The following is a 144,179-nucleotide window of genomic DNA, read 5'->3' on the forward strand; positions in this document are numbered from 1 at the left end:
AGGAAGAATCCAGTTGTCAGGACAGTCATTATGGAGAATATCAGTTTGATTGCTGAGCTTCTTGGCTAAAAGCAAACCATGAAAAATAAGTAGTTTTGCTGCTGCTTTGGGTAAGTGTCTTGGTTTCAGTTGGGATGGAGTTCAAACCACAATAAGTCATGATTTCACCCTGACCCCCAAAAGCCACAGAGTGATCAGAAATGTCTTAATCTCTGTAAGTACCCTGCTCTTTAGCTATTAAACAATCAGTATTTCCCTATGGCCCAATTATTATTATCAAGAACAATCCTTGCTCTTGTACATGAAGAGAACTCATTAAAATGGAAAAAGAAACAAAATTATGTTTATGGTCTAAAATAAAAATATAACAATAATAGCACTGATATGGAAAAGAGAAAGGAATTTAGGAAAGGCAAAGCATTGGGGTTCCTTCTAATGTTTTCATTTTTACTCCAGAGCCTGGTAAAGCATCACTGTTCCTTCCCAACCCCAATGGCCTGAGAAAACCAACAAGGGCCTGGAGCTCTCGGGACATTGAAGATTTCCATCCCCAAGCATCAGGCTGAACTGCATTTTTTAATCTCGAGTCTGTGCCACTGGGGACCCTAACGTTAGGTACTGTAATTAGTCACCATGGGGGTTACACATTCCAAGTCAAAGACAACTGTACATAATTGATGTCATGGCATGAGCAGGAGCAGAGAAGCCCATTAAGAAAGCTGCCTGTCACTCTCAGGTCATATTATTCCTTCAAATTAAATACGAAAGTGTTGTAAATAGTAAAGATACAGAGAAACAGGAAATAGGACACCAACAGTGTTAATGTATGACTGACTTGTTCTTTGGCTATTTGAAAGATGCAACCAAAAGGAATCATTGTTATTAAAGGAAAATGTGTAAATGTAATTAATTTCATCTTATTAATTTGTCCATCTGCTCATCTTTGGGAATGTAGTCTAGTCACCTGGGCCTAAACTTTCTATGTATGTGGTTAACCCATTCTGATTTTTTCTGAAGTAGCACAGTAATATAGGCTCTGGTGTTCCAATAACCATTTAGAGTCCTGCAGGGAATTATATAAAAAACAAAAATCAAATCAATAGTAAATGTACAGAAAGTCCTGCAGCTGGCTGAAGATAATAGAAAAGTCAGTTTTACTGCTGTGCTCAAAGGTTGTTTGGTACAAAACTCTGAAGTCTCTTTTCAGTCCGGGTTTGTTATCATTGCTTGTCCTGACTGTTATGTATACACAAATTAACCGACTTAGAGTTTCAGAAAAGTGAAGGAAAAGGCCTTGGTAACTTCACCACATTCATAAAAATACAGCTTCCCTCTTATAAGAAAACTAGTTAGCCATTAGGAAGGAAGTTTTGCTATGGCACAAGCGGGTGCTACAAGAGGACTTCTCCAGGCAAAGGACAGCTATTGCCCGGAGAGGTGAGCAGCACAGCAGGGCAGTTAGCAATCTGTTTTCTGATGTGGCTGAAGGAAATTGCTGCTCTCCAAGTAAGGAGAAGTATCTAGTTTCTTTTTTTGCTATAACCAGAAAGGAAAGGCAAGCCAAGGGACTCTGCACCTGGGAGTGAAGACAGCGGTCACAGTCCAGTGCATCATCACATCCTTGAGTCCGCATTGCATGAGAGCTGGTTCCTGAGAAAGGATCATTACCAGGTAAGCTCTTCCTTGTTCTAACAACTTCTGGCTTATTGTAGTGGAAAGTCCTCAATCCAAAAACAAGTTAGCTCTGTAAAGGTACTGACAAATTCTAGCTCCAGGCAGGAAAGCTAAATAAGACATGCACAGAAGTGTCCAATTCCTTGTTAAAACCAAGGCGACAGCACAGCCTCCTATCTCTTATTGTACTAACTGCATTCAGCAGTTGTTCGTGGTCCTGATGCCATCACAACATCCATCTATGGCTCTCCTCTTGCCCTACCCAGTTCTGATCACTCCCCTAGAGTGACGCAGTTCTCAGCTGCCTTTTCCCTGTCATCTGCCGTGTTCCCAAGGGAAAGACTGCAGCTCTGACAACTCCCAAGCAGGTAAAATGAGTTTGCAGTAATCCCAAATACCTGAGGTAAGAAGCATGAAGGCTTTAAGAGCAGGGAAGGACAGGGAGTCAGATGGCCATACATGCCTTATGTCATGTGTCCCTGCCAGGGCTGGAGCCTAATTGGATTTCACAAATGTGACTTCTGTGTCTCTTGATCAAAAAACCAAATTAAACCTCAAGAAGTTTCAAATAAATCCCTACCTCAAAGTTTGCCTCACAAAGAAAATAATTATAGCCTCATTTCAGCTTCTCCTCTGCCCCAAAACAGGGGTAAAATGAAAACTTCAAAACTACTGCTTTAAAACAAGTAAGAAGAGAAGCAAAGCACAAGGAGCAGATCTGCTGAATTCCTGGGTGCACTGAATAAAATCAGTCATGTGATAATGATGGGATTTTCTAGCACACCTTTTAGGCATGCAATTTCTGTATTAAATCTATTCAGACATCCCTAGAACATCTGTTTCTTCTATAAAACGGGAATAACAGCCACTTTTTACAGTGCATTGACAGCTACAGATAAAAGCATGGTAATTGCTAGTAGTGACTACTGCCTAACAAGAGATTTTCATGAAAGTTAACCTGTCAAGATTTTTAAGACTATTGCACATCTACATGCAGATTCTGGATAAGAACCTCAGCTATGATAGCCCTGTGCTGGTTCACACAGATCTAGGAAGGGGGGTACATGTTAAAATTATAGTGAACTGTGAGATTCAAATAGATTCAAGGCTCTCTTGCAGCCAGATCACAAGGGGGCTGATGTCTGGGGTCGAGGTAGGAGAGGGAGCAGAGCTCTCCCTCCGAGGCTGCCTGTTCCCTCTGACTTGCTGTTAGTATGACCTAAAACCAGTTGGAGCTGCTTTAAAGCACTGCTGCAATGGGCTGCTCTACCTCCCTTTGGGGAGACACTGAAACACCTGCTAAAATACCGGGATAGCCCAAAAAGAGCCAATTATAGCTAATGCCCGGGAAGATCCACAGCTCTACAGCAACATGAGTCCCAGCTGCTTTTCATCTATCTCGCTCTTCCCCTATGTTTATTCATGAGCCAGGGCTCAGAGAAGATGAAAAGGCTGTTAGCAGACTTCTCCCCGGAGTCACCACTTGAAATGGTACCACAGTTCCAGGGAAGCCTCGCCTCCCTTCTCAACAAGACCGATACGCATGGGAACGCTGTAGCTCCTCTGTAGTTCTCAAGGCAAGCAAACATTATCCTTATTGTCCAAACACTGAGGCACAAGAAGTCACTACACCCAACCTCCTTTGGTAAGATCCCAGAGCTAGAGTGAAATTTTACCTCTCTTGAAAACCCCAATGGCAATATTGCGATGGGTTTGCTCGGTGCCAGGCTGTTCTTGGTCTTTATGGCACCACGCGAGCAGCTGTAAAATAGTACCTAAAAAACAAGGGACAGGGAAACATGAACTGCTTTCGTGCAGGGCTCTAGCAGAGTAAAATTCTGCAGCAGGAAACCTGGCTGACGTCTTTTTTTCCAACAGGGAATGCAGCTATTGGAGCAGAAGGAAAAACCATACCAGAATTAAAGCAAAAAGACTTTGGGAAGGCACCAGCTCAGAATAGCTCCTGCCATCCTTTGTTACACCCTCGCTTGTGAGCAAGGATGGCCAGGAACAGGCTGTCAGGGTTCTCTCTATGCAACATCCTCTGCTAAGGAATAGGAATTGCTCCCCTGGAGCACCTACAATCTTGAAAAAAGATAAATCAGACTGATTTTTTTTTTTTTAATTTTGAAGAGGACTGTTATAAATATTGAAAAGGAGTCACATCTCCCGTTATCTATTATAAAACTGGAAAGCTTAAAATTTTTTTTTTTCTCAGTTGATTTGCGGACTCTCCTTAGTGCTGTCTGTGCTGAAGCCTTATCATAAGGGTGTCTCTGAGTGCTGAAATGCATATTCTCTAAATGAACCAGAAACATTTTCTGTCTGTAACTACAATGTGTGTTAGAGCTACAAAATCCTCTCCTGTGAACTCATGCATATTTTACTTCTTAAAATTTACAAGCACCTTCAGATGACAGCAAATCTAACATTTATAATAAAGCCAGTGTTACCTTTGCAGAAAAAACAGTGGCATGGACCACGATGGACCCTTTTCTGGCTCTTATGCCAGAAATGCAATGTTCCACAGATTTTTTAGATTTTAAAAACCAGTCAATCTGGCAGTGAGGTATAGCACCTGAGAAATTTCAACAGCCTAGTGAGAGTGAATTGTTTTAGCAGAGATTACACATGAGCTACTAATCTTAGAATAATAAAGCCTTTGACTGACTTCCAAAGGACCTCAGTGCAACTCATAAGTAAACTAGTCTCGCCTACTAGTAACCCAGAGTAATCAAGGTGCTTTCCTGTGGGACAAGGTGCTTTCCTGTATCTTGCACAGGTTCCCCGCCCAAGCCAGACTGCACCTGCAGCATGCCGAGTGCCTTGACCCGCTCTGATGGGCTGAGGATGGCTCAGCTCTCAACCACCATTCAGCACCTGGCAGGATCAAACCCTCAAAACCTAACTGGGATCTAAGTGCTTCAGATTTCTTATGATGAGCAATTATTAGACTGTTTGCTAGCAAAATGCAGAAATCTGCAATAACTGAGATCAATACTGACTCTGTTACTAAGCAGATGCCATCTCCCAACCTCTGAGCAGCTCATTAACAGGGCTTGAGAGAGCAACAAGAGGATATTACTGTGAGATTCAGAGAAATATCATGTACTGTACAGGTCTTATTGCTGGAAACAACCACCTGGCTGTCATGTACAAGAGGCTTCCAATCCGTCAATGTCATAATAGACTCGTTACTTTATTTATATATGAAACCACACAGATAACTTCTGCAAATATTTACCTGGGATACAGATGTTACTCTCTTAAGATACCTCCTGCCTACAGGAAACAGAGGTAATGAAAGAGAGAGAACACTGACAGAAACTGAGAGACTTGTCCACTTGCAGCAAGTGGTGGCAGAGGCTGGAGAGCTGAGCCTGGTCACCAGCCTGGTGCTTTAACCCTGGTACTGAACTTTGTTGATAAGTGAAGACTGCAGATCAGGTGTAAACATTTAAGTTAGAAGAAATTTTTATTCTTCAAACACAGTATTAAAATAGGGTTCAGAACTTTTCCACCTGATAACACATGGAAGATCATTTCCAGTGATGAAGACTCCTGGACTGCATGTATGATAAACATCAGGTTTAGCTCTGTGCCTTTCAGGGTTGTTGCACAGCTCTTCCCACACAGTGGGAAGTCTTGAGGTGTCTCTCAATCTTGAGGTGCCCTGTAATTAAAACCGAATTATAAGGGATTGTAAACAGACCGAGAGCAAATAGATTTCTCAGACCCATGACCAGGAGTACAGGATGCAGGCAGCTGTGATAGCCCAGCACTCCAATATCTCAGGGGCGCCTGGGTCTAACACCCACTGCTCAAGGAAATTCAAATAACGAATGAGACAATATGGCCCTGCTTGCAGAAGGGACAGCTTTTCCAAGGAAGAACTCACATAATGTAACAGTTGACAAGTCAGATAGCAACCAAGATAAAATAATGGTGCTGGATGTCTGAGCAAAGCATCAGAGGAATGTTTGAAACATCTTTCTACAAGTCTATTGCACAGTTTTGTTTCTATTGCACGGAAGCTTCTTGGCCATAGAGGGATTTCAAATGCCTGTTGGCTCCAGTTCTCACCAGGACAGAGAGGAAGGAGTGTCCCGAGGAGCGAAACAATCACTCGGTTGTACAAGTGCAAGTGCAAAGTATTGTGGAAAGCTGATTGTACTCAATGGAGTTCGCGGATGAAATGCTGTATCCATGGCATCTAAGAAGGTGACTCATGTCACCGCTATAAATACTAACTTGCTTGCGAAGAGTATATTCTAGTAAATTCTGCGTTTGTACTGCATTTGCATAACAAGCTTGTGCTAAGGGTCCATTTCTTCCAAAGTTATTAGTGTACCTCTCTGGATGAGTGAGTGGTGTAAAAGAGCTGAGGCCTAAAGAGACCCAGCCGCCCTTTTCTCAGCCAACAGCACTGAGGACTGACCAGCAGGCAGCCCACCCCAGGCTGAGTGTCTTACCAAGGATTATTACGAGTGCCTCAAAGCAGTGAGGAAACATCTCTGTGTACATCTTCAAGAGCTTCATGCAGTAACTGTAATGTAAAATGTTTGCATCACACAGAAACAGGTCACTGGCTCCTCTCTGACATTGTTTAGTGCTTTCAGCCACTGAGAATATAGTGATGCTGCCTGGAAAGAAAGGTAGCTGCAAATGGGATAAACGTTAAATAGTTGTGTGCCAGCTTATTTGGAACTTTCCTGGGAAGCAAGAACATTGCGGAAGAGTATTTGAAAGTTCCTAGAAGAAACAACAACCCTCATAAGGTAAAGACATCAGGCAGGGCTCCACTGGCGATCTGGAATTCACATCAGCAAATAGCTTTGGATGTTTGCACTTGAGAGGAGACTGTAACTTGCCTCCCTAAGGAAAAACGAGGGGGGAAAAAAAAAAAAAGAAAAAAAGGCAGCCTCTCCAAATTGACAGAAGTGCCGTTCACTCCTGAGCTCAGGAGCTCAGTGCCACTGAAGTGAATGCAAAGATGTCTGTGGATTTCAGAACATGCTGCTCCCCCAGCTAATTTAATGAGCACAGAGACACACTCCTCTCCTTTTCTGGCTAAACGTTGAGGTACATGAGTAAAGCAGTGGGGAAGAGAGGATTGTATTCATGGCTGCTGTGTAGTCAGAGATCTTCAGGTGATATAAATAGGAATTTTAAAAGATAATATATTGAATTCTTAATCGTTTTTAGGAGATACAAACAACTTTCTCATTATAGAGAAGAACTTTATCTCCCCTTGTTTAAATATTCCCTAGCTCAGTGACGGAGGAAGAAAGTTGGAAAGCTGTGTTGGTTCAACACTACGAGTCCTTGAATAAAATATTGATAGACGAGCACATCCAGGGTCTCAAAACAGTTGAAACTTAGCAGCTTCAGTAGTTTTTTGCATGTGTTATTTTATGTCTTGAAATTCTGATAAAATGGAAAAATAATCAAATTGGAATCTCGTTATTATGTACCTTCCTTAATATTAGTCATTTCCCAGTATATTAATTTTTTCCTAGATTAATTTACATGTGTAACAGCACTTGATTGAACAGAGAAGCATGGGTAGACAGTATTCCAACATCACTGTGAACATCTGTTTCGAGTTACCAAAATTCCAGCTGAAAAACAAATATTTTCACTATAAATCAACCAAAACATTATCCTGAGTGTTGTAACAGATGCAAAATTATTCTGGCTCATTCTGCCCTGTGGTTTGGCTCTTTCCTTAAAATTGCTGTGAATATATTTATTTACACACTTCAAGAAATACACATTTGAAATGGCTATTTAAGCTTACTTAGAATATGTCTGGTGTTAGTTCAAAGCTAATGGTCAGTTGATAGACTATCTTATTAACTACAGATGCTACCACTTAGCATAAATTCTAGTCACAACGTTTCAGATAAACCTGGTCTAGAGTGACACTCAAAGTCCTGCTCAAGTGTTTTGAACACGTCAACCCAATACTACTAGAAATGATGGCTGAGTTTGTGCAAGGGAGAGTCTGTTTTGGTTTCTATATTCATTCTGTTCCGGTGTGCTTTGGTGGGTTTTTTACCCCCACTGTTACTGCTGCTATTCATCTTCAGTTTCACAAGCTAAATGAATCAGAAGGGATATTGATTTAGCTGAAATAAAGCAATTAGATTCAGTTACTAAACACGAAATTTGGAAGAAGGCTTTGCAAGAGGCTTCCTGGTTAATGGTCACAGGTTGTGAATGAAATGGTCGGTATAGGCAGAAGCTGCAGTTCTATACTTTTAGGTGTTTAATTGCACTAAGCTGCATCTGGGCAACTCTGATTAAAGATGCTTTCCTTTCTTGAAATATTTGATATGTAACAGATAAGCCAGACATGGAGAGAACTGAAGTACAGTACCATAAATAACAACAAAATCTTGCAAGGGTGAAAGAGAAAAGTCCTTTTGGTTTATCCCTCTTTGCACAAAATATACTTTGGACAAAGAAACAACGCTGTGTTTTAAATGGATGACATGTAATTGTTAATCATCTTCTGTCTTAAATGCTTGGAGAAAAACAGTGTGTGTAGACTAAATATAACTGTGCCTTTTGTGATGGTTGGGAAATGGGAGCTGCAGGCTAGTTATCCAGCCCACAAACAATAGGAACACATGGTCCATCCAAAGATGGGATGATGGCAAATGGAACACTTCAGGGAAGTAAAAAGGCTCAGCTCACGCTCTCCCTGTGACAGCAGCGTGTGTCAGACTTGGTGTTTCAAGAGTCTCTGTCAAAGTGAACAGGAATTGTACAACTGTTCAGCCAGAAGCACCTGTATTATTCTCCTTCAGAGATGTCAAAGTTGTTATAAAACTCTAGGACCACATTTTTTAAAGGCAATTTGTTAATTAAGGCATAACACTTAAAAAAAAAAAAAAAAAAGAAAAAGAGAAGCTGCATATATTTAAAACAGCATAAGAATGCGTATTTTGTTCAACATTTCTATTTGTAAAGAGATTGAAACACATTCTATATGCAGTAGGCTGCATCCCATTATACATTTGCTTTATATGTTGTTAATTAGACCGAATTTGGGCCTCAAAAAGAAAAATCTCATTAAAATTCTGATTAGTGATGTTGGCAAGCAGCCATCTAAAAAGCCTCTATTTCTTCCTTGATAAGTTTGAAACAGCTATAATAAACAGTAAAAATAAGATCACAGCCTTCTTTCTCATGCCAATCAACATAATATATTCTCCAGGTCAAAGCCATTTAAGGGAAAATACAGGAGTAGGAGATCTTTATTTCCTTGCATACATGCTGTCAGATGGCTATAGCAAACTGTAAGTATGTTTATGCCCTTCGGCGGTTTAAAAAAAAAAAAAAAACAAACCCAAAACCAGAAACCTGCCTATGAAAATGCTAGTTGTGAGCCTTCAAAACCAACTTGTTTTGCAAGGCAATTAATTAAAAGGGTTTTTTTAACAGCTTTAAAAATGAATGGGAATAAAAATAATACAAAGCTGGCTTAATATTAAACTATTTATGTCCAATATTTTCAGTATAACTTTCTGCCTGGTACTTTTGATGTAGCTTATAGTCTAAATGTCTGGCCAGGAAACATACGGACAAGAATATCTTTTGTCCAATACAGTCAGTTATGCACCTACTTTACCGCAGATCAGAGCAGATAACTTTAAAAGAAAATATGACATTTAAAAAAAGTCAACGTCAGAACAAAGCAACAAACAACAGCAATGCTTCTATGCTTCCTTGTGCCCACAGTATATTGAAGGGGTATTACGATACAGCTGCCAGCTATCATTGTATTCATCTCAATTAACTTAAACATTTCACTTCAATGCATAAAAAGAACTTTACAAAGCTGACGGCACAAAACCGAACATTGTTTGAAATGGCAAATATCGTGCATCTCTTTTAATGTACATCTTTTCTGTACACATCTGTCCTCACAGGAGACGTTAGCAATTAGTCTAATTTTTCAGGAGATAAAACAGGGAGCACGACTTCTGCAGAGCTGCTGACTCCAGCAGAAAGGAGAGGTAGGAGGACTCGTGGTTTGAACACTCTGAATCTGCTCCCTTCCCTCAGAGCGCAATCCCCAGAGCGCAGCTGCTCTGTCCTGCGTCACAGCACGCGGCAGCCCTGGACACTGGTAAGACAAAGCCAACATATGATTATGGGAAAATACCTCCTTTTCCTTTTGATAAACACAGAGCCATACAACTGAAATCCAGCTTTGTGATGCTCTGTACCAGTAAAGCTGATTCTATATTTGAATATACATTTAAAAAATCCAAGTTACTAATAGTCTGTTTTTTCCAAGCCCTTTTAAACTGTAATCTTGAGAGATCTAATTAGACTTTCTGTATCAAATGAAGTAGAGAGATACAAGCATGGAATCCAGGGTACATCTGCCTCTTAAACCAGCATTCATTGTTACTGTCTCTATGTTGCATTATGATATTTGCGTAAGTAGGTTTCCAAAAACCTGGGAAGAGTGGTACGCTGAGATTTAACGTATTCAATGTGCATATTCTGATACTGAGACAGCAGCTAGTTTCCAACTGAAATTTCTGATGAGAGATTTAAACAGAGTAAAATGGGCCATAAGAGAGATGATAATTTAGCAGACTCCCCCTGACTGGGCTAACGAAGGGTACTGCAGGCTGACATTAGTATCAGAAACCTGTTCTGCTGCTGCAGATAACTGATAGTGGGAGTACAAAAAAAAAGAGAGGAGGAAAAAAAAAACAAAACCAAAGCAGTCTCATCGACAAACTTAATGAATCTAAAACCTACAGGATAAACTGCATACAGGTTAATAATGTGAGTTTCTGCACTACTTGCTGCTCTTTTAAAATATGTGCAGTTACAGTGATTGTTTCATAAAGAGACATAGCACGACTGTAATGCTTTTATGTTTAGAAGCCTGATTTTAGTCTGTAGGAATTTTCCCAGTTTTCCACAGAAGGTCAGGCTTTCTTGCCAAAGAGAGGTTTACCACGTTTCTGGGTTCTTAATAATCTAAACCCATGGGATTAAGAACTGGTTTGGGTTTTCTGCATTTATATTTTTTTTAAGAGGAAATCTGAGAGCAAGGTCACAAAAGTAGAGGACAGAAAGAAATCCCAAGCTTAGGGCAGCCTTGCAAGCTGCAGCCCAGGGTACTAGTCAATCCAGTGACTTCCAGAGACCTCACTGAAGACCACTGGTTTTCGGAATCAAGTTTACAGAATCTACTAGGTTGGAAAGGACCTTGAAGATCAACTAGTCCAAGTTCTACAGATCCAGATTTGATAAGCCTATGCATGCAGAATACTTCAGGCTAAATTCTGCCTGACCTTCCCCAGCACCATGCTGCCAGCAAGCTCTCTGAAAACAGCCATCTGAAGTCAGAGAAATCTGGGTCATTGACTTCAATAGAAACTGAATAAGGAGAAGATGCTCAGCTCCTGCACCTTTCACTCCTCCCTTCTGTTACAGCTTTGCCTGGGGATGGGCTGTTTTATTCTGTGCTCGTGGGTGCTCTTCTGTCTCCAGTAAAACCAATGCCAACTTCCAAAATCAAACAGCCTGAGCATGTAAGAACAGCTATTTCTAACTGTCTTTCTGCAGCATGCAAGCCAAAAGTGAGAAAGAAGAGGAATGGGAGCGCAGAGGAATAAATGGAAGGATCAAGTTGTTTCTCCCATTGGCACCAGCTGGGAGTTGTCCTTATTCAGGGGAAGGTCTGACTGCAGAACGGGCCAGTTCTACTCTGTTACTGCTTGTCTCAATCCAGTTCTGTCATCTGGCTGCTTAGATCTCCTGAGTCCAAATAATGCACCAAGGCACCAAGGGCACTAGGTGCTTGAAACAGGCTTGAGAGTCTGGTTAATGCTTTACAAGGTTAAGGTTGCTTTAAAAAGCATAGCGGAGTATTTGTTCCAACAATGTAGTCATCACTGAGAGTAACACTTGCTGAGTTCAAACCAGGTCAGCTGCCCAGGCAACTACATGTATTTGATCTACTGTCATGGTAAAGGCTGACTGTAAACTTTGGCAGAGAAAATTACTAATCTTTCAACTCCTAGCATATAAGCAATGACTAGTAATACCTATTTTTCTGAGAACTGGAATGCCTTTTGGAACCACCCCAGATTACTTAAGAGAAGTTCCTCTGCCATCATCCAAAAGCAGTTCTAAACCTGTCTCTCCCACATTCAATTAAACCATAAAAAAAAAAAAAAAAAAAAAAAAAAAAGGTGGGGGCAGATCATGGTTCATTCAACAAGCATTTTTCCTCTTGTGAGGAGCCACAGTGGATCGCTCAGCTGCACACCACGTGGACAATAAACATAAATTTTTAATTAAATCAGCGCTGCTGGTAGCAGCTTTAGAAAGCCAAGCCAAGCTACTTCCAGAACCTCTACGATGGTGAAGGAAATGGGGGACAGGCTTTGCTCCTTGGTGCTTCTCAACCCTGTCTTCAAAAGCTGCTGCTTTTTAGCTGCAGTTAGGGTGTGGGTATCTGAACGTACCCGTGTGGTTTTTTTACGTACCTCTGAGTTATGCGTCACATAGTACTGCTGGAAATGTACCACTATGAGGCCAGTCGGGGAACTGTGTTAGGACAAATTGCAACAAAGGCTGAATCTTAAGTCTCTCCAAATTCTCGTCTCTGTTTTTTTGTGCATCTCACTCAATACTTTCATCCATTGTTTTGGCTCCTAAAGGCAGACGCAGGGATCACTGTGTTGATAAGCCAGCAGGTATTTAAGGTACTGTAAACTATTTGCTTTTCCTATCCGTCCTGTGCCTTGACCCAAAAGGCTGTTCTCCTGCATTATTTATCCTCTCTCTTCACATTGTAGCTTGTTATCCTTCCCCCCTACTTTTGCAATTCCTTTCTTCAGACAGAACATACTTATAAGAAAGCAACCTGAGGAATTAGGTGACACTGGCAGTCCAGCTGCGACCATACACGTACCTGATCAGAGGAAGTTTTGCTCAGGTTCAAGAGATTTCTCAAACCGCAAATATAGTACCGGTGCCTACTGACCCCCGAGACAGAATGAGAGAGGAAAGGACAGGATTCTTCAGGCCCATCTATATTTAAGTACATATGGAGCTCTAGGTCACAAGTCGACTGTGCTACATGTTCTTCCAGCACAGGACCGGGCATCTTTCCATCTATCAGTATTGACATTTATGCCGAGTTGTGATTATTGCACAGTCCTGGCCCACTTTTATCTGTGTTTATGGAGAAAATACAAGTAGATCCCCTGTAAGATAGTGGGTAGATGTATCCCTAATTAAAACTTTCTGTACGGGAAATTAAAAACGCAATCTTGTTTCCAGAAGATATTTCAGAACAGAATTCCCAATTCCATTGCAAGCTGTGGAAGAGCGATAGGGACGAGAATGGGAACTGCAGCCAAAACAATGAAGAAAACACCGCAAGGCCTATACCAAACATTTTTTACTTAGAACAAGCAGCATCTCCTTTGTAAAACGTTTAAAATAACTTTTTTTTTGGGGGGGGGATATAGATCTGTACTCAGGTCTGAGCGCAGGGCTGTGGGTAGGTTTCGGAGGGAGGATGAGCAGGTGCAGGCCGCGCCGCGCGGCCCCCGGGCCCCTGCGCCCGCACTGCGGGAGGGGGCGGGCGCGCGGCCCCGGCGGGAGCGGCCCGGCAGGAGCCTCCCGGCGCGCGCCCCCCGCGCCCCGCCATTGGCCCGAAGTAGGTCAGCGCGCGCGCTCACGTGACGGCCCGCGCGCGCCTCTCCCGCCCCATCCCCGCTCCGCGTGACGGCGGCGCGCGGGCGGGGCCGCGGGGTCCGTCGCTGTGGCCGCCCCGCCCCGCCCCGCCCCGCCCCGCAGCGAGGGGCCCGCAGCGCCGCCGTTACCGCAGCGCCAGCCCGCCGCGGGGGCCGGGGCGCCGGGCCCTCCTGCGACGCTGCGGGGAGCAGCCGAGCGGGAAGGGCCCCGGCGGCGCCCATCTGCCCCGCGGGCAGCGCCTGCCTGCTGGCGACACGCCCCGCTGACAGAAACCCCGCAGAACAGTCGTGTGCCCCAGGTGCTGCGGGCCTCACGGTCAGAGCGCTGCTGCCAACTGCCGAGGCAGCGCCGGGCCCGCGCGGATGGCCGCGGGCACCGGCACTGCCCTGCCCCGCGGTGCGGGCCCGTGCTGCAGCAGGGCTCTAGGCCCGGTGTGCTTGGCCTGCGGGCAGAAGGACCCCTGAGAAGTGTAAAGGTTTTTTGAGCTCAAAATAGGCTTTTCAAATTGTTTTCGCTAAAGAAAATATCTTAAAAAAAAAAAAAAGATGATCGTGGAAAATGGTACATTGATTTATGTGTGCTTGGTTAGAAAAAAATAGGATCTTTGAGCCATAAAACTCATTACATTTCTGTGATGAAAATGCCAGGGGCAGAAACATAAACATGGGCTGAGGTTTATTTTTTTTAATTGGGAACCGATCAAGATGTTTTCTATACACAATCTAAGAAGCTGTCCTATATAAGCCATAAAGTAAACATTTTATGGGTGAATGCTGAGAGCACATGCCAACAAACAGCGTTTTGGTTGGAAAATGTAGAAAGCCAGCTAGTGTATCATTAGCTCTGTTCTGGTTGTGTGAGCCTTACCTGGAGTGTAGCGCGTGGGGTCAGCCAGTGGTCAAACTAGCGTGAAGGATTTGGGGGCCACCTTTGGAAAAGCAGCTAGTAAAAATCAGTAACTTGCAGGTACACACAACACTAGTGTTCAAAAAACAACGTGTCCTGACAGCCTGGCCATTTAGGCTACTTGGTGTGAAACCCACCTGTGTGGCAAGGCTGGAGTTAAATTACTGCTCCTGTGGTAGTGTGGGGCTGAAAACACCACCTCAAGCACTGCACTCAGGTATTTTGCTGAGCTTTTCTGGATGGTCCATATATCAGGAAGAGTTGTTGCGGCTTTCTCATCCTGGAAATGCCCAGCTCCTGCATGTTGGGAATGCAGGGTCTGTAACTGCAGTCCTCGGTGTCTGGCTGCTTAATTTTGTTCCACATTTGCACAGATCTACACATAATTTATCCTATTTAATGTCAAGTAGTGAAACAGTGCAGTTTTCCTGTCGTTCTGTTGCACTGAAAATGCTGATTTTTTCTGTCAAGTCTGTTTTGTCTGTAATGGTCAATAAACATAAACATGTAAGAATTCTGCTCAAGTTGAGCTTTCATTACATCCCTAACTAAATCTTGTCTGATACAGATGTGCCCCAATATCCTCACTGCTTTTACCTCTCCTGTTTAGTCTGCATTGCTTACCAAGTCTCCTAAATGTATCTTTTTTTTTTCTTTATGCTGCACAGAAAAACATTCTGTACCCCATCTGCATACGGATTGCCACTCGTTGCCCTAATCTTTCTGTCACTCACTCTGTACCTCTGTAATTAAAGGTTTCCAGTAACTAGCAATTTGGCCGTCTGAGGCAATGTTGGTATGCGTACAATCATTTCATAACCTAGTGCTTTTTTTCTGGTTAGGTGACTTAAAAACTACTGTGCTGCCACTACCACGTTCCTGCCTGAAGCCCCCCCGTTGTGAACCGAGCCGCCTCACTGGCATTTGGAGGTTTTTCCATAACCCCAGCTCAGTTGTGCCATAAATATGTCAATATTACGCTGTCTCTGGTTCTGAAGGGCCTGACGGTAACAGTTGCCAGTCTTCAGGTTTTGGTTATGCCAGTGCAATTTTACCAATTTAAATGGGCTTTGATTAGTTGCTTGGTTTAGTCTGATCATTTGAGCAGACGCTAGTCAGTGCATGTAATCTTAGGCAGATACGTAAGGGGAGAACGTAACTGTTCAAGGCAGTTTTCTGTTCCTCAGCTTATCTTCTTAATACTGGGCACCCCAACTCAAAGTTTATGCACATAATTTATTTGCTTATAGTCAGTATTTATGAGTATTTATGATTATTTATATGAGTATTTATGATTATTTATATTTGCTAATGGTGAAAGAACTGACTTTTGAGGAAAGAGTAACAACTAAATACAGATGGTAAAGCTTTGCAAAATGCCATCCAAAAATGAGAGGCAGGGAGATACAAATACGTACAAGCACCGAAGGGTGGAAGTTACTACAGCAAGACTGGGGTTCTTGAACAGTCTACGTGGAGAGGGCTCAGATCCCGAGAGGGTGGCTGAAGGCCCAGGCGGATGGAAAGGCAAACCCTGCTTGCAACGAGGATCTGAGCAAGGAGAGAGGAAAGCTCCTGCCGGCACAAAAGTGGGACAAGAGAGCGGGAACCCTGCTAGCGGTGACAGCTCTCTCGCCCTGGTTCATCTTGGTAACTGGTGAGAGAAGCAATCTGCTAACGGGAGTGAGACCTAGGGGAGATCTGTGCGGCTCAGCCTCGGTGCTCACAAAGTCCAGCAACCGGTTCCCGGAGAAATGGGTGAAAATACCACCGGTCTCGCCTCCCCCGGGGCGCCAGGGCGGCTTCCCCCCGCGGGGCTGAGCACGACCCGCCTCCCCTCAGGCGGCGGCACGGCCCGGGGCCCTCAGGCCGTCCCGCCCCCCCGAGGGGTGCCGCGGCTGCTCCCCGCTGCCCTCACGCTCGGATGCACCGAGCGAGGTCAAACATTCAAACTCATTAACATTCCTCCCGGTTACCGGGGAGACGGCTCCCGTCCGCGGCCTGGCCGGGCGCGGCTCCCCGCGGGGGCGGCGAGCGAAACGGCCGCGCTCCCCTCAGACACCGCGCGCACGGGCGGGTCCTGTCCGGCCCCGGCCCCGGCCCCGGCCCCGGCCCCGGCCCCGGCCCCGGCCCCGGCCCCGGCCCCGGCCCCGGCCCCGGCCCGCCGCGGGTACCGGCCGCCGCGCGGGGCGGGGTGCGCGGGGCGGGGCGGCCCGGGGGGCGGGGCCGGCCGCCGCGCCCCTCGCGCCAATGGCGGCGCCGCGCTGCGCCTGACGTCAGCGCCGGCAGCGCCTGCACATGGGCGCGCGGCCGGGGCGCGCGGCGCAGAGCGGGCGGCGGGAGCGGTGCGGGCAGCGGCGGCGGAGCTGCGCGGCGGAGGGGCCTCTCCCGCTCCCCTGCTCCGGCGGCCTCCCGGTGCCCCTCACAGCGGGGCTCGGCTCGGCTCGGCGCCCGTTTCACCGCGCTTCGTTAGCGGCGCCGCGAGAGGAAGGGGAGGGAACCGCTGCCGCGCAGCTGCCCCGAGGGAAAGCCCACCATGTCGCGGCCGCTCCCGCTGAACCCCACCTTCCTACCTCCCACCTACGGGGTGCTGAAGTCCCTGCTGGAAAACCCGCTCAAGCTGCCGCTCGCTCACGAAGACGGTGAGGCTTTCCCGGGCAGCCCTCCCCCCCCCGCCGCCGCGGCTGGCTCTGGCCCCCGCGGCCCCCTCGCAGCCCGGCCCGCTGAGGGCAGGCGCCCCGAAATGGCGGCCCCCACTCTGCCCTCACCTCAGGGGCTGCTGCCTCGCTTTCTCTTTTTTCCCCCTTTCTTCCTCAGTCGTGTGTCCCCCCCCCCCGTCCCCCCCGGGCGATTAAGTAATGGGATGATTTCCGTAAGGGCATTAGGCGGTGAGCGATGGGCGCAGTCGGCCCGACCTAACGGAAGACGCTCGGTTTTTCCACGGCCGCGGCGGGGACGGCTCCGGCCGCCTGCGAAAATAAATTAACGGGCGTGATTTGCCTCGGACGAAGTGCTGGGTAGAGGGGGGGCGCGCAGGGCGGCGGCGCGGACAACGCTCCCCCCCCCCCCAGCCTGAGCTCGGGTCCCCCCGCAGCCTCCCCGCGGGGCGGCCGGTTGCTCCGTCCCGCCCGCCGTTTAAAAACCGCCCTCCCTGAAACCTGGCCCCTATGACTGAAAGGCGTTTTGACAGCAGAAAGTTTCAACTTTTCTGGAAAGCTAAGGTAGTGCGGACGTAATTGCACCCTTTATTTCTAATGAAGCACGTTTAAAAAGCTGTGAAAGGTCTTGCAGAGCCAAAGCTTTGTGTGTCCTCTGCTGTCGTGAGTTTCTTTGTAGAGACTCGCAGGATTTCACCGGGGTTGTTGCATGTGGTTAAAAAGAAAATGTTAAGAAGGCACGGTAATTGACCAGGAAGCGTTATTGCTTCAGATTCTTACAAATCTCACAGGGAAATCGGGTGTTTCCCTTCAAAAATGTGTCTTGAAATTAGTGAATATTGTAGGAACGAGCAGGAAGCATAATTTTAACTTTTGCTTTGCTTCTACCTTTGAGTCTTTCATTTTTTCTGCACATCAGTATGCATATTCTGTCAGACTGCACTGTTGTAAGTTACTAGCTTACAGCAATGTTAAAAGGTACTGAATTTGAGGACTACTCTCCTTGTGTAAGGACTAGCAAGACTGGGACTTCAATTTATGAGAGGGTAATAAATTACAGGGGTATTAAGTTGTCTGTTCTCAACAGAATGCATAGCATCTTCCGGTTTGCTTGCACTTAAATACTTGCTTTTAAGTCGGCGTACTTATTGAACCTGACATTCAAAGCCATGCATGCAGTGGAATTGTTAACTAAAAATAGAGGAAAATCTCAAAAACACAGTTGGATTCAGCAAAGACACTCAGATGGCATGACCCTTCAATTCTCCACTCAAAGGAGTTATTTTTATGAAGGGAGCATTCATTTCTTAGAACTGACAGTGCAGGAGAAATAATTGAAGTAATAGTAGCTGATATTTTAATTGCTTATCTCTTTATTCTGTGTTTTGTTTAAGCATTCGGTAAAGAAAAAGACAAAGAGAAGAAGTTAGACGATGACAGCACCAGTACCACAGTCCCTCAGTCAGCTTTCTTGGGCCCAACATTATGGGACAAGACACTGCCATATGATGGAGACACTTTCCAGTTGGAATACATGGACCTGGAAGAATTCCTCTCAGAAAATGGCATTCCACCCAGCCCAAACCAGCACGAGCATAGCCCACACCAGTCAGGTCTCCAGCAAGCTACCTCAGCATCACCTTCTGTCATGGACCTCAGCAGCAGGGCTTCTACTTCAGTCCATCCAGGCATGGTGTCGCAGAACTGCATGCAGAGCCCGGTCAGACCAGGTAAATCAGCCTTAAGAACTTCCTATGGATTTTGGTATGAGCCTCCTCCCCACTGTAAATCACTGCTTCCTCCCTGTGTGGCTGATAGGCAGCTTAGAGAGGGCTGATAGGATTCAAATCACTCACACTCCAAAAGATAAAAATAATTAGTTATTGTGAAGTTGCTCCACAGGGATTTTTTGCTTAAATTTTGTAAGGAAGCTGTGGAAATTCCAAAGAAACTTGTCTTCTTTTCTTCATTGATAACCTAGCTATTAGCACGCAAAAGAATCACAGACAGAACAGTGGTGCATAAATGCTATGGTGTTAAACAAACAGGCAGAAAGACTGTGAAAAAGAATATTCCCTTGACCAATATTTGATGTGAAAACACGGGAGTGGGCAATTATTTTTCATTTAAAAGACAGTACTTCCTGTTTGAAATTTTGGCCATAACGTTATTCTTTATTGAGCAGAGTAAAATTTGCCACAGTACGTGGAGCAGGAACTAGATTTTGGAACTGCATTATAATCTTGCTTAACATTAGCATTAACTGAGTGTAACTCTGACCTGAGTTGATAAATTACATCCATAGTCACTTTAAACTGTAGGCAAAGAAAACATCACGGAGTCCAATTTCTGACTGTAATGCATGATTTAAACCCATTTGATGTTAGTGGAAGTCTTCTATTAGTTTATTAACACTTGAAATAATCCCTTTAGAGACACTAGTATAAATCCAGAATAACTGCTTTGTCTTGACACCAGTATGGCTGAGATCATGATCAGTGAAACTGTGTCAACACTGAAATCTGGAAAACATGGTGCTTTGCCTTTTTTTCTTTTAAAAAAATAAAAATAAAAAGACCAAGGCTGACATTTATTGTGCTCTTCTGCTCGCACAAGGTTTGCTAGAGCAAAGTGTGTTCTTGGGAGCAGGAAACCACTCCTCTCCCTTCTGCTTGATCATTTGCCATGCTCAGCGTGCGAAGTCATTGTCAGAATCATCTGATAAGGAGGCAAAATAAATAAATAAATAGAAGGACAAAAGTTGCAGAGCAGGATGAAATAGAAAAGTCTTACAAATCTGCAATGTTCCTTTCTCGTTAAAAAGAAATAAAACACCCCCCAAAATACCCCAAACCTGTCAACAAACTCCTTGGCCCCAAGTCAGAAGTGTGTGTTTAGTAATGGATTTCATTTACTTACTTTTACTTTATGTAGGTTTGACTTTGTTTTGTATTTCAGTTTCAAGGTATTTCATAGTTAACTAATAACTTAAAAGGGTTTCCAAAGTTAAAATATATTTGGAGGTTGCAAGAGCAGAATATAAAAAACCCTTGCTTTTTCTGAGCCAGTTTTTAAAAACAGTGTGTATATGCTACACCATTTTCTGTCGCATATGCGCACATAAAATTAAAAGCAGATAATCTGTCCTCATTTTTTTTTTTTTCTCAGGAATCTGGTTATGAGCCAGGCTTGTAATGATCACCTGTCAGAATTTATTTGTAATCAACTGTCCACATGACTTTTCAACTTATTGATTTTTTTTTTTTTTTAGTTTTTCCTGAGCTGTCTGCAGCTCAGGGTTGCAAACTTTTCTCACTTAGAAACTCTGCACACTTTTTACTGTTGTAAAAGAAGTCGTGTCTCTTGGGGTAGGATAAAACATCTAAATTTGCAGGTATTTTTCCTCTACCCTATCTTGCCTTAAAAATAATATACATTTTCCTTTAAATGTGTTTTTTAAAAGGGAGCTCATTCAATTTCTGAAACAATATTTTTTCTTCCCCCATTATAGCTAGGTACTGTGACTTAATTTTAATCTGATTTATCATCAGGTTGTTGAAATCTTTGTGCTGTTGTGCAAAAATCTTGCTTGGACCATCTGTTTTGAAGAGATCATCTTAGAGTTTAGCATTTGAGCAAGCTTTAAAATAAGATGGTATATATTTAAAAAAAAAAAGTAAAAATGAGCTTTTGAAGTTGTCATAAAAGTGCCAAGACAAATGTGATGCTGTGAAATATGTAAGTTAGTCCAGAGGTAAACGTTAAAATCATTATAATGGAGCCTTTTGGTTAATATATCTTAAGACTTTCAAAATACATTTTTTAAACTGTCACATGAAGAAAGGTTTTTTTCAGTTGGTGTGACCTACCATTCCGGTATGCAGGGCTGTTGGGATTTTTATTATTGTAATGAACCTAAGAACATATAGTATACAGTTTCAGTAAAAATTAATTCCATGTGATCTTACTATTTTTAGGAAAACTGAATTTTTTGGGTGATAGTGATTCTCCTAAAAATGATTCATTATTGTGCCCTCTGCATTTTGTCTTACAATGGAAGCCTGTTTGAGCATGCGGACTCTGGCTGAGGGAAGGATCAAATCCTGTACTGCTTGTGTCCCTACTTTAAAGTGCGGCTCCGCAGCACTCAGCATCAGCGTATCACGTGCGGTTGGTCAAAACTCCTGTACCTGCAGGTGCTGTGTACGGGGGAGGATGCACACGTGCACGTGGAACACCCAGTGTGACTCGTGCGGGTACGTGGTGTACCTCTGACACAGGGAGTCTATAGGAGTGTGGCACACGAAGATTTAATTTTGTGCGTGTGTTGAAATACAAGCCTTATCTGTCTTTAGAAGCTAATGATACTGCCCAAATATGTTTTTTATACCATCTCTGGAAGAGAGATTGAAATCTGCATTGGCATTCACTGAGAAGTGTCGTCATGCTCAGCAAAGATGAGCTTACCCTGACTGTAAAATGACATTACAAAAATCTTCACTGTTTTTTTTTTTTTTTCTTAAAGATAAAAAAAACATCCCAACAGCAAAAAGTTCCTTTTAAATTTAACTTAATTCTGTATTTCCAGCTCAGATTGTCTGGTAGATGGACAAATGTTTAGGCTCACCAGTGAAAAATAAAGTGAAGAATAGAGCAAGCACCTGCTTTCCCATAAATTTCTGTTCAGGGAACGTATGCATAGTAAATACTGGTTTTCTTTTGAAGAGGAGGTACACAGGGTAATGGCTGTTGCAAGACTGGAATCTGATGTATTTCTTTTTCACAGTACCAATTTTGTTAATAAACAATAGTATTTTGATTTATTTTAGCGTTGCAGGCCACCATTCACTGTAATGTGTAAATGCATTTAAAACTTCTCTCTCTATATTGGATGCTGGTTAGTTGGTTGAACTCTAGTCTACCTCAGAAAAACAGGTTATATAAGGCTAGCTTTTAAAGTAACTTGATAACTGCAAATACATTTTTGTGGTTCTTCATCTGTTGCACACCTGGTCTTTTCCCATTTTTTTTTTTGTGGAATGTAAATCTCCATTTAACTGCAGAGTCCTTTAAGGAAATTGGGAATATTTGTAGCTCTTTGTATGTAAAGGAAGGTTCATATTTTGCAGGTAACTAGCTGGTGGTTGCTTTTACCTGGCTCTTTTCCCTGTGTAGCCCTTATTTGGGTGAAAGGGGCAGCTACTCTAAGGGGTTTGAATGAGTGAATTAGAGTTCAGAAGCATCAGCTAAGTCTAGTGGAAGACCCTAATTAGAAGGGTTTGGAGATTTTGCAGTTTAGATCTGAATTTTATGTTTGCCACTAAAACCTTGAATGTAGGGTTACAGGGATGCTGGTGATGCAGTGATAGCCCCTGTTTTGTTAGTGCCCTGCTCTGTAAGGATAGGGCTGTCAGAGACTTCGAAAAAACTCCCTCATTCTTCATGTTCCTATGACAGTGGTTTTCAGTCTGTGTTGCTTGGATGGCTGGGTGCTTTAGATTGCTTGCAAAGGATCTGTCAAAGATTATTGAAGAAAAGAAGAAAACCAAGCTTTGTAATCTGCTGCAGAAATACACCTATGTGCAGTGTCTGTGAGTCTTCACTTTCAGTTTAAAAAAAAAAATATTTTAGGGGTACATTAATCAAAAAGCTGAAAATGGTTTCTGTGTGAAGTGTACTTACAGCTCCCACCTCCCCCAAGAACACAAAGATTTTATTAAATGCCATGTTTTATTTATTCAACTGAGATATTTCATGTGGAGTGCAGCATCCATTACCTTTTACTTCTTACATAGATATTGGACTGTAATGATTGACGCTAGGTGTGATTGGGTGGGTTTTGGCATTTTCCTTTGACAACTCTTTGTGATGGGCACAGCAGCCAGCTGGGAGAAGTTTGTTCTTGCTCCATCCAGCCTCTCAGCTGCATACTGGGGATGACTTGGTGTAGGGGGCAGCCCACAAAAGGGTGTGTGCAACACTCCCTTTATTGCAGTTTTCCTTCCCCTGTGTTTCTTAATGTGACCTCCTCTTCCAGCACAGCCTTTGTAGTGTGAAGGGCAGCATTCCCAGCAACCAGCTTGTATGTGGAATCCTCTCCTAAGCTCTAATCATTGTTTACAAGCAATTACTAGGTGTTGCATGAGCCACAGCACGAGCCCCCCTCTCCTAGTCGAAGGACTCTACCTCCAGCACCAAGAGGAGCTGGGAGTTCCCTGACCTTTGGTCTCCCACGTGACAACATGGGAATGACCAGCTAAACCATCAGGCAGGCTGCTACCCAGAGCTGCTCTTCACATTGACTCTCACGTGAGGCTCTGGATGGCTGTTGCCTGCATGACCATGTGCATTAGGCACGTGGCAGTCCCCTGTGCAGCCTGCTCAGCATGGCTTTTGCTAGAGCAGCAGGCACGCACGCAGGGCTGTGTGCTCCTGCCATTGCCAGCCGATGCCGAAATCCCAGTGAAATGGAAAAGCTTCGCCCTGGACTGCCACAGCAAGGGAAATGCCATATGCAGACGAGCCTCGCAAAACTGCTTCTGGATCAAAGGAAGATGCAAAATATATTCAGGCAAATATTAAAAATAGCCTGTCACATGATAGCAGGGAAAAAAAGTGCTGAACGCACAAGCCTTGTTAATGCTAGAAGCAAGAACACTGTGTCTTCTTCAAGAGATCTAATTTTAATATTCACTGTTAAATGTTGATTATTGGTTAAATAATTGCTTGACTACGTGAAGGAACTTGAAGTTAATTCAAACAGTAAACAGCGTGAAACATCTTGGGGTTTTTTTATGCTGTACTTTTAAAATATACCTGGCCTGCCTCTTCAGTTCTCAACAGGAACAGCGTTTTCCAAACAGATGCAGCTGCTTAGGCAAGTAAGGGCTATCCAGTGTTCAGAAGAGGATACACAGAGGGAACAAGTAGGGGGGTTTTGTGCCCTTAGAAAGGCATTTCAAGGATGTCTGAGTGTTGAACTTGTTGCAGTTACCTAGAAAAAGTACAGTGTCTTTCTTGGAGCCTTGCTTTCCATCTCAAAGTGTATTAGAGAGTGTTTGACTGAATGATTCTCTAGTGCAGTGATTTGATTTTTTTTTTCAGAAGCAAGTACACCCTAAAATCTTTGATAAAACAGTGTTATAGTTAATAGAGAAAACATCATCAGGAGATGTATACAGTCAGACCTTGATTAGATGAAGGTACTAGGAAACACATTGAATTGTTCAATCTCTGCATATTTATATGACAGCAAATTGGCAATTGTGGGAGCTAACAGTGGCCAGATTCTGCCCAATTAATCTCAGCAATGAGTACTTTACTCCTCATGCGGTCTTTCTGATTTCAGTATTGCTCAGCAGGCAAGCAGCTTGTTGACTGCTCTCCATCGACTCCTAGGTGGAGCAACAAAATGTCACCATTCACTCTCTTGTCATTCATCTTTCTGGATTTTGGGGGGGGGGAAGTAACAACTCTCAGTGCACCAGTGGAGTTTTCTGAGGATGAAAGGACATAATCATCATCAGTAAAGAGGACTTTAGAGCACTATGAAATCAGAGGTTTGGTTGGCTGGCAGTATACTATGGAGCTATTTAGTATTTATATCACACAAACATGACCTTAAGTTTCCTTTTTTTGAAGTCTTACTTTCATAACAAAAAATACATTTTCAGTATTTTGTCTGAATTTTGCAGAAGACTGTGGTGATCAGAAAAGAGTATTTCAATGAAGTTATATTCAAGAAAAGCTGTGGTTTTATCTCTTCTACATTAAGTAGATAATGAAAGCTCTGAAAAAAACATTTACTTAAACCTCAAATCTACTCCATTTACTGGAGTTATACATAATGAGTTAGTATAGAAAATGAATGTAAAATATATGACTATCAAAATGAGTGCTTGACAAACAGATTTTGTAGTTTGTATCACCTTTTTTTATGAACAAATGGCATTAAAGAAGCTGTCTATCACAAAGCTGAATTTGGTCTTGAGAGCTTCAGAGCTAATGTGGAGAGATCTAACACAGGTAGCTAAGGCAGCATGTGTTGCGTTTCTTTTTTTTCCTCCTTTCTTTCTCTTGATTTTTCCTTTTTCTTTTCTGCTAGGGCTTTTCATAGCACTTCAGCTTTGCATAACTGAGGTGCTATCCATCAGGTTCTAAACGAATACGAGTTATTGTTCAACCTCTCACATTTCTGACACACTTGAAGCTGTTGTACAGTTACACTTTCCTGTCCCATTCTCTGAACTAAATCTTGCCAGGGCTAAATGTGGCCCAGATTTTTATTGTACACCATCCAGCATCATGGCTTAGCCTCTCTGATGTGGCATGCTCTTGCTTCAGGGTTCTCATGCCTAACTTTGAGAGAAACAGCTTGAGCTCTTCATCTTACTGGTTGTATTCTCCTGTTCGTATTATTTGCCATTTAATGAAAATAGACACAGAAGATCTTGAAAGCCTTTGCTTGTGTTTTGGTGTATGGATGTTTGTAGGAGGAAATTGAAAAAATCACATTGCATGAGGGTCCTAGAAAACTCAGGTCCTTGTTAACTGGAACATAAATCTAGATTATTATTGAAACAAGTTGACAGGAACCCGCAGATTGATGTATTAGCATGCATTTACTACAACAGATGCTGGAGTGAACTACAGCAATAACTCATCTGTAACAAAATGTCATCCTTAGATATGTAGGTGTATACGGAGAGAGGCAGAAATGCATAGTTTGTAAAAGATTTCTTGAGGATGGAGAATGTTGGGTTTTTTTTAAAAAAACCGTTCTTATCCAATTAGCCTCAGGGAGCTCAGCTTGCTTTAAATTCTTTGTTCTGGAACACGGCTGTGGACAATAGGTCAAAGATTAAGTAATTCATTACAGAAGTGGTTGGTACTCCTGAATTTAATAAATGAATGAACAGGGTTCTCTGTCCATAGTAAGATCCATTACTTTGTGTGACAATGATTGGATCTTAAACTTTTTTTTTAAAACACTTGTAAGGTTCCCCACTTAATTCTTGCATGTGGACATTGCTGTATTTGAGGTGACCTGGCGTGATATAGATGAAAGCGCTCAAAACAGAAATTAAATGCGGTCTCACTAGTAACTGCTTATAACTTGAGATTCTAAGGAGGTGAGGAAGGAAACTGTAGATTGCATTTTTGAAAAACTGAAGGAACAATGATGTGAAACTTCTAAACACAAAATACTCCTGCAGAATTCTGTTTGACAGGGCAATCTGTATTTTTAGCACAGCGAGATTACTGAAAGAATAGCACTAAAGCTTCTTGTGGAAGAGTACATTACTCAAGGCTGCAGAATATAAAGCAGAGGCTCAAAGTGAGAGGGCTTCATTGAAACAGAGGTGACCTAAAACAATGTAGTCATTTTTACAAACTTGCCCTTTCAACATTTGGAAATGAGTCCTACTCCAGCAAGAAGTCTGCTTAAAAACCAGCTGTGTGCTTAGCTTCTAATGCTTAGTAAGTAAGAACTAAGCGCTCAAAACCAAATCCTGTTCCTCATCAAAACAGAGAGGGTTAAACTGACTTAATTTGAAGGACCCTGCAGCAATCAGACATACCACTGTTCGCTCTTTGTGCTGCATAGTGGAAATATAGATGTTACTGACGTCTGTAATCCCTGCAGCTGCGGCCCCTCGTTACAGCATGGGGCATTTGGCCGTTTTATGTATGTAACTCTTGCAGCTCTGTTGCTTGCTGTGATAGATGAGCATTGGGGTATTTTTTTTTGCCTGGTTTGCAATGAAAACAAACTATATCCAGTAATGCTAGGTACATGTGGCCTCTAGCATGTTCCTGCTTCATGATTTTTGAGTATATTAGCTGATTTTAGCCACATGTGGCGAGAAAGTTGTGATTCTGAAAGAATAATTACATTCCTAAAATTTCATGAAAATAGATGAGTGGATAGGGTGGGAATATGTTACTGAGCAGGAAGAGCTGTAATGTAAATGTGCATTTTCTACATCAGAAAATTTACATAAGACCTTTAAAATGCCTGATCTGTGCGAAATGCTTCTGGGAAAGCTGACACCCTTTTAGACACCATGAGATGTCAATTCACTTTAAGAAAGGAATCTGCAAGAAACCTGGTTTAATTGGTTTAGTGTGTGTCGTGGGGTGTGTCACAAACCTTTTCCCACTGTTATTCTTCCTTTGAAATCCTCAGCTCCTGGAGTCTTGGGATTATATGAGGCTCCAAGGTTTCATTTTTAAAAGTTAGAAAACCGATTGTAAGGTTTGTAGGCAAGATCTTGAAAGCGCTGAACCCAGGCAATGGAATGATCTTGATCCTCTCCAAAGTTGAACGCAATTTTACCTGAAAATTTTCTGTACTTATATGCAACTTTGCTATATCCTGTTCTTGTGCAGCAGAAGCACCCCAGCTCCACTGCCCTGTTTGAAACTACTTTGCAGTAAGCCAACTTAAAATTTAAGGCCTGTTATCTCACCACAATTATTGCAGTATCACATGCGGGCAGGTGTCCAAGTGACCTTGTGTATGCGTCTTGCCATTCATTCTTCACGGCGCGCTTCGGCCAGGGCGCTGCACACAAAGCTGCCTTTCACGGCTTGCTCTAATCAGCGTAACTTTCCACTCTGCCACCAGGGTCTGGAGGGTGGAGGTAGGCTAGAAGTGAATGAGAAACAGGAGAGAGTGGGCTAAAAATGTTGAGGGATCAAAGAAGAAAAGTAGGTCGTGGCAGAGTATGTGTGTTGGGAGGAGGACTAGGGGGAGCACAAGCTAGGGAAAGATTTGTTTTCCTATTGGCTTTTCAAAGTTGTGCAATTTAAGAATTGGATTAACCTGATATGACTTTGTTTTTCTGCCAGATTAGATATGTTGAGTTTCTTGGCATTGTGAATTGTACAGTACATTGTGTGCTGTAAATATGGGTGTGTCGGGATAAAGCTGTAATGACACAACACGCTCACAGTATAATGCAGCGCTGCTGGGTGGACTCCCCTGCTCCCTTGGTGTCCCATTCCCTCTACCCCTGAACGCACATACTTGTTAGGGCACTTAAAAGTTAGAACCTCTCTATGTTCCTATGTTCTGCTGCACCAAGACGTTTTGATACCCTTTGTGATAAGGTGCCACTTATCTGAGGCCTGAAAGCCCATTTGGTCTGGCAGTGGCATACGTTATATGAAGTGTCTTTTTTTATAAAAAAAAAAAAAGAGCTGTATGAAAAGACACTCAAGAATTTCTTCCTGCTTTCTGAGGATTAAGTTGGAGAAAGTTTATGGGAAATGTTGCAATTTTTGAATTTTTTTTTTCTTTGCTTTTTTTTTAAAAAAGCTGTCTCTAAGACATTGCCTTGAGCTTAACTTTGGAAGAGTTAAAAAATGAGATACAGATCTGAAATAACTGCAAGTGCTGAGCTCCCTGTTGTTTGAAATACACCACAGCAGCTTATCGATGTCAAAGTAAAATTGTCGCAGCAGTAGATATTTTTTCCTCAATGGTTGTGGGTCTTTTTTTTTGTGCAGTGTACATCCTGAGATTATTTAATTTGGTGTATCCATTTTATATGCTGGGCTAGCCCCATGCTAGTTCTCTTGGCTTACTGCGGAGTGAGGGTGGAGTAATGACGGGCTGCAAGCAGGCAGCTAAAGAAAGGTGGCCAGAACAAGAGCCCTGTTGAGCTGGGTGATCACTGCTCTGAGGACTAGGAAAGCGAAGATTTCAGGGAGTGAAACTACAGATACCTCAGGGCACTGTTGTTTAATTCCTGCTCTCGATTTCCAGACTTCTCTGGGGACCATAGCTACCCAAGCAGGTTAGTCACAAGGCACAGTCTATAGTATGGCCTTTGTCACCAACCATCCAGGGACCTGCCCTCTGTATCAGTACATGTACACTGAAAAATGTAGAATTAATTCCCCTGACTATAAAGAAGACTACTTCTCATGGAAGAGCGTAAGTAACAGGTAAGTTTAAGTCAGATATCAAGATTGTGTCATGTTCTTTAGCTGTATTTTGTTACAATGCCTTACTCTAATTCACATAGGCAAAAACCAGTGGAGCTTGCTTATTAGATGAAGGTTTTTCTGAAGTGTTTTTTTGAGGCATTTTTTGAGAGCAACACAAATTGAGGAAAATGGAGCAGGAGGTTGACCTTATGAACACCTGCATCACTCAACTATATACTTAAATGAGAGAATTAGGAAAGAGTGCAGCATATTTAAAGCTAATCTGCCTATCCACCTTTTGAGAAGGTTAAACCACAAGTCTTCAGTTACAAATGTTGGACAGCTGCAGTTTGGGTGTCTACTTGAAACACCTTAGCTATTGCTGTCTTGACACTTAAAAAAATCAGGGCATGGATTGTCCAGACTCCAAAGACCTGACACTGATGCATCCATAATCACATGGCTGCTCTCAGAAAGGCTGATCTCTCTGTTGGACTGGACTCATCACCAGGTTTAAGAAACACTTTACCAAACTCTCTTACCTGTTCAGTTTTCTGAGTGTGACATGGTTGAAGTCATTGGTGAAAATTGTGGTGGTCTCTGTCTGGAAGCTCTTCTGAACATGTGAAAAGAAATCATTAGCCAAATAGAAGGAAAGAACTGGAAGTGTAATTGTCAACTTGCGTGTGTTTCTGATCTCACCAGCTGCTGCACGTGTCTAGGTTATCAATTTATTTCTGTTAGAAAGTAAACAAATCTCACTTACGTACTCGCATGACTGCTTCATCTGAGTTGCTTTTATCTGTAGCAGGGATGTACTTCTGAGGTCTTGTGTTGGGAAGTTTTCTTTCTGCTTCCACACATAACATGCTCTCACAAGTCATGTGCACCTCTGATGCTGGCCAGGGATGCTGTTTGTCTATTCCTAAGTCAGTTATTTAAAAACATTATTATCACTACTATCAAAATATAATACCTTATCATTGAGCAGCTTTTATCCCATTAGACTCTGCCTGTTTTTCAAATCGAATCCTTTGGTCAAATTCTATCTCACTTCATAAATGTTTCTCTGTGTTCAGTAGTGCTACTTGGTGGCTATTTAAGTACTGTCAGCAAAATCTGAACCATATGGGATGTATACCACCATCAAATTCATACCCTTCCTGTACTGGGCCACATCCTGAGGGGCCTAAGTACCTCTGATTCTCCCGAATATGGAATTTGAAGTCGCTGAGCATTTTGCATTTTTGAGCCGCTGATGGGAAGTTCTCATAACCCTCTGTGATGAAGAATTTACAGTGCCTTTTCCAAATCAGGGTCTGGATTCTTGAAGGAGCTGGTGGTGTCTGACTCCTGTCGAAATCCAGGAGAATGCCCAGTGCTCAGCACCATTGCCCAATGTGCTCAGCCCTACGAGCCCAGTTAACACCTGGTTAAAATAGAGCACTGGCAACATCAGCATTTAAGCAAACAAGTAATTTTTTTTGCTGCCCTTCAATTTATAGACCATGGCTTGTTGTTTCCCACTTTCTCACGTTTTCCCAAAGCCGCTGGTGTGTACAGTCTGAAGATCACATTTAACCAACACAAGGAAATCAGCTTGGCCCGACGGGCTTCTTCATCACGTGGCTGAGAATGTGTTCACTCTGTTCTGCCAGACTGTGGCTAGCTGAGCAAAATACAGTGAAGCTCTGGGCTTCTGGCCAAGCTTTTATTTCAGTTTGGAGCTTACAGCCACATATTTGCTGTTTGGCAGGACATCCACTGGGGTATATTTGGATAGTAATCTAGCATTGTTTTGCTGCTTTTTTCTTCTGCTTTTTTTTTTTTTTTTTAAATGCACACAGATAACTATAATCCCAACACTTACTTTGGCCAGTCTGTACGAGATTTCTCAGCGTGCACCGTTATGTATGTGCACTCAGAACTTGTAGCCATGACCTTTGGTAAATATAAGTCAAAGCAATTAACTTTCTTTTACTGAAAAATTCTGGATGTCCTACTCTTTGCCCCCTATGTGCCGATAACAGAGCTATGTTGTTACTCTTTCCAAGATCAAAAGCTTCACTAGGGTTTGATTGAAGTCCAATTATGGAAGGAAGTAGCTGTGCTGGAGCTCTGAAAATAGCAATAATTGTTAAAATAATAAAGTGTGTCCTTGTGTGTCTTTATAATATTGAAAACTTCTTTTTGGGGGAAGGGGGTGGTTTTCCTCTAGTTTGAAAATATTAGCAAAATGTCTTGGGAAAATAGGATTGTGCTGTTAGAAGAACAAGTATCCCTCTCTGGATTTCTTTCTTCAGTTCTGTTCTCCCCTCCAAGCTATCCTCCTTCTGTAGCTGTTTGTATGCAGCCTGACTCATGCAGGAAAATAAAGCTGGATTTGATTTTTAACTGTATGGGAGGCTTTGGGTTTGGGGGGATAAAGGCTTTATGATGCAAACTCATTTCTTTCTCTGTGAAACAAAAATGGGCTTTTCAAAATACAGCGTGTTTTGGAAAGTTGGCTCTGGCTTTGAAACCCCAACATCTCGGAGGGCACCCTTGTAAAGGAAAAATAATGCAAAAAGACATAATGCTTGGGGAGGGGGTACCAAACATGACTGCAAGCAGTAGTGTTTGAGGAGCAATTCCTGTTCTTTTTATGAAGGGACATCTCTCCTGAAATGTGGCGAGAGTTTAGTTGGTGTTATATGGGCAGTACGGAGCCTGAAAGTCTGTTTTTATGGCAGCTTTATCAGACACGACAAGATGTGTCTGAGCAGATTAATACCAGCAAAAGATGAAATACTTCTCAAATCTGTACATTGTTCTTTAGGATACAAATTCACAGTTGCCTTCTCTTAGTCTTTCCTGAATCCTCAGAGAGAAGAGAACCTGGGAGAAAGAGCCCTGTGGTGACAGTGTTGGCTGGTGTCAACTGACAGAGCTTCAGGAAGGGAGAGCTGCGTTCTTGGTGTTAAAACTGTGTGTATAGATGTCCACTTATCAGCTGCAGTGTTTAGTTAATTGAAATATCAAGGTGAATAAATAGAAGTTAAGAAGATATAGACAGTGCTAAGTAAATCTTTTTCTGTATTTTGCTATAGGTGCTGCTTTAGTGCTTATACAGTTGTGACTTGTTTGAACTACAGCAAGATTTTACCAGAGTTTATCTCTTTTTAACTCACATGCTTGCTCATAGATCTGATACAGGGCAAGGTAATTCTATGTGAAAATTAACTTCTTTTTAGCCAACTGGACTCAAAATTACTAATTACTCGAGTAAAATCTTTGCATTATAGATAAATGATGCCATGTAATAAGCCCAAAGGATTGTACAGATCCAGTGAAGCCCTTTGATTTGTCACATGAATCTTCAAGACTAGCATTTTCTTAGCCCGTTAAATTACTAGCACAGAGCCTGTTATTTCTTCATTTGAATCTTACTGTTAATGCTTTCTCCATTGCAGTGAGAATTAAGTCTTTCTTCATTCACTTAAACATGTGGTTTTGGTTTTATTTTTAATCATCTATTCTGACCATAAGACAGTTTTATATATATAACATCTATAAAATATTCTGTCAAAACCAGTTCAGTTCCCTGTTCTTGGGTTTGGAGGGATCTTTGGTATACAGACTGCTTCATTGCCTCCTGGAAATTTTAGTTATCAAAAAAATACAACCTTAGCAAGGGGTAGGTACCCTGTTGGTTGGCTTAAAGCTGTTTATACAGTCGGCAGCTTTAGCTGCTCTCAGAAACAGCCTTGTCTGATCTCTAGGAGCTGCTGAAACTCATCAAGCAGGTTCCTGCTAACCAATTATCCAGTTGAGCAGAAGGAGGAAAGGTGTTTCTCTTGCTTGCTTTTTCTTTGCTAAGTTTAACTCATTCTTCTCCAAGCTTCAGTAATTTTGGATGTTCATATTGCTGAAATAACAGCAGCAAGAGTAAGAAGGAAGAGGGTTAGAAGGGATCTTTGATCTTACAAATCCTGATCTGTTTGTTAGTGTGTATCACTGAAGTGGGCAGAGACTTTCCAGCATAAATGTAGAGCACTCTGATTCTTAGCTATGAGTCCTACCTACCTTTGTCTTGTATTTTAACAAAATATTAAAAAAAACCCCACCCCTAAAAAATCCAACAAACTCCCCCCTCCAACCAAACCCCTCCCCACTCCAAACCCAGTAATGAATGTTTTATTGCTGCCAGAGCAAATTTGTTGATTCCCAAACACTCCTACTGTGTCTTGGTTGGAAGACTTAAATTGCTTGCGTAAGTGCTGTGGGTAAGAGCAAAAAAGCTCTTTCTAGTAGAGCTCTGGTTTCTACTACATATTATAAGAATAAATAAATGTTCAGATGATACCAGACAGCTGAATTGTCCACATCTGACTGCCTTCTACATTGATTTTTAAGACAGGACATGTGCATGACTGTTTTAATGGCTATCAGTACCAGATGTGTCTGTGTGAAATTCAGAGAGATTGTAAAGTGACAGTGCAGTTGTCAAACAAATAATTTTGCTCGTGATTACTGGAAATAGTAAATGAGTGGGTGAGATAAGGTGAAAAGATATTCTGAATTCCAGTAGAGAACAAGAGGATTAAGTGACTTTCCTGGCTGTCGTAACAAATAATAACTTGGTGAATACTTTTTTTTTTCCCTTTCTACTCCCTGCCCAAGGAATTGGTTCCATAAGCAGCAAAATCTGCATGGGTTGTCTGATGTGTTACAAGGCTCCTGCAGCCTTCCTTCAGCCAGGGAGTTAAGAGCTTCTTTCATTTACATTGTTTTCACAGAGCTTGTTAGTAATACATATGGACACCTCTGCCAAATTTGCTTGAGATTGGCCAACAGTTTCAAAAGTTGTTGGGAGGAGGCTAGGCAGACATGTGCACAGCACTCCTTTCTCTAGGGAACTGAGCTAAAGAATAACTGTAAAGTGCAGGGGCACTGAAATGAAGTTTGCAAAGTAATTGGAAGAACTGAAAGGCCATTTGGTATCTTAATTGTGTACATAGCCTTTAACCAGGTACACAAGATACAGTTCTTGCCCACAGGTTAGATCCACGCAGGCAGATTACCATCTGCCCAGGACCTGTCTTCACAGAAGTGAAGTGTAATTTGTTGATTGCATCAATTGTTTTGAAAGTGACTGGAAATGCTTACCAAGAAGCAGATATAAATACTCACCAGCTTAGGCTGTGGCTGAGCTTGATCAGGTGCTCTGAGCAGTGCTAGTGGCTGAGTGGTCTGTGCAATAACCTTTGACTACAGATAGGGCTTGCTTTTGTTTCCTGAGTAGCCTGAGGGAGTAACTGAATATTTACTACTGTTCCACATTGGGTTTTAATTTTTTTTTAAAGGAAGATCTGTGAGTGTATGAGTTGGAATGCATGTTAATAACAAAAATGTAATAGAGCCTTTCCGTCATCAGGATTTTATTGAGTTTTGTTTGTGCATTGAGTCCCCAAAGACCTTATCTAGGCAGCAAAATGGAGGCAAGGGAGGTAGAACCAAATTTGTGGGTTACTGAACAAGGGAGTTGCAAACCTGGGTGGCCACCTCATCCCTAGCAGCTAGGACAAACCTTCTGAAAACAGGTAAAGGTGGGTTGAGACTTATGCTTCAGTAGGTGCTTCTTCCAGGCTGCAGGTGAGGTACACGAGTGGAACGGCCTATCGTGTGCGGTGGGTGGGCAGCAGCATCTAATCTGGGTGTGAATTGTGTGGAATGTAGCTACATAAATGGCCTGGGCATGAGGAAGCAAGATGCTTTCACCTGTGAATAGATGCGTTACTTCTGGTGAAGTGCACCAGAACACAGGGTTAGCTTCTATAGGAGGAACACGTTAAAAGGTGGCACAAAGCTGCTTTATCGTGAAACCGGCTCTTAATTTATTTCTGTAACTCTGGAGCACCATAAATCTGGTCAGTGCTGTTTTCTTTATTCCTTCTGCATTTGTAAAAGGAGAACAAATAAAAAGGTTCTGTAAGCTTTGCTACATTTTAAAAAAATATCATTTATATGGTGCAGCTCTATTTTGTGTAATTTTTTTAATATCCAAAATATAGAGGGCTTTAGAATAGAAGAAAAGCTGCATATCTGAGTTTAAGATAAAATAAGATGATCTTGGTGACAGAGACAGCAGAAATGATGTGATATGACAGTTGCTGTAGCAACACCACCTACTTCATGAAAATCAGAGTTAACAGGAGTGTAAAAGGTAAAGCCCACATAATTTTCCAAGCCTATGAATTGTTGCTGCCCTCAGCTTGCAGTACTTTCCAACTTTCCAGTGTTTCTCCTTTCATTTGGACACAGATACACATTTTTCTGCATGGCCAACTCCCGCAGACCCGATCCTGTATTCAGCAGGGGCACATAGTGGGAGTTCTGCAGGAGCAGTGAAGCCTGCAGGGTCTTTGCCTACAGGTGACCTGGTGAATAAGGGAAATAACATGAAGGACTGTGTCGCGTCCTGTCCTTCCCCCCAGATCCTCTCAAAAGCCTTGGACAACAAAATAAGGTCTGTGGTGTCTCACAGGTATCCTGTACAGAGAATGGGATGATGACCATTGTAAAGAGGAAGCCAGACCAGCCAATTTACTTCTGTGGGAATCAGCTTTTAGTAAAGCACTGTTATATTTAATTTAAATCATTAAGTATTGTAGAGGCTGACGGTGTCAGAAGTAAGTACATTGACACTTTGCCCCCTCCCAAATAAACCTGAAATAGTGGTGTTCCATACCAGTGATACGCTGCCTATGAAAGTAGGAAAACACATTGGTTTTAATCAGAATGGTGTTGAGTTGGTTGTCTGGCTGCTGGGAAGCGCCAAGTACAGTGCAGCACGCAGAGGGCTTTGTTCCTGGGCGGGCAGAGACTTCTACAAAATTTACTGTATTCGAAGGGGGTAGAAGGGTCTCAGTTACAGAAATCTTTCAGTGCCAAGACATTGTTTGAAAGTTATTTTGTAAATCTGGATTGGCAACTAATTTTGAAATTTGCAGCTATGGTTACTGGAAGAAAAATACTGTATTAAAAATACAGTTACAGTAAATAAGGCTGCTATTGGCTTACGCTTTTCTTTATGATATTTTTTGGTGAACAGGGTCCTCTATGTTTATGTATATTTATAAAATGCAGACATGTATGTTTAAAAGCTCCCATATATAGTGAATTGGTAGGTGATTTGCCAGTTCACATTGGCCTCAAAGTTACACTCAGATACATTTTTGTTATGAATATATTGATTTTTAAAAAAAAAAAAAATTTATTGATAATATTTTTATCATTGATTGGCAATGGAGAGCCATGCTCTGTGTGATAGCAAAAGTAAAATCTCTATTACTTGTGAATTGGAGGAAGAGAGTTTGAAAGAAATGGCATTCAAGTTTCATTTCACTGATCCATTTTGCTGAGTTGCCTCCTGAAGGCATCACAATAAATGCACTGCTCAATAAATGGAAGGTTTGACTTTTGTGTCATGGGGCATTTTCATTTCATTTCTGGTATAGTTTAGAATCTTCACAGGTTCTGTATATCTGTTGTATTCAGAACATGCATATGTAGTGTGACCAGAGCCTCAGTTCAGGGCTATGGACAGTTTGCAGAGGTCACAAGAAGCAAAATAAGTATTAGGATCCCAGGATTTCTTCAAGGAATATTCCATTGCCAATCTTTTTTGCCGCTATTATTTTTAAAAGATAATAACTTAAAGATTTTGGTATGTGTTGCTTTTTCTGGTCACTTTTCCCTAAGAATTTTTGCTTGCCTTCGTCTTTTTATAAGAATGTGACAGCTGTTCTTAGGTGCAGAAATCTCTGCAGGCACTAGTTTGGTTTTTGAGACTTCTCAGTGTAGTAGTTTCTTGCCATTTTCTGGTGCTAGATGACTCTCACGTTTAGAAGTGAATTTATAAGAATGTCTTGTCCAGTGTTCAGTGTCGTAGTTTCTTTTAATCAGACTTGCATTTTGAAGAAGTTCCCAGTTTTTGTCTGTGTGTGATATGCCTCAAAAACCTGTATTATGCAGCAGCTGTAAAGAAGTAGTTATGGACACATGGGTAATGTCTGTATGCAACAGTCTGTTCTCCTGGAATTTTCCCTAAGCCATGGTTACGTGTTCCTTTCCTCCTCTGACCCATTTTTCAGACTACAGAAACTGATGCATTTTTTTATAAATGAATAATTTATAAATGAAGATAAATATGTCAATAGAGGAAAAGATACAACTACAAACCGTTGTGCTCTCTTTGTGTGTGCTCACTGGGAATAAAACTAGTATGTAAAAGCAAATTAGACCTCTGTGGTTATTGGGCTGTAACAAACCAAATACAAGTTTTCAGGTTTTGCTGGTTTCTTTTTTTTTTCCAAAACATATTAGAGGGTACTAATTTAAGGCAAAGAGAAAAGAAAATGTACAAAGTCTTACTTAGAAGGTTATGGGAACAGTGTGTCCCAATTCTGGCATCTCTACTTCTTAAAATGTGATTATTTTATACAAATCACACTCTATAAAGCATCAGTTTAGTTTTGTCACATAAAGAGTATACTTCATTTTAGTGAACAAAAAAATGTGAAAAAGTAAAAATAAAAATCTGCCGCAACAGATAGTTCAGATTTGTGCGTACAGAACAGATCAAAAGAGAACACGAGATTTGCAGGTTCCTGTAACTCTGCCCAGTGACCCCTTTTTCTTCAGGGATATATTCAGAGAGCAGCTGATAGCATCTGTTGTCTGTCTCTCAGGCTTGCCATGAGCTACTGATTGGGAGTTAGAGGAAATGTACCTGTTTCACGTGGCTTTTCCACGCCATTTGAAATCTCACTTGGCTGTGTTTTGATAACACACCCAAGCAAGATGGGCTTGGGTACCAGAACTGGGTAATAGATACATGAGTCATGGGTGGCATATGCTTTCAGGATTACACGATGGCTTTTTGCAAGACCTGTTTACTGACTGAGAGCGTGCTGTCCTGGATGTTCATTAGCCAAATAAATAGAACAATGTGAGAGGAACTTACTTGGTCTGGAGTCTTGCAGAGCACATTGGCAGTGGCACGAACGCATCTTGAGGACAAGAGTTGTCTTTGTTTTGAGTGGTATTCCATGTGAGGGCATGTTTATGGATGCCATACAAGGCTGTTATCTAAAGCAAGGGCTCTATCTAAAATCTACTGTTTGAGATTGTTTTCTTAAATCTGGGTATGTAATTGTCCAAGGAAGGAAAACCAGATTTTTTTTTTTGTCTCCTTCCGAACAGGTTAACAATTCTGATCCTTCTCTGGAACCTTTCCCTTAAGAAAATAAAGGATTATACTTTTTGAGAAACCTTACTATATGTGAATTGCCAATTAATGAAAATATACACAGATAGGCCAAAGGATGTCACGAAGCTCCAATGCACCAGAGAGAATATCAGCACCTTGAAGTGAAATGTGCTTCTAAATCAAGTGTAAATAAAAAAGCCCAGTCTGAACCTTCTTCCCTGCAGCTTCCCTTCAGGCCCTGTCCCCACTGAATGCCACCTTGTAAGGAAAGCAGCACCCTATGGAACATCAGAAAGATATTTAAGAGGGCTGTGGACTTCAGGCTTTTCAGGAACTTGAAAATCCCTGTGCAGGATCAAACCCTCTGGTTCTGTGTGTAGCACTTCTGCAAGGGCATGTTCAGAACAGGGACAACTACTTTCAGGTGTCTTGCAGAGGCTGGTTTGGGAGGGAACAGAAGTTTGATTTCCTCGTAGCTTTCAGAGATGGGGCCTTATTGAGCTAAGTAGATCTTGCAGAAGAGTAGAGTCTTAAGTCCAGTAGACAGTGGAAAATTTTACCTGGTGGTGCCTCATATTTGTTTGTTTATTGCCCTTGAAGGGGAGAATGTTACTGGCAGAGCAGGCATAGCATATTACATGTGTGTTATGATAACCACATGTGGGAGTTGCAAAGTCAAGCCCTCAAAAGCCTGCAAACACTCGACCAAAGGCCACGTGTGCAGCTTCAGATAGCAAACCCCCCTCCCTTGTCTGCTTAGAGACGCAGGCCTTAATTACATTATATCCCCGTTTTCCCTTTTCCTTTTTTGAATGCAGAGGTCAGAGCAGCTCTGGGTTCAATCAGGGCTGTATCAGGAAGGAAGCGGTTGTCTGTAGGATCTTGGATCTTGACCTCATTTACTGCAGATGTGAGAGGATGCAGGGAATGGCAGGAGGAGAAGGGAAAATCTGGCAGTAAGGACAGAAGGAATTTGTCTAGAGACTGGATTTTGCCACAGTGTTTCAGCAGAATTCTGAGCAAGTCATTTGATTATGTGAGATTGTCACACTGTGTGTTTGCTTCCTTTTTTGTGAGGAATTTGATACCTTGGGTGGCCCTCATTTGGGTCAGTGTACAGCCCCCAACCTGCAACAGAAGTCAGTGAGAGTTGATTTGAAATGCAGACAATGCCTGTAATGTTAGCTAACCTGAGAGGCTGGCTGCATACTTTTGATTTAAAATGTCTGTATTTCTGTCCTTCACCTACAAAAAGGAAGTGCTGCCCCTTCTTTCATTGGAGGTCTTGTGCAGAATAAAATTGCTTTGGTAAAGCAGTCTACAGGTGCAGTAGCCATCAGTGCTGCAGGGAACTCCTGAAAAGTTGCTTATTGTATCTCTGCAGGGGGTTGGAATAATTTATGGCAAATAATGTATGGGTTAATTTGGGTAAATCAGAATGGGTGAAACAAGTGAGGAAAGAATCTGAAAAAAACAGTATGTGATTGAAACTTTAAAGATCATTGCAACTTTGAAGATTGTTGCAACCATGACTGTGCTTCTTAAAACAACTCTTGCATTTTATTTTAAAAACAGATTGAAAAGACAACCTGAATTTTCTCATGTGCCACCCCCTACAACAGGCAGATTGGAAATGAGTAGGAATGGACCCAAAAGCACCCCACAGCATGCTGCCACTTAGATTGAGTAGAAGATGACAACTTACTCTTGCTGTAAGGAGCTGAAGGGGGACAGGGCGCTTTGCCAGTGCAATTCACTATTTGCTGATAGAAGAGGATCTGTGGGATGCAGGAATCTGGAGCAATGTTTGTACCATCAGCACTGGCCCTCTCCTGCCCTGTTTCCCTTCAACGATGCTCTTCTACTGAACGCATTCATCCCAGCCTTTGCTGAAGCAGCTTTCCTCTTCCAGGCTCTCCCGCTCTCTTCTTTGGCTACTAGTTTCCCTCATCCTTGCCTCCTCACCTCCTTGCCTCCTTATCAGCTTTGAGTCCTAATCACTTACTGAAATTGCCCCTTTCCCACCCAGCCTTAGCATGCGCAATAGATTTTAAGAAGGCAAACAGAAGGGCAAAACCATTGATCCAGGAGCTGCCCTCTCTTCCAGTGCACAGGCCACTAGCACAGTTCAGTGAAAAGTTTGCCAGAAATTTTTAACAGGTTCAAAACAAAAGTATTTTTGCTGAACCTTTTTCGGGAAACTGTAGACCCATTTTGGCAGAAACATAATTGGCGCACACAAATCCAAACAGAATGGTTGAAATCTGGCAAAGGTTTAAGGAACTAAAGGCAGCATCCTCTTAATGGGAAGTGTCAGACAATCTTAATAAGACTACCAGTCCTGCCTGTAATAATACTGTAGAGGCCCAGAGCGGGAGGCACACAATGCTGAGAGGGGAAATGACGATTCTCTTATAATTAAATGCACAAGGTTTGTAAACACTGCTAATATCTTTAAAAAGTAGATGTTCTAAAAACACTTTTATGTGCCAGTCTTTTAGTGTGTATTAAGAGCAGCGAATGTTGTAGTTGCATTGGATTAAGATCCTTGTTTCCTCAGGAAGTGTTTGCAGTCACCCCATGTTCAACAGAATCAAGTCTGTGTAAGATAAGAAATAAAGGAGTGTCTGTGCCAGGTTGGAGCACTGGTCAAAATACACTAATCTCCTGTTGCTTTGGAAGAAAATAAAGCGCCTGTAATAACTGCATAAATAAATATGCCCGGGGCTGAATTGTCATCTTCACCCCCAGGCAGAGTGGGGCTGGTTTTGTCCTGCCATGTGAGGGCTGGAAGATCATACAGTGTGGCTTGTCATTCCCTTCAGTGCTGTAGTATAGATTATGGTCTTGCTAGTCATGTAATTGTTTCGGTTTCTGAAAGACAGTAAAATCCTAATAGTAGGGAAATTATGATGCTTGTAATATTGTAAGTGAGGCATTATAGTCTGACATGATACTGTCCTTAGATAAATCTTGACCTCCAAAATACTGCTTTTACTTTACTGCCTGTGGGGATTTTTGCCTGTCTCAATTCCTGCACACTGCCTTGTGTTCTGCACTGAGATGATTTTTCCTAGAGGCGGAAGGGGTTAATGCCAAAATAGATGACAGATTAGTCTGGGACAGGCTGTGATTTGGAGTAAGAACTATCCCAAATAGCTGGCCAGCTGCCAATCGGATAGACGATTTGGAAAACATATTGGCTGAGCAGTGGGGTTCTCTGGAGCAGCTCTGGGTGAGGATTATCTGTCAATTTAACTGCCCTACTGTATAGTCTGACTGACATACCCAAAGTTCCTTTAGTTTATATAAGGAAAAATTATTAGCAAATACATTTATTATCTCTGGGCTGCTAATATATTAAAGGGGAAACTCCTCTTTCCCTCCAACATATCTGTAAAAAATAGAGGAAAATATTTTGATTAGAATATTTCCACTCTCTTTTTTCTCATTGCTCTTCTCCAGCCAGCTGTTGAGCTGATGAAAAGTGTGGAAGGGCTTCGAGAAGGGAGATTTTCTGAAAATCAGGCACATTTCTGTGGAGTTGAATGATTCAGAATTGAGTTCCACATAATTCACCGGGGATCTCTTGCAATACAAATAAGAAGTCTGTCAAGCAGTGGTGCAGTTGAAGAGGTTATTTCCGTCTTAACTCTCCCGGGCACAGCTGGTAGGTGGGATGTTTCAAAAGGGGGAAATTAGGAGTCAGGATACGGTGATTGAGCTCCCCACGATAGCAGATCAGCATTTTGCTTTTATAAGAGTATAAAAATGCTACTGTACTTTTGAAATGTGAATTTTAATTATTGCAAGCAATTAAAGCTGCTATTTTTTTTACCAGCCGTTTGCTGACCTAGATGACACAAGTGAATGGCCTCAGTCCATTTCTCTTTGAACAAGGAAGCACGCTGGAAATATTGCCATTATGTTGGACTTCCTCACTGGCAGTCTCTGCTGGGAGGAGGAGGAGGACTGAAAGGGTTTGGCCAACTTTCTTTCAAATCCTTCTTTCTGGAAAATTTTCTGCTGTTGCTAATATCTGCCGGAGCAACACCAAGAACATTAGTGAAGGCGAGATGTCGGGGCAGCCGTAGCCAATTCCTTTGCCGGGGGACACCTGGAGCTGTGTCTGTCCTGGCATACCCCGTGTCGCTTGAGTGGAGCTCTGCGAGTGGGAAAGTCTCCAGACAAAAGGCCGGTGTTGACATAGTCATGGTCTCTCCAGGCCATGGTTGAGACACATCACTGGGGTGGCATGAGGGGAAGTTTCCATTAACCATTGTTCCCAGCTTGCATCCACCACCACCGTGGAGTTCTGCAGCTGGATTTCCCAAAGAGCTTAATGCTCAAGAGTTCTCATTTCAGCAACTTAAATAGAGGGGCTAAGTTCTTTCCAAAACACTTGGCAATCGTCAGCCCCCATTGAGAACAAAGCTAAGCACATTAAACAGTCCAACCACTTCACTGTTGCGAAAATTTGGCCGCTGTTGTGAACGCAGAGCGTTTAAATAATACAGGGACTGGCAACAAAGGCATCTGGCTTCCATGCTGAGCAGCGAGGTGCTTTACCTTCGCCCGGCCTTGGCGGCTGCTGGTGTAGGCTTCCTCCTTGGCTGATTCCTTGTGCATCACAGCCTCCAACCAGCTCTTTCTCTGGATGTTGTGACAGCTGTGGAGCTTGCTGATGTGAGGATTAGTCGGCTGCTGGGCACATGACGTTCAGATTGCTGTGCTTATTTGACCTACCTCTGATTGCGAGGAATTTAGTGCATAAAAATAACACCCTGAACAAATTTGGCAGAAGGATGCACAGCTAAAGTGCCATGCACACACGGGGAGAGGAGCTTGGAGAGCAGTGTAACGTGAGGCCACGTACTGTACTCCTGCAGTGCCAAGTCCAGCACAGCCCACGCTGTCGTCTTGGGTTACGACGAGTTCCAGCCCCACATAGATGGAATGGCCACGAGCCAGTAGACTAACGAAGACAGGTTCCTGGCTTGTATTATTGGCAAAACTTGATAGAATAAATAAAAAGATACCAAGTGCCAGGAGTTGCCTAACGTAAAATGCTGGACAAGGAAATACTGGTTCTTCTGCCTGGGGTTTCAGACACCCTTATTAACCCTGTTGTTCTCAGTGGAGTTCCTGATCATTTAGAGTGTGACGGGATGGAGAGTCAGCCCGTGTGGACTGGCGGAGGTGTGCGTGCTGTGTGCGGGTAGGAATATCTTACAGGGCAGTAGTCTTCAGGCTCCTAGGTGATAATATTTAGCTGTGTGCATGATTTGCTCAGGCTTTGCATTAGTGAATAGCATTCACCTTGAATGAGCTTTGCATTGGCACCTGGGATATCTTGTATTTGCTGAAGGACCAGGTCTGTAGCGAGAGGTTCTTAGGCCGTGGGGAGTGAAATGTGTGCGTGTAGGGAACAAGGGGGATCTTGGTTGCTGTAGGTTCTTCTAGATCACTTTGGAGATGCATCACTCTCCTTTATTTTGCTATTGCATTGGTAAGATGTGGTGCCTCAATTTCCCATGTTTAAAAGGAGCATTTTTGCCCTTTCCTTTTCCAGAAAGATACTGTCATATTTCTTGAGGCCAGTGGTTACCAACTTACATTACCTTGAGGCCAAAGGTTACAAAGACACATTATAGATAAATGATATGTAAACTGATACTGTGGATCTAGAACTTCAGCAATATTTAAATACAGGCTCTTTTGTTTAGGGCAATTAGAAAGCTGGGGCAGATTTCACAATCCGCTTGACTTTTAGAAACACCCTGCCTGCTTACCAGAAATATTATAAAAGTAGTCAGAGCTAGTGTCTTGCTTCATTTTTACCTGTATTACAGAATTTACAAGATTTGTACATGTGTATGGCTATATATTTGCATTAAAAACTGCCCGGCTGCTCTGGTACAAGCATACACACATCAAAGGAAGCTTTCCTGCATTTAATCCTTTAAATAAGCCTGTTTCTGCCAGCCCATATATCTGAAATGAGATTAGCCAGCCAGCTAAAGCAAGGCTACAAGAAGGCCTTGGGGCTGGCTTTAGAACGTTTCCTAGCCAGGGTTTCCCCCACACCCCTCCAGGCACAGACGCGTTTGAAGTCCACGGGTTCGTGGCGGCTCTCTGCGGGGCCTGTGAGCGCCCGCGGCGCAGGCAAGGCCGGGCGGGCTCTGCCCTCCCCGCGGCGGGCTCTGCCCTCCCCGCGGGCCTTCCCCCGCCATTCCGCTCCCTCCGCCGCCCGGAACACGCGGGCGGGGGCAGGGGAACGGCTCCCGACCCGACCCGACCCACGTCGCGGGGCCGGACAGGCGGCGGCCGGGCGCGCCCCCGGGCGGGCAGCGCTGGGAGAGCGGCCGCCTCTGCTCCTGCCCACCTCCTGCTCCTGCCTGCCCTCCTGCCTGCCTGCCTCCTGCCTGCCTGCCCTCCTGCCTGCCTGCCTCCTGCCTGCCTGCCCTCCTGCCTGCCTGCCCTCCTGCCTGCCTGCCCTCTTGCCTGCCTGCCCTCTTGCCTGCCTGCCCTCTTGCCTGCCTGCCTCCTGCCTGCCCGCCTGCCCTCCAGCCTGCCTGCCCTCCTGCCTGCCCTCCTGCCTGCCTGCCCTCCTGCCGCTGCCCACCGCCGCTGTGGCCGGCAGCCGGGCCGGCCGTGGTTTCTGATTTTATTAACGAGGCACCGCAGGAAACGTCCAGCGCTCGCACCGCGCTCCGGTCTTGGCAGCGCCAGGCCGGGGCTGGGGCAGAGGAGGGAGGAGCAAGCGCTCTGCTGTTGGTCCAGCGCGGGGAGAGGGATCCTTTCTTCTCGCTCCCACTCCTGTAGATGTATACACATTTTAAAAACTTTGATCCTCCTTTTCTCCCAGGCCCTTACTAGCCTTTCCTGGAAGCTGATTTTATCAGTGCTGTTTTAAAATAGAAGTTACAAAAGAGAAGCTCTGTGTTAGCAAGCCCTGGTTTGCACAGTGAAATTCCCTGCTCTGTTTTCTACGTAGTTTCAAGATAGTTGCCGTGACCATCTAGATTAAAATCAAAAATACATTGTCGACACCGGCCTTGGTTTGAAATTAGAAATGACATTTAATGTTTACCGTTTTACACCTTAAATACTGCAGATGAGGGCACAAATGTGGAAATATTATGCAGTCACAGGATGTTTGTGTAGTTCTTGTGAAAGCCATCGTACCTCTAAAGTCAAAGTGAATTAGCTAAGAGACAGAATTCTAAAAGAACATTTGCTTCAATCAGAAGTCCTCCCTCTGAAGTCTGTGAGGCTTGTATTTCTGAGGCATGTGAAAACTCCTGAAAATTCTGCCCCTGGGGATAGTCAATGTTTAGGCAGCTGACTTTAGGATCCTATTTTTGGAACCTTTAGTTGAGATATTAAATTGGATTTTTAGTGGGAATGGTGCCTGAATTGCTGCTGTAGGATCTTGAAGTCTGTGTCTTAAGATTAAAAAAGAAAATTGGGGGGATGTCATTGTTTTCTGTGGATAGCCTCCTTTTCATTACATTTTATGTAACATAAAAGAGCAATATAGCATAAATAAGTGTTCTTTCAGTTTTGCAGAGCATTTTAAGTAGTCATTATAGCCTTTCATGTTGCTACTTTTCTTCACTGTCTTTTAGAATATCACCAGTAAGATATCATAGAAAACAGCAGACTCCTTAGTGGAGAGCTTCAGCACAATTTGAAAATAAATTTTCATGAGACATTGTACTATACATCGCTTGACTGTAAACTAAACGTACCCTCAAAGGTATATATGAAGAAATCAGTGTATGAGGAAACTGGGAAAGATTATGGTGTGGGGGATAAATTGGACCTAAATGACAGTAGTTCTGATTTGTTCCTGAGGATGTGATCTTAATGAAGTGGCATGGGTTGGAGCAATGTATCTTCTGCCGGCAGTCTAGTGCAACTCAGTGCTGGATTCAGTGATCTTATGTGGGCATCCAAGATCAGCAACCAGATTTAGGAACCAATTCTGAAAATAATGGTGTGAGCATGTCTGGGTCTGAATATGCACCCTATGAAGTGGACAATCTAATATTTGGCAGGAGTAGATACCAAATTTGCAGTGAAAGCTTGAAGAATTATTGTTTGTGAAGTATTTAGAGATTTTCTAAAATCTGCGTTCAGTGATATTATTAACATAATTTCTTCTAACATACATAGATGAATTTATCCTTTATTTCTGTAGGTCAGATTTTGCCAGCAAACCGAAACACACCAAGTCCCATTGATCCTGAGACTATCCAAGTTCCTGTTGGCTACGAACCTGACCCTGCAGATCTTGCTCTTTCCAGTATTCCTGGCCAGGAGATGTTTGACCCTCGCAAGCGCAAATTCTCTGAAGAAGAGCTGAAACCACAACCGATGATTAAGAAAGCTCGCAAAGTCTTCATTCCAGATGACCTGAAGGTAAATTGGAACTGGTGACAATGTTGTTCCTACGGACTCTATGACAGTTACTCTCTGAGATAATAGGTTTGGAGCATGAATCTGTTTTCTCATGTAAGGTAAATCTGCCAGTCTAAATACGACTTTGTTGTAGAATAAAACTCTTGATGGTTGTGAACAAGACTGAGGGAAGGATGTACCATGTTAGTTATGCAACAGTTGCAATTCATGAGATCAATATGCATTTCCTCTGTATGCCATAAACTTCCTGTGTGACCTTGGAACAGCTTACTTTGTCCCATATTTCCCACTTACGAAACAGTCTGAGCATGTTTCCTTTTCATCCATCCTCTGCCTGTCTCATCAGCATAGATTGTGAATTCTTCAAGGAAGAATCCATCTCTTACAGGGTCCATAGAGATCCCTAATAATGAGAGAATGAAGTATTGTGTCTTGTTTGGCGGTTGCTTTAGCTCTGTGTTTAATAATGAACAGGAACACTATAGTAAACACTACTATTCTAGGTGAAAGAATCTACACTAGTTGTAGGAAAACTGAACAAAATTATTCTGCTGAGAAGTGTATTTTAATACAATATTTTAAGTATATAATAATAATACAGTATTTGTAAAGAAAGAGCACTGCTTCTGAGATGTGAAGACGAAATAGCATGAAGAGAGCAGAACAAATTGATGAACTGATTCATCTTATCAAACAACTGTGAAAGTTGTCATTATTTGCAAAGTTCTATTCCCAGTATGTGATTTCCAAGTGATTCTTTTTTATCAGAGGTAGTCAGTGCAGAACTTCATTCTACTATTGCTGCTGCTCCGCCAAGACACAGACTGAAAGCCTGTTGGAGTTGGTGGGAATCCCTGGCTGCACGAGCAAAGAGACTGGGATGCCATGTGTTTACACCAGTGGTAGCATTAGGGAAAGACGCTGATGCTATTCACTATTTTTATCCTTGAGGATACTGTTGTGCAGTTAAAAGTACAGAAATGACAATTCCATTAGTGTTCAGGTGGTGTGTTGCTGTCCCTTTGTAGCATCCTCAGCTTTCGTTTCGGAAGGTTTATTTGCACCACACCGTTACTTATGTGGGCAAATCTTACTACCAAGGATGCTCTGCTGGGATCGCAGTGCTGAGAGGTCTGCCTAAAGAGAGGTGTTGGGTACAGGAATGGCTGTGTGCGTGTAAGGAGGCTGGAGTTTGCTCCTTAGTGCCATTCATCATCTTGTGCTGTTTCCAAGGTATCCTTGTTCATCAAAGCAAACTTCTACCAAAGGTGCAGTTGGACTACTCCATGCCAGACGTGGAAAATACCAGTGTCTTGCATGCAGCAGTGGGGCACATAAGTTTTCAGCCTGAACTAGAAGTTCAAGGTCTCTCCTTTCCCTGAGATCATCCCATCAGTTGCCCTTGACTCATTTCAGAGTGCTTGACCCAAGTGCTGCTTCTGCCCTGGCATGTGGACCGGCTGTTGAGTTCTGGGGGAGGGTAAGCAGATTAGACCAGTCAATCGTCTCTGGGTTGCATGTGATGTTGAAATGCCAGCCTTACCTCTTTCAGGCTTGGATTAAGGGATTTGCCATAGCAATTTGTTAAAATAAAGAGGGATGAAGCCTAGGTGGCACACTAATAAATTGCTTAAAGCTGATTTTTATGGAGTGGAATGAGATGGGAAATTATAACAAGATTTGGGTCATCGTTTTTTGCTGCGTGCTTGTTTTTAGAGGATTTTCGGGGGTCCCATCTAAGTACAGGTGAAGGCAATTTAGAGATACGCTGGCTTCAGATCAACACTGCTGCACACCTTGTTAGGCAAAACTACTATAAAGCAGTTCTAGAGCACTTCTAGCAGTTGTTTTGCTCTCACTTTGCCTTGTGCAAGCAGCAGGAGAAGCCGCGGAGCAGCAGCATTTGCCCCGGTGTCAGGCTGACAGAGAGGGGAGCGCTGGGGGGGTCTGTGCAGTGCACGCGGGGCACATGGCTCCTGTGCCCCTGTGCATGTGCTGCTGTGCTGGTTGACACGAGAGAGCCACACGGGCGAGTGTAAACCTCTGACGTGGGGATGACTTGGGAGAGGGAGTTTGAGCTGTATGACCGGGCCAGGCAACTTGAGGGGTGAATGGCTGCATCCCTCTTGCTCTGCAGGGACTGAATTTTGCCTTTCACAAGAGATTCTGCCCTCTTTGTATTTACTGAGTTGTTCCAAATTTCTAGAACTTTATTACATTTCAAAGCAACATTGAAGCTGCTGTTTCACTTAAGGCCACTTCACTGGAGGAGTTGAAAAATCAGGTAAAATTAAATAGTTACTTAGAGCCTTTGATGCACTGATGCAGTAAGGTGATCTCCTAGAGGCCAGTCTTTAGGGATAACACCTTGGGAATGTGTTAGTTTATGAAACTTCAGAGGTTAGCGGGCCTTTTTCTGGCAAGTGCTGTTTTTTTTCCACGGTCAGAGCCTATTGTACTAATCTCTTTGTGGATGGTACCAGAGCAGCCACCATTGTTGTGCCAAGGGATCCTCTTCCAGTGACTCGCTGTTCCAGGGTGCGAAGGGGAGCGCTTTGGGGCTGTGCAGAGCAAGAGCTCTGAGCAGAGGAAGAGAGCTGAATGGTAGAGGAAGTGGATTATACCACAGAGGGAGTGAACCAGGTGTTGGCTGGCAAAGAAGAGGAGCAGGGACATCCAAGAAGTAATTAGCACTGCTCCAGCAATCGGTAGAGAGTGAGTCACCCCGTGCGAAGGTGGATGTGCTAACTAGGTCAGCGTAGATGGGAGATGAATTGTACCACCAGAGTATTGCTGTGTTTCTCCTTGGAGGAATTCACAGTCAAGAGGATGAGGGGTTACCGTAAACATTTTGACAGAAACATGCACAAGCATCTGTGCTCCCTGGGTGCGTTACGCCACGTAAATCTGTAACTGCTGTCCCAGCAGTGCCTGGCTCTGTCCTGGCTTGCCAGGCGAGCAAAGGCTGCGGAGGCAAGTCCTCCCCGGTCCGGAGGCTGTGGCTAAGAGCACATCCTGGTGGCTGCTCAGTTTACTGGAATCTAATATCTTCGTTGTTTCTTTTTGTGTTTAATGAGCAGGATGACAAATACTGGGCAAGGCGTAGAAAGAACAACATGGCCGCTAAGCGCTCGCGGGATGCCCGCCGGCTGAAGGAGAACCAGATCGCCATCCGCGCCTCCTTCCTGGAGAAGGAGAACTCTGCTCTCCGCCAGGAGGTGGCCGACCTACGGAAAGAGCTGGGCAAATGCAAGAACGTCCTTGCGAAGTACGAAGCTCGACACGGCCCCCTGTAAATTCAAGGGGGAGGAGTGGGTTTTTTTTTTCTTTTTTCTTTTTCTTTTTTTTTTTTTCGGTTGCAGGTTGGCATTTGAATAGATGGACAATGTGTTTCCTGTTTGATAGCACCACGCCCAAACCAACCTTTCTGTCTTCAGCACTTTACCAGAAGCAGAAACAAAACTGACTTAACGTTTTTTTTGTTGTTGTTGTTGTTTGCGTATGCGTGTACCTACGTATGTGTGCACATGTGTGTTCACACGTCTGTATCTGTGTGTGTGCTTGTGTGTGTGCATGTGCGTGTGTGTGTGTGCGTGCGCACGCATCTCAGCACTTCCCATTTTTATGAAGCCCTCTTCGAAGGGTGCCACATTTTTACCTGGACTGATGAGAACCGCCATAGTAAGCTTTTTATTATATTTTTTCAGTGCTGCTTCAGAGTAGGGTTTTTATGTTATTGTAACCAGTTCCATCCTCCTGATTTACTTGGAAAGATCCCAGTATAAATTATAAAAAAAGGAAAAAAAAAAAAAAGAAAAAAGAAAAAAAAGTAGATCTCAGTTTTTTCGAGAGTAACAAGCTATTGTTAAGTATGTCTAATCAGAAAAGTTAACACGCTAATAAAATGCACAAATAATAATTTAGTACTACACTGCAGAAATATTAATTTATAGATTGCTTTTGTTGTATTTTAAGTTTTGGTGATAATTGTCTTCAAATTTAAAGTGCTGTTAGACTGAGTTAGCTATATCATTATAGATCCCATAATGGCTTCTCTGTAGCTATTAAGGTTCCTTTCATTTCCACAGACCCCAGGTAGTAGGAGTACTATCGATAGAGCACAGAGTGTGTATTTTGCACTGTCTGTACCTGAAGCAATAATCCTATTGTACGCTAGCGCGCATGCTGCCCGGATGTTCCTAGTGGACGTAGGATGGTTTCCCTACCCAACAGGAGTTTTAATGTCTTTAATGAAAAGTTAAAAAGTAAAAGACACATTAACGTGAGCATGCTAATTCTGTCCCTGCTACGGGGAGCGCATGTATAAGAAGCAGGATAATTAGTTGAAATGAGAACAAAATTAATAGTATCAAATCAGATCCGATGTTGAAATCAGAGGGGCTTTTCTGTTTTCAGTTAGTTATGCATTTCTTCAAGTTCCATTTTGTGATTAAAAATTAAATAAATACCTAAATTCAGTTGGTTTTTTTTCCCATGTTTTGTAATATATTTTCTGTGGATTATATCTTGCTGTTTTAAAAAATCACTTTTATTCAGTTAGAAGAAGTCACTGGTTTGCAAAGCCCATTTTTCCTAGTGGTTGTTGTTTTGAGTGTGACATGAACTGATGGTTCTGAACTTTATTGTTTTAAACTCTCTATTTGCTTTTGAACACGTATGTTCTAATATAAAGTGGACTTCTGAAAAATGAATGTAAGAGACACTGGTGTATTTCAGAAGGGGATGGTGTTGTCATATACTGTGGTTAATCCAATCAATCTAAGTGTTTACTATAGACCAAAAGGATAGATATTATAAAATGTATAAAGTTTATACAGAATAATTATAGTATGTTTGTTTTGTACAGTATTTTTCAAGTACAAATACTGACAATGTATTTTGAAAGACATATATATAGCAAAAAGAAAAAGCTATTCCATGTTTAAAATATATAGCAAAGATATATATTCTCCATTATTGTACAGAAAGGAAATGCTTAGGGGTTTGTTGGTTGGTTGTTTTTTTTTTAAAAATCTTTAATATTTTAAGCCTACCACTGGCATACCAGCGTGTTCTGTGCTTTAAATTAAATTTTTATGGAAGTAATATGGCTTTCCGAGATATTCCATATTACTGAAAAAGAGACACTTTATTTTTTTCCTTCAGAAACACGTAAAGAAACTGTTTAATAGGGACAAAGCACAACATGGATTTTAGTCAACTGTTGATTGGATAATACAATAATTTTGTAAAGGCAGAAAAATAATATATAACACAGAATAACTCATAGTCATTTCTAATCTGCTGCTGCTGCTAGAATCGGTTTCCAGCTGAAATTTTTTTTATAAAAAGCTCTGTTCACGTATGCAGTTGTATGTACTCCATACGGTTATTAACGTGAGGAAAATATGGTGCTACGTGTCTTGCTCACAGATTTCTAAGTGATTTGACATTATTTTCATATTACAAAAATGTTGTTCATTCCATTAAATCATTAATCATGCTTCAGGAGATTGTTACAAAGGACTCAGCGTTTTGTGCAGCATTCAAAATACCCTCGCATCAATGGCATTTTTTTCCAGTATTTCTCCTCAAACATACCCGACTTGTCAGCGTCCCTTAACGTGCAGTGCTTGCCTGTGGACCATTTATTCAGCAAATTGAATTTCCGTGTGCTGCAGCAAAGTTTAAAGCATAGTTAAGTTATTTTCTAAAGGTCAGCGTAAGCCGCTGGATGCATGGGTGGAGAGCTGAGTCTGACAGTGTTTGGCACAAGTCGCTGTGCCTGCTGGAGCCACTATCAAATCAACTATTTTTTTTCGTTTGGAAGAAGCGTGAGTGTGGCAGGGCTCAGCCAGGCGCTGCCGGGGAGACACTCTGAGCAGCAGCGTAGCAAATTGCACCAGTTGGCCTGCCCTCCCCGGGGCCAGCCCTGGGTGACGCGGGAAGCGCAGGAGTGGGGTGTGTGAGATCAGCTGGCACCTGCCGAGCGGGAGCCCCCCCTCGGGTGCATTGTCACCGCAGAACTTTTTTTAAAATGTAGGAGGTAGCTTGGAAGACAATTACTTGGTTTCTTTGGGCAAGGAAGGGGTGGGAGGTGGTAGTTTTTGTAGGCTGGCTATCACAGATCTATTTATTAAGCATTTGGCACCTGCCAAGGGGGTGAGGACAGCCCAAGGAGCCTCGGGGACTGACTTACCCTGGGATTGGGGACTGTGGCTGCTCCAAAAAGCCCACCCTTAAAAAAAGAGAGAAGAAAAAAAGTATGTGGGCTAAAACTCGGGGGAAAAAACAAGCAGGTTCTCTAACCAGGTTGTCTCCCCAAAGTAACGATAACAAATAAATGAGTTCAGCTCATTTTCAGTTCCCAGGGACAGCTGAGCTGGGCTCACCACACCACTGATGGCTTTGTTGCTCTTGAAGGAGCTTGTAGGTATATGAAATTGTAATTTTATAAAAACAAATATATATATTTGCAGAATAATTAATAGCGGGTCTAAATAATTTACTGACCTCTATTAAACCATAAGCATTGGTAAAATGCTCGTCTTCTTTTGTTGTTTTTGCTGAAACTTGGAAGTGAATTCTTTCTTTTTAAAAAAGAACACCCTCTAAAAATAAATGGAATTTGAGATGTATTTGTGAATATGAGCACCTTGGGGCTCTCCGTGGGAAAGCCCATAGCAGAGGAAGCATGGATGGGGGGATTTTTTTTTTTTTTTCCTTTTGAACAGTGCTGAGGTCACTAAACCTAGCACCGTGGAAATAAAGTTCTGACTTGAATCCACAAAAGCGAGAAATTCAAAATGAAAGGAGGTGCCTGAGCACGGTGTCGTGCTTGACTCTGTACAGAGCCCAGCACAAACGCTGCCCGCGCCTGCAGGGGTCAGTGGGATGGGTTCAGCCCCGAAGGACCCCTGCCATTTGAATATCTTGCCTCTGTGGGTTTGTAATAACCCCAATTATTGCTTTAAAACTATTTTTGCATGTAATTTACAATAGAGCTGTGCAGTTTATTTTTATTTTGTTGACTTTTTTTTATGTGAAGAAAAGAAAAACAGTGTATCAAAACTTACAAGCGATCAACCATCGTATTTCTGGCAACACCACAAGACAGCATCTGTTTAAGTACAAGTTTAACAAATAAGATCAAATTAACTGTATGACGTGAAATGGATTGCATCCTGTATGCTGTTCAACCCCAATCTTTTTTTTTTTTTTGTCTGTTATTCTTAATGTTTAATAAACTTTTCAATTTTTCTTCTCTCACCCGTGTGCTTGCTTTGGTGTGTCAGAACTTGGGCTGAAGGCTTTTGGGAGGGTCGGGGGGGGATATTTGTACTTTTCTCCCCACTAACGCTGCTCTGTGAGTGCCCGCAGCCTCCGGCCCAGGCAGGGGACAGACCCCGGGTAACGGGGGTGGGAAGGGCCCCCAGCCCGCCCCAGAGGGCAGCAGCAGCCCGGCTGCCGGAGGTAGCTGCTGGGTGTGAGCACAGCAGAGGTGGAGTCAGCATAGAGCGTACACTTCTAACTGTAGGAACTTTAATGCTATTTACTATGCTAATAAAACATTTTACTTACTTATATCTAATAATAAATGATACAGTGCAAGCTACATTGCATCATTACAACAGCTACACCGAGATCATGAGGTGAATGTGTATTAGTGCACAGAGTAAGTCATAAAAATGCTGCATATTAAGGTCGTGGGGTTTTTTTTGTTCTAGTATACAAAATAACTGATTTTAATCATTATATTTAGTATTAATAGATACTATATACTAGATGCTTTTAGATACATACATCACAATACACAGAGCGAGTGAGAGCCAATCAGTGTAACTTAGCACTAACACTATCCGAGTCGGGCACTAAACTGTGTACACATGTAGCTAATATGTACCTGTAGACATTGGCAGACATAGAGGTCATTGATAAAAAGGCCTGGATTTATTATATATGTTATACTTAAAGTATATTTGCTGTAACACATGTATGCACAAATGTGCAAAAAAACCTGCACACGTGTGTGCATACACACGTATGTGTGTGCATGTGCCTGTGCTCTTCTCCTGCACTCTGTGAGATACAGATGGAGACATCATACACATATATAAAGGGCTGCATTTTAATACAGAGAATGTATTATGCACAAAATACATGTTTTAGTAACAGACACATTCTTGCTCAGCCCCCCTGTGTGTGCATGCACTCAGTTTTTTTCATGTATCTCTATACAAAGGGATATACTTTAATATTTAAAAATTTATATAAAAGTTTTAAGATTATATTCTCATATGCCACACTTAGCAGAATTAATTTTATATATAAAAATAACTTCTGAAGTAGATTTTCTTAGTGTGAAGGTATAGTTTAAATGAGACACAGATTGTAGTCATGCTGACACCCCTGTGTGTCTCCATGTGCACACGGAGCACTCGCTAGTCTGTACAGCCATGCAGTTACAGAGCAGCTAATTATACTTCCATAACATGTATTTAGAAATATTTATTAATATGACATCATATCTTTTTTTTATATACACACAGATGTTATTGCTCTAAAGGCCTGGTTTTACTGTATAAGTGATGCACAAAATAAACGTATTCTAAGAGCCAAACACACGCACAGAGGCGCTTGCCTGCCTCCCCCCGCTGCGTGCAGCCACACAGCCTCGTAGCGCTCGCTCTCTGTATAGACAGCATTGCATTTCACACAGGACATCAGAATTTACTAATTGAATATAGCTTTATAATACACATTTTTAAAAAATTTCTTTTAGTGTTAGATTTTTATATTTGTTATAAAGGTCTTTTTATGAGAGAAGTTCTGTCTTACAGCCCAGATTTGTCAAAACACACCTCCACTCAGACATGTCTCTATAGCTATAGCCCTGTATCTCTATACCTATACTGTTGTATGTACAGATAGAAATTCAATTATATTTTCATACAGCATAGTCAACAGAATTTAATAATCTAGGTTCATATTTATCTGTCTATAATTATATATTTTATTGCTATAAAGGCCCATTTTAAACATACTATAACACAGACACATGCGTAAGTGCTCGCATACACACACACACAGAGGCAAATCCTCTTAGTCTCACCATCCCTGTGTCTGTCTAGTCATAGAGGAATTTAATAATTTATTTCTATATAGCATATGTAACAATTTTAATGAGTTGGGGGTTTTAATATGAAGATGCATATAAAAATATTCTTGGCTAACATATAAAGGTCTAGGTTTAAATATATAGTATATATTATGCACCAAATACCTGTTTTAATAACAGAGAAACACTCTACTGTTACTCTGGGTCTCTCACGTGCATGTATGTGTGTGTATACATACCCAGGAACGGTATTTTTTAAAATAAAGGATCTCTTTTTACAGACACTCTCACTCACAGACACATGTAAAATAATGTACATTAGATAAAGGTTAAAAAATTATGGTTTAATACACCATATTTAGCTATATTTTTAAAAACTTTTCTGTTTTGTATGTGTTTAAAAATATATAATTTTATTATTATGAAGATTTGGGTTTTCACAGATGTTATATGAGACACCAAGTGTATTTGTTCTCATGCACACACTCACCTGTGTCTGTGTACCTGTACACACATGGCTCGATATAGATATAAACCCAGTAATACTTCCATAGTGCATATTTAACAGCATTTACTTAATTAATATGGCTTTCTGTATATACATGCACACATATTGATATAAAGATCTGGTTTTGCTATATGTTACATATGCATAAAATATATTTGCTATAATACACATACACACACACGCAGCCCTTGACTCTGCTTCTGTGTGCACATGTGCTGGTGTCACACTCTCTGTCTATATAATTATTTTTTATATTTCACATATCTATCACAATTTACTAATTAATATAGGCTTATATAAGTAGATGTTATTGTTATAAAGGTCTGGTTTTACACTACATGCTATATGACATGCACAGAACAGCTCTGCCATAATACACGTGTGTCCAGAGAGCTGTAACCCTGTGTCTCTGTACATCAGTACACTGTTGTACAGATGGAAACTATACTGTTACTGTACAGAGAGAAGTTAAATTATATTTTCATTTATAGATAATTCTATAAAAGATATAGACTTTAATAATCTAGGTTCATATTTATTCATAATTATATCATTTTTTGCTGTAAAGGTCTTTAATATACATTATAGAGTATGTAAAAATTGTCCTTGTAAATAACAGACACACAGAGCTCCTGTGCATGTGCATATATATATATATAAATAGCTATAAATTTAATAATTAAGTTTTTAGAAAGCATATTTAGCAGCATATTTTTAAACTATTTTATATTTCTATATAGAAAATAGATTTTAGTGGTATAAAAATACTGGAAATAATACACAAAATATATTTTTATAACACCTTTTCTCAGCAGTGGTGTGTCCTCATGCCTATAGCAAAGAAAAACACCAAATTCCTGGGGCTGTGCATCGTGCCCAGTGCTATCCTGAGCCCCGGGCACACAGGAACCAAATGTCATCAGGCACCAAGTCCCCCTATAAGATAAAAATCACTATAAGCACACAGTGTACATGTGTAATGGGTTAGGTGTTCCTCTATAGGTGTATATTTAGCAGCTTTTTATTATATTTTTTATATAAAGTATATAACAAATAATATATAACCCATGCTTTTGGAGATGTTTGTGAGTTTTATATATGCTAATATCTCTGACAAAAGGTTTTCACATTCAATGAGCTATTCATTAGCATACACATACTGTGTATATGTACATATGCAATTTAAGAATTATTGATATCGCAGAGTTAGTAGCATTTTAATATAATACATAAACTATTTTAAGTCTGCAATAGGGGTTATGGTGATAAAACTTTCCAATAAGTATGTAGGTATCTGTAAAACTATGTATACTGATATATTTTTATAGATACGTATTTATACCTAAACATAGTTTTATACACACACGCCTGTGCCAACCCAGAACCCAGCCCCAGCTCAATCAAGGTGACTTTTAATTGCATTTTTAACTGGCCGGAGCTGGGTGCCCTCTGGAGCCCCCAGGACCACGGCCCCACCACAGCCACGCCTCAGGGCCTGAAAATCCCCCATCCTGCCCCTGCCTGGCAGCGTAAGGACCCAACACATGGTACCACAGCTATAAAAACCGCCTCCAGGAACAGCCCACGTGGCATCGCCCAGGCCAGGCGCTGCGGGGCTGCACATCTCGGCGCGGGTCACCAGGCCCTGCTCTTCCTAGCGAGAAGCAGAGCGAGGCAAGGCCAGCTCCTGTCCCAGCCAGAGTCTGTCCCCGGTTCCAGACTGAGCTGGGGACGGACGGACGCTTTCAGCCACTCAATTCCAGCTCAGTTTGGTGCAGATCTTTTTCCAGCACCAAGCTGCTCAGGCGTTGCCTGGTGAAAGCTGCACCAGCCTGGACTCAACGCCCAGGACTAGCTTTTCCTCCTCATCCCCTTCCTCAAGCCCAGGAGACAGAAACCAGACACATCTTTATGAGGTGCAAAGAACACGTTTTGGATCCCTGGCATCTACACCAGGGTGTCACTGATGGTGTTGCAAGCGCTCCTTGCTGGGGGAAGGCTGTGAAGGCGTCAGAGACCCGAGCTCCAACGCAGCCGAGGCTTCGCATCGCTCCTGGCACCTCAGAGACATCCTGAACCCCGGGACCCGCACACGGGGCGGGGGGTGCCAGTGCCCCTCCCCGAGGCATCCCCTTCGCCGGGCACAGCCCCGGCCCTCACAAGCTCTTGGGCACCCAAGGATGCCTTGTGGCCCTTTTGGGTATTATCTTTTTAGTTTCTTTTACTCATCCCACTTTTCATGAAACCTGTGAGAATTAAGAATCCTTGGGACTCCTTAAACCCTCTATTAAGTTTGCTCAGTTGCTTAAAAAAATTATTGAGGAGCAAAATAAACAGGCAACTGTACCCACAGCATGCCTGGCAACCATGTCCCCATGCCTGAGGACAACTGGTGTGCTGCTGCTACACACTGGCTTTTTATTTTTACATGTAAGCACCCCTAACTGTAAACACTGAGCAGAGGAACAGTTGCTGTCCCAGGGGTGGATACAGAGCAGCATTTCTACACGGGCACAGAGAGCCCCCGCTGCCCCGGCAGCGCCCCTCACCGTGGCCTCGGGCCTGGCTCCCTCGGGCAGCGCCGACACAAGGGGTCACACAAGAGCCGCGCACGGCTCCGGAGCGCTGGGCTCAGCTCAAAACCACCATCAGGTTTTTTTCTCCTCAATATCCGATATATCCTCCCTCGGGCGTTTCTGCCTCCAAGACGCTGCAGCGGGGTACGAGACCCCGCGACACCGCTCGGCCGGGGACGCGCCCAGCCCCACAGCGCGGGGCCACAGACCAAAATGTCACCGGCAACAGGGGACAGAGAGCATCGCCCCATCAGCACCGCGGCTTTGGCACATGCTCGGCCTGCCTGCAACAGGGCTCTCCCGGAGCACCCCGGTGTGAGACAGCGGCGGGGGGGGGGGGTGTGTGTGCAACCGCCTGGGGTGCTCGTGGTGCCCGGGCCAGGGAACAGCGGCAGCATCAGCTGCTATCTGGGAGCGTAAAACATGTTTGGCCTTAAAAGGAGGATGTTCAATTGTTTTGCATATTAGTAAACTCCATTTTAATTGCAAATACAAGAACTAGCCCCACTTCTAGACAGCAGTCAATAGCCAACTTTCACCTGGGATTGAGGAAAGAAGACAGAATTTCTTCTAACAAAGACTTTGGCCCAGCAATCTTACTCCTCTCACCTCTGTTTCAGTCTCCACCTCTGCAGCCTTCAGCCAGAAACATCACGTGTGGGGAAGAGAGAGTTCACCTGCTCTGCCTCGGCACTGTCTGTCCCAGCCCCTGCTGCCCTGTTACAGATGAGCTGGTCACCCAGTGGCCGTGAGGTCCCGGCAGCCCCAGAAGATGCGAGGTGGGATGTCCCACCGTGGCGTGGGGCAGGAGAGGCAGCAATGCCCACGCAGGGAAGGGACCTGTTGCCCTGCTGTGGTTTTGCAGCCCCTTGGGCCCTCCCCTGCCCTGCGGGCCAGGCTGGAAGAGTCAGCAGCCAGGGCTGCAGAATGGGATTGCAAAGGCAGCTTGCGCTGCTGAGAGGGCCCGGAGGCTGCAGCCATCTCCACTGCAAATAAACAACAGCTTTGCCTGGCGCAGAGCCAGGGGATGCTGCTGGGCATTGGAAGGTTTAGTGAGGAAGTGTTGGACCCGGGCCCCGTTGGGTCAGCCCAGGCTCCCAGCCAGGGCACTGCTCGTTTCCAGCACCCCACTGCACGTTTCTGTGGCGAAGGGTCAGACCCGCCCCCCCAGCGCAGAAGCGATGGACAAAGCACTCGCTGCTGCCCGGGCACTCGCCTGCGCTGGCCGGTGTCGCCCTGTGCCAGCCGAGGGCAAGTGCTGGCGTCTCCCCCGCTCCGTGGCACCAGGGAGGGGGGCTGAGCCCGGCCTGTGCCCCAGGGACTGACCTTGGTTGGAGTGGGAGGTTATTCGCTGCCTGGCGAGCGCTTTGTGGCTGGATGGAAGCAATTGTGTGTCTGTGGGACCCCCAGCACAGCCCGGCCGGAACGCAGGGGGCTGTCCTGGAGACGCTGCTGACAGCTCCATGGGAAGCAAGCACAGCACTGGGGATGGGTGAGAGATTGCATCAAAATCCTACAAGAAAAAAAGTCCGGAAAGTAAAGCAAATCAGCATTCATTTTAAAAAAAAAACCAAACAAACAAAAAACCTCAGCAAAACCCCCCACTTACACAACAACAAAAAAACCCCAATAACCGGCACAAAAATGCTAAGAAGGAGGAAAAGCAGCTCTCCCGGGATGCTGGGGAATGGCAGAGAGGCAGAGGAGTGCTCTGGCTGGAGCAGGACCTGGCCGTAGGCACACAGCCCCTCACCAAGGCGCGTTACAGAAATTACCCAGCCCGTTGCAGCAGCTCTGGTGGGTGCTGAGCTCCCAGCTCCAGGCTCACCCTCCTGCTGAGGGCACAGTGCACAGCCCCAGGCAGGGTGCTCTGAAGGCTCCCGGCGTGGTGTTTGACCCCAGCTCCCGTTTCCCCTGAGCCACACGGCCAGAAGCCACATCCTATCTGTGGTGCGCCTGTCGCTGTCACACTCCCTTGGTTGCACCAAAGCTGACTGGGTGACATTTACAGCCCCCTTCCCAGTCAGCATCGCCCCCTTTTCCTTCTTCGCCTGGTCCCTCAGGGACTTGACTCCTTCCAAGATGATACTGTGCCCCAGAAGGGGCTGATTTCTCCTCCACAGCAGTTCCCCTCTCAGCTCTCCACTGGTTTCTGTGTGATATCCTGCTCCAGGCTCACCGACACAGGATTATACAGCTCCTGCTTTCACCTCTCCCTCCCTTTTGCACTGTCACTCATTTCTCACACCCCTGTGTCACATTATCAGCTGGGAGAATAGTGTCTGAAGTCACTGCAACACCCCACTGGCCCTGTTAAATGAGGTGGCCATGAAGAAAAATTGAAGGGATTGAGTTTGTTTAAATCTGGGGGAGAAAAAAAAAGCAAGGGAAGAAGCGACAGTCTCCAGCTATACAAAAGCTGTCTGTAAGGGCTCTTCTCTGAGCCCACTGCAGACAGGACAAGGAGTAACGGGCTTAAATTACAGCAAAGAAAATACTGCTTGGACAGCAGAAAAAAGCCTAAGAGGGCAGAGGGTGAAACTGAAATAAACTGCCTGGGAGGATTGTGAAATCCCCATTGTTAGAGGCTTTTTAGAACATGTTGGACAAGCACGTCAGGAATGACAGGCAGAGTTCGTCCTGCCTGCAGGCAGAGGATGGGCTAAAAATATCTGAGTCCCTTCAAGCTTTATTTTCAGTGATTTAGCAGAAGGCTGATTAAGCTGCTCAGCGCCACCATCAGCTTCAAGACAAAAGCCATTTTCATTCAGCCAAACATGTTCATATATGAAGACGTATCTTTTTAAAAAAAAAAACCAAACAAACCATATTCCCTTCCTAAACTAATCCTTAGCTTCCCAAGTGCATGGTTTTTAATTTGAGAAGATGGTTGAGTTCCCACAGCAATGATGTTCAATCCTTTCGCATTTATGATGCTACTAAACCACTGCTGTTTGAAGCCAAACGTACCACGGGTTCCCCAGGTTCAGTAGGTGGTGTGGGTTGGGTTTCAGTGTTTCAGCACCCTCACTACTAAGTCCAGCTCTCCATCCAAACATCCTGTGGTCTGCTCTGAATGTCCTGTCGAGACACGGCTCGGTCACTGCCTGACCATGTCATGGAAGCCACATCCTGTGGCTGGTCACTGCCTGCACATCACACCTCTGCGTCACTCCTGGAAGCAAACACCACACACCAGAAAGCCAGGAGGTATCTGCTGGAGCTAAAGCCACTAATTCAGCAGATCTCTACTAACGTCTTTTCACCTATGTGAAAATTTAAGGGAGATTTTCAAAGGCACCCGAAGGACTCACGCTGCTAAGGAACAAAGCCATCTTCTGAGAGCACGCTAGCCTCATTAGAGTCAATGATGTAACTTCTCTTATAAAACTGGTGCTGGCTTCACCACCAGCCTTCTGCAAGAGGATTTTGGTTCCCCAGCTTATCCTTAGTAACAAGTGCCCTGGTTCTACAAAGGGAACAAGCACTGCCACCACCCTCACGGCTCGCAGTCAGGCTCACCACAAACGGAAGGAGGATACCTGGTGTGAAAGCAAGCTAGCAAACAGACACCCAGCTCAGTAACAAAATGACAGCCTGCTACAAAATACTACCCAAACAGGAACTGGGAAACCCTATTTTAAAGAAATCACTGCTTTCCCTAGAGGTTGGGCCTGCAAGACTGAACTACTCCATTAGTTCAGGTTGTACATGGTGCAGATGTCCTGAGGGTGTTTCACCTCAAATCTTCCCTGTGCTGAATTTTCAAAACAGGCTGCAAAGTCCATCCAAAACTGAGCAGCCCTGGGGGTGTTTAGCCCCAGGCACAGGGTTACCATTACACTACTGCTTGTGCCACAGTTGGATAGCACCAGTCCACGCAGCACTGCTGCAACAGCAAATTAAAAGCATCTGAACCCTTCCAAACAGCCACTAGCAAACATTTCAGGTGTCTTAATGTACATTCCCTTTCCAGACTTGACAGTGCTTAGTGAATTTATTCAGATAAATGAGGAATAAAACACTTTCAAACAGTAGGAGAATGACAGCAAGCAGCCTCTAGCTGCTGAACACCAGAGCATGGCACAAGCTAAGAGACCTGCTCAGCGTTACAGGGAAGGCACGAAGGCCGAAAGCGTCCGCTTCACCATCCTGGTCATCCTTTTGTTAACTATTTTTAGCTTTAATCTTATGACACCTATTGATGGTAAAGCAATTAGCAAGCAGAGACTAACATCCTGCATTCTTTTAAAAATAGCAATGCACAGAGAAAAGACTTAGTCAAGCACATGATGTGAACATGACAGCCTTAGCCTCCAGAGAAATCACGTGGCTGGATACACCAGACCTAAATAAAGAATTGTGTAGGGGTCCTGAGCATGAGGGACATTTAAGCAAGAGGTTTAACAGAAAAAAACCTCTACAAAAAACTTCAGTATCCTCTCTTTAACTTGCTCATTCCTGCCCCCGACACACAAGCATTTCACCAAGGAGCAGCTCTAAAAACGGTCTGACGCTTGTGATTGACACAATTCACCTATTGGCATGTAAGAGCTCAGTGACCAGCTGTGACAATTGTGTCAGAAACCACAGTGCAATTTCTGATCTACTGCAGCGACAACCCCGAGCCTCAGAAGCACCTTCCCCATCCAGCACACTGCCAACACGGTGGAACTGCTGGTCTTCGGAACGACCCAAACACGGCGTGCCTGACACAGGCTGGGCGCCTCAAATCAGGCAAAAAACAATCATTAGAACAGAACTGTGTAAAAACACATTAAGTTAGATCATCTGTCTGCTGACACTGATCGGGTATTTAGGTAAACTTTTAAAATTTTGGACAGCCATGATAACCATGTTTCAAAGCCTCTGAAGTACCCCATTTCTGCACCATAAATCAATATAGTGAAGGTTGCAAAAACCATGTTCAGACACTCATGCCTCCTCTGGAAGAGCTTTGTTACCTACCTAGACCTGGAAGACAGTAATACATTTTCTTACCATAACCACAAGTACATAAGAGGGATGTGGGAAAGACAGAATTGGAAAAGAAGCCTAACAGAAAGAAAAATTAATACTTTTTGTACATTCCTCGTTGCTGCTGAATTTTTTTTAAAAAAGCAACATGAAGAAGTGGACTCTAGAATAAATCCTTAAATGAATCCCTTCAGATAACTGAACAGATGCACAATATTGTGTTTGAAAAATACAATCTAAAAGTGATGAGACTGAAAGTATCCAGTATTCAGAGTACCTGTTGCATCCCAGACATCCTCTGGAAAGGTCCACTGCAAAACCAAAACGTGTATTATCACTGCTTCATTTAGACTCTGCATACTTGTTGCCCTTCTAAAACCTAGAGGCACAGAAAATACAGAAGACAAAGAAATCACATCTCTGCTACTGCAGCAGACATTACTGGAAAAAGCACTACTGTTACTCCTGGGAGGAATCAACCTGGAGAGCTGCAATTAGACGGGGGGGGGGGGGGGGGGGGGGGGGGGGAAGGCTAATTGGCATACTTGTTTTCCAGAAAGAAATGCATTTTTAGTTCAGCTTGTCCATATTTTATGCATTGATACTCCTACAGGCATAGGAGCAAAATTGTGTATTTTAGATATAACTGAAAAAAAACAAACTCCAGTATATAATGGTGTAAGAGAATTAATCCAGAACAGCAAAGGGGAAAGTAGCAAGTTCCCAATATTGACTAAAATCTAGACATAAATATACTTTCTTCCATACCACAAATTGAATAATCTTCTCTACTATTTTTAGAGTTGAGCAAGCACGAAGGTCATTAAGTTTAACTCTGGATCTCTTGTGTCAAGAGTGACAACAGTGTTAGTCCCTCACTTACCTGCGTAAGTATCAGGAGAGGAAAAAACCAACCACCAAGGACACAGAAGTTTCCAAATTGCACAAAATGTTTATTGTTAGTTTAGTACATTCAATATCATATTGACTAGAATACAGTAATTCAAAATATTTTTGGCGAATTGAATTTTTTTTAAAAACCATCTCAAACACTCCAAAAAGCAATGCCATGAAAAATTAACTTAAAATTAAAACAAACATACTCAAGCAATAGTTTCACTTTTGACTACAGAAAACCTTTACATGTATTTTAGTGGTTTTTAACAGTACTGCATTTAAACAAAATATATGAAATCACGAAAAGTGGAAAATATTAAAATAGACACAATGTTAAAAAACTGAGGCATCCAGATGTGTGAGACTGTTGTACTAGGAATTACCTGCCCAGATGTTCCATTTGTTCTCTTTCGGGGCAGTTAATGAGTCTGCTGTAGTGGTGCCATTTCTCCAATCACCTGCTAACACCACCCAGAAATACTTCAAGCCTTGAATTTAAAGTTTTTTCCCTCTTGTAAATTCCGTATACAAATGTATATATTCTAAAATATGCAACCCACTGGCAAATCTAGGTGCAATATTAAACGGTACCTTGAAAAACATCCCTATCTTGCTACGCATTGTTTGCAGACAGGCAATATCCAGAACAAAATCTGAAAAAGGCAACACGTTTTGGTTTTGTTTTTAAATACTGACATGAAAAACTGAGTAAATTAGAAAAAGGATAAAGTCAATCTTAATATAAGACATTCATTATATAGTGGGACAGGATACAATTATTGGACAAACAGTATTACAATAACTCTTCTACATCTGGCCATTTAATGCACGTGCTCTACAATCAGGACTTGCTACCACATTTGCTTTCCCGTACAGGAAGACAGCAATACAATTAAAGACCAGTTTTACTCTGTGTTCAGTCCCAGAATGACAAGTTCTTCAAGCTCTCCTGCCCCGAAGGCTACGCTTGTGAAGAACTAACAACCATGAATTCAAAGTGGTCAGCAATTGCTCTGTACCTGCTGCTCTGACCAGGAGCTTCCAACAGACAAAAGTTGGTGGGATCTGGTTCTGTCGGCCAATTTAAATCCCTTTGAAAATCCAAGCCTTAATATTACAGCACCGATATGTGTACACATGCTCTGGAGAAATGGCTGAGTCTCTGGTTTGGCTGGGGGGCCATTACCTGTCCACCTTACCTTCCTCAACACTGCCAACCCTTGGTAACTCAGCTTTCATCCAGCTGCTGCCTGCCTGGGCAGCACGGAGTAGAACTGGGATCTTGAGGAGAAAATCCCATTAACTATTCTTTTTAAAGCACTTCATTTCTATTGGGGATAAAGCCAAATTAAGGTGCTGTTTAAGTGGTACTATAAATGAGCACAATACTATCATGTTAAAACTCGGCAGAATCACATTTAGGTTCTAGTTCATAAAAGTGGTTATTACAATTACACCTGCCATACAACCTTTGGAAGAGGTACAATGTTTGCTTGTCAGTACAGTATGTGGAATGTAATCATTTCTTGCAAGATTTTGCAACATAAGTAACTGCATAGATGACAGTTGTGTTTTCAGTTCAATAAATGTAATTTTAAAGTTTACAAAAAACACAAAAAGTTTTTATAAAAGTCACCTTATACCAAGATAATGGGTGGTAAAAGTAGATTATTTGTCTGTGATTCATGTTTAATAAATGACCAGTGGAAAGGTGATAGAAACCAATTTCAAATCAAGAGAGTTATATTTTTGCTATTGCACTGACTTTACCATTTGAATCACGAATTTAGAAAAATTCACATAGTTAAAAATTGTAAAATTAAACTAGAATACAAAATTTATTTGTAAACATCAGGTAGCCAGTTCTACTAACATGGAATGGACTCTTGGTACTGCAGTACAGTATCTTGGTTATTTACAGCACTTGCCATATGATGGGCAATTGCAGGACACACACATCAGTTCACAGTAATTGTGTTCAGAGAACTATCAAAGTCAGTGCAGTTTTTCTGTGCAATTTTCCAATTTCCCCAAATTCCTTAAGTCAAATAATACTGTTACAGAGGCCAAGTGCAGATTATTTTATATATATATAAATATATATATATATATATCTCATAAATGACGAATTATGTCTGCAGGACTTCTGTAAAGGTACTTCCAAATGGCATAGTAATGAACAGCAGCTGCTGTGGCCACAAATATGTGCCAGATGGCATGGGCAAACGGAATGACTCCATCGCTCTTGAAGAACACCACACCCAGACAATATATCAGGCCTCCCCAGGCAACCTCCTGAAGTCCATCGGTGTTGCTCTGTCAATTAACAAGGAAAGATTAGGGATGGGGTGTAAAGGAGGGAAAGGGTATTTTTTTGCAAAAAGTGCTTCCCCCCCCAGAAGAGAAAGCTGCTGTCAACTTGGAATATCTTGGATGGGACAGATGGGCAAATGAGCAAACCAGTACATTTATATGACACTTTGTGAAATAGATAATAACCTATTTATATAATATGTCTCAATAGCACTATAGAAGTAATAGCTGGATAACTCAAGACAAGTTTGATACTTCACTTCATGCTCATTAGGAGAGGAGACAAACATGGAGAAAAAGAAAATCACATCACTGCACGCAAGCGTGAGTTTAATGCAACTCCTATTAGCTGGATGAAGCATCCAGAAATGTTTTGGTATAGTCCAGCATTCACGTGGAACAGTTAAGGCATTACCTTTAGAGGTGTCAGAATTATATTAACTTTGAATAACCCTCTCAGCTGCTATTTAAAACATGTAACTATAAATAAATGTCACAGTTTTGAGGTGGACAAGACTGAGTAGGATGCTTTACATATGCACCAAGAAGCTTTTTTTTTTTAAAAAAAGGTGCCGATTACTGAGAGATGAGGTATCCTAGATACAGTGCATCAGTTCAATACAGTTTAACTACTTCTCAACTTTTCAATTTTCCCCTACTTCACTGATAAGAAGCCTCTAGCAAGAGACAAAAATCTTCTAGCTTTGTTGCCCCTAAGTAATTTTGAAAGGGGCAAGAGTCAATTTACATCTTGGTCCAGACCACAGTATCAATTGATTAGATTTTTCTTACATATACCAAGAAAAAGGACAAGGTGTTATCAGAAGTTTACTCCACTTTTATAAAGAAAAAGCTTCTTTCCCATTTTGTAAGTGACAAGTGGGCATTAAGTAAGTTCATAAATAGTAAAATCTAGAAACATTCCTTGACAGGCTAAGGTACTTCACATCTTTATCATTTTTGTTCAAATGGAAGCAATTGAACTGTGATGTCCAATACCCTTTCAGAAGTGACTGTCTTCAGAAGTGAAGTTTGGAACCTAAGCTCTTTTTATCTAGACTCTGTGGCCCAGACTCAACAAAACAAGGTAGCATTTAATTGAAATGTAAACTATAAACCCAAAATAAAACCGACTATCTTTGGTTCTTCTGCAGAGAACATTTACAATTATGGTGGACTGAAATTAACATCTTTTCAGGAGAGCTGCACTGGAACTTAAGTTAGTTATAAAAGGAAAGTCTGTGTGTTTGTGATGTTAATAGTCACATTCCTTACCATGGATGTCACTACCAGAGCAGGAGAAAATCCCATCGCTAGATAGAAAAAGAGTTCAACGATCTTATACCTAAAAAGGAATGATTTGAGGTGTTTAAGGAGGTGTAAAGAGAATGAACATTTCCTTCAACAGTAAAGAAAATATTTTAAATTTTATGTTAGCATGGGTCCATTAAACTACTCAGAAAGCTTTCTATACAGATAGATAATCAATGTCTTATGACAAAAATAAAGCTAGTTGCAGGCAATACCTTCTTCTCTAGATACTGCCTGGATGCATTAATTTGCATTAAGTAGTAGTGAGAATAAAACACTGAGACACAACTTATATTTTCTTATTTGACAAGAAGCTCAGTAGCTCATCTCCAAAACAAAAAAGTTGGGTCTTGCTCCCTGCAGATAAGTAATGAAAGCAGGCTCAAAAATTCAGATCTGAAACTCAGGGACTCTCATCTTAAAACAAAACCAAGAAAGCAGCAGCAGTCAATATAAATGAGCATATATAAACAATATAACTTTGCAGTATAATCTATACACAATTCTAAATAAATCAGTGGCATAAGAAAGCCATAATTTCAACTGGTTCCTTACCCCTGCTTTCTCATAACAAAAGTTAGAGTTTTTAAAGCAGATAATTCCCTCCCACCCTTTTATGAGAAGACAATAATATAGCCTAAAGACATGTTATGACAGGGTGAGTACAATTATCTTCTGACAAGATATAAGTTTGCATCATCCTCATCACATACTTCCACTGCTTCAAAGCTCTTTAAATGTGTGAAAGGCTGGATAGGAACAGAAAGCAAGAAAGCCCCCACCTTTTCATTTCAGTTTAAAGCTAAATGCAAATGATAATTCTTACTTTTCATGGTAGAGAAATACATAAATGGTTCCTCCAGCAGCCATCAGCCAAATAAACCAACGCATGTGAGATGCCAGAGGTCCAAGTTCACGTAGATTTAACCTGGAGGTACAAGGATTTCAAGAGACAAAAGTGATGAATGAATGGACGATGCTGACGCAAGAGTAGCAGAGCTTGATAAAAATAAATATTAAGAGCTATAACTTTGTCATGATGGGGGAGAAGATACTTGGACATTCTATACACAGGCAGAAGGTGTGTTTGCACTGATGTGAGGGAAGCATAAACCGGAGTATATGGAGCGATGGGCTGAGCCCAACTGCATGAGCTTCAATAAGGCCAAATGCCGGGGGCTGCCCTTGGGCCACAACAACCCCCAGCAGCGCTACAGGCTTGGGGAGGAGTGGCTGGAGAGCTGCCAGTCAGAGAGAGACCTGGGGGGGTGATTGACAGCTGGCTGAACAGGAGCCAGCAGTGTGCCCAGGGGGCCAAGAAGGCCAATGGCATCCTGGCTTGTATCAGGATTAGTGTGGCCAACAGGGACAGGGAAGGGATCTTGCCCCTGTACTTGGCGCTGGTGAGGCCTCACCCTGATTCCTGTGTTCAGTTTTGGGCCCCTCACTACAAAAAGGACACAGAGTTACTCAAACATGTCCAGAGAAGGGCTACAAAGCTGGGGCAGGGTCTGGAACACATGTCCTGTGAAGAGCAGCTGAGGGAACTGGGGTTGTTTAGTCTGGAGAAGAGGAGGCTGAGGGGAGACCTTATCACCCTCTACAGCTCCCTGAGAGGAAGCTGCAGAGAGCTGGGTTTGAGCCTCTTTAGCCCAGTAGAAAGCGACAGGACAAGAGGGAATGGCCTCAGGTTGCACCAGGGAAAGTTCAGACTAGATATTAGGAAGCACTTCTCTCCAGAACGGGTTGTTGGGCGTTGGAATGGGCTGCCCACGGAGGTGGTGGAGTCCCCATCCCTGGGGGTGTTCAAGAGTCAGGTTGACTTAGAGCTTAAGGATCTGCTGTAGGTGGGAACTGTGCTACGCGAATGGTTGGACTAGATGATCTCCAGGGTCCTTTCCAACCTAGATGATTCTGTGAATATAAATAAATCACTTTCTGCTGTTTTCTAATACTACTTTCTGTTCAGCAAATCCCAGGAGATTACATTATGTTGGATTTTGCAATGCAGAATGTGGTCAATTGCATCAAGGTGATACCTGTAGATTTTGGAAAGCCACAATGATAAACTGTTTACATTGGAAAAAGCTTTAATTCTGAAGCTGTGCTTCAGATTTCTTACCATGGTGCATATGATGCCGCAATAAAGACGTAGATCATCATTCTGTCACACATGTGAAAGCAATGCTCCATTGTCCTAGAAAGAGAGAGAACAAGTCACCAACACAGATTTTGGAAAGATTGTTGTATCATCTCAGTTTTCTGAGATGCTTTGGAATTACTTTAAGGAAAATACCATCAGCTCTATAACCTCTTAGAAGCATTTGGAAGACCATTTAGCTGACTTCAAGAGGTCATAAGCAAGACACACAGATGAGCACTCCTCCATTCCTCTCCCCTTCTCCACCCCATCATGCATCCCGCTCTCTGGCAAGGAGGCAGAAAGCTGCCACCTCAACTCCGCCTAATCCAGAAACTTTTACTATTGAGTGACTACTGGTTAAATCCAATTTATGGCCCAGAATGACGCAGAAGTCATAATGTGACCAAATAAATAAGATTGAAAGAGAAAAAAAAAAAAAAGGAGGCTTTCTGATAGCTGCTTACTGTAATATAAATTTCTTGGCAAACTCTGTGTTCCCCAAAGTATTCGAGCGTGCCGTAGTCCCAGACAGTGTTCTCATTTCTGCAGTGGGATTATATCCACCACACACTTAGGTTATGTTTTTCCCATTCAACTTCTGAATTAAGAGCCACTAGGGCTCAGAAAAACACACACTTTCTTTGTGAAAAAGATGACATTAAAGTTTGTTTGTATATGAGCTTGGCTCACTATTCCAACAGAAACAGGGGTGGTTTTTCATGATTCAGTACAAGGTACCATCCCAGCCTTCTGTAAAATCATGTTTTTGACTGAAAAACACAATGAAAAAACATCACAGAACATGAAAATAAAATGACTTAAACATCTTATAGTGATACCTTAAGTGACTCTTTTTCCAAGAAACGATATGAAATACTGTGGAGACAATGAAGAGCGCGCAGAGCCCCATGCCATACATCCATGCTGTTATCTTTTCCCATCGATCATCAGAAAGTCGGTGCAGAAGGGCACTACCCACAATCGCAGGAACAATGAGGAACTAAGAAAACAAAAGGCCATTGTGAAGTCTTTGCTCCTGGCCAGCGCAGTACCTCCTGCAGTACAGCCAGAACTGCAGCATGCCATATAAGACCACATGTACAACATTTGATGGCATGCCCTAACCACAGCGAGCTTTTCATTTAGTTGCATGTTGACACACAAGCATCAAGACTTCGACAACATCTCAGACATTTAGGCTACACCCATTTGTGATAAACTCCTCCTCACATGGTATTAGGCTAGGTTACTAGCTCCTCTAACTAGGACACAAAAATCAGACAAACAAGAATTAGCAAGAATTTCCTAAGTCTTAGTAGTGTTTTTATTTTCACTTTCTGCTTTGTGTTTTAAAAAAGTTTTGATCTTACTCTAGGCTTGGATCTAAACCACCTCTCGTGCATAGAGGCAGAGCACCGGACAGACCAAAATAAATTTAAATCTCACATTAAAAAAAAGCCTTTAGCAGTACACAGTTAAGAGAATTGAACAACGGCTCTGCTGAACTTGGGTTTTAGATACCATAAATAAATAAGCTGCAAACTTCTTTTATGAATAGATCCTTAATGCACAAAGATGATGTTCTTTTAATGCAGCCTATCCAAGTCTGTTTTACTTATGACCTCCCTCTCAGGCAGCTTTAATTCAGATCTTCCAAAACAGCCACTGTCAGAACATCATGATGGAATTAGCATGCTCACATGATGTATCTAAGAAGTGGGCTGCAAGCTTCATAAACATTTAAAACTACACTCCTTCCCAGAATAAATTACATCATGTACCTCTGCCTCATTCAGAAAGAAACAAACTAGGGGAAAAAAAAAAAAAAAAGGCAAAAGAAAAAATCATGTCCAACAAGTGTTTAAAGAAAAGAACCTGCTGGCTCAGACATTTCTACCCATCTCCTTCCACTATGAAGGCACATATTTTTCAGTCTTTTAAGTTAAAAACTTCCCTTCTAGGTCCTTAAGATGTCAATTTGTTCCCTTGAATTGTAAATAAACTTCAGAGGTTAAATTCCTCCTAGTTTAACCCAAGTCTCACATGCTAAACAATAAAGCGAGGAACGAGTAATGTTTAAACAAATTGGCAACTCTGCTTTGCATTGCAGGTTTGATAGCTTACAAGTGCAGAATTCTGGTCCAGCCTGCACTGTCTTTGTCCTTTATCTACTAACAGACTAGAAGAGGTTGAGGCTCTGTTCACAGTTACAGTGCAGAAGATGCAGAGTATACTGAATGAATCTGAAAAATACCTGGTTAATCCAGAGAGACTGCGCGGGGGGGGGGAGTGGCTTTTATTTCTGGCTTCTGAAGTACATCAATTGTAGCTTCATTACTATTATTTTTTTCTCCTTTTTGTGAAATAGTACATTTACACCAAAAGCTGTAGAGCCATGGAAATGAAAAGTATGTCATTCCTATATCCACAGCATTTGGGCTAGAGGTGAAAACACTTCCCGACTTTTGTAATGAGACTATGGAAGTTGACCTCCTGCACTTTAAGGCCAAAAATAGTCTGTCAGTCTGGCTTCTCATTTATCACAAACCATAAATTTCCATATACATATCTTGGACAGCCCCCAAATTAAAGAAAGGTTGAAGTGTTTCATCCTCAGGATATTAGTCACTTCTGTTTTCCACATATGGCATACAGTTTGAAGTGTGGCCGAAGCCCTCAGGACAGCAAGGAACTGATTAGATGTGGCAGTTGTTTCATTTAGATTTTGCAGGAGACAGGAAGATACTAAGCTCCAGAAATAGTTTTTAAGCCATGTTTCTTTAAGCTGTGCAGTCACGCTCAAGCACATTCATCGGTTTCCTTCCCAATTTCTAGTGCAAATTTCAGTTTTGACTAAACTTGACAGAGAACGAAAAGGTTTCAGAGAGATTATGTACCCACAAGCATCATGAACACAAGTACTAGGTAAAACAGCAAATCCCTACTAATTCCCTGCTAAAAGTCTGGGCATGAGCTGCTCAGAGATTCTGCCTGGAGCTCTGACTGAGACCATTTTATAGTAAGGAAGACATCTTTAGAAATTAGATTTAGGTATTATACAGAACAACCTGCCTTCCTTACAAAGATATCCCAGGCTTTTACTAGTCTGCTAAAATAAATATTTCACAAGTTAAGCTATGATGTGTAATGTTCAAATGAACCAACATAGAGTTTGATGCCAATTACTTTTTCCATAATTATTGTATATAAAGTTATAGGGTTAAAACAAATAAGCAATTTTCTTAACACCTTTCTTTGCACCTTCAGAATGAAAAATATAGTTAAAATGAGCACATGAATGAAGACCTGAATTAGTCTCTTTTCTGCCTTTTCTTGGCTCTGAAAAATGGTTCTACTTCGCACAGAGAACAGCACTACGCTACCATGAGAAGGATTTATTGTTTTTTCTAAGTATTCTATTTAGAAACACTTTCCCTCTGTGCATGATAGGCATCATGGGAAGAGTTAGACTAAAGAAGAGGTATTTTATTACTCTTTTTCTGACCAAAAATAGTTAGATTAAAAACAAAATCCAGAAATTATACCCTGCTGTTCCAGCCAACTGGATGAAAGTTCTTTAGATACTAATGCCATAACAGATAACGTATGATACAATGGACTTCATTATATCTAATCCATTTTACAAAAGAAATATAACTTTAGTTAACAAAACATGGCAGATTCTCCCATGTTCATTTGAAAAAAATCTCTAGCGCAAAAACTGCATTTTAATCTTCTGAATGGAGAAGAAATCAGCCTTTTAAAAGGAGGGATATTTACAAAAAAAAAGTAGTCAAAGAATCAGAACTAATAGAATGAGTGTAATTGTGCCATGTCATTTTTCAGCAATGACATAGCATTTCTAAGTTGCCAGCGTTCCTAGTAATAAAACTACCTACAAGTCACAAAAAGCTTTGCTTATTTCATCATGAAGTGCAACTCTTCCAAATGAATATTGTCAAACCCAGAAACTTAATGTGCTGTGAACAAACCAAGAACCATGATATTCTGATTTAATAATTTTAGCACCTTCATTAATACCTGCTAAATCAGAAACAGAGCTGGTAGAGAGATTTACAGAATAAGAGAGTAGGCAACAGCTTCACTAAGTTTTGTAGAGAAATGCTGGAATAAAATGAGAGCATGAAGATACAAAACCCTTTTGCAATAAAGAGGAAGGCAAAGGACTAGAACGTATTTATTTACAGCTATAGGCAGGAATTTTTAAGAGACTTAGACACAACCACTCTGTGATGTATTTTGGAAAACTGACTACCACAACCCCTACTGTTACAAATAGCAGCTGCTGCAAAAAGCCTTCAGGCACAAAGAAAGACACTGAAACAGTAAAGCTGTAAACCTGATCAGGAATACTTCAGGGAAATTACACTTTCTGGTTACTAACACAGCAAAATATCTGTTATCTTCTGTCTATCTGAGGTTGCTTCGAACACTGGTACATTGGTCAGTATTTTAACTGTATTCTTTCTGTATTTTTGTAGACAATCTCCTAAGAGAGGTTTAAAAAAATCTGTTAAAACTTTTGCTTTTGTATATAATGCTCATGCCAAATTAAGTTATTTTCTTCGCACAGAAGGCTATGGACGTCATGTAGTCAGCAACGACCACCTCTGATGCAGAAACCACTGTAGCAAAGGACAGTGTTATTGCTGCAGTTTCATGTGCCTTTCACTAACAGCATAAAGATGGTCTGACAGTCCCTCCACTGCCTCTTTGGAAAGGAAGACAATGGAAATATCAACAAAGCAGCCAAAGTCACATGAGACACTTAAAGGGAACCATGAAGGACTGTGTCCATCTCAAGCCACCTGCTCCAGGAGTATGTAGTCCTGAAGCCAAGTACAGTGTCTCCCTGCTCAGCGTTCTCTTCTCAAATAAGGAGACAAGCACCGTGGAGTGGGAAGCCTCCTGGCAACTTGGGTCGTGCGATACACGGAGAGCCGGGAAACTGCTCGTATCAGTCAGATTGAACAGAGACATCTTTATCGTAAGAGCCCTTCTGAAATTTTGATGACCCCTCCTTCCATGCTCAAATGGCCTGCTAAATGGTCCAAGCCTCTTTTTTTTTTTTAAATATTTATACTTCTTTTTTTCCATGCATTGCACAAACCAAGACTGGAATAGAGAGACTGTAACATATTTTAAGAATAGTTCCTCCTATTAGGGCAGTTGGAAGAAATTTTTAGAGCAGTATAAAGCAAGCCATGTCTAAATTCTCAGGTTTTAATACAACAGAGCACATGTTTTGTCTGATAAACCACTAGAAAGTTTCATGATGAAAGAGGCATCCTTCCCCTTAGATTTAACTTACCTTACAACTCAAATTCTTACACCTCTTGCTTTTCTCATACAGTTTCCTTCCTGTTCTTCTCAGACAGCAGTCTTTTCTGCCTCTGTATTCAACTACTTAGCTGCCCTTCCTGTCTCCTAGTGTCTAAAGACAAGTCAGTGCTTCATTTAAAGCTAAAAAAAAACCCAAGAAATTTTAAATAGCCTTACTAGCTAGAAATTTGAAGATACCTTACTATGCTACACAAAGTCACCTTTTAAGTATTGTAACAAAAATCTATGCATGGGATTCTGTGTCCCCATTTATTGTTGGGTTTAGGTTTTTCTTTTGGTTTTGGGTTGCTTTGTGCGTTTGGTTTTGTTTTGGTTTTTTTTGAAGCAGCTGCCTAAACCGACTCCTGTGTATTTTTAAGTCAAGAACAAGATGGGATACCTATTGAGGAGTAGAGCCACACTCATAAATACAAGTCGACTACTTCCTGAATGATGAATAAAGCTTTGAAAAAAATATAGAGAGAATCGTTTGCTAAACTCTGTTTTGTAGAAATTACTTCCATGTCTAATTGAAAACTCATACTGTAATCTAGTGGCAAAGACACAATCACTTGACTGTCTAACACTTAGTGAAACAGTCTGTACACAAAGGAGAAGCAAGCATTCGCCCCCAGCTTTTCCTGCAAAACCCACTGTGCTTTCCCAGATTAGATTCCTATTTCAAGGCTTTAAATTTTGATTAAAAGTTATTTATTGCATAGAATTTTATGTAAGGAGTAACAATCCCTCTTTTATACTACACTTTATTTTCTTCCAAAGGTTTTGTTAGTATCAGATAACCCCAGGCTGTTAGTAGTTCAGGGGATGTTTTAGGATGTAGCTTGACTGTTCAGAAAGTAATTAGACAACTTCACCGGAAACTGGTGACCTGACTGGGCATACCAGAAAATACTGATATGACCTCTTGGCTGTAACCTACTGCTAACAGACAGAAATAAGGCATGCCTGTTTTTCAACTAGATGAAGGCTGGAATTACTAAGGAGTACAGAAACTTGTGCCAGATATTTTGAAATCTAACTTTTTGGCCAGAGTAAACAAGATTTGTACAAGGATTATGAGATAATCTACATATCTGTGCTAACTAACAGGACGTTGCTTCATTCTCTAGACAAATAAGCATATATTTACATAATGCTGTACATGAGACCCTTGGTTTAAAAACACATGCTTCAGCTTTTCTGTATGTAATCCAAGGTGATTCTGTTTTTACCAGCAGCACAGAGCTGTATGTTGGTTATTTACAAAATATACACAAAGGATCCTTACGAACAGAGCTCTTTCTAGAACTGAATAGTCCTGTGCACTGCCTTGAGCATTCGTATCTATAGCTCACTCAGACACACTGGAGATAAGAGACCGAGGACAAAGTCAAACATACTTCAGATATTTGGAGTTAAACAAGGGATTGAGAAGCACAAACTGTTTTTATAAAAGGGCAAATGCTATCTTAAAAAACAAACACACACATTTTTAAGTCGTTTTCAAAGTGCCAGACAGCAAATCAAACTTCCCTATCAGGGAAAAAAACCAAAATGGACTGCTTTCCTTATTTTGTATATATCAAATATTCCACTCTAGTACGGGTCCTTACATTATGAAAATAAGGACAGATTAATTTTTTGTAGGGCTGTCAGCATTATTAGTGTCTCTTTCAAAATAGCAGTTTTCTTGAAGAATCAAGTCATAAATATTATCAGAACTAAACCATTCACCCACATGATAGTCTTATGAAGTCTTCCACTTCTAACATGAATAAATCTTTCTTGTATTTGCAGTACACAATTCATACAATATTATGTCAGCACAGTACTGGGAAATCTGCCTTGCAAGACTAACTAGCATAGGCCTATATTCACTTTACCATAGTCATCCTTTGACTGGGACAGAGGAACAACATCTAGTTAAAGACATGTAACTTTGGTGAAAAAGAATCTTATGAAGCATTTGGAGTTCCTACAGATTCAGAGCAGGGACTAGTGATTACCAGCCATCTAATTAATATTATTTACTGTTACATAGCTGAAGCTTATATAACAAGACCAGAGAGGTTGTGAATATGAATACACTTAGGCAAAGGCAAGCACTTAGCCATCCAAACCTACACAAATTTACAGAAACATCTAGTTTAAAAAAAAAATTTACTTACTGCATGTGTGTAACAGTTAGCAGCATGTTCATAGCAGGTGGGTTTGTAGCGGCTGTTTGCTGGAGCTGGGTGGTTCATGAACCTGTTGAATAATTGAGATTTATTTTTAGGACAGTTAATAAACCATCTCTTTGGAGTGTCATGAAGGAATACCTCCAACCTAGTAGTGTTAAAAATTAATGTTAAAAAGTACAGACATGTTAAAAGTAACTTATTTAAATTGTAAGTTCTCCCAGATAAGTTCTCTTAACAGAAACATATGTTAAATAAATTTCTGTGACTGCCTGTCACAGTGGATCTGTCACACCTTTAATCAAGACTTTGCATACTTAAGTCAAACACCCTCTTTTCTGACAGCTTGGTCAGGCAAAAAATGAACTATTTCCTATTTAAATTCCTATTTAAAGACAGTTGGTTTTCTTGACTGATATATTAAGCTGTTTGTAAGCCTTTTTTTTTTTCTAAAGTGACATATTAAAATTGAACAGCACTGATAAAATAACAGTGTCATCAACTCTCTCCAAATTGTGGCAATTTCAAAAAACAGTTTCAACTGTTACTAATACAAAGAAAAATGTGAATTTCATTCACAGATGCAGAGTATAAATGGTTGTTAGCAAATTAATAATTCCATGGGAATTAATATATTGTTAAAAAATGGCAATTGTCAGTGACAAATGACACATTGCTTTCATCTCCAAAAAGGTAATGACGTTGTAGTCATACACACAGGCTCGCAGAACATTTGGAAAATTATTTTGTTGCCCAGTGTGTATAGGTCTTCAACAGCTGCTAAAGACCATCTCAGCATCCTCTGCAGATGGAACATTCAGTTTACTCTGTTCTGCTTCCAAGCTAGGAAAACATTTAAAAATAAAAGCATCTGTTGGCTCAGTTGAGTGACCAGGATTAGACTGCCCTTGACCAACTCCATAAATTCAAAGTCATGGGAAACCTTTCACTGATGCATCTAGAATATTATTACATTTCTCCAAAGGCCATGGTGATACCATGGCCTACGAGAAGTAGGAAATAACAGACACACACATACCCAAAGGAATAAGCTTATCCTCAGTATTAGCTTTAGAATTTCTGTTCCAAATTTCTATATAAAATATTACTTCTTCTAAAAATCTATAAATAATTGAAGGTAGCCTGCTAATGGAACTTTCTATTACCCATTAGAGGATTACTTTATTTTCTTTTCATTTATGTTTATTTATTATAGAAGATACTGGATCTTTCTAAAGCAGTCACAACAGAGCAGTCACAACAGGGTATTAGATTTTAAGCAGAATTATGAACAAACACTTCAGAAAAGTCCATTATTAGGACCTCTTATTCTCACTAATTTAAAGACAGTAATATTAGCTTGTTAATATATTTATGTTCTGTTTTACTGCTACCCTTTCCTGTTATCTACACAAAGGGTTGGGTTTTCTTCCCCTTAGTTTGTGTCAGCACAAGAATGATGCAAATATACATTTATCTGTATGGTAACTTTGGGGTGCCAAAACAGACAAGCATCAAATTTCATAAAACTTCACTTCCAAAACATTTCAAACTTTTTTTTTTTTTTAACAGATATACTTCAATTCTTATCATTTGATTTAAAACAACAACAAATATGGTTAGTAACAGAGCTGTTGAATAGAAAGATTTACTGGACTCCCACAACAGCTGAAACTCACTTTTCTTCCACCAAACGGCTGCAGCAGAACATCACCAGTAGCAATAACTTACCATCCCCTTCACCTAGATGTTTATACTAATAACATCGCCACCACTAGTGTGTTTTGGCAGGAGGAGTTAGACTTTACCTCTACCTTAACGAAAAGGAACTTGCAACACCCCAGTCCCTCACGTCGCTGTACGTCTGACATACCTGCACCTGCCCTTGCTGAAAGGTGTTGACAGCAACAGGCTGCAAGAGCCAGGCAGCAAATGCTGGAGCACATTTGCTCAGGTGACTACTCACAGACAACATTTTCAGTAAAGCAAAGCTTCAGTTATTTCCCTACACCTTTTTACAATACTATTTATAAACGTTATCAGGAACAATTTTAGAGAAAGGATCATTTAAAAAGCAGTTGAACAGGGCATAATTCCAGCCAATGCTTCTCTTGAGTTTGATTCATTTCCAGTTTGACAGTTCATGTTTACTGCCTTAAGAAACAGACCTGAAGTTTGAAAACAGCTGCTTTGTGATACTACACTGAAGTACTCAAACACGGGAAAAATTATTTTGATACATACGGTTAAAAAAGTCAGTCATATACTCCTGTAGTTATATGTATGTATGACACTGCAATATAAAGTCAGAAGAATTTGGTTGCTGACTTAGTCAGTCTAGAAGCAAAACTGTTCTGTTCCTTCTTAAAGATAAATAAATAAATAAACCCCACACCACCACTGGATGCTTTTTGTTTTCTGCCACATGAATACTCCAACACAGGGACATTGTTTTTCCTCCTATCTACAGGGCAAGTTTGCCCTTCTGAAAAAGGTAATTGCGAGGAATATAATCTCAGCTTCCTAAAGTAGAAACTTGATACACAGCATTTAGATGCTGTTTACTTCTTAATACAGCACTCTATATCACAACCATTACAGATTATTATCAAATGCAGGATGGTCTGATAAGGTCCCAGTGAACTGGACTACAATTTACAGGAAACATCTGTAAGTGAAGCCTTTTGATTCTCTAACAAATCTCTAATGTATTCTCTAATAGGAACTCCAGTGAAACCAGAGCCATTTATTCAGGGAATATGCAGCATTATCTCACAAGAACGCATAAATACTTCTCCATTGAAGATACTGACAACCCAAGATCTCCAATATTAATTCCTTTAAGATCAGAAATTGATATTTCTGAAATTAACAGACTAGTAAGTACTTGGAGCCAGCCATGAGAGCAGAATGCATTTGCACTGAACTAAGTTATGAGTTTATTTTTACAATTTAAATGCATTCTTAAAGCTCAAGAACTACTTCAGGCCAAGGAAGTCCAAGCTTTATAGTTTCACAGCATGCAACAACCTTCTTTGATGAGCACACTCCCAATCTAAGTGGAAAAGGGGTACTGAAAAAGATATATGACAATTTAAAACAAGAGAGAAGAAACTCATACCCTTCCCTTCACACTGTTTGATCTTGAAACACTCCAAATATTAAAAATGTTAAACATATGGACTGAGAGACCCCAGCCTCAAGTTCCTACTCGCTTCCAAGAAGTAGATGCTGTATGTTTCATAGTGATTCCAGAATTAAGAGATCATAGTATTTGGGAGAGAAAGAAGGAAAAATGTTTTGTCTTAGCATGCAAACCCAACTTCAAAAAAGAAATTATAAAATCTCAAATCTATTGCACACATCTGCATGGCATTTGTCACAGCAAGCTTACACCCAAAACTGCAGAAGAGAAAAGCAGTTTCCAAATCTTGCCTTATTCTTGATTCCCATCTGCTGAGTGAATTACTCTTAGATGTGTGAAGTAAAATGTCAGTAAAAACAGCAAGCACTGATAATAGCCTCGAAGATCTGGATTTTTTAGTCTTTTCAGGAAGTAAATTTCCTTTATTCAGCTCAAAAGGCTTCATACTTCCTCTTACCAGTTTAAAAGCAAATTACCCTGTTTTAATTTGTTTTTTTTCTTGTGCTTTCCAGCAGCTGGAGAGGCCATTTAGACAGAATAAACCACAAATAACAGCATATGAGAAACTGCAACAAGGTGGGGATAACTCCACAAACCCAGTAGTAGCATACATTAAATGAGTTGCATATTTAGATACTGAAGGAATTTTTATGTTATCTAGGTTCTTTGTTTTCAAAAGGAAAAAACAAAACAAAAAAAAAAATCACAAGTAGGTCAAATTAGAGAAGTACTACATTTTCATGATGAGCATTTAGGTAAGACTTTGAATAGGTTTACAAAGAGCTTGCTTTCTTTGACCAGATTGGTAGATATTTCCCCTTTACAAATCCAGTCCATTCAGCTAAAAATAAAGGTATATTCCTCCAGACTAAGCACCTTCCTTCCTGGATTAGAAAATATCTAGTTGTGGTTTCTAACTGTTCACATTATCTTTACTATCACTGAACAACCGAGTCACAGAAATAATTCACACCAGCATAGAAGCAAACCACTTATTTGGAAATATCAGTGAAATCACATGCTGTGTAAAGGTTCACATACTTCCAGCACGATCCTAAAGATAAAATGAAATCTGCAATACTCTGAGACTCCATTAACAATTGTGGTATCATACATAGATTAGGTCATGGAAAAAACTACCTGTGCATCCCACTGACCTCCCCAAAGACTCCTCAACCTTCCGGCAAGTACAAAAGGCAAAATTTCCAGTGAAGAGTGGAGAGTGAACAGAAGTCACACCAGGTGCTGCAGCACATCTGAGCTGAGAGGCAAGGTATCAGCCAGCCTAACAGCCTAGGCGTGGGCTAGTACAGAGACCAGGTCTGACTGCATTCATGGTTCTCTCAATTTTTCTTTCAATTTTATTACCCTTAGGATTCGGTTTCTCGAGCAAGTTGGAGAAAGGAGGGCAGGGCAGCCCTACAGCAGTGTACCTGCTGAGGGAAACCGTCCTAGAAACTGGCCTTGTCTGGGCGATGGACTGTCACCCAACAGCTGACGGCCTTGCACCCGGGCTCTGAGCAATTGAGCACCTCGAGCCCACACGTACACGTTTACCCAAGCACTGAGATCGCCCTGTTACCCAACCGACCCCCCGGGAATGGGAGCAGCATCCTCAGTCCGCCCTGGCAGACACCTGAACGGAGCCGGGGCACGGCGCTGAGGGGGCACCGAGCCCGAGGGCCCGGCCCCGCGGGGGCAGCGAGCGGCGCGCTCCGGAGCCACAGGTCGGGCTCCGCGGGAGGCGCGGCCGGGGCCGGGGGAGGCGAAGGGGCCGGGGCTGACACACGGCCGGATGCGTGAACCTTCACCCATTTACAGGAGGGGAAGAAAGAAAGAAAAAATAAGTAGAAAACACGCGGGTTTCCCCACACACACACACACACCCCCCGGCGGGACGGCGCTGCTCTTCCCGCCCGGTACCAGCGATGCCGAGGGCCCCGGCGGGCGGCGACCGGCGCCTCAGCAGCGGGGCCGCGCGGGGACAGGCGAAATCGGGCGGGGGGATGAGGAGGAAATCTCGGATACCCCCACCCCGGCCCTCACACGACCCCCGGCTCCGCCGCGGTCACCCGGGGCCCCCAGCCCCAGCACGCCCGCCCGGCCGAGAGGGGAGCGCGGGGGCGGCGGGCGTGTGTGTCCCCACGGGGGAGGGGGCGACCTCACCTCCTGAACCTCTCCTGCAGCCGCCGCATGGGTCCGGGCCGCCCGCCCCGGCCGGGCGGCGGGCGGGGGGTCGGGACGGGAGGCTGCGGGCGGCTCCTGAGGCGGCGAGGGCCGGGGTCCGGGCCCTCATTGGCGTGCGAGCCGCCGCGGCGCGCAGCGACGGCCGGCGCCGTCCGTCGGTGAGGCGCGGGAGCCGGGCGGGCTGCTGCGGGCGGGCGGCTGCGGGCGGGCGCTTTAACCGGCCTCTCGCTCCTCTCAGCCCGCCCGGCCCGCGCTTCCCTCCGCCCCTGCGCGCCCGGGCCCGCCCCCGCCGCGGCGATGGCGGGAGGGGGATGGCGGCGGCGCGGCGCGGGGAGTGCCCCTCGGCGAGGGCAGGCCGGGGGGCGCTGCCGGGAGACGGGGGGAAGCGCCGGGCGGGGACCGGGAGCCGCGGCCTGGGCGCGGGGTCGCGCCGAGGGTGGCCCAGGCTGAGCCGGGTTTCCAGGGTCGGCCTAGAAACCAGGACGAGCGGGGCCGGGGCTGCAGCTCATCCCCGCAGCGCGGGAGGGGCGGCCGCCCCCAGCGGCACCGAGGGACAGGAGCTGAACTGCCATTGTCTCGCCACGCTCGCCCAGTTAAGCAGATAGATGAGGATTTGGCGATTGCAACACGCCTAATTCTTAAACTCTAGATGCTGAGAGAGCCCCTCCACAGGGCCTGTGGCAAGGGCTGCCCGACCCGAGGGGCCCTGGGTGCCCCCACCCGCCTGCCCGCGGCACCGGGCCCTGCCCCCGGGCACCGCGGGGCGCGGCAGAACGCGCAAAGCCGCGGTCTGCGGCCGCATAAAGCTGCACGTGGAATGATTTACTCTGCTCTAAATCCAGGTTATGGTGGCTAGGCTGCTTCTGATAACCTGGCTAGCTAGCTGCCTAGTTCCCCCAGCTGTAAACCATAATCTTATCTGGTCAAACCAAAATTTTCCCAGCAAGGGTTATTTTACAAAGTGAAGAGACTGTATCAAGCTGTTTCCATAAGATAAGTGTGGTGGTGTTGCCTTGTATAGCACAAATCAGGGCATGAATTAGGAGAATATTAAGTTCTATTCAAGCTTCTGTCCTCTAATCTCAGATCTTGTTTACAATGGGATTTTGAACAGTTCCAGCCCTCAACAAAAGTGATTAGTATAGGCACACCAAAGCAAACCACCAGTTTAGACAAATAAACTATATCTGGCATCAACATCTTTTCTGGTAGGACCGAGACAGATGGGATCTGCTGCCTGGTGCTGCCATGGTTTGTAAGTCACCTCCCCAGCTGAACGTGTCCCCTCTGCCAGGTAACCACCTCCACCACAGGCAGCAGAAGGAAGTGTAAGTGTCATGACTTGGCTGGCCATCAGGCTAAATCTGACTTTTCATGGCCCTCAGTCCGTTTTACTAACTCTTCCTCCATGCCAGGAGTGAGCAATTAGGTGGTAACAGCTTTGTAAACTGCCATGGCAAGACTTACCTCTCGGTTTCTCTAGTTTCAGGATGGAATAAACACTTTTGGCACAAATTGCAGATTTTGGTCTCCAGCAGACGCTTGCTGCAAGGATGGCTGGGGCTGCGCCAGAAAACCACTGCAGACAGTCAGCTGCTCAACTTTGCTCAGAGAGAAGGGTAGAGCTTGCTGCTGGAAAGGAGAGCTCCTGAAATGCAGAGCCAAGCTAGTTTCCTGAGAAATACTGCTATTAATCTCAGTGAGGTATCACTGTTAATAAATTGGTACAATCTGTCATCTGATCTAACAGTGTCACTGCTAATAGTTTCATATGGCTTATGTTATCTGTTAATCCAAAGGGAGAAAAGTTTGAGGACACCACTGACGACCCAGCCACACACACACGGCTGCATTTGAACATTGGAAGCTTCAGTAGTATCCCAACAACATGGCTTTATTTTGAGGTAGAAGTTGCGGTGGCTCAGCCTTCCCACTCAATACCACACACCCATCCTTGCATTCCTCTACAACTGCCCCAATAATTCGCTCTTTCAGGCTGTAAAAATGTTCAGGAATGTGTGACATTATGGACACCATGACTGGATGGCTGGCTTCTTTGTGGTTCTGGTAAAAGGCTGAGACCTTCAAAGGTGTGCATAGAGGCACTGCACTTTGTCTCCATCTTATCTCACTCCCTCTGACTTTCTTTGACTCTTCCTTCTGTCTCATCCCAAGCCACTCTCATTTTCATTTCCTTCCCTACTGCCTTTGACATTTGATCTAGACTCTACCAGCAAATGTGTCACGGAGCTTTTCTCCTCACAGTTTTCAAAGCCTGTTTTTCCACCTTCGTTCTGTGGTCAAACTTTGTTCTGTTGTTAAACAATTGGTGTAGCTTCATGTTGCTGGAACATCAAAGATTTACCGATTCAAGATACATTTTAAAAAATTACTATTTCAAACTTGGGTTTTTTGAATGAAAATGAGAACATTCAAATCATGAAGCTTGACTGAGTGCAACCAGGTTAAGAAGACCACCAATCATCATGACAGCAGTGGTGAGACTGGAAGATTTTAAACTGAATGTCTGATCTCTTAAGATGACCACTAAATTACTCAGCATAGATATTGTTAAAGTGGTCCTGACCAATAACATGTTTTCAGCACCCGTGACTCTTGTTGAGCTCATCTTTGTAATTGCTTTTTATGATCTAATGAATCAGAATACCTTAAAAAAAAAAATCACAACAAAAGAAACCCCTTATTATGGGCCAAGTAACTATTAAATCTAAATCCTAAAAATTGGCATTAAGCATACAAAAATAAGGAAGCAAAAACCTTATTAGATTGATTACTCTTATTTACAAAGTGTGAAAGAAAAACCCTTCAAATACCCAATGTCCATTTGATTAAAAAATATTCTTAACACTGGAATTATTCTCAGCCAGAAATTGATTTTAACAGATGAGTCAGGGTTAAAAGAAGATGGAAGAACTTCCCTTACTGAATGCATCCCTGCTGTGGAGCATTATCATGTAGTACATTTGGAAGAAGGAACAATGTATTGAAAATGAACAGCCAAGGACTCATTAATAAGAAAATTAACCTATTATTTTTTTCATTGGTTAAAGATAATTTAGTTCTGATCAGGGCAGTGAGGTGTTTGTAAAATGGATTGTCCAAAATGAACTAGGCAATCCGAGTTTGATACCTAATAGACACATTTGACACCTAATAGAAGGTGTCTGCATAGCAGTTCTGTTACTAATTGCAATTCCTGACAGTCTCAGCAGTGAAGTCAATGAGTACATGAGCTATGTGGTTTGCCCTTATTATTTCTAGGTCAAATTTTACCCATGTAGAATTTCCTGCTGTTCCTTCACAGGCACTATCTACTTGTCTAGGGATGGAGGAGTTTGTACTTCTGGACTAAATACGAGCATTACATTGACACTCAGATATACATAATTTCTGAATCAGACATTAAATGCTTTTATAGGATTTAGAAGGAACATAAATAGGAACACAAAAGTGGGCTCTGTAGTTTCAACTGCATTGCAAAATTGTCTTGGCTTGCACAAATCTATCAAATAAATAGGCAGGACTTGTTGAAAGCTTCCTTCGCCCCCCCCGGATGAAAATTTAAGTGCTGCTTGAGATGTCAGAGACGAATGAAATTCTATCAGGAGGTTATATTAATAAAACTAAACATCTCATACAAAAGCTGAGTTTCTTCTAGCCGTTTGGCACAGACAAATTCTCATTATAAGCCTGCGCAATAACTAGTCTCCTGATTTGTGAAACAGGTAACAGAGAAGCAAATATTTGTAAGCAGCTTCATGGTTGCCAGAATGGATGTACTGGTGACAAGACATTGCTAATGTTCCCAGGTACTTACTTTTTGGAGTTGCCAGTGGTGACAGGCTGACTCTGGAGGCAGCAGGGCAGCACGCTATGGCTCAGGAGGCTCTTAGCCAATTTAATGCAGCAGGGAGGCAAGCTGAGCAGCACGGGGCCCTTAATGAGGCACGGGAAACAAGTTTGACAGGTGAAACTCCTCTCCACTCCCAGTCTACATGGGAGAACAAATCAAGCATTTCTGGTAAGTAAGGGTGGAGAAAAATACCCTTCTGCCTTCATAACAAACAGAATGAGGATCTAGGCTTCTGCTCTTAGGGGTGTACATGATAATGGAGGATGGTGATGGTTTCACTAAGGTTTGATTTAGAAGCTGTAGAGGTAAAACACTTAGAAAGCAAATTCTGAAGCAAGCATTGTTGTAACAAAATGCCTGCTTCATACATGTGTGTGGCTGTGGTAGAAATATACTGTAAAAAAGATCATCTTGGCTGGTAAAACATATCTTACTGATGAACTTTTTGAAGGAAATTCTATTTCTTCTTTAAGTATCTAATACAAAAATCAGTTCTGCAATAATGTGGACTGTAAGGCCAGGACAGCAATAGGTCTCAGGAGAGCCCCAGTTGCAGCACTATGTGCTCCACTCTGGGCTCAAGCTCATGCTTCAGTGTGCGCTGTGGGGTGCTCAGGTGCCCCGGGGGTAAAGCTCTAATCTAATCAATCTAATAAGGTTTTGCTCCCTCTTAGCACGTCCTCAAACATGTCTCTGTAGTACAGATCAAGTGGGCAAATCAACCCAGAGAAGGGCTTGGACTTTCTTGGCATGTCCAAGGACATGTGGCAGCAGATCTACCCTGTAAAAAGTTATGCTCTGGGTCTGAACCAGGACGAGAGTCCTGCAGGCAGCATAGATTAGCGCTTTTTTTTTTTTTTTTTTTTTTTTTTTGGCTGCTTGCTGCAAACTGACCCAGATTTCTGCTTCATCTAACAGGTTTTTTTGAGCCTAGTGTGAAGGAGAAGCATCTCTTACTGGAATGCATGTTAATGGTCTTGTGAAATGAGCACCTCTCCCTCCCTCAGCCTTCCCCCAATCTAATTAATAAGGTCATCCCACTGAAGGCAGGTTTATAAATAGCTTTCCAAACACTAATGGAATTAGTTCTGGCCTGGACAACTTTTCCAGGGTGACACAGGTATCTAAGAAGGTCTCGCTCCTTGGCATGTACAGCCACTTGCAGTAGAAATGTTCAAACATAAACAGTTACCTGATGTCACTGCACTCTTGCTGCCAGCACTAGACCTGAAATGGGATTACAGCATTATCTAGTAATATAACAGAGAAGACTTGCTGCAAATAAAACAAGTGATCTGAGAGGGATGTGCCTTGTATTAGATTACATTACACTAGAAAATGAAATGTCACATTCTGTTGAAAGTTTCTCTTTTGTCAGTATTTCTGAGAAAAGTGTATTTTTCATGCCCACAAGATTTTGAGGGGACAATAAACAGTTACCTTGGGGAATAATAGAAAAGTACTTCAAGTTGATAGGAATCTTTAATATGAAAGCAATTAATGAGAAATGAGTATTGTAGCTATAAACTCTCAGAAGAGAGCAAAGTTTTAAAATCATTTGACTATTTAAATCATCTGTGAATTGAATTACTGAACCCCTTTGAAAGCAATGCTTGTTATTAACTTTTTAAAATTTTCCATGAGTCTGGAATTTTATAATAAAAATAAAACCTAAATATGTCATAGAAAACATAAGCTCCAGTTGTTCAGAAAACTTAAACCAAAATGCAGGGAGAATATATGTTGGTTGTTCACTGATTTAGGGACTTCATATCAATGAGAGTTGAGCTGCTAAACAAGGGACAAACATGAAATTATACTTTGATTATCTGTGTGACTAATTCAGTTTAATTGTATCTTCAGGAAAATAATGGAGAAACGTTATTTTGCAGTCATTTGGTCTGTGTATCAAATAATAGTCCTCCATGTATTGCATTTCCAGTAGTAAACAAAATTACATAGATTTCAAAATCTATATTGAGAAACCAAAGAAGATCAAGTTTTATATTAATCTATCTTTTCCCACAAAGGAAAATATGAAAAGGTATTTATCTGAAAGTTGGTAAGATCCCCTGTCATACTTGATCCTAAAAGCACATCTTCTAATATACCAGTTGTTGGGACTGTTTCAAAAACACTGATATTTTTCCCGTGTTTTGATTAGCAAACTTGGATTCATCTGGATTCATGATGTACCTCAAATGCATTTCAATCGATGACATTTTTCTAGTAGGATCACACTGATTTATTTGTTACAAAGAGAACTTTCTGTTGGAGTGAAAAATCAAATTCCTCTATGTTTGCATGTTAATGCATTCAACCTTCTCCTTGGATGAAGAAGTTTCCACAAGGGCAGGAGGTGCTTTTGTGTAAGTGAGACAAGATTGCATCTTTAGAGGAGAGAAAAGCAGCACTTGTCAGTCTCTGTACTGGCCTTGGACCAGCTGCACAAATTCTGAGTCATCAGATGAATCAAGTCTGTTAATGACTGCAGAGAACTTCAAAAAATACAGAAATATCCTGCTTTCAGATATTGATTCTGTAGTATTTCCTTTGGGAAGCTTTAGTCATAAACGTACCAGAATTCAAGGCTTGTTTAGAAGTAATGAATGTCAGGGGTTTTTGGCTTTTAGTAATTGCACCATAAAAAAGATGATCAGGGATTTTAACCTTCTAGTTGTGGTTGAGTGGCCCATAGTCCTTGGAATATTTGTCAGTTCCTCCAGAAGAAATCAGTATGTAATTTAAGATAACAGGCAAATAGAAGTGTATTAAAAGGCAATATAAAGGTAAAATGCACTCATAAAGATAATTTAATACAAAAGACAAAATCAGGACAACCTGACTCAGGAGCTAAGCAGCTGCTGTTGTCTTCAGGTTGAGTTTGAATCATACTGTCAAGAACACCAGAAAAAATCACAGTTTGGTTTCTTAAACTAAAGGGATAATAAGAGTCATGAGATTCTGTGTTGTAGCCTGCCTTTAGAAAGTCTACAATTAGAGAACAAATATTTATTCTAACTGTATTATAACAATATATACTTTCAGTGTCGGTACATCCTAGGAGACCAAGTCTCCCATCCAATCTTTCAGTTTCACTGATGGGGTCTCGTTACTGTGGCCTGCAAAGGAAAGCATTGCCACCAGCTGCACCCCACTCTTGGGGAAAAAAAAAAAAAAAGTACATTAATTGCCCTCTCACAGATGTTGGATTTTGGCATCCACACTAACCCTCCAGAAGCGGAGGCTTTTGAAGACTTTTTTAGCAACGTGTTACCCATGCAGAACAAATTATTTCTCTTTGGTCCCAATTTGTATCCACAATTTTTTGCCTCTTCAAAAGTAAATTAAAAATGTTCACATTTATATCAAAGCCAGAATAAACCAGTTCCATGTTTAAATCCCTTTCCACAGGCAAAGCGGACCATCTTTAATCGATATTTATGACATTGATATGCAAAAATTTTTACCCTCTTTTTTTCTTGCCACCACTGGGTTTTTGCTCTGTGGACATGTCTTGCCATCCATAATCACTCTAATACCTCATTTTTGACATCACAATCAATGAAGTGAAATAAGCTGTTACTTAATGGGTCTGACATAAAATCCATTTAAGTTAACAGAAAGACTCTCATTGTTTCCTATCAACTCTAGGTCAAGCCTAAAGTGAACAGAGGGGGTGGAATTTAGCCTGTCGTTTGTCATCTGAGAGGAAATGATTTCCACATCCCATTTGGACTGCTTAGAGATTTTAAACATATTTAGCAAAAGAAAAATAATTGATTTCTTGTCAGTGGTTAAATGGTTGAAATTTTACTCTGATTTGAGTCTTTCAATTTCAGATTTTTAAGATGTTTGCTTGAATTATATTATTTTTATGTTATTGTATTTATAGCTTAAAATGGTATGTAGCTTTCTCAATAGTTTAGGAAAAGAAAAATACAGGAGATAAAGATCAAGATGAGTGGAGTTAAATTGAAGAGGTGCCTGACTGCCCTGCACAGGTCATGAAACACCAGCTTGCATGGGGGCTCAGCCTGGCTGCCAGGGGCTCCTCGGAGCCCGGCAGCCTGTGAACTCACTTTGCCCTTCCTGCCAGCAACGTGTGGGGCTTTCTCACAAAGCATCTTGCTGACAGCTTGTTGGTTTTATTTTTTTTTAGCTTCCTTAAATACATCTGGAAAGGGGGAAAACACCTATAACCAATGCACAGCATTATCTCAGGTCTTCTAGGTTTTGTAAACAGACTTAATAAAATATGAATCCATTTTTCTCTATTGCTTGCAAATGTTTACAAATGTAACTAAGAAGCGAAATGAATATGTTCTTTACTAGAGCCCGACAAACACCAGACACACTGTCGCTACCCTATCTCCCAGTCTAAGTAACACTTGTGAGCCTTGGAAAGAGCAAGCAGAGGGGCTGGCAGGGACAAGGAGAGCTGGGTGATCGCCTAACTTGCAATTACCCTGGTATGTTGGGAAACTTTTTCTTTCAGTGTTTCTGCAGAAATAATTTATGGTATTCAATGACAAAAATCCCAATGCTCTTTCTCTTGGTGTGGCATGTTACAAAGAGTAAAGGGAGTTCTGTTTCACAATGTCCCTTCCAGTCGACCAGAAACTCTTGGTATGTACCATTTAATGACTGGTGGACAGGCCAAGTTGCTGAGAGGTTAGAGGACTTGCAAGAGACAGAGGTATCAACAAGTTTGATTCCAGCGCAAATTTGTCTACTTGGCTGGCAAACAGAGTGACTGCAAAACAAATGGTACTGTTATTGGCAACCTTTGTGAGGCCTGGCCTCCGCCATTGACTCAATTTTCACTCTGCCCTTGAGATAGAGTTACAGATTGTGTTATCTTTGGTGGAAGGTATATGTTTTCAGATAGACTCTGACCTCACTTTTCTTTCTGTTATGGTGGATGAAAGTCTACAGGGTTCCAGTGATGTCACTGAGAGATTGGATGTACACAGATGGTACTCCAACCCATCGTGTAACTGCTGGAAGGCCTGAAGGGAAAAAAAAACTAATAACTGGGAGGTTTTCAGAAGCCAGTTGGACGAGTGGGTAAACAATCCAGAGGGGCACAGGAGACCCTCAAGCTGTGTTTCAAGATTGGACCCTCAGACAGCAAATTCCAGTCCTCTGGATATCTGGGTCTTGAGGCTCAATAGTAATATTTACAAGAAGATAAGTTGGTTTAACAAAATCAAGAAATAAACAGACAATATCCCTGATGAAGAGCTGCAATAGAGATGTCTGTGTGTACAGAGCATGGCTTTCCAGAAACTGCTCCTTCCCTGGGGCTGTCACTTCTGAGCTACTTCTGGTTCTCCAAAGAGAGGAGCGGGAAACCTCGCTGGGGCTTATCTTGTTCTGCTGCACTGGATGTTACAACCTTCTTATCTGTGGTGGATATCTTATGCTCGTGGATGCAAAATTGCAAGGCCACATTTTTGGGAACTGAACCCAGAGCCTTGGAGGAAGGCCACGCTTTCAAAATCTGTTTCCTCAGTAGCTTCCCCAGTGGCCGGGACGTGGCGCTGGCAGCAGATCAAAGCCTGGGAATTCCTGCGCTGTGCTTGGGCCATTCCTCCTGGCTGAGGTCACACCGCTCTCCTCCTTTCTGTATGGTTTTGGCAGGGTCAGTTTTATGAATTACAGGGTGAGATACAGCCCTGATGTGAGAGTGAGGATGGGGAGGGCATGCTGCTGCTCGCCTGCCGTGTGGCTGGCGGTACCTGTCCCAGGTAACCACCTGCCTGTGCCCTCGGCCAGCCCCTCACTGCTGGTATCGACTGTACACGACTCATTTTAAACAGCCTTACATCTAATATAAATATGACTGTTGGTCTCTGAATTGCTGTCGACTCTTTGTAATTTTACCGGAGTGCTGTGATAGTATTTTACTTAAAAACTAGCTTTTTAAATTGTAGAAAAGAACCCCAAAGCCATTAACTCCCTTGGCACTGGAAAACCCCTGTGGAGGTTTCAGTGAAAATGACAAAAGGTTTTATGGGAATTTTCTAAAGGCACACTTGAGTTATTCAGTGGAAATCCAAATTCCCACATTTTGGCAGTAGAACTGTATCAGGTACATTTGAACTAATGTTAATTACTTAAAAGATCTTTAGTGCCCTTCAAGACTAACAGGAGGGAATCTTATTTGAGGGAAGATGCTCCTCAGCAGAGGACAGCTGATACTCTGGAGGAGCTCGACTTTCTCCTCTTGTTCTAGAGTTTTGGGGAGCAGAGGCCCAATCTTTGGATGGTTACGTTAATTCCATCCAAACTGAGGCGTACACTATGCTCCACTTGCATGCCTGCAACATAGAAAGTTAAAATAAATGGTCGTTAAACTACAGGCTGTATAGTGCTATAGACATTAGTGCTGCTTTTAGTCATCAATATAGTGCTATTTCAAGATGACTGATACTTTAAAATCTCCTGATTATTCATATTAAAACAATGTTTCTTTTTCATTTGAGTTTTTATGCTATCATGTGGACATCTCCATAATTAAATATGTGCTTGACTACTCTTGCTCTCTCCAGTTAAGTAGACATTAATGGGGAACTTACTAAAAACAACTGCCAAAAATGCTCCTGTACTTAAACTTCAAAAATATTAATATCAAATTACAGTGATGACATAAATCTGATATGAAATCACTGAAGGAAATAAAGGCTAAATGGTTTTGGTTTTGGAATCATCCAAGATACTTTGTTCAAACTGTTATTTTTATTATAGTTTTTCTACAGCAGAGACCTGTGTTCCACCACACAAGCAGTGGTTTAAAAATAAACATTTTTAAACACAAAATCTTGGCATATAGAGAATAAAAGAATAGTACTAAAGTTGCAGAATTAAAGGCCTTATTATTAAAGTCAACTCTATCTTAGACTTGCTGTATATGTCTAATACAGCGTAGTATTTAATGCCATAATCAAACAGTATTTTTCCTGTAGGAAAAATCACACACTGATTCACACTATGTTCACTTCTGGAGCAGCTATTCAATATTTCATTTTTTCTTTACTTTTCAATGCATGGACTAAGGTTTAATCCCAGCTGGGAGGGAGAGGTTTTATGAACTGCAGTCTTGATAATCTGATCCAATCCTGGGTCATTTGCAGAGCAGTCATAATCTAATTTGTGCACTGAATCTGCATGCTAAAATCTTTCCTGTGAATTTTTTTACCTTTAGATTATTTTTTTTTTTCCTATAGTAAGAATGGTATCTTCTGACGCACTGACTGCAGGAGAGAGAACTGCCTGGAGCAGCCAAGTCTCACTGGGTAAATAACCACCAGCACTGGGTACGCGGTTGCTTGGATGCTTGTGGCTAGATCCTGAATTTGTGGCATGCAGATGGATGCTTGGGATAGCTAGACATAGATGGAATTATAATAGTGACTGAGGATCCCAAAAGTGCCCTTTTTACAGCCATTACCCAGATCAAAGCTCTACCTTATGCAGAATTTCCATCGTTGCAGCATTGCTCTGGTGAGACTCTTGCCTCTCTTCACTATGGAGTAGGGGCTGTGCTACACATTACACAACCTACAAAACAAGCTGGAGGTCTATAACAAAACCAAAGCTGGATCAAGTGTTTTGCAACAAGTGAGTGGTACCTTAAATGGAGATGTTGTTTGTATTCATCCCTTTGCTGCTAAGGAGCAGAGAACAAATATTTGTACAACAGCATTCACAAACCCAGTTCACATAAACCCTCTCCCCTCCCTGCAATAAAAAGCTGCCAAAAAGGTTGGCTCTCCATTAAACTTTGCTGCAGGTGATAAATGTGCTTGCCTCCAAAAGCAGTCCTGCACTCGACACCAAACATGGCACGACAGGAATGAACCAGCTGTTCTGCTCAGCTTGAAGGGCAGATCCTCGGCGGGTCTGAAGAGCTGTGACTCCAGTGCAGCTGGTGTAAGCCAGGGCTGCTCTCTGGACCTTTATTCTGACTGATCAGCTGCACAGCTTTACATCCCAAACCCTGCTTTTTATACTGAAATGTAAAAACACAAACCAAGCAGTTCAGAGTCTCTGTTTCAGTCACAATTCACCCACTGCAACTAGTGTTTGATGCAGGAGGGATGGAGAACCAGCATCATGAAGACACCAACTTTGCTCATCGCTTCAGTCTTGGCACCCATGAAGGACCGAGCAGCCCTGTGGGACTGCATCCCAGTCATCTGCTACTGGTTTTGAAGCTCTGTAAGGCTGGGCTTCCAGCAGGGATTCCCACCCTGACCCTGCCAGAAATGCTGTGCACCCAGCTGACAAAAAAGAGCTGATAGCAGCCTGGGCTACGGTGGGTGTAGAAATTTTTGCACGCTGGAGTGAGTTCATAGCTTGGAGGAGAATGGGATGATGCTCATCCTTCCTCCAATGCTCATGCAGAAGCAGTGGCGAAGCTGTTCCTTTTTGTTGTCAAAAATGGGCATGATATCAGGGGACGTAGGCAGAGCTTGAGCTAAGCACGTGGGAACGTGGGCAGTCACTCTGCATGCCTGCCCCGCGGAGCTCTGCCAGCTCACCTCCAGCCCTGACCTCACGTAGCCCCTGTTATTCCAGCTCCTGAGGCCAGCTACCAGCAGCAGCTTTGTCCTCAGAGCAGGAGAATGCTTTGTTTTTATGGCAGGATAATTAATGTGCCTCAGCTCCATAGCTGTAAAATCCCTGGGGAGACGAGGAGTGTATAATTTTTACTGTGCCACAGCTAGGTGAGCATAACACAATATTCCTACTCAGGGATGACCATGCTTAGCTACCTGACTGTAAAAACTACAGCTGTTTTCCCCATTTCACAGTGGCAAAGCTGGTGTCTATTAACCAGCCCACTTGAAAAAATAACACCCGGCTCCCCAGAGAGGCCACAGTCAGAAACTGTCAGCTATGGCAAAGTTTTTTTGACATGATCAAGGAAATTGCAATCACTTTTCTTATTCTGGAACCTCAAGCAGCATTGAAGGAGAAAGCTCTGTCTTCTGCTTCCCTGCAGGTAAGATAGTAAAACTTTTGTATTAAAAATGGGCAAAACTCAGCGTAGCTAAAGTCTTTCTTCAGCAAAGAACCCCTTGGCTAATGGCAGGTCCTGCTCTGTGCGGAGCAATCCCATCCTGGTGCAGCATCACTGCAAGACTCCTGTTGTGATTTAATGCCTCAGGGCATTTTACATATGCACATTCATCCCTTCATACAGCAACATCCACGTTTACATATGGCTGCTCCATCCAGATTTTACCCTGATTTCATAAACGATAATCACTGTCTTTTCCTCCTTGGCTCTCCTTGTAGCTGAACTGTTTAGTTCTGGTTTTGGAGTGCTCAGCACTAATGTTGGATAAATGCACTGAAGCAGCAGCAAGGAGAGGTTTACTGACACTTCTCCCATATTTCAGTGTGGCTTATTTTATGTTCACTATGGTTTGTTTTTTGTTCACTTCACCATTATTTGTGCTAATAAACTGCAAATATAAATAGAGAGCCATACTGGTCTGTATGTGTATTTTTTTGTTGATAGAATAAATTACCTTTCCTACAGATTCTCCGTTATATATCAGCTTCCCTTATGCGCTGCACATCAACAGGAGAAGGAAACATTTGCCATCACAGCCCTTTACAAACATGGTTCTCTTCCAAGCTTTCTGATTTGCTACTAAATAAATATATGTGCAAGATAGTGTGTGTGTGTATTACTACAAAAGGCTATTATTTACACAACATCCAAGCCTATACAAACTCTAACGTACAGTTCACACAGCAAACATTTTCTAAGACACTGAATTGCAGTGGATTTTCTATACAGCTGTGCTCGTACCACCCCAGGACCAGAAACCCAAAACGTACAGGAGGGACCAAACCTGCATACTTCACACTGAACCTTAAACATGCAAATGAAGTGCCTCATCACCTTCAGCTTTCTCTCAGAAGAAACAAAATCCAGCTAAAATCTGAATTTCCTCTGGAAGATACCCATGCCTCCCCCTTGCCTGTGAAAGCAGACAAGATTTCTAATCAGGTTGTTAAAAGAGAGGAGTAGTGTTTCCATAGCCATGAGCTTGGGTTTGAAATCTGATTGACCCCATAACACTAGTTCTGGAAGAAATCACCCAACAAAAAAGGTAAAATAAGGAAAATTTTCAATACCCTGAAAGGCAAAAATATGACTGGCCAGTTTTGAAACTTTTTGGTAAATAAAACACATTCAGCTGAGTTTTTTCAATTGCTGGCAAATATTTTGTTTTCCTTTACAAACTTCTGCAGCTAGTGGGTACTTAGTCACAAACCATCACTCCTGGAAAAGCAGCAGTCGCCTGGCCCTGAAGCAGAAGTCACATCCCAAACTGTGTGAGCACGGACCTGCGGACTGGCAACACTTGCCGGTGCTGGGCTTTGTCTCCACATCACCCGCGGTTCACCCCTGCACGTGGGCACAGTTCAGAGCCCAAAGGGCCAAGGAACGGACCCGCAGGGAGGGAATCGAGCAGCTCCAGGGACCCCTTCGTCTACCCTTGGGAAAGAGGAAAGCCCTGAAATCAGCCTCTCCTGACCTTGCTCTGTTCTTACTGTCATTTCCATTTAGTGCAGTTTCTTCCATTTTTCTGGCATGATTGCATCGTCAGTTTAGACGCAGCTCCTGGAAGCCTTGCAGAGATGTATATATATTGCAAACATGTATGTGACCCATGGTTTGCCATCTAGATCTGACTGCAGAAGTGATTGAGAAGGGAGCAAAGACTGGGGTGATTTATACCAGCTGAAGATCTGGTCTATATGTTGCAACTACCTCATGCAAAGTAAACATGGCCTTGCATCATAAACCATAGGCTCCAGCCAAGAAATAGCTCAGCTGGAGAAGTCACAGAATAAGGAGAGCACAAGCCTGTTCAGGTAAGAGAGCTCTGTATCTAAAAACATGTCCTGACATATTTGCAAGAGGAGGCTAGGTATTTCTGAAACTTTTTTTTTTTTTTTCATGCAACTCCCCAATCCTCTGAGCTCATTAAGACGGAGACACTCTAATTTCCAAGAGTGGCCAAGAGGGAAAGGTCAAGGAAGGACTTCTTTGTAGTGTCAATTCTCAAATTCCAGTGAGAACAGCAGCAGGGTTTTCATTAAGCCACTGTCAAATGATAAATTACTGCGTTGTCAAAAGAAAGTAGAACTGCTGTTACGTTCTATGCAAAAGGTAGTGAAAGAAAGGACCTGATGATTTATAGTTTGTGTACAAGTCTGCCTTCTGTGATGCACAGGTCATTGTAGAGTTCTGCCAGAAATGAGATCTCTGGTTGACAAAAACAAGGATCCTGTTACCAGCAGCTGGCCCTGCCTGCTCTATCAGTAGCATTACACACCCCCTCTGCATGGGGGGTTTGGGGGGGTTATATCCATAGGATCCCAGTTTCGAAAGTGCAAAGCTACTCAGAGTATGGGGTGCTTGGCTAGATACTAAAGTCTTCAAAAGAAGCAAAGAATGCTTTTTGTTATTGCACCAAACCTTAAATAATGCAAGAAATCCCTGGGAATCCAGTGAAATCTCTGCTGAACAGGACACAGCCCGTTAGGGAGGGACTCGAGTTTTAAGGCCAGAGCTGTTGTTTGCCACTTCGTATTTCATGGACAGACATCAGAGGAAGACAGTCTGATTAGACAAATTATTTTAATTCAAATTGAAGCACATATTTGATTTCATTCATCCCATCTCCACTTGAAAAATGCCATCTGTCCACTATGAAGCATCCTGACTGATGACTAAGAAAAAACATTGCTCAAGGCTCTTGAAAGGAAAACAAAGTGAAGTGTTGTGTCTCCCAGGTGCATGCTCTAATGACATGGTTTTAGGGTGTTCATAAATGTAACTGTCTCTGCTTGTCAGGAAAGCTTTCCTCAAATCCATGGGTTGGGTCTGAGGACCAAGACACTGTCTTGTAACAGTTAATTAGCTGGAGCAATTAGTGGCCATGTTGTTGTACAAAGAGCAGCAAAGGCAGTGTGGAAACTGAGAGCCAGAAAGCTGCTCAACCTGAAACGGATGGCAGAAACACTCAGGCAGCGTGTCCAGCAGCCAAATCATGTCTTGACACGGGCTCTGAAGCATGGCAGCCAAATACTAATCATGGTTGTACCCATGCAAATTTGGACCTTCTCTCCTGCATTGCACTTGCACTCATGTCACCCCTGGGTATTTCCACTGAAATCCCATTGAATTACCTCGAGTAACCTCCCACTCGCAGCAGGGAAAGGGAGAGCAGAGCACAGCCCGCTGGCTTTGGAGCTGGTCCAGGTTCATGCTCGAGTCCCAAGCAGCAGAATCTGGCCCCTGCAAATCCAAAACTGGGGCATGGAAAGATCAGGGATTTATGGGGAAACGAAGTGCACACAGTGGGTTGTATCTGTATCCCAGAATGTGCTTTTTGGAAAGATGATGCTTAGGACAGTGGTTGCTTTATGCAGTTGACTGTCAAATTATCTGCCCTGTCCTATGAGCTTCTGGAGAAGAGAAAGAGGGTGATCTGAGGTGAGGTGAAGATGAGAATCGCGCTAAGGTAATTTCTGTATTGAATTCAAGATACTGTAATACAGGGTTAAAATAGAAGCACCTGCAATCTTTATACAACAACCTGTAATTACGTGCACAAAGACATAAATCTCTGCGCATGTAGGTGTATGCATGCATTATATATTAGTATGGGTATAACAACCAAAGAAGCTGATATAGTTCCTTTTCTTTCTGTATTATCTTTTATTAGGAGGTAGGCATTATGATTGTTTCAATTTTATAAATCCATGGCAAAGCATTAAAGCATTTTCTGACTTCACCACATGCCCCTTGCAGGAGCCTGGGCTGTGCCAGCAGCCTGGGCTGTACCTACAAACCTATTTCTCTCTCTGAAGTGTGACAGCCTTGCCCTGCTCCAGTATCTTGGGCACTTGCTGTCCCCAACTCAGGTTAAAGTCATGATCAGGCACACCGGGTGTTTTAAGCCCAAAGTGCCCCTTTGAACCTAGAGCTTGTCTGAGCCCTCGTTGCCTTGTGGTGGGTTATCCTGCGAGTTCAAGATGGACGTGATCTGGCCACAGGTTTATCTGTTAAGACCAGAAAAGCTGGTGGCCTTAGGAACAGAGCTAATCTGACAGGGTAGTACTTAAATCAAACAAGAGTGGTAAAATGCTTCTGACCCAAGAGGATGCTTTCAAGCCCTGCGCCGAACAGGGAGCTGCCCCACGCTTGCAGCATCCTTATGCACCGCTCCGACTCAGAGCTGTGCCGCTGGCAGCACATGTCCCGCCTGCCCGGCTCAGGACACGCACTGCTGCCGTCCCAGCGAGGGCCGAGCGCTCCTCCTGCGGGTCCGGCCTCTGAGGTCGTGCAGGTGCTCAGCTTTCTCTCCACCCATCTTGTGCAGAGTGGGAAGCACCTGGAGATCAAAGGGTGCCCTCTGCATCACAGGCAGGTGAGAGGGATGCTGTACACCTGCCTGGAAAGCAAGTAATAGCAAAAAGCTGGACCCCATCCAGTCCAGGTAAGAGCAAGACTGGAGCTAAGTGTAGAAGCAAAGAGAGGTGCTTCACCCTTGTGTAATGAGGGCACAGCCTGGCCTTAAGCCATTTTCCTTCATCCCTTTCATCTAGTAAGTATGCCTTGACTTCTGCTCTAAAAAATGGAAATCATCTGGCTTCTCTAACATCTGTTACTCCGGGTTACCCTGTGCACTTCCCAGAAGAGAGGGCACAGAAAAACCACGGTCACAACCTGCCTCCTCCCAAGCAGCTGTTAAACAAAACAGGAAACAGCAGCCCCACAGCGTGACCATGCTTTGAAGCTCTGCCCTGCGGGAGAGGCTTCGGTAACCTTTGGGGGGAAGCTTTAACAGGCACCGTTCAGCCCCGCCAGTGCTGGAACCTTTCTTTGCTCTCTTGCCACAAACACTGCTGCCTGCTCCTCTCGGATGCCGTACACCAGGCTGGGGATCCTCTCTCCCACTGCACGCTAACAGAGCAAACCGGCAGTGAAATAAAACCACACATTGACCTTAAGCAGATAAAGTAGGCAAAGCATTTTCTGTTTGCAAAAGGGGAAGAGCGGCGAGTCCATCTGCAAAACCAGCCCGCAATAGTATCTTACATCCTCCTAATGGCAGTTTAACTGTCACCCCAAGAAGCAGATGAACTTTTGTGCTACTGAGAACACAAAATCACAAGAGGAGGAAAGGCCCAGGATCTGCCACATCGCAAAACTGGCAAGACAATGTTAGTTGGAGGGAAAGAACAAGGGTCCTTTGTCCCTTCAGCTCTGTAGAGGTAGTAACAGGAGAGCAGCATGTGTACTACCAGGCCAAATAACCCTGCCAAGACAGTTGCAGAAACACACAGACTTGACAATGCTGAGCCATATCTTCTCCTCCAGTTACAGCTTAAAGGTCTCACTTGTCCAAGCTGTTCTCTAGCCTCTACCACAAGAAATCGGTAAAAACCTTCGTCCTCCCACGGAACTCTTAAACACCAGCACGTTTCATAAATATGTGTCCCAAGGATGTGGTATTAACACTTCACAATTATTTTTTCCATGCCAGAATGAGTTAAGGTAGAGTCTCTGTCCTGGCTTCAAGTTTCCTGGCTTTCCCCTGTCTGCGTCACGACATAATTCTTTCCAGCCAGCCTTTTCCTCAGATGTTCAGAGTTAGCATTGGGATGCCTGCCAGCTCTCCTTCCCAAAACAAACACGGAGCCTCCTGATGCCAAAGATTTGCCTTCTATTCAATACCCCAGGGACAAAACACTTGGCTTCACTAGCCCTGCCCCGACTTTTAATTCTGCAGATGTATATAAATAAAAATGCAGCTTTATAGAGCCTTGACTGCACTAGAAAAAGACTTGGTGGCATGTCCCTACAAGCTGTCTCTCTCCATCAACTGCAAATAGAGCTTCAATTAATAAAGGAGGCTATTTGCCAAGTTAGTACACATAGATTCAAGCAAGCAAAGTAAGGCTTATTGTCAAATTACTTTTTCCTAGTGTAATCGGGTCTGCATCAGAGCTTTTGCAATAAAAACACCCACCTGTTATTAAACCACACTGGTTCCAGTATAAACCTGGTCTAAAACTAATGCCCTGAAAGTGATAAAATACTATTCCCATCTCAGTAAAAAGCTTTTCTTTCCCTCCAGTGTCCCTGGGTTCACACCTTATCTGCCGCTGTAACCTGCATGCTTTGCCTGGAGGGCTGGAAATTGCAGAGCTGATGAGAAATGATTCAATGGAAACATTGCCGCGAGCCCTGTAGATAGCAAACCACATCCCTGCGCTGCTCCGAGCAGGGAAACAACTGAAATTCGGACAGATCCTTTTTCTCTGATAAGGGACACGTCCTTCAGGCTAAGGACAGGTGAAGTGTGTGTCCTCTAGCAAGCCAAGGCTCTGCTGTCTTCTCTTCTTTTGGAAGGAAAACAAGGAAGTTTCCTCTTTTTTGAGGAAAGTAGTACATGACATGTCAAGCCTGTGCTTAATATGCTCCTGAGAGGGGAAGAACATGCAGTGAATGGGAAAGAAATCACCTGAAATAAGCACTATTAATATGCTTCCATCAAGTACTGTTTCGGGATTTTTGGTTGGGGAGGGTAAGTGGTACAGTGGCTATACCCAATGAACACGGCACACGCAGACATTAAATCAAGGGCTGCTACTCACAGATCTTTTCTCAATCCACCTTTATGCTTATCAGGCTTATCTATGAATGCCCAGTTTCCAACAATAAACTCAAGGCAACTCACATGAATCTCTCAGAATTTCAGGGGCTCTTCTGTGTCATTTGAAGAAGGCATAGGTGGAAAAATGTGCCCAATTCCTGTCTCCTCTAACCTCTCTTAAAAGGTTTAGACCTAGAATTGTTCTGAATTTATACATTTATTTTATTTAAAAGAAGTGGTTGGAGCAAAAAAGTAACATGAAAAATGTTACCTAATGAAGTTATACAAAAATATTAGTGATTTAGGCAATATCATTAACACAAATAGAGGTGGATGCTAAGCCTATATTCCCTGCTGATGCTGAAGTCAGTAGCAGTTAAGTTCAGTTATTTTTAGGGTAATGAAGAGCTGTGCTGTGGGCCCAATAAGCTTAAATACTGAAGGAGTGCGAAATGTGGGTGCTTAAACAATATGTCCAAGTCTCCTATGCGCTCAGGAAAAGACACATATATATAATCATTCATAATTAACAATACCTCCATCGCACTGCCCGTGAAAGCATCTCATGTTCCTTCATAAATATTAATTAAATTGACCCAACATCCCAGTTGCATAACAATTATTACTGCCATTAACAGATGGAGAAACTAGGGCACAGTTTCATTGCCCACACAGAGCATCTGCTGCATATCTGGGAAGAGACTGACCCATCCACAGCCTGGGTTGAGTGATCAGATGCTGGATTCGGATGCCTCGTGACAAGTATCTGCCTCCAAAAAAATGCACCTGGATTGTCACGTTAAGGTGGAAATGCCTCTTTGAAAGGTTAATGTCAAATAGTGTCATTATTAGAGAGGGGAACTAAGCAGCAGCATCTCCAAGGAAACCAGCACACGTGAGAACGAGGAAACAAGGAGGCAAAAGCAGGAGTTGGAACAGAAGCTAGAGGTGGCAGCCATTCCAATTTTCCTATTCTTTTATATTTCTGGTATAATTTTCTCTTGTTACCTTAGATAGCTTTCTGTTGTGAATGTCAGAGCAATTTATTTATAAACAATTAATTTAGCTTTCTATCCCTGAAGCGTGAAGGACCAGATCTCTACCTCAGAGTCCTAATGGCAGCCCCAGGAGTCCACACCTGCTTTCCTCCTGGGCAACAGCAACTACCAGCAGACTCCAGCTTATGTGCCCCCATCCTTCACAGCCTCCTCATGTGCATATCCTTGCTATGGCTCTGGCTGCCATTTGTTCCACCACCGAAATGCAGCTATTTGGGGTACAGGCTGCAGGAGTCCCTTAGGTACATGAGCAGTACACATGCATTTGCTTTCAACACCCAGACCCTACATGATGGGACAGATTCAGCACAGGGAGTCAAGCATTTGGGAGAGTCACAGGGTCATTTGGTCTAGAGCAGGACCAGGAGACACAGGTCAATGCTTTGCCTTATAAAAAGTAGAAAGGTAGGTTGAAAGACTTGGGCTTGCAGTTTTTAACCCATCTAAAAGATGGTATGCTGCGCTGTGGGGCTCTCTGAAGCACGAAGCAGTATTGGCTCACAGCTGGAAGAACAGTATTTCCAATTAAACACTCAGTATCAATTCTTACGGCTTGGCATTCCCACCAAAGCACCAACATCATGCTAGTTGTAGAGCCAATAATGCAAGGTGAGGCGGTTATAGGCCGTAAAAACTATTCTTAAGCAATTCTTACAGCCAAGAAGAGGTTTGACTTGGACATGTTATTGTGCTTCTATACTTAACACTATCAGAGGATGAGCATTTGCACTGTAAGAACAATGTGCTAATAAAAAAAATTAGAGAAGATTTATCCCTTTTCAAATTAAAAAAAGAATCGCTACATGGGAAGGAATTCTCCCTTTTGAATATGGTTTTGTCTGTCTGGACTAATCCTCTACTCATGTGTAGTGGCTTATTAGGGATTTTTTTTTTTTTAAATGAAGGCTTAGACAGAATATTTACAATGGAACAGGCTCACATGAAAGATGTATTTTCAGTGAATTTAATGACACATTTGACAACGTTGGAGAAATCTAGAAATCTGGGGTTCTTTTTATGTTGTTTCTGTGAAACCCTCTAATAAAGGCTTTACAGAAGCAGTAATATGTAACTTTAAAAGGGCACTAAAGCCAATTGAAAGTGAGCCAGTACAGACTGAATTCCTGCTTCCCGCAGAACGGCAATAAATCCTTCCACCAGCACTCTGTTCCCTTCAAACTACAGAGCTACAGATCATCAGACCGCCACGATGACTATAGCTCACCCAAAGCAGGGGCCTTAAGGCTCTGTGACCATGGTTTCCCCAGATGTGCCATGGCTTGTTCACTGACTTCACTCTACCCACTCCAGCCATTTTTTGTCGGAGCATATTTTATTTTGTTTTCTTTGAACCTACTGGGGTTGGTTCATAGAGTGAAATTCAGGTACAGCCCCTGCGTGACAGTTTTGTAGTAATCCCCTTATGAACTGCACAAACGTCTAAGAAAGAAATCTCAGGGCAGAGGGCAGAGAAAATTAATGCGGAGCAGAGACACGTGGAGCAAAGTGCAGCAGGAACACGAGCTGCCTAAGGATGCCCCGGGAACAGAGCATATTTCCTAAATCCTTGTCTATCCATCTAACACTCTCCAAATCATATTGCTTCTGAATAAATGTTAACACAATTTTTACCAACATCTTATTCAATTGCAAACGGCACCTACTTGAAAACAGTGTTTTCTATGCTAAATATCCAGGCCTTAAAATACTACCTAATCCTCTAGGCAATACACATGTCTATGTAGGCAACAGCTGAAATTAGGCAAAGCACAATGATCACCTGAACGGGGACGGCAGAGCCAGATACACACAGAGTGTGTGCAAAGAGCTGGCGAGGGCTCTTTGGCTGCAGCTGTAGCTCTCGGTAGCGAAACGTCCCAGCCCTGTCCCCCGCTGCCAGCCCTGGACCAGAGCTTGCAGGATGCTGCAGATATCTCAGAGGGCTATGTCAGTCTCAGCAGAACTCCCCCGCACGGCTCGGTTTGGTATAGCTATCAGCAAAGTCTGATTTCAGGATGCTTTGCATACGGTGTGAATTCAAGCAAGGGATATGCCTTTGACACAGTACGGTTTAAGGAAAATCGCTGCACCGCTCATTTTCTCGCAGTGATGCGAAGGATGGGGCAGAGGACTGCGAGCACTCGAGGGAATGCAGCTTCAAGGGTGATTCCTGCAAGCTTGGCCTGATAAAAGTCCATATGCATGTATTCATCCTGCCACAGTCATTAAGTGAAGCGTGGTAGCAGAGACCTCCACAGAGCAGTAATTTCACTCACAGTGACTTACTACTTGCAATTCTCTGTACATACCCAAGGGCTCTCTCACTCCTTTAATACACCAATGCCGTTCTAATATAGACAAAACTAAGGCAGCTATTTTGTTCCCATCGGGAAGGCAAAGGCCTGATGCACTTAAGTCTCTCATTTTCTGGAAGGGAATTTTACCCACTGTTTAGAAATACTATCAGGAGGGAAGTGTCATTTCCTGCTTTTACCTCCACGTTTCAGGGCAGAGTCCACGAACTGTATCGCAACTGATAATTTTCTTCCAAGTGAACACTGTGCCCCTAGAAACTGCTCCCCTGCCTGCAGCGTCCCCAGGCACTGCCTGCAGCACTACAGCCCGACTTCCTAAAGCTTAAGCAAGAAAACTTGACCACGCCAAGATCAACTTTGCCACTGAGCTTCAAGGAGCCAAGAGGCCGTGGTTGGTGTACACAAAAGGGTTGCTGTTAGAGAAGAATATGTATCTGGAGAATTTCAGCTATCTAAAAGTATTTATCAACATAGTCTTGCAAGTCTCTATCTCTGCATGTATTACTTACATAAACAAACACGGTGGCAAAGATACAGCAGATGTGTCATGGTATCATTACTTTATTTGCATGACCTTCATCAAAGGACTGCAGAGCTTGTCTGCTGGCATTAGGGCATTTTATATGACATCCCACATCAACAAAGAAAACAGATTGAGCCACGCTCTTGTGATATTTTTGAGCTCCTTTTAGTCCCTCCAAGGTCTTCTTAGCAAAGATTATTATTTCTGTTCACTAACATCAGGGTTCCCTTATCACCAAGAAGGCTCCTAGCATGTTAGATGATATATGAACACACAGAAAGCTTTAAAGAGCTTACAAACTGAAGATAAGGCAGATAGGAGAGCCCAAGGAAAGATAACACTGGCCTGTGTGGGTGACAGTGGCCATTACATACCAGCAGCTTAGTCACTGCCAACTTTTGCTAAAGCAGCTACAACTTGCAGTTAACTAATTGCACCTTTTAAGTGCTAAATGACCAAAACATAATTATTTCAGTATGATAAGTGGCAGAGGATCATGCCACCAACTTCTGTTTCATCACATCAAGGGTTTTATTCAAGCCCCCACCTCTCAGGAGCCCTTTCTTCCAACTCTGGCTTCCTTCCAAAACCAGGTGTATCTGTAACTCACAGGAGTGCAAAGGACAGCTTGAAAATGAAGCCTGAGTTCACCCTCAAGAATTTAGCAACCAAAAGAAAAAACACTAACCATTCTGGCTGCTTTTTTAAAAAATACAGATAATTGAAAAGATACTCCATACTTGAGATTTCTTTGTCAGTGCCAGGATGCCCTGCTGACTGATGCATATCAGTACATCTGGGGGTGTAGCACGGCCGGTCACTACCCACTGGAGTACAAACCATGCAATTCAGCTGACAGCTTTGGGCAACTGTGGTTTGAATTCACTGCAGTTTGCATCTGGAAGTATTTAAAATCCTGTCCTGAAGGCATTCAGACCACTGCATCCAGTGAGTCATCAACAACACTTGACAGACAGGTACTAAATCTCACCGTGTTTACTAAAGCCTTCTATAGGACAATGTGGGTACTTTGCATTAAGATGATGTAAAATAGCATATGGGACAGACACCTGCAACAGTGTGGGTCCAGTGCTATTTTTCCCTTAATAACCAGTTAAAATCCACCTGTTGAAGAGTACTTTACATAGTAGCTAAAGCACTACCAAGAGAAACACAGTAACCTGGCGTTAAGCATCCCATTTTAGGATTTCAGAAAACAGATTTCAGGTTTTTTGTTCAATCATGGACACATTTGAGTAGAGCAAACCAACTGAAGCCACAAATTCCCTGCAGCCAAAGTAGTTTTAAAAGTTGGTTTGACTATCAGTGACAAAGTGCCTCTGCCAGCACAGAACACAACAGGGACCAACCTGAGCAGTGTCTCCCCAGTTTCTCAGGTGGGTTTTGCAGCCCAGGCTGATATGGACAGAGCAGGACCTCAGCTGGCTGTGCTTGGGAACAGATACACAACACTGCAGCCACTTCTCTGGCGACAAGATCAATATCTCTCGTCTCTGTCCCTTTGTGCATCTAGAGCACAAAAAAAAAATTTCTTTTCCTTTCAAGAGATGTGAACTTAAGTCTATCAAGCCCCAAGAGGGAGAAAACCAGCAAGATGCAGAAGAAACTTGTTAGCCAAAAAGGCCTTTGGCTTATAGCTCCCAAATTATGGGAAGAATAACAGGGGCCAATGCAGATAACATTAGTTTTACTGGAGATACAATAACAGCCTTCATGTGGCCCGGCTGGAATATGATACAGCTGAAGGAAGGCTTGGGGGTGAGAGGCAGGGTCAGACACGTGGAGATGCACATTGAAGGCCAGGACATAGGTCGCACTTGTTGCAGAGGGTCAGAAATGCCTGTTTCAGTGGGGCAGACGGCGGCAATGACTCACACATATCACGTTACTGGTAAATTTACCCCAGTTCATGCTTTCCCTTGAGCAGGAGGCATTGTACCCAGCTTTTCCAGGAAGCATATTGCATCCTGTCAGGGGATTTGTGTGGAGCAGGGGGTACTCTGCCTTGTGAGAGCAGAGCTCATGTTCTTCCTACGGAAAGTAAGTGCCAAGACAGGCTTGGCACTGCTCTCTGGGGAGCTTACAGGCAACACGGAAGGTATTAAATTCTGATGGGAGCAGCAGCTGGCTTCTATCAGAAAGGTACTATCTCTATCCTTTTAAAATCCTCAGTGTTTCTTTTCTCACTGGAGAGATAAACAGCCTACCAAGGTCATTTGCACTCTGCCAGCTGAGGAAGATGTGCCGAGGCTGCAGCGCAGCTCAGCCCATCAGGGGTGGGATGCAATGAATAACGGTGCATTCCTGCAAAAATAACGGCACCCAGCACGACTTGAGATTAAACCAAGGCCCTTCTTCAGTGCTTGAGTGGATAACAGCATCACTGCTTCCGAGTGCCAGGGGGCTGCAAGGCAGCAGCAGCGTAAATGGAAATCAGCCTCTTTATGGATGGCAGGCAGGACTGCAAGCCTGTATCAATGCAGAACACAGCCGAATGTAAAATGACCCCCTTGGCAATGGCACCGTATCAAATAAATCGGCATCTCAACTTACCTAGTGAACGCGTTATCCTTTTGCAAACGGAGAGTAAACATAGCAGATGAGGCAAGCTGATCGGCAGAAACCGGAGCTCCGAGGCAGGGTCCCCTTACACAACAGTAGTCCTTTTCCCCGGCAGGTCAGAGGAGTTTTCGTAGGCAGAGACGAGCCCCTTTGCCCAGTGGGTGCCAGGGGAGCCCTGCTGCATCACCACCAGCCGGATCGGAGGCTGGGTGTCTGCAGGGACCTCAGGAGCATATTCTTTGCTGGGATCCTTCCCCCTGCAGTCATAAAGCACGCAGGAGATCAGGAAAACCAGAAGCAAAATAACATAACTAGCTACCAGAATGATGAGATTCAAGGTAACAGGGTCAATCTCCAGATAAAACTCCATTTGGTCCCATGCTACTGAGTGCAAACCCAGAGAATGAAGTTTCATATGCACGAGTGAGCGATTGCTAACTGATCAGAATAGATGTATTGGCTTTGTGGTAAAAATACATTAATCCTCAGGTCTCCTGTAGCAATGGATTTCCCTGAACTGGATGATTAAAGCAGCTCAGTTTAATAACTTAAGCTCCTTCTTTTAATGCCACGTTGCCTACAGTGGCAGAAGCTAAATTTGAATGCTATATTGACAGGAAAACATCCCCCTTGTTCAGGGACTAGCTCTTTCCTTGACTAGCAAGTACCAAACTGGGTTTCCTCTAAGGGCATTGTGCAGAACCTCCCTTCTACGAGTGGGTTTGGGATCATGGGCTGAAGAAGAACAAGCTGTGTAATTAGTAAATGAATACAGAAATAAACCAGGGAGGAAGTAATTTCTCAAAAGCTAATGAGCCTGATTCTGATTTTGACTAAGAGCTTTTTGCCCTCCACTAGTGCTATAGAAGGACTTTTAAAGTGAATTAAAGACTTTTATTACCCAATTCCTTATCAGGATTACTGGGACACGTCACACCACTGTATCACACACTGCCCAGCTGGTCCTTGCACAAACTCAGCTGTAGGATCCTGCTTCCCACAGGCTGCTCTGTCCCCTTCCAGTCTCCCACATGCGAGAAGGTGCAACATGACTGCAGTATTTCTGTAGTCTGGGCACCACTAATTTCTTTTTTTCCTATGTGGACCTTCTGTTTGCTAAAAAAAAAAAAAAGTGAAGTTTGAGATATGGCTGTCCCCTGCCTGGCAGCAGTGTCAAGTTGCCCAGCCACAAAACCTGCAAGTACTTTTTGCATCTTCCAGATTTACATCTCTGAAGCTGATGAGTGAGTAGGAACACATATAGCTGCCACGCATTGCCTACACAGCGCTTGCTTGTTTCCCTAGAAAACTGTGCTAGAGAGACCACACCTCCTCAAAAAAAAAAAAAAAAAAGAAAAAAAAAAAGAGAGATGTACCAGTGGTAAGATATCAGGAAGGCATCTTAGGGTGGGCAGGAAGGGCAGGACTTGATGCTGCTGAGCACCACAGACCCTGCATCGCCATGCTCATTGTTTCCATGCAAAACTCCCAGGTTTTGGTCAGCATTACAGCACAGGAGGGTTTTAGGAAGAGATTAGGCTCTCACAGCTCTTAGCAGTGCCAGAGCTGTGGAAAAGGGCTTTACATCTCAGTAGGAATCTGATCCAGCATGTCTAAGCTGTAAGAAATATGTCATGGGGCCATCCTGCTGCCATCGACCTCAACACATGCCACTCATTTTAAGGCCAACATCAGCTGCATCCCCACCATCTGCCCTCATGGCTCTTTAGTCGAGAAGTTTGTATGGAGAAGTAATCCCAAACCTGGCATTGCAAGAGACATGTGATGCACATTTGTGTGACCCTCATGTTGTGTTGCACATCATGTGCCACGTCTGAAGCAGAGCAGTCATTTGGCTGATCGATGTAGTTTAGATGAGGCTAAGATTTTTTCAAGACAGTCTAAGGCTTTTGAGTATGCACTTCCCCTCTAAAGCAGTGATTTGGTGTCAGTGGTCACTGGAAGACTGAAAGTCTTTTGAAAATCCCTCCAAAATGCCTCAGAAGCACAAGCACCTTTGAAAGGCAGTAGGATTTATGGTCTTAAACTTCAATCATGTTGCTCTACAGAAAATTAGGACCGAAGTAGTAAATACTATATAGTTCACATGTTGAGACAGATACGGGATTTTACATTATTTTAAGTCTTTTAAACTAGTCCTCAAATGGCAGCCTGGATTCTGAAAACTTAACACTGGCATCTCAAAAGAAAGTTTTTCTCCCTTGCATTTGTTCAGCACCAGCAAGTTTGCCAAACCTGAATTGTATCCTCTGAAGTCCTCCACATGAATAGCTTGGTCTCAGACTTCCGTCTAGTGTTGCAGCTGGGAGGTACATGACATTAAGTGTTTATTTTAGATAAGCATAATGCCAGCTTTTAGGGGGACTTTTCAAAATGTAAAATCTGGTACTAGATTATTGCACCACTTTCTGTGTTGCCGCAGACACGATCTCTTGGAGAGAGAAGAGCCTCCATGTTTCTACATCTCCACAGCTTCGCAAAACACTCCTTAGAATGAAAATATATTATAATTCCAAAACACTTACTGAAGGTTGTACCCAGGGCCTGGTTTGCATCAGGGAAATCTCACATTTATGCTTTTGCTGTATTCCCAGGACCCCCGTCCTTGAGCTGGAGCTGCTCACAGCAGCCCATGTCTGGAGTCAGCATGCTGAAAGCTGAAGTCTATGAGGGGATCTGGCTTTGATACCATTACTCATTCCCTCTTCCCAGCACATGTCCAGGGCAGACTATAGATGTTCACTGATATTCCTGTGCCCAAGGATTGCCAGGGACTAATACTGCCTGCCAGCACCCCAGGAGCAGGAGCATCACACCACCTCGAGAACCTCATCTGCACACACACTGGGGCTTTTTATAGTGGAGCCTCACTCCAGCAAGTGGGCACTACTCCCAGGGTCAGTGTCCTGGAGTGCTCCTGTGCCCGATACCACTCCCTCCTGCCATTCCTCCAGCCACAGCTCTGTAGTTGACCAGCCGTCACCAGCCTCCACCATCTTGCCCTCCTCCTGCTGCTTATGCCTGCACTCTTTTCTTCAGAAAAAGTTGTTCAAATCCCTGTTGGCATCTGCACTGAGGGAGTACTGACAGCTCTCCCAGCTCTGCAGTGAGCAGGTGCACATTTCCCCCAAGAAAATGGGAGTCTTGGGAGCTTTGGAGGATTGGGAAAAACCTAAGCAAGTTGTGTGTGCTCTTCCCCAGGCAGTGCCAGGAGCCCAGCTGATGGTCAGAGCAAAGTGTTGACTTGGCTTGAGCAGGCTGGCTCTGGCAGTGACAGGTGAGACCATGTCTGTGGGACCCACTTTCCTCAGGTGTTCAGAATTTATCTCTGCTATAATTGCTTCAAAGGCCAGACCAGCTCTGCCACCAGCTGTACCAGAGCGCAGAGATGATGGGTTGCACAAGACCTCCAATATATCCTCTAGAAGTGGATTAGCTGGAGTCTACCATTTATTTATTTATTCTACTATTCCATTATTTAATGTTTGACAAAAAGCCTACCCCAAGGGCCAGAGCTCCTGGCTGGAGACCCAAGGCCACTAGCTGCCACCGATGCAACTCCACACTCAGTTCTTCCCGCAGTTTTTGCCTCTTACTTTGTTCCTTTATTTATAGACACTCCTGGACAGAGAACACCTCTTCTTCTCCAAGCACCCAGTTAAACTGGGATGAGAGACGAAGGAATAAAATGTACATAATGGAAAACTACATATGGTTTATAAATTTTGCTTGAAGCCATTGTACAGTGAATTTCACAGTACAAAAGTTCAGAGGTTATTAAAAACAGCAGAGAACTTATCTGTGATCAGAGAAAAAACATTTTAAAAAAGTCTTGGAAAGAGGTTCTAATGGAAACATGCTACAAGTGCTCTGTTTACTTTGAGAGCAGCTACAGCACAAGTTGCAAAGGGGTTGCAGGCAACGGCTGAAGAGAATAAATCAGTCTGCAGGAAACTAGTCTCATCTCATCTAATGCAGGAGTTAAATAATAGGTCCCTCCTGTGCTGGCTTTTTTTTTTTTTTTTTTTTTTGACTATAGCAGGTTAGTGCTGATGATGTGAGCCTTTTGGCTGGCAGATCCAAGACACAGCAGCTCAGAAGTGTGACCTGTCACGCAATGCACCGAGATGGATGTACACAGCAGAATATCCAAAAGGGACCAGGCTCTGCTGGACTCAGCCACATGGAAACAAAAAGCAGTTTCCAGTCCTGGTGCTTCCCAGATGAAGCCTGAGTAGCCAGAGTGCCAGCAGAGCCTCGCGTGCTGCAGAAAATGCTGCTCAACACACCTGGCTGGCTGACCCGATTCCAGCCGGCTGCGCCTCAGCGCTGTGACCCAGTGAGAGAGCCCTCGCTGCCAGGCTTGATTGGCTTAACTGTGGTGTCATTGCTAAAAATAGCTACTAGGAAATAAATCTCTTCAATCCTGGTGCGTTGTGAAAGAGGGGAATATGGATGACAACAATCCCAGTGTATTTCAAACAGAATAATGAATGGACTGAGATGGGGTATGAGGCAGGACAGACCTACCTCTGGGGTAACGCCTTGTCCTGCCTCGTCTCTGCAGCTCAGGGCAGCAAAGGTGGACACTTAGAGGCTGCAGGCTCCTGCCCAGACCATCACCTTCCTCATACAATAGGTCATAACACACAAGGGAAGCTGCAGAGATTTAAGGACAGTGGGGAGAAACCAGGTGTGATCAGGAACCAAACCACGGTTACTCCAGTAGCTACAGCAGAGTCTCCAGTACCCAGAGTAAATGCAGTTAAAGCAGATTTGTCATGCACATCGTGAGCAGACCCCAATGGCAGGAACAGGGCTGCTGAGCTCCTTGGGGATGCCTCTGGGGTGCTGCAAATGCCTGCTTAAACAGTGTTTGGTGTTCATAAGGGGCCACACATGAGTGTGTATTTAGCCTATGGCTTTTGGGACCTTGCCCTCCTCTAGCACAAGCTCTGCCAGGGTGTCGGAGGGCTTGGACCCCCTCCCTTACTCCCCCCTGTGCTACAAGGAGCTGCTTGCTCAGGTCTCCCCTATTGCCTGCTTCTTTCCACAGTGCAAGAAGTAATTTCATATATTTGAAAACTTTGGTGAAAGGGGGCTAGAATTGACCAGTGCCACTAAAAATATCAGGAGGCAAGGGATAGACAGGAGGCCAGCAGCACACGGGCGAACAGCCTGGCAGCACCACGCACCTAAATTCGCAGCAACCCAAGTGAAGCACAGCAAGTTGTACAAAGAAATAGCATTACTTTATGCCTGTTTCTTTTCCTACAGGCCTCTTGCAGCTCAGGTTTTAGATTACCTCCACATGCCTACTACAAGCTGGCCACACGTAGGTGCTATTGCTTTCCTTATGAAAGCATCCCGCGGCCCCGGGAGCCGCGCCGGGGCGCTGGGCTGCTGTGGCCGCACGGGCAGGTCGCGGGCGGTGCCGGGGACCCCGGGCTTCAGCCAAATTCCTCTGTGCAAGACATAGCACCGCTTATTAGGAAGGAGACCTCTACTTTTTTTAAGCTCTTTTGGTCAGTGGTGTCAATCCTCTGTCAGCATCTGAAGGGAGAAAGGAGCTTCCACTGTTGGGTTTACGCGATGCTCTTTCTCAGGAAGCATCTGAGCGCAGTGGTTAAACCAATTCCTGCTTTAGAGGTGCATTTGTTATCTATTTGATCTCTACAGCATTAAAAAACAGCTATTAAAATGCTACTTTTGAGAAAGGAATAGAAATTCTAGAGAAATATGAAGACTAAAAATACCAAATAGCCATTATGATACAGAACTAGTCTACTTAGTTATTTGCATTGCAGTTCTCTCTTGGGACCATAAACCCACAAATACACTAGTCAGTGAAACGTCTGACTTCGAGGCTATGAATAGTCCTACAGAGGTGAAGGAGACAGCTGGCACTTGAGGTTAAGCATATCCTGAATCTTGACAAAAAGAAGTCAGAAGCTCAAAACAAGGGCTGAAGCCTTACCACATCAAACACCATTCACAAACATTGCCTGAATGCCTTCAGCTCCTCACCCAAGAAGCACAGACACCATTGCTACCACATCCCTGAAAACACTTCTCACCTACAGCCCTTTGTACTCAGCAGGGCAACACACTGACTTAAATCCAATTTCCTTTTTCTGCAAATCAACCTACTAGAAAAGTCTCATCTGGAGAGGATCTGGTCCTCAGTAAAATAAAACCAGTTGCCATGAGGTGGCAGATGCTGATCAACTATTTTTCTGATTGCTTTTTCTTTGTCTCAGGGCTCCAGGTGAGGTGTATCCCTCTACCCCATGGCCAAGGTGAGATGTTTCAAACAGAAAAGAGGTGCTGGAGATTACCTCTACCTGAGCTCCATGCTGGAGGGCTCTTCTGGCATCAGGGCTGGCTCTATTTAGTGCTGCAAGAAGCAAAACCCAAAAGGATCTTATTCTGTACTGTGACATTTGCTTTGAATATGGTTTTTGAAAGCAAAAAATTAATTTTCCTACAGAAGAGTGTGAGCAAGTCCAGGATGATGTGTGGTAAAGGGACTGAGGGGTTAGAGAGCTCAATCTTAACCAGTGGGTTCCCAAGATGTGGCAGTCAGGCAGCACTCCTTTCATCATCTCCAGTAGGATGTAACTCAAGTGATGCTGAATGTTCATATAAAATAGTTTAAAATCTAATTGATTTTTTTGTTAACCAGGTAAAACTCATGACTTGATTTTAGAACAGTGGTTTATCTTCATGTGAGATAAATCTCTATGACTTTATCAACATAACTGGGCTGATAGCAATGGAGTGTGGGTGCATATTAGTCAGTGCTGCTCTGTAGGGTCAGAGCCTATAGAGGATCAATACCGGAAGAAAGGGAACATGCTTATTTTTCATCTCTAGGTAATTTTCCAATAAAAGCCAAGGCAGCATGTGAGGATTTTGACATATAACCAGCCAAGAGACACCTTGTCTGTGATGCTGCATCCATGAGACCAGCAAGTATAGAAAACTACCTCAAACTGTGGCAAATCTAGATTGACACACTGTGAGATGTTTAGTCAGTCCACTTGTCCTTGGCTGCTTGAGAAGCATATGCAAATGTAAATGCCTTCTCATTATTCACAGTGAAATGACTTAGAAACAGGAGGAAGAAAATGAAAATGTTCGATATTGAATGCAAGTCTCCTGGAATGGATCATGCATGGGTAAAGCAGACTCAAACAAGGCTTCAATTCTGCTGGAGCTGGGCTGCTCGCTCGGTTTGTCTTCTGTCCCATAATGTATCTTCTGCAAGAGCTAGTCAAGATAATGCAGATAGAAAATCAGAACAATGTAGATATGGTTGCATCAAATTCAGTGACTGTTCTTTTGCTTGCCACATCTCAGTTTGCTATCAAACTCAAAATGACACCATATAAACTATCCCATCCTTTCCACTGTTCTGACTCGGTGCTGCACAAATAACCTTAGCAAGTCTATAAGGGAACACTGCCCGTATTTCCCCGGCACTGAAGTACATGCTCATATGCTTTGCCGAGTTGGATGGATTTAGGTGCACACAGCATTCAGCTCAGACGTGTGTTTAGCTGAACTTGGGTTATTAACTACACTGTGACTGCCAGAAATACAATTATTATCACAGGTAGTAAAGCACTTAATATGAGCAATCACAGAGTGAGAGCTATAGCTTCTTCTTTTAGGGCACTACGGCTTCTTGGTTTATTGCTTATGAAGATTAAGGGCTATATTCTTTCCTTCCTCATTCCCAGTAAATCAGGATTTTGCCAATCTGGCTCACTGTGACTGCAGCAGCTGGAGCATGTTAGCAAGAGGCACTTGGTGTGCCGAGAGCTGGGGGGTGCTGGGGATGGCAACCTCTGCACCAGCACAGCTGCAGCCTGGAGAGGAAAATAGGTGCTGGCACCCTTAGGTGACCTCCCAGAAAAGTCGGGTGCTGCAGACATACAGGAGAAACTCCAGTACCCAGCCTGAGAAAGGAAAGGTCAAGAACTGAAAGCTCCAACTTTTGACAGTGCTGCACACCATTTCTTGCCATTGCAGACAGAGATGCCCAACAGTTCCCTGGTTCTGTGTGGCAGAAAATCTGTACATCTTTCCTTAAGGTGACATATGCGTGTTTGCCTCTCTTTCTGTTTGCCTTGAATAAACCTCCATGGGGTGGGATGTAAGGAATACATCACTATTTCTGGGGCTTGTTTGAGTGCTGGTGTGATCATGTTACAAATCTGCAGGCAATAAATCAGTTTTGCTTATGAATTCAATCTGCTTTTTTCTTGATTTTCTTTCAAGACTCCGCTACCTTGGGACAACTGGCAACATGTAGCTACTTTTCAAGGAACCAGAGGACTTTCATGAGCTGGGAATAGGTAGAGGCTTTTTGCCCAAGTGTCCAGGTTCTCAGGCAGAATAAAATGCAAGAGTCACCATGGTTGTGAGCAGCCACTGCAGATGTGGCTCTGCAAAACCAGTGCTCTCCAGCTCTGACTCCTGACCACTGCTTTGTTGAGTAAGTGAAGAAGACAGAGAGGAGTTGGATGATGAGAAGAGGAAAGATTCTCTAAAATTAACTTGTCAAAATCTGCCTAAGGAGGTCTTGCAGAGTTCTCTGCTCGATTCAGCTGGGGTGCAACTGGAGGTTTCCTGAAGCAGCTTTTCTTGTTTGTTCTGATTTTTCAGGCTCATTGCTAGGATCTCTGCAAACCTGTGTCACATCAAGTGTGAAGGCAGCAAATAAAACGAACTCTGAATCTTGCTTTTTTAGGGTTTTTCAGGGAATACAGGCCTCCCTCAAAAGAGGATACTTGAATACCAGTCAGACACCTGGTGAACAAACCAGCTGTTCACAGCTGTTCTTTCCATCTCTCTTTTTCATTGTTTGCAGAAACAATGAAGTGATCGAGGACTAAGAGGGTTGAACTGACGAAAAAAAGAGACTCAAGTGCCAAGCTCTTTAGTGCTCTTTGTAAAACCCAAATAAATGGAAAAATAAATCAAGCTTAGACATCAACAGGAAATTGAAAAGTTACATCAATGGAAGGACAGAAATGTATACGTCAATCATTTGGCTGGAGATGTTGTGGTATAAACAGATTTTTATCACATATAGCTCTCTATTCAAATAATTATGTCCTAGATTTCTTTTGTAAAAGTACACAGAGTACAATTTTGACAACAAGCCTCTGGGAACAAATATGAAAAATAGAGCAAGACTGGCTTTGCTGTCCCTGATTTCAAGTTTGCAAAGTTTTTAAAGCATGAGTTAAATTCAGAAAAACAGAAAAAGCTTATACCTACTCCTCAGCCAAGGCTGCAGGACTTGTTTGATGCCTACAGCTAGGCACACGCCTACATGTTTTGCTGAACAGAGATGGACTCCTTGAACTGTGCCATTCCCACTACGTTCAAAGCTAATCAGCGTTGTCACCTTTCTTTTCCCTTCTTGACAGCAACCCACATTTCTTTTAGTTATTTCATTTGCCCACAGGGAAAGGTTAAATGTAACAGGTTCCTGTCACCAACGCAGAACGCCGAGCTCCGGTTCCCATCCCGCACCTCGCGGCTGACACACAAGGTCAGCCTGGCGCCACCTCCATCGCAGGGACGTGGTCCCTCCTCACGGGAACCACGCTGCTGCCAGCCGCCCTCGGGCACAGATAACCAGCCCTTGAGGACAAAGCCTTTGCCTTCCTTTTGAGATGTAAGATATCGGGATACAAACAGTAATAAATAGCTGATGTGTCAGTCTGAACTGAATCCTGTTCCCCTGCCTCACCCACTTCCACTCTGTTTACCATCAGGGTTGGTTTTTTTTTTTCTCTCTCCCCCTCTCCTTCTTCAACACCCACCTTTTAATTTTGTATTCCCTCGGACAAAAGCAGCGCTCCAGTCTATGGCAAGGGGCTTTTCCTGGGAGTTTTTAATCTCTCATGAAGAGACAACCACATCCCCATGCTGTCGGGAGGTTTGGGCCTCTATTCTCCTCCTTCCAGCCTTGCTCCTGACACTTGGGCTCTCCCTCTTGTCTAGACCCATCAGTTATACTGCAGTCTCAGTCCTGCCATTTTCCTTGGGTTTCTTTCTTGGCACCAGGCACGCTTTTCTTCTACAGATTTAGCCCAAATCATTTTTGCATTGTTCTCTCCCAGCCACTATCTTATCATTGCTGCATTGTTCCTTTTTGGCTTCCTCTGCCGTTCCTATCTGTCTTCTGGTTCTTTGTATATCACTGTAGGCTTAGCTTGAGTCAAGTTTTGATGTCATTCATCGGACATCTTGTTACTGCTAATTCATAACATTCTGGTTTCACTTTCCTGTCAATGTATTTCAACCTCTCTGAGCAAAAACTCAGCTGAACTCAAGCCAAACATATCCTTCAACTCACCAAAAAGCCTTGAGCTGAAGTGGAAGTCAAGGTGGTGGGAAGGTGACCATGAAAATGCTCACAGGCACATGAAATGAGGACTTGTTTCCTCTGAGCTTTCCCCAGAGCTGCAGAGTTGAGCCCAGCTGACCGAAACCCCTGTGATGCTCTACAGACCCGTTTGTGTGAACTCCTGCCAAAATACAGTTCTGATTTGAAATCCAGCACTGCTTAGAGTTTTACGTAATTTGTTGAAAAACCTATTCAACAAATTGCCATAGTTCTGGTTGAGCTCTGTGCTGATACTTCCAGTTGTTTTTCCCTAAAAATGGCATTATTAACACTTTCATATGTTGGTAGGATACAAGTGCCACAACTGAGATCCACTCCAATCTGGAACTGAATTTGAAATGTAGATATGCAAATAAATTACGACTCAACAAAACCCAGCCAGATGTCTACATCAGCCCACAAGTCAATAAACTAGTTCTAAAGGGGGAGCACATGTGAATAGAGCCACACCGGTGTGTACATCCTTGTCTCTAAGGTCCCTCAGCTGCTCTGGTTGCAGCCGGAGGCTCACGACTGGTTTCACTGGCAATTACTTCTACTTTACTGCTGCAGAAAATCTTGTATGGAAACTCTATCACGTTTCCTGTCTCCAAGTGACTGCTGAGGTCCTGGTTTGCCAGATCTTCAAGCAGGTGGCCAACTTGATGCACACATGAATAAAATCACTTCTCTTCATGCTTTCAAGTAACTAACTAACTACCTGGTAGTACTTAACTGTATATGGGGTCATTCAGTGGAGACAAATCAGAATCAAAACTGACACAGATACACGACATTGAGACAGGTTTCAACGTTTTTAGCCAATTGCTCAGCAACTTCTTTTGATTAGCAGCACACTTAATCTTCATGTGGTAAAGTTGGCCAAAGAGGAAATTTTGAGAGCTTAAGCTTTAAATCCTCCAGGCATTAAATACACCATTTGTGTCAGAAGTAGGTCATCCTGTGAGAAAGGAGGATGATACAACAATTTATGAGCTTGAGTGCCACACTGTATAGGGAATTCTACTTTCAATTTAATTTAACAAGCTACTCTTTTGTCTAATGTTTAGCAGTTTTGGGTCACAATTATACTAAGATAATCAATAATCACTTGGGACAGAGATGCTCTAGTCAAACTGTTAGCTATGTGCCATCTTTTTCTGTGAGTCAGCGATGCATTCCAGCAGCCCAGCCGCTGCAGCCCACAGGAACACAATCAGTGCAGAGACAGAACCAAACCAAAGGACAGCTTGTGTGATGTGAGACTGGTACATGCCATCCTCCTCACTGGTGTCAGTTCACTGATCACACTTCAGGTGACATGAGGGCTACATCTGGGCAGTGATGGCTGAACCTCCTGCCAGTGAAAAGTCTGAACTCCACCATCAGTTTTGTCCTGGTTTGGGCAGTACCTCAATAACTTAAGTGCATCCAATTGTTGGTTTTATTCTTATTCTGACACTCTGACAGATCAGCTAATTAGAGTGCAAAATAATATTCCCATGCTTGGCAAATCCTTTTGACTTTGAAAGTTGCTGGGATTTTTGTTGGGTTGTTTGTTTTTTTTTTTCCCTCAGACAACATGGAGACTCAGTGCTAAAGTACACAAAACAAATGAAGTCTCCAATTTCAAACAGTTGGCTCTGGTCTGGAAGCACTTCAGTTGATTGCTGTGATTCAAAGGAGAAAAATTATTTCATTTTGAATACTGTAATGCTTTTTAAACAGCACATTGGCTGACCCATCCTGGATCATGACCTCAAGAGCTTCACATACATGTTTTTGAAAATAAGGTTTGTGCCTTGCTTCATCAAACGGATGCTCAAGCTTCACAGCTGTGGTAAGGGGAGAGGAGTTGCCCATCCACCCTTTGACACTGTTTCAAGGGAGACACACAGAGGTCTAGAATGACCATGCTGGTGTTTTATCTCAACTCCAACTGCAACTGTATGGCCCTGAATCACAAAGCAGCGTACAAGAAGCCCCACAGTAGACATGGACAGTTCTTCAGTGATGAAGAAGAACGGCTCACTTGTATGAGTGGGTGTGTCTGTAAGTGTAAGGATTTAAAGGTCAGATTCATGTGGAAAAAGCATGGAGGATGTATCTTTTTCACAGATACAGCCATTTTGCTTTCAGGCTTTCCATACATCCCACCACTTTCTAGAGACCCTCTCTTGTTTTTGTTGAATATGTGTTTGAGATGGTTGTTCCAGGGGCAGGGTCAGCCTCCCCCTGACAAGCTTGCCTTACCCCTGCTGTTGGAGGAGCAGGAAGGAGAAGGGCTGAGCCACCACACACTGGGACCAGTCTGCACCAGGAGCAGGTGGAGACAAGGTGATCACAGGATAGGGGTATGCTGCTCTGTGGATGGTGGGTTTATCTGGGTGACCCAACCCAGGCTGCAAGGACAGAGAACTGGATCAGCTGTGCTGGAGGCCATCATAAACTCAGGCCACCAGAAGAGGCTGAGCTCAGTGACACCTGGGTAGTTACATCCCCAGGTCTTCTGTGGCAATATTTGCAGTTGCTACCATTGGAGGTTGATGGAACAAAGCCATCCTTTTGGGCTGGAGTCACACCAAAGTGTGTTTTTCAGATCCAAGGCTGAAACCTCCTAGGAAGCCACAAATTCTCATGGCTCAAGTGGAAATCAGGAGCCATCTCCCAACACTTGTCCTTCAGCTTCACAAAGATCAGAGTTTTAAAGCAGCAGCACATGGCTTCAGGAAAAATCTTGGGATGTAACAGGAGATAAATGAGATGCCTGATCCTGACGAGAAGATATTAGTGCTCAGAGGTGTGTTAAGTTTCGCAAGACTCAGTGCAACACACGGGCTCCATGTGGACCACCCAGTTGCATGGCAAGAAACCCATTTTTCTCTTGGTTTCGGCCCTGTCTTTGCTGGATTGCTGCTTTTAGAGCTCTCTTGTTTTCCCAGCTGGTTTTTGTGCCTGAGATCAGGTCACTGAGAGCAAAGGCCTTGCTCAGAAGTTAAACAAAAGCTCTTTCAAGTTTAAAAATAAAAAAAAAGAAAAAAGCCCACCTGCAGGGAGCCCCCTTCTCCAAGGAGGAAGAGTTTGCTTTGGAGGCCTTTCTGCAAGAAATCCAAGGCTGAACTTGCCCATGACTAACATTACCAAGGTGTGTGTGTGGTGGGTGAGATTTGACTATCTCTTTAAGGTGAGAGAATTTCAGGAAAGGACTTCAGCAACAGAAATATATACCCAGGATTTAAGACAAGGGATCAAACCTCCTTCCTGATAGACAACAGAAAAACTGAGGATGTAAGGGACTGACTAAAAAGAGATTGAAACTCAAATGGATGGATTCAGAATATAGAAGCTCAGTTCCTACCGCAGCCACAAACTTCAGGTGTGATCATAACAGTTGCTGTGAGGATGAAATCTGAGCCTGGCTGAAGTGTTCCAGGAGCTGTTAAATCACCTGAATAACAGAGGGAGAAGGGAGTCTTTGTTCACTGAGTACCCTGGGGAACAAAGGGGAAGAAGATACTTCTTTCCTAATTTTGTTTTTCTTGGAATATGGGTCAGGCCCCTTCTCTGCAGGAAAATAGACGGGCCCATCTTGCACAGTCCTAAATGGATGGTCCCAACCCAGACAGCTGCAGAGCTCTCACAGATATTTTGGGACACACCAAAAGTAACTGCTCTGATTTTACTCTGCAGGACCAAGGTGCATAACCTGTAGCTGTGAGGAAACCAGTCAGCCAACAAAATACACCCATCTGATGATGTAGTCCCTTCTGCCCTGCTCAAAGGTGGTCAGAAGGCAGATGTCTGCCCCAGCATTTCCCAGCCCTGTTGTCCTGAGGATGCTCAGGCCACTGTTCCTGGAAGAGGACCTGCAGGGTATGGTCCAAGAGAGGAAGATCCATAGCACACCATCCCCAAAGGGAGCTGCCTGGGCCTAGGGAGGTGCCAGCATAAAGTCCTGTCTGTCCTTCAGGAGGTGCCACTCCTGTGTCCTATCACAGTAACTTAAGAAGTTCAACCATGGGCAGCCACAAGTGAAATACAGCCGCATGTCCTGGTGGGACAGCCATCTCCACAGCACGGCGGGGCTGCAGTGCAATGAGGAGGAGCTGGTGAAGGGAGAGGTTTCCCTGGGCACTTAACAAATGCTTCCAGTTTTACTGCTGGTCAGATTTCCAATAACTAGACACTGTAATCAAGTCATTCAATGGCAGGGTTGTTTTTTGGTTGGAGCACAGAAATCAAGAGCCCTACCTGCCTGGCAGGAACCGAACAGGCTTTGAATGAATCAGAATATATATGGAGAAAAATATAAAGCCTTTAATGTTTTACACCAAAGACCGACAACTCTAAGCACTCTGTGAGCACACCAGGGTGTCATACATTGATCCCCTGGTATTTTACATCCATGTAGACATACTGTCGTGATTTTTAAACAACTGAAAGAGCAGAAATATTGTTCCCATGGAAGCTATCTTTTATTACACTCCTAAACCTAATCTTAATCCTTCCAAGTGTACTTTGGACTATGGCCAATCTGTGCACGTGTGGTAGGAAGCTGCCTTGCACAACTCCCTGCAAAATGGGACAACTGAGTACGGCTCCACAGGCTCCCATGTCATCCAAGCCCAGGAGAAGTAGAAGACAGCAACAGCGGCTCGGCTAGCAAGGAGATGGCAAGCAGCACCCCACAGGGGCCAGGGAAGAGGCTGGTGTTACCGTAAAAGGGTGGAAAAGCAACAAGTAGAGATTAAAAAAATATGTGGAGAGCGAGCTCCTTTGATAGCCTTAATATCACAATCAGGAGAAACTTCCTGGCTTCATATTTTCCATATAAACACTCTCCACTGGATAAAGTTAATGGTTCCCTAACTGCAATGCAGAAGGGCTTGATCAGTTCAATTGACGTCACAGATTGAGTATTTTAATGAAATGTGCTGTGCTTCCCCTATTTATATGTTTGACCCTAACCTCTACCAGATGTTCAATTCATGCTCACTCGCAGACACTGTAGCACTGTGTTTTGGAGACTCTTGGAAATCTGAAATGCTGAAGTGGAAATAAAATCCTCTGACATGAACTCTTTTGTTTGAGCTGCTCCCTGCCATGGGCGATGGGCTGCATGGAGGGCACTGCTCCACTTCCATGGGAGAGACAGGATAAAAAAGGGCCAAAAGGGTTATACTGTGCACTGCCTGCCTATGTGGGAGCATAAAGGATCCCCCTGCCCCTGAACAGGACCAAAATCACAGCTCTCCCCTGTACCCCCACAAGCAGTGGCCTTAGGGCCAGGAAGGAAAGGTGAGCCTGTGTCAGAGGGAGCAGAAAAAGAGCCAGAAACCCTCAATTCAGTGTTTGGCTCTGCTGTGTCTCCTTAGGCAAACTGTTCCTGCCTCTCAGCCTTGTTTCCCGCCATAAAATGGGACAATTTTTGGAACAAAATGGAACAAAGTTCCTTTGCCCAGTTACATCCTGGATTTATTAGGGGCAGGGCTGGGCTGGGCTGGGGAGAGGCTTGGTGGCTGGGACTGTGAGAGCTCATTTATGTCCCCTGGGACAGCCCAGGCTCTTCCTTGGGCATGAGTAAACTAGTATCAGCACCATAGTCCCACCGCCCTCATGTTGCTCCCGATGCAAAGCTGCTCCATGCTGAGACTTCCCCCCCAGCAGTTACACCTCCAGAGCAGTGTCGCTGAGCTTTGCAAAAGGTGAAACCAGCTGGAAGTAAGTCACAGTCAGGAAAAAAGCACGTCATCAAAAAAGATGCCATCAAAAGTTTTCTGGTATTTCAAAGTCTCCTGCCCATTCTTTCTGCAAAGAGAAGATAAAATGATGGAGCAATAGAGGGTTAAAAGGAGATCCATGTCCCCAAACCTCAGCTTTGGTTTTTGATCACTTAATTTTAGATAAATTCAAGTTGGACCCAAGCGACCCTTTAGTTCAGGGTTTGGATTAGCAAATTGAAAGTCATTGATGAGGTTTTGCAAAACCAAACCCATATCCTTCTTGGCCTGCTCCTAGCTGAATTTGAGCTGGCCCTGAGCAAAAATAAGTGAATCACTTCTTAAAACACAAACACCAGAAATGCTGAACTCAACAACCACAAACTGGAGGAGGGAGCATATGAAATCCTGTGCAAGGCGTTCATTCCTTTTAACTCAGGAAAGACCAAACTTGCAGCACCAGCACTTTGCAACAGATTAGACAGTAAAAACGTTTGGAAATGTGAAACAATAAAAATTGATGGTTTTGTTTTTAGCAATTCCATGCACACATATAAAAACTATGTATTCTGTGGCCAAACGGTTTGCGTGTGTCCCTAGGCAGATGACAGTGGCTGTTAGCGTGGCAACCTCAGACCTGCTCACGTTTCACTTTGACATTGATCCTGCAAACACAGTTCGGTGGATTGAATCAGTGGGGCCCAGGCTCTCCTGACCCCGGGATAAAAGCAGCCACATGTGGAGCCAGACCAGCACGGCTGCCCTGTCTCAAGTGCACACCTTGCCGTGACCCAAAACGACATCCATGTTTAGGCAAAACTAAAGAGTTGATTATGTTCTTGAAAGTCACAGCTGCCTCTCAGCCCCATCTAATTGCAGAGGAAATCTCCCTCCTGGCTGGAGGATGAGGAGATGCTCACAGAGGACAAGCCCTTCCTTGCCCGTGTGCCATGGGGCAAAATGTGGGGACAGGACCACTCAGCTGGGCGCAGGCGGTGTGCGTTGGTGCAGAAACCCAAGCTCTGGCCACGGGCCAGTTTCTGCAGGCTAGAGGAGATGCAGCAGCACCCCGGGAGCCACGGGCGAGGGTTTGGGTGAGGGCTGCAACCACCACAGCGATGCCACTGCAGCACTGCCCGAATCAGTAGCAACTGCCCCACAGCACCACCAGCTTGGGATTTTCTTCCCAGAAGCTGCAAAAAGAAGCAGGAATTATACAGTAACTCAAACCACGATGCAGAAAGCAGACCATCTGCCTGCAGGTTCGCAGCCAAGGCACTCAAGGCTTGCTGCAGGGTGTGCATGGTGTCCCAGACCTGCATGGCCACTGCAGCAATGCCCCCCTTAATCCTGTCTCCCGATCACTGGGCCATTAACACCACCACACTTATTAGCAGGAAATCCTAAACCCAACCATTGAGATGTTAATGTAATTGCAATCCAATAAAAACAGCAGGTAGGTTGCCTCTCAGCCCCGAGGTGGGCAGAGGGGCTCCTCTGAGTTCCCAGATTCACAGTGAAACCTGAATATCAACAGTTAAGAGTATTTTACCAGTGACAATGAAAGGGTACCAAGCAGAGTAGGAAATAACAACATCTTCATTTGGATCAGGGCTGGGAACTCAACCAGGCTGTCTTCCCTGCCATAATTTACACATCCCCACAGACATATGTATTGGAAGTGATTTTTACAGCCAGCTAGGAGACAGCCACACAACCCACACCAGCTCTGGTAGGAATCACATGCTTCAGTCCCCTACAGTGTATCTGCCTCTTTGGTAAGAAAAATGCAGAGGATTGTTTTTCTGGTATCCCTTAAGCCCATTTGGTTTTATTTTCCTTTACTTACTGGCAATAAATTGTTCCATTTCTCTTGCTCACCAAACACTTTTCTTTATATTGTGGGTTTTTTTGTTTTCTCACTTGTTGCGACAGGACTGATGAAAGACTCTCTCTGGGTTTGCCAGATCACGCACCAAAGTTAACATGGGGCATGCGGCTTCTTTAGAGTCACTTCTTAAAAGCTCACTTCCAGCTCCCAATCCCAGCCTGCCCCCGAGGGCCAGAGCTGTGCTGGACGATGTCTGGACCCTGGACCAGCCAGGCTTTCCCACCTCCTGCCTTCCTACGCATGGTTTTTCCACCAGCCCTTTGCCCCAGTGAGGGTTAAAGGACTGATACATCTCATAGGTGCTCGCTGTGTATGGATTTGTACCCCAAGGACAAGAAGCTAAAAGAGAATTCTGGTTTCCCTTTCTGAGCAAAATCATTTATCAAGGGAAATGCTCTGGCCCTGAGAAGCTCCTCTTTAAAAAGTCAGCTGTGGCATGGTCTGACTCAGTGGGTTGGAGAAGATAATTCAAGTATCACCTGGTGTGCATTGTTTGGAGACCAGTTAGCTTTTCCCAGTTTATGTACTTTTTTGCTCTGATTAAAAAAGCACTAAAAGCAATAAACTGTCATACCAAAAGTGTCAAGATCAGAGATGTACTGATCCCAGTTAATGCACAGATACTCTTGCAGCAACCATCTCCCTGGATGGCTTAACTCAACTCCAAAAGGAAATTGCCTCAAGTGAAGGGAAGTGGAGCCGACGAAGCAGACAGCATAATCTTTTTTTTTTTTTTTTTTTTTCTGTTTTCACAACTGGGCACAGAGGGACTGACAGTCTGGATTTATGGTTGGGTTTACAGCCTTTGCTGCCTCCTAGCAGCTGTTGTGCAAAATAAACCACCACCCAAACCAAAAAACACTGAGTCAAGAACACTCCGCCTGAGAGCAAAAAGTGCAGGCACTTATTAATGAAACTAAACACTGATATTAAAATATCCAAGAGGAGAATGTATTTATCATCTTCTGATTGAGATGAGATGTGTAACTCCCTCTTTCTTAAACCCGTGACTGCACGCACACTCAGGAGAAACACTTGGCAGACCCAGGGCTTGTCCAGGGCAGAGGCATTTGCTTAAGGTTTTACCCAGTTCTCCAACTCTGGCTGGGGCTGAACCATAGGATTAAACTAAGAAAAATGTGCGGGAAAAAGTGAACAGGGTTATCAAGACTGGAAGAAGAGTGGGAGCCCCAAAGATTAATCTGACCTTTCCTAACAGGGTGCACCATGCAGCACCAAGGTCTAACGGGGCTCCCACGCAAGATGTGCAGACCCTGGTCCAACACAAGTGGCAGCTCTGCCTGTGGCATTTCAAGCCCTGTTCATCTGGAAAACCTGCCAAAAACCTGCAGCCTCAAGCAATCAGAAAGACTTGGGGAAAAAAACCGAGTGGGTCAATAGCATGGATAAAAGTAGGGTTGATATTAGGGTTAAAGCATGGATGAGTAGTGACAAGGCCACTTTGGGGCCAGGCCAGCAGGAAGGTGCTGCCAGCTCCAGCGTGGAGGTGACAACTGCAGTGAGTTTGGCGGCTCTGAACTGAGCTTCCTGGCTCATGTGGGAGGGGAAGGAAGAAACAGGGTTTGAAGATAGCTGTTGTATTGGACGTGACGAAGTCACTGTTGATTTTAGGCCAGGGAAGAATGATCTACTGTGTTCCCTGGTTGTCTTGGCTGCCACTCATAAAGGCACTTAAAAAGCTGTCTAGCTTCAAGTATGTGCTTAAGTGTTTTGCTGAATTAGTCAATTAGCATATTTACTTGTCTGCAATCTTTGCAAAAGTCAGCTGAAAGCACTGGGATTTTGATGAATGCTTTCAATGGCCTCTGGAGCAGACACAGGTACCAAGTTACCCTGATCACACTTCCACAGCCTGTGGTGGCTCTGTCCTGTGGAGCTGCTGCATGACGAAAAGCTGAGCTTGACTGCTTGTGTCTGGTCACCTCTAAGCTGTATTGAGGGAATTTTTGTGATTGGCTTCATTGTGTCATTTGCCACACTCAGTGTCATTTGGAGGCTCCTGGCTGCATGAAGCAGAGCTCAATGTGTCCTGCCATAAATGGGTTTAAATGCTTATGGTTGGAATTTGCTTTTCCTGTTAATTGAGGCTCTGAGCTCCAGTGATGCTTTTCCTTTGATTTAATTAAGGGAAGCTGTTCCCAAGGAATCATACATAGAGCTCACATCAAAGACTTCAAGAGCAGTGATGTACCCTGAGATGCAATGGATGTGATTCATGGTGACTCACAGGCCGTGTCCAGCTGCCAAATGAGTCAGCACTTGCAACAACCTCATCATAATCCACCCAACAAAATTAAGGACCTGTGGTACCGTGTCCATGCGAGGTGATGAGCCCCAGACATCTGTCACCCCTCAGAGTGCAGCACACAGCAGTAGCCCATCCCCAACCCCAGGACAGTGTCCTGTGCGACCTGCAGCTCTGCACCACCATGGACAAACTGCCCAAAGGGGAATTTAAAATCTTGCCTTGCTCAGTTTGGTCATGGAAGTACATAGCAAAAAAGAGCTGAATTTCTGGTGAATATCAAGCCTGGGTGCAGAAGATCTCAAGTCTTCTCAGCTCATTAAAAGCCAGACTCAAGCCAAGTCCAAAGGAACTTGTAGCCAAATGAGGTGCTGAAACAAGTTATTTCTTTTAAAACTTCTGCGGAAGCAATATCCTTGCTGGTGCAGCCCAAGGGGAGGATCACAGCGCTGGCTCACATGCCCCTTCCCCTCTCACAATTGCCAAACAGCAGCAAATAACGGATTTTTTCCCCTTCTGCAGAAAGCGTAATCCAAATTCTTGCCGATTCTTGTAAAATCTGAAAGCTGAGCAAGTCTGACTTTTCCACACAGACACACTTGAACACACACCCTGTGTAATTCGTGATGCATTTCTGCAGATGCAGGGGAGGAAGACGACCATCTGTTTTTCTGGATGGGAGAGTGAAAGAGCCACGAGGAAAGTTCTGGTGACTTGGTTCAGCTCAGGGCTGTGATTTATAACTGTTAATACAACAAATCCTCTCCAATTGCCCTGGCATTTCTCAGGAGCCAGCATCCAGCTAACAGAGCAAGCTAAGGTCAGGCGAGTTTAATGATGACCAACCTGACTGGGAAAGTGAGGGAAAGGCCAGATAAATTGCTGTTCTCAGGGCCAAATGAAATCGCTGTGGGCTGTGGCTCTGTGGCAGCCAGCCAGGATGGGGTGGTGGTGCTGCCATGTCCTGGTGGCCTCACTCACAAAATGGGGCTTAAACTGCAAATGCAAGGGCTCATCTCTTGCCTCTGCCCTGGAGGCATTGCCAGAGGCCAACAGCAGCAGTCAGCTCTGTCCTGGTACGTGTCAGTGCAGAGCATGACGTCTGCGCTTGTGAGGAGGTGGCAAGACTGAAATTTTATTTTGGATTGACTGAAAAAATAGCTCAACAAATTCAAGCTTTTTATTTCAAATTTTTGGGGTTTAATTTTTTTTTTTAATCACTCAATTGGAGGAAATGCTGAAGCTATTTCCATCACCCTGTCTCAAAATGGGGCACCACCTTAGTTTTGAGAATGTTAGAAGAGGCCATTGAAGTTATTTTTAGACAAAACCCTAAAAATCTAAACAAAAGATTCAGCAAACACAACATAGGCTCAGAAAACATCCTGATGTCACCACATCTGTATTTTTCACTGGAGAAAGATGCATGAGAACTGTTTGCCTGTGTTTACAAAGAGCCGATGGGAACAGACTGGCTGCTGCCACACCACTGGGGCTTGTTCCCATCCCAACCTCCCAACCATCTTCTCCAAACCCCGAACACCCCACGTCCCCACATGCACGGCTCTGCTGGTGCAGCTGGCAGCACCAGCATCAAAGGGGAGAGTTAGAGGACAGGTAAGGAGCCCAAACTACCTGAAGTCTCACCAGCCGCTCTCTGAAGGCGGCTCTTAGTGCATCTGTCCCTCCACAGACCTCACTGGCTCATGGCAGAGCACATCTGTTAAACCACTGCTGAAAGAAGCCAGCAGGAGCAAAACTGTCCTATCTTTGGTGAATTCCATGTACAAAATAACTTTGTGTGTTACTTAGTTTAAATGATATATTTTCTTTTTTATATCCAGCAGGGCAGACTAAATAAATCAGAGCTGGGCTATTACACGAGCCCTCGAGCAGGGCAGTTTCATTGGAATAAACCTTTTCGAGGAGCATTTGCCAAATGGCACCACAACACACAGGGACCCCTGGCAGGGGCTCGCTCACGCTGCTGCAGTTGGATGCTTCCCTTTGTCGTCATGTTCCCCACAGGAGACAGGGCAAATAAACACCGATATTGAAACATCCTTGCACACCTACGCAGGCACCTGTGAGTGCCCAGCAGCCCGTAGGGATGCCCCAAGAAGCAGGACTGTGGGCACACCACTAAAACCCCAACAAGAGGGGCAAAATCTCAGGCTTTCCTCACCCGCCTCGCCCCTCCAGATAAATCGCTGCTTTTACAAGGCATTCTTTAATTCTTTTCACACTGACCATCCAGCCCCTCCACAGCCACGGAGGAGACTGGCACAGGGTTGTCTCAGACAGGATATCCTCCAGGGAACTGCCTCTGCACAACATACAAACAATAGCTCCTGTCTTTCGAACCATAGGCATTTTAAAAGATACACAATGTGCCCAACCTCTCCTCCTCACAAACCTCGGATATCTGCTATCTGCACAGCAGTCAGCATGGTGATATCAGCACTACAGTGTAATTTATTTCCTCCTGGTTTTGAGCGATTCCCACCAATGTTAAAGGGAGTGAAGCAGGCTCTGTTCCTGCACCTCTGCCTACCCCTTTGGATGCTGTGGGATTTGAGAGCTCTGGTGTTTGTACGTTTGCACACTGAGCTGAAACAGGTTGCTCTGCTCCCAGTGCTTGATGGCACAAGCAGCCCACCAGCCAGTCTTACCCACGGCAATGGCTCCAGAGGCCTCGCCACAACTCCGCTTCGATAGGTACCCATCAGCGTTTTGCGATTAGGCTGTCTGCAGATATACATAACATCATACCAAAGCCTTTCACGAGGGCTTTTAAGAAAGTGCTGGTCTGAAGCATCATCTAATCACCTTATGCATCAGGTGGAGAAACATTTACAGTGGTCCTGTTGGTCATAAAACAACAAAGAGCCAGTTGTTCACAGTCTTTCTGGCTCAGTCATGTTAAGCTGCTCTGACTCAACTGCTGTCAGCCGAGCTGCTGGGCCCTATTCTGCTCTCAATTATGTCAATGAAAATTTGGAACAACTCCACTGACTTTCACAGCATAACCTAATTTAACGGAGAGCAGGATCTGGTGTGCTTTCTAGATTCATGCTGTGTAATAGAGAACAGACTTGAGCCTCTGACTCATTAACAAAGGAACACATATTGAAATTAAGTTCCCAGTAGATAAACATCTCTTGAGCCCTTTTTTTTTGCCCTGGTTGTGGAAACAGTGTGACTTGCTGCTGAACTGTAGCCTGATACCCACTGCTTGCAATGGGCAGCTTCTGTAGCATTGAAAAGGTTTTCATCTGCTTGACAGAGTGAAACAGAGAAAGTCTCTTTAAAAGCCATTTCAGACTTAAAGCAAAGCCCTGAAATGTTGCCCATGGGATTACATGCACCCTGAGCAGTGTTGAGCGAGCAGATGAGTCTGAAACAATGGCACAGCACTAGAAGCACACAGCAATGAATCTCAAGAGTCCTGGGGATATTTCTTGTGTATCATAGCTAGTTCCTCCCTAGTAAGTCCACTGAAGCTGGGTTTGATTTATTAATGTATTCATCAGAGTGGAGACTGTTTATAGTGGGCTTTGGGAAGAAAACCGTTAATGGAGGAGCGTGCTACTGTGGCTGGGTTGACTGTGTGTGGGGCCAGGTGGCTCTTTTCTGGCCAGCAGTGGCCTCTGACATGCCCTTCCCAGTGGCACTCACATCTTTCACAAGCACATGAAGACAAACTGCACAGAAAATTGCCTCTTTTGCAAAGCTGCCAGCAGCACAAGCAGGAGGTGTTGCTGGGCCCAGTGGTACAGGCAGAGCCCTGAGGACAGGCTGCCCGGCTGCTGCTCCCAGCACCAAGCCGTGGGCAGACTGACAGTGCAGGGAATGCCCTGGGAGGAGGGTATGGCAGTAGAGCTCTAACTGGCTGAATATCACTTATATCCAAAGGCCTAGCCATTGCTGAAGAGTTCTGATCCTTTGGGATCCTTGTCATCTTTGAAGAGGGCTCAACAATGAGCCTCAGTTTACCAGTCTCCACGGGCAGATAACGTACTGCATCACATTCAGTGTGTTTGTTATTAGAGCACAGATCAGGAGTGAAAGCCCCATGACCTAGGGCCATCTCTCTCAAAAGACAAAAGATGTTCAAGCTGTTTTGGTTAGCACTCATTCTCACTTGAGCCCCAGCAGTTACTGTGTCTCAGGCATCCACAGGATCAAGCTCCCCGCCTGCTCCTTCACACCCTTGTCACCCCGACGCAGAGCCAGGCCCACTCTCCCTACAGCCCTTGCTGTCTGAAACCCAGTTTCGGCTAATCTTCATGGGCAGTCTTTTAGAAAATGGTTGGTTTTTGTAAATGGATCTTCTCCCACAGACAGATTTCTTGGCATTTGCTGAGAACCCAGGACTCTACCTACACTGTGAATTACGAACAAGGAGCAGGTCACAAACAGAAACCTAAAAAACCCTAAAAAAATCCCTTGAGACAAACTCTATCACAAGTCAACTCCCAGCCTGTAGTGCTGGGCGTATTTCACAGCAAAAGGAGCATTTTGCTTCATCCTAAGCAGGAAACGGCCGTTCCAACATGCGGTTTCTCTGCTGGGTACTTGTCTTTCATTTGCATCCCTGAGCCAGTGCAGGATTTGCAAACATTTAATAATTCCAAGAACAAGCACATTAAAACCTCAGAGCAAGGGGAAAGCCCTTTTCCTGCCAACGAGGCATATTATTGTCAATACCCCATTGTTGTACTCACATTCACCACCCCTTAAAGCAATTAATGGATAAATCAGGGTTTTTTCTGTGGCATTTCTGTGGGTGGAGTTTATTCCCATCCTTATCTGAGCAGCGGATCTTTCCCACCAGTAACCTGGTGCCAGGGTGTCCCACAGCCAGTGACGCCAGAGTGCACTGCAGAACAAACAAACTAAATTATGGGAGGATATTTACAATTGCTGACCAAACTCTCGATTTCCTTGGTAAACTCAAGACAATACTTTCCGGGCGCTGGCCTCCAATTGTACTGTCAGAAATTGATACAGACCCAAGAATGAGAAAATATTGTGTTTAGATTTGCGATAGGCAAGCAAAACAAGCGAGCGATGTTTTTGGAGGGTTTCCCCCCCTCCATGTGTTTGTTTATTTTTACAGCCACAGGATGGAGCAGGGTGAGCGCTCCCCTTGCCCACCCTGCCCTGCTCCTGCCGGCAGCCAGCCACGCAGTGCTGGTGGGTGCCACTGACATTTCCCTGGGAGGACAAGGAAGAGGGACAGCGGCTGCACCTTGTGCATGAGACTCGCTGTGGCCCAAAACTCATACAGTGCCTTTACTAAGCTCGTTAAAACAGCCTTTCCCAGGTCTGCCAGGATTCAGACAGGAAAACGTGGTGCCAACATGTGTGGGTTTCCAACAGAGGATGAGAGAAGCCTTCACCTCTCATCACAGGTAATCCCTGCTCACACAAGGGGCACCCTGCACCCCACAGCTCCCAGCCCTGTCCCTCATAGGTCTCCCTAGCACCCCTTCCCCATGCAGCATTTATAAAGTTGAGTTTAAATGCCCCCCTAAGCAGGGAAGCTAGACTTTATTCCCTTTTGGCACTGATTTCACTGTATTTTCAGCCCAGACCTTTTGCAGGTTTGGCTCAGAGAAGGGCACGTGCCCAAACTGCACGCTGAGACCAAGCATGTTCCAAACCCACCCTGCCGCACACGCTCACCACGGGCTGCTCTCAAGCATGAAATTCCTCAAGTACTTGAAGTGAGAAATCACTCCTGAATTTGAGCTGCCCCAGAGAGGCCTAGGACGAGCACAGTGTCCCTCCTGGAGAAGATCTGACAGCCATCCCCAGGGTGACAAGCATCATTTCACCCAGCCTGGCCTTGAGCTACTGCCAGAAAGCAAGAGCTGCCACCAACAGTTTAGTCCTGGGCTGGAGCAGGGTGGCCAGGGCTACACTTTCCCATGGGACGCTTAAAGGTTCCATTTTATGAGCAAGGTCTTTCGCATTTTTGACATGCAGCACCTCAGATTCTGCCCTCATTTTTGCCCCAAGCAAAAAAATCAGGCTTACACCTGCATATACCCAGATTAACAGCAGTTTAACTCTGTGGGGGTTGATGGTTTAATATTTGTACCAATTCTCTATTTCTTATTACAACAAGAGCAAATCTTGAGTGACGGGACTGCAAGCAGTGTTTTCCAGTTTTGCACCAGTTTAATGAAAACCAGAATTTGGCTCTACATCTTAAGAGATAACGCTCTCTGTACTCATGGCCAATATGTTAATGTCTTCCAGCATTGTGTATCTTTCTCCAAAGCCTTTGTAAGCCTTCCCTAATAGGTTATCCAGGGATCAAGGTCTGAAAATCCATAAAACAGACTGGCTGTGCAAGATTTGCATTTAACATAGCATGGCTTTTTTTTATCACTAGGCACTCTTGTTTGACTGAAAAAATCTCCATTTGTTATTTAGGGGATTAGGAACATTCAACAAGAGGAAAAGAGGCAGGTTCTGATAGCTGTGGGAATTGAACTCAGTAAAACACAGAGAGTAATTTCTCCAAATTTACACCAGACTAATATCAAACTCTGGTCCAGAGAAGGAATATAAATTAGTTGGTTAATGAGAACTGGATTGCAACCAGCTGGATTAGGACCCTGTAATACTCATGTCTTCTCCTTTTCTCCCTTTGCACTGTTAATTGACTGCAGGCCACCCAGGGTAACAAAGGCATATGACAGAAATATAATGTATATTTATGTTGGCTCGTCTTGCTGTAATCTCCTTCAGGGTATGACCCGACTTTAATAACTCAGACTTACCCTATCACTTTCTGGCTCATTTCCTTGTGGGCTTATAACATATCAGTGCTTTTCAGTTTATTCCTTCAGTACATTTGGGAAAAAAAGAAAAAAGGAGAGAGGGAAAGGGAAACTGGCTACGAAAATTCATTAAAATCCATCTCAGAAGCTCTGTTTACATGTCCCATTGCTTAGGGGTTCCTACAAATATTAGCACAGATCACCTCCTGACAATGTTTCCCCATGGCCAGAAACAGCATCTTCAGAGAACAACTGGAACATGTGAGCCCTGGCATTTGTTCCACCCTCAATGAACTGAGAACTATAAACATCTCCAAGGCTGGGTAATACATCATTACAAGAAATTATACAGAGAGGCAGGAGTTGAAGTAAAATCAGGTTATATTGTGGGAGGAAATCTGATTTTAAAGGCATACCAAAGTATCTTCTAATGCATCCATTTTCTTAATGGCTTGCCCATTGTTCTCTGTAGCAGAGGCTGTTTAATTTAAACCTGTTTGTTTACAATTCTTTGTGTACTTCTGATGTTATTAGCATAGAATGTCAGGTGACATTATAGTTATTCTGCTAGAGTAAGTTCAGAGAAACTATCCAATTTTAATAACAATTTTAAATATGTTACTGGGATAAGGAGTAAAAAAAAAAATCTTCTGAAACTCAGTTTTTTAGGATAGAGCAGACAGGTTTTTGGGGTGAGAAGTCTGTAATCAATGATTTTACCTTAAGGTCCACAAACAGGGACCAGAGTCTCTACAAGCTTGTAGTTTCTACAAGCCTCTGTTCCACACCATTCATTTACCCGGTCTTAAAGCATGCAGTTCCTAAAACTGAGATTAGAAGTGATTAATATGAAGATAATTTAGGACTAAGGGAAGTTGATCCCAACTAGAAGAATGAGAACTGCCAAAGAAAAGGAAAAAGCAGCTGTGAGCAGGTTGAAGGGGTGATCCACAAGCACACAGTTGTGCCTTTAGGATGCAACAAAGGATTCAAAGGAGCCAAACATCTTGAGGAAAGAAAACAAAAGAATTGGCCTCACGTGAACTTTAATTTTGTCCAGAAATTCCACTCTGGATCAAAGAACTACAGTGAAAGTTGAGTTGGAAGCCACATTTTCCTGCACGTGGAAAGCAAGTGGAAAACTTTTCCACTTTAAGCAAGTGGAAAACTTTCCCCCCTCCCTGTGAAAAGCTAGTTTTGTCAAATTCCCGGCCTGTTCTAGAGCAAGTTCAGTCTAAAGGCATTTTTTTGAGAAAAATCGAGTGCAAGACATGTTGGGACTGCTATCTGGGTTGACAGGTTAAGGCACACAGGGACCATTGTGAGAACCCTTTAGCAGTTACTCTGCTAAAAGCCTGGAAGCAATTTGTGGGGTGCAAAAAGTCAGAAGAGAAGGTGGCTGCTTTACACGGAGATGTAGACCTGCCTCTGGGTCTGAACTAGGAGCCTCTGAAGCACAAGGTGTGTTTGAGACCTGAACTAGAGGTACTGAATCACAAACTTCTGGGATACTTCTACTGAGTTGGGTCCTTTTCCTAGGGAGAAAAGATGCTCCTGGGTGATGGTGAGGGAATAAGCTACTGCAGACACCAAGGATGTAGAGAAGACAGGGAAGAGTCAGCAGAGACAGCTGTTTCTTGTGTGTCCCCCAGTGAGTCAGCCCAGTGCAACAGAGCAGATGGGAGGACACAGACATGCCTGTGACTTGCATCCCATCATGTGATGAAATTTTACATTTCAGAAGTGGAAGAGGCATACCAGCTCTGAGCATAAACCACACTTGCAGCCCTCTGAATAAAGCTGAGGATTTGATCATTTGGTTTATAGAGAGGCATGATAGATTTACTACCTCCTCCCCGCAGTTTATTAGCTATTGACATGGTTTTCTTTGCAAATTCCAGTTTCCAATGACTTGCTGTTTTCAGCACTGGAAAAGCAAAGTGCAGAATGATGCCAGTTAGCTCTAGCTGTTCTTCACATTGCTCTTCGGCTGGTGCTCTCAGTTGTTCTGAATAGACTCAAAAAGTCATTGGAAATCTGAAGTCCTTTGTCCAAAGCTGGAATGACAATTGCTTCTGTTTTCAAGGAACTGCACAGGAAGTCCTTCTTTACAAAAATTAACTAAAGTAGGGTGATGAAAAACTGCCTTTATCCTTTGAAATAGGAGCACAGATCAGGAAGGTATCTGCAGATAGCGCTTGTGACATGTAATTGCTCATATACACTTAGTATATAGACTTCATTTTAGGGGGAAAAAAATTAGTTTCTTTCCCACACTACTTTAACTGAAAGAAATGCTCTCTAATGGCCAGAGACCTTCTTCCAAATTCCACCCCAAGTATATTTATGGCCAGCCTACTCTCATTTGTTCTTGTGCCAACATTGTCCTGTTTAAATAGTTCTTCTTCCTCCCTGGTGCTTACCCCTCTGATGTATTTATTACCATCATGATACACTTAAATGAGGATGGCTTGTATTCAGAAAGCTTTTACATCTTTCCCACTGGTTACTTTCTTATTGATAGAAACTAAGTGCTTGTCACAAGGCACTCAAAGAAAAAAAAGGGAGCCAATGCAACACTCACTGCACCTGGTGGCTCACCCCAAGTCAACGGCTCTTCAGGATCAACTCACAGTTTACAAACAGAGTTACTAAACACCTAATAACATCCTGTTCATTCACTCTTAACTTCTCTGAAAATGAATACAGGAAGAGGAGCCTGACTTTTAATCATAAACCTACCATTAAGTTAGAGAAACCCCAAAGGCTATTGGAAGTCAAGGCAGTAAGACGTCAGCACTTCCTTAACAACTGTGCTATCCTAAAAAGCAGTCCATGGAGATGAACGCTATAAATGCACATCTTCATCCAAACATCACCAGAAGTCAATCTTACACCTTCATATCCGCAACCACTACTGGAGGCAGGACCTGACGGATCAGCACCAGAGCCCACAACACCCCTTCCTAACGTGCTGTCGGTATCCAGTGCTCACACAATAGCAGGGCTCCAACACACACACGTAACAGCATTTCAGAGGAGAAGTGATGTGTCATCCCTGCAAAAATTAGGGTACAAATATAAAGAAAGGCCATAAAAAGCCACATCACACAGATCTGAATATTGGTTCCATCCACCTCAAGATCTAAGGGTGTTCAGTCCTGAATGTTTTCGCTCAAACTGAAGTTGGAGAGGAATTAGCTTGGCACGTTCGCACTTGGTGTCTTTCTTTTGCAGTGATCCTATTGTTCTGAAACATAATGGGGCAGAGCTTTCTATAGTCCCACTGGGACTGTATCAAAATTAACATGAGTAATGAAAAGCGTGCTGTGTAATCCTGCTGCCTGCTCTTAACACCGCAATTTCAGCCAAGAAACAGTAAGTTATTCACATTTACTCCCAGTGAACTGGAAGGCCTTTTATTCAGGCTTCACATTAAATTTCAGCTGCCCAAAATGGTCTCATTCTTATTCAGGTCAGTGCTTTTGACTTCTTAGGCTTGTACAGTTCCCAAGGCAGCTCAGGCCTGCAGCAGCTCTGAGGGGCTCTGTTTGCTGTGGTGTTGTTACTTGATAGCATGTTGATTTAAGGCACTGTTTTTCTTCAGACTCCTTCAATCAATATCCAGTAAAGGAGAGTGGAAAATAAGCTACTCAAAGACATTATATTTTTCACCAAATTCTGAATTCTTATAGACATCTTCACCTTTAACATTTTCTGCTTAGATCTGTACTTGAAGCTAGGGCTGATTAAAGTAGTTCATATCTTTGACCTTACACCAGTAATACAGTTGAGGTAAACATTGCAAGGTAAGTAAATATACTTCAATACCACATGTTGTCAAGTATAGATCTTGTAATAGTGTTCAAATAGTGCCTAACTGTGCAGATTATATTTCTTTAGAAAAGCCGCTGAAGAATTTATCATACCATTTACACTGGTAACACCACTGTGCTGAACTCAAAGACTGAATTCATGCTGCATGTTGAGAGACAGAGGAGCATCAGGAGCCTGAGGAGGATGCTGGCTGCTGTGGGAGAGAGAGCATTCAGGGCTGCTAGCCTGATGAGAAAAGGCTGACAAATATGTGAATGCTGCAGGTGTTATGGCTCGACAAGGGCTCAAAAAAAAGAAGTCCATAAAAATCTTGATAAAACCTGAAAAATTATCAGACTTAAGAACTTAGTAAACTTTCAAAGATAACTCAATATGTGTGTTATTCTTCTGCATAAACTCCAGGACAGTCCCACCACACTGTGGTCCTCCAGGACACTGCTCTGAACCAAGGCAGCTGCCTTTGCTTTGGCCGTGCCTCTCGCCATGAGAAGATCTCTGTGGGTGCTTGCCCCCGAGAGGATGATGCCCTTTCTTAGTGTTCTGAGGTGAGGTTCAGGGATATCCAAGAGGCCTGATGGCCTCTTCCCTCAAGCAGGTTGGGACCAAAAGCACTGGCACAGAGGTAGTGGGGAAAAAGAAATCAAGTTTAATTGTAGCCATTCAGTAAATGCTGCCTGATTGCCACCAGAATCGCCTGCCTCTGTGAACCCTGAGCTGCGTGAGAAGCATTGGGCAGCACTGTGGTTTGCACTAGAGCTCTCTGAAAAGGAGTTCTGTTTGTTTTTCATTTTCCCTTTCCACAGAAGTTGTGCCAGCGTAAAGACAGGGAAACTGAGTATTTTCTTTGGAAATGCCTCAGAGATAAACACACTCTCAGAAACGGCTGCAGATATGGCATCTTCCATACGCACCTTGGCAGCAGGCTGCAGGGGAGGTTTGAGCAAGCAGCTGAATGCCCCTCAACAGCGCTCTGCTTCTGTTCCATCCTGGGGCAAAGCCTCAGCACCCCTAAGCAGAGTTGAAACAGTTCTCGTCTGATGGGGCATCCCACCCCTCGATGGGTGCTGGCTCCCTCGCTCCTGGCAGAAAATGCTCGATGGGGAGCAAGGGACTCTTGTGAGTCTGTACTAGATGATTACCCTCCCTCCTGGATATGCCTTATCGTGGTAAAAGCCATTGCACCACACCCAGCTTCCCTCTGGCTCGATACAGCAGCGTAGAGGCTGCGCTCATGGTCATTTCTCTGTCATCGCAGGCTTTGCTGTGAGCTGTGCTGCTCTGATCACCACAATTCCCTGCTGGGTTAAGCTCCAGGGTATACTGGGCACCTTTATGTAAAGCACCAGGCCAGAACTGAGCAAAACCCACAGTTTACACTGACAACATGGGCAGAAGAGAGCAGCTAGGAGGAAGGTGCTTAGCTTCCTTCCAAGAGATCAACCAAGCCAGCATTTAAAACTAAGCTAGATGACGTGTGACACACACTCTGCAAAGGATGCAACACTGACACACCTGAGCTCATTGCTCTCTGCTCCACAAGTTTGGGTGCTGGAAACCGCAGAGAGACACACTGAGGAATTTTGGGACCTGTGGATGTGTCAGCACCTGTTTGTAAATGCAGCTAATCCAAAATTAGCCAGGAGAAGTGGAAGAATCATTTGTCAGCTCCTGGTCTCCTCAGCCATCTTTAAAAAAATGTCACAGACACATTGACACTTCTGCTGTCGATTTAAATAGCAGCCACCATCCAGAATCGGCTGCTGGGTGAGGGGGCAACATGTAGCTCCTGTCTCAGACTCCTCCTGTATCAGATGACTCACCAACATGCCTGAGAAACTCCCTTATACCACAGACTCCAGTAGCAACCCCACAACAAACAGTTGTCCAGGGCTTGCAGTCATCCTTCGGGGTTTAGGATGTAATCCTGCCAGCGCTTGGGGAGCAGGGTGTGAGATGGTAGTGCTTCGCTGCTCCCTTCTCCTGCTGCCTGATGGTCATGTTGCTGGACTGGGGGGTAGGTGACATGGAAACCCCCAGTTTGCCATAATATCCATTGCCCCCAGTAAGCTTTTCAGTCTCTTGGTCCTGGTTTTTCACTAGTACACCAGTGATAGCAAAACCTCTTCCCCAACTTTTCCAGTTGATCCCTGAACAGCTTGAACAAGATATTTACACCCACATTTACCTGGGTATTGCAAACTGGGTGCCCAGGGAGGTGGTGGAGTCCCCAGCCCTGGAGGTGTTTAAGAGTAGGGTTGACTTAGCACTGAGGGATCTGGTGGAGTTGGGAACTGTTAATGTTGGGTTGATGGTTGGACTGGATGATCTTCAAGGTCTTTTCTAACCTAGACAATTCTGTGATTCTGTGAAACTGTAGGAGCTGGGCCATCACGTGCTGCCCTGTCTCTGGATCATAACGGCTTTTGTGGGACTCCACTGAAGCATCTTGATGCACAAATGCATTCTCAGAACACCGCATTTGTAAAGCGGAAAAAGTCGTACCCTGAAGAAGCTAATGCAGCCATCCAGTACCTCTTGTCTGCAAACAGGCTAGGAGGAGTTTCTATTCCAGCCAACACTTTGGCAGTGTGATCTGTCAAGCCTGCCTTTTTAACATGAAAATACAGAGCTCCTAGGAGTGACTTGGAAAATCATTTCCCCTCCGCCTCTCCTATCATGCTGAGGGCAGGAGCCTTGATTGCAACGCTCCCACCCCTACCCCAGGAGAATTGTAGCTCTACCTCCAAAATGCAAGTTAAGTGTTATGACTCTGCCACTACCCAGCTCTGGGGAGGACACTCCTAAACAAACACTTCTCTCATCTGGACCAAGAGAAACTACAGAGCTTCCTATTACCTCATTGTGATCCACACCGTGACCCTCTGCAGCTGCATCAGACACACCTTCATCCTTCTCTAAAAGCAACACTTGTGCCTGAGTCTGCACAGCTTTACTCACAGGAGTCATTTCTGTTCATACAGCTTCACCAGGATCAGTGGAGCTGCACGTACAGCAAAGGGCAGCTCTTTCATATGGGTTCACAGGAGCAGGCACTTAATTATTTAAGCTATCCCAGCATGATCTTAGCACACCAAATATTTTCTCTTCATCTGTCAGGAGAACTTGACCAGTATCCAGGGATTTCTCAGCAACACTGGGAAAAAAATTGAGCTACAGATGATGTATAATTTTCAATGACAGAGAAACTATTACATAAAGTACTTCAGAGCCAATACAAATCAACATCCTATGAGGTTCTCATATCTTTCAAATGAGAATCTGCTCTGGCCACACCGGTTCCAGTTTTTGGCTTTTTTACTTGGGGGATTGGTTTGTTTTAGTTTTTTTTTTTCCTTTTAAGATAATAGTTACAGCAAGGAATTACCTATATTTTAATGAGAAACATAATTTTGGTAGAAAGCCAATTGCTGGAATAAATATTTACAAGTCCTTGAATACAACCACTACACCAAGTACCATTATCCTTCCTAGCAAGACAGAAAAGGGTAATTTTTTTTAGGTAATATTAATTTTATACTTAATTTTAATATTGAACTTTTCCTACTGTAACTTCACTTTAACCATCTTTCCTCCACTGATTTTTAAATTTCTAAACACATACTAACCCAAATTAATAGAGTTAGAAGTTTACTTCGTGGGAGTTTTTAATACTTTGAAGAAAGAGAATGTATGTTTATAACTAAAATCATGTTTATTTGGAACACAATTCTCCAAGCACATAATTATGTAAATACTCCTTGGCTAGGCCAAGAATATTGTCTTCAGGATTTGTAAATGGGGAGACAAGATTCCCACTGTTGGAGCTCTACAAGGAGCAAGACTGCTACAGGCAACAGAGTAGCAAAAGCCCAACTCAGACTGGGC

The 144,179-nt window shown here is 43.4% G+C and overlaps 3 protein-coding genes across 5 annotated transcripts; 1 reads left to right on the top strand and 2 right to left on the bottom strand.

Annotated features, from left to right (window-relative positions):
• The first annotated feature begins 16,642 nt into the window (after nt 1-16,642).
• HLF (HLF transcription factor, PAR bZIP family member) lies at nt 16,643-53,871 on the top strand. Its single transcript, XM_074921786.1, has 4 exons — nt 16,643-16,970; nt 18,380-18,715; nt 46,382-46,602; nt 49,683-53,871. Exons 1-4 carry the CDS (start codon nt 16,865-16,867, stop codon nt 49,896-49,898), a joined length of 879 nt encoding a protein of 292 aa, XP_074777887.1. The 5' UTR covers nt 16,643-16,864; the 3' UTR covers nt 49,899-53,871.
• A 10,842-nt stretch (nt 53,872-64,713) lies between these two features.
• MMD (monocyte to macrophage differentiation associated) lies at nt 64,714-109,455 on the bottom strand. 3 transcript variants are annotated; one of them, XM_074922191.1, is made up of 8 exons: nt 109,346-109,455; nt 87,139-87,312; nt 77,957-78,038; nt 71,285-71,445; nt 70,425-70,499; nt 69,129-69,230; nt 68,267-68,336; nt 64,714-66,994 (listed from the first exon to the last, which is right to left on the bottom strand). In XM_074922191.1, exons 1-8 carry the CDS (start codon nt 109,384-109,386, stop codon nt 66,794-66,796), a joined length of 906 nt encoding a protein of 301 aa, XP_074778292.1. In that variant the 5' UTR covers nt 109,387-109,455; the 3' UTR covers nt 64,714-66,793. The 3 variants fall into 3 exon arrangements, with proteins under 3 accessions (XP_074778292.1, XP_074778293.1, XP_074778294.1); XM_074922192.1 differs by lacking the exon at nt 87,139-87,312 and having other exon boundaries at nt 109,346-109,454; XM_074922193.1 differs by lacking the exons at nt 87,139-87,312; nt 109,346-109,455 and adding an exon at nt 83,280-83,491.
• SMIM36 (small integral membrane protein 36) lies at nt 109,440-109,796 on the bottom strand. The gene has a single exon (XM_074922194.1). It carries the CDS (start codon nt 109,767-109,769, stop codon nt 109,440-109,442), a length of 330 nt encoding a protein of 109 aa, XP_074778295.1. The 5' UTR covers nt 109,770-109,796.
• Nucleotides 109,797-144,179: the final 34,383 nt, after the last annotated feature.

This window comes from Athene noctua, chromosome 18, assembly GCF_965140245.1.
Source record: "Athene noctua chromosome 18, bAthNoc1.hap1.1, whole genome shotgun sequence".
NCBI lineage: Eukaryota > Metazoa > Chordata > Aves > Strigiformes > Strigidae > Athene > Athene noctua.

What these genes read in the sequence shown, in the direction of transcription:
- SMIM36 (XM_074922194.1), bottom strand. Translation starts at nt 109,769, where the DNA reads ATGAAACTTCATTCTCTGGGTTTGCACTCAGTAGCATGGGACCAAATG.
- MMD (XM_074922191.1), bottom strand. Translation starts at nt 109,386, where the DNA reads ATGTTTACTCTCCGTTTGCAAAAGGATAACGCGTTCACTAG. An exon ending in ACCACTGGCAACTCCAAAAA is followed by an intron (nt 78,039 to 87,138) that starts GTAAGTACCTGG and finishes ATTATTCAACAG; the next exon opens with GTTCATGAACCACCCAGCTC. An exon ending in GTATTTCTCTACCATGAAAA is followed by an intron (nt 68,337 to 69,128) that starts GTAAGAATTATC and finishes ATTCCTTTTTAG; the next exon opens with GTATAAGATCGTTGAACTCT.
- HLF (XM_074921786.1), top strand. Translation starts at nt 16,865, where the DNA reads ATGTCGCGGCCGCTCCCGCTGAACCCCACCTTCCTACCTCCCACCTAC. An exon ending in GCAGAGCCCGGTCAGACCAG is followed by an intron (nt 18,716 to 46,381) that starts GTAAATCAGCCT and finishes TTATTTCTGTAG; the next exon opens with GTCAGATTTTGCCAGCAAAC. An exon ending in TCATTCCAGATGACCTGAAG is followed by an intron (nt 46,603 to 49,682) that starts GTAAATTGGAAC and finishes TTTAATGAGCAG; the next exon opens with GATGACAAATACTGGGCAAG.